The 122,926-nt window shown below is 43.3% G+C and overlaps 1 protein-coding gene and 1 long non-coding RNA gene across 4 annotated transcripts; both read right to left on the bottom strand.

Annotated features, from left to right (window-relative positions):
- Positions 1-2,605: 2,605 nt before the first annotated feature.
- KCNK10 (potassium two pore domain channel subfamily K member 10) lies at positions 2,606-58,535 on the bottom strand. Its single transcript, XM_034770300.1, has 6 exons — positions 58,225-58,535; positions 40,160-40,277; positions 37,294-37,454; positions 8,881-9,067; positions 5,813-5,955; positions 2,606-3,301 (listed from the first exon to the last, which is right to left on the bottom strand). Exons 1-6 carry the CDS (start codon positions 58,528-58,530, stop codon positions 2,678-2,680), a joined length of 1,539 nt encoding a protein of 512 aa, XP_034626191.1. The 5' UTR covers positions 58,531-58,535; the 3' UTR covers positions 2,606-2,677.
- A 50,597-nt stretch (positions 58,536-109,132) lies between these two features.
- Positions 109,133-122,636, bottom strand: LOC117877150. 3 transcript variants are annotated; one of them, XR_004645633.1, is made up of 3 exons: positions 122,073-122,636; positions 109,532-109,612; positions 109,133-109,219 (listed from the first exon to the last, which is right to left on the bottom strand). It is a non-coding gene; the product is annotated as an uncharacterized LOC117877150 (long non-coding RNA). The 3 variants fall into 3 exon arrangements; XR_004645631.1 differs by lacking the exon at positions 109,133-109,219 and having other exon boundaries at positions 109,315-109,612; XR_004645632.1 differs by lacking the exons at positions 109,133-109,219; positions 122,073-122,636 and adding an exon at positions 116,650-116,997 and having other exon boundaries at positions 109,315-109,612.
- Positions 122,637-122,926: the final 290 nt, after the last annotated feature.

Genomic DNA, 122,926 nt, shown 5'->3' with positions numbered 1-122,926 from the left:
GGGGCGCAGGGTCTGGGGGCTGCCCGGCAAACCGTGAAGCTGGTAGCACTCGGGCAGCCCTTTCCGCGTGGATGGGAGTGGGAGGGGGCGGAGTTGGGCGGGGCTGGGAAGGGGCGGAGTTGGGCAGGGCTGGGAAATGGGCGTGGCCAGAGCCCGTGGAGGGTCCTCTTTTTTTATTTGTTAGATATGGTAACCCTACCTATTCCCTCAGCACTGACCTGTCAGAAAAGGGAGTGCACACTGCACCCATTCAAAGGGTGGCAGAGCTGCTGCTCTGATATGTGCACCATTGGAGCCTCCAGGAGGAATTCCAGCAGAACCAGCCACAATGCTTCCTGAGGCCTCTGGCTACAGTGCAAGGCTACAGAGCAAGGCTCATCCAAACAAACCAGAATCTAGCCCTGTATCTTAACAGATTCATCAGGGGACTAAGCAAAATCCAATTTTTACTCAATCTTGTTGGGCTAAACCAGTCTGAAATGACTGCAATTTCTCTACCAGTGATTTTTCATCCTTAATTTTAGGACAGCTGGTTTTCATAACCAAATTGAGTTAGAATACAATTTTTCAGGTGCTGTGACTCTGTAAGGAAAGGACATACTCAGAGTTCCTTTTGCCTCCTGCAGCAGTGACTTTTAGCTCAGAGTTGCAAATTGTGCACAAATAACTGCATATGCAAATATGCACACTAATAATTTTCATGTGCAATTACCATGTACGTATTCATAGCCATGGTAACTGTGTATGCAAATGACCAGTCAAATTTTTGAGTGTCCATTTGCACGTGATATCTCAGAAAATGCAAACAAAAATTATGTTTGCATTTTTGTGCAGACAGTTATTGGCACTCCTGAAAATCTTTGCCTGCATGACTGGGAAATGCTTGGTTTTATGAATAGCCAGCAAGACTCAAAATGTGTCTGGAGCCTATCTCCACATTTATTTTGGCAGCAAAACTACAAGAAATGCTGTTAGAATTGGAGTACTTTGCATGATGGGCAATTTGAGGATTTTGTGAAGAGTGGGGTTTGAGGAGGATAAATTGTGCTATTATGTATGTCTCATTTCCAGCATGCAAAAACCTCTCATTTGTAATGGCAAGCAGTGCACCACATACAGACTGAATGCACCAGGCCTAAGTGTTGTTTGCAGTTCCCATGAATTATTTCACAGTCTTTTCTCTTCATGTTCACTTTGAAGTCTGGAGACATTTGTGCTTCCCATATTCGCACGTCCAGTCACAGCGACAGATACAAAACTCTCACAGTTTGGTTTTGTTTCGTTGTCTGTCTCAAAACACGTAGAGTTTGTGTTCGGAGTCTATGGAGAAAAGGGATTTAGAGAAAGCAAATACCAAACAAAGAAAATAAACTGAAAGGGAAAAAAAATCAAATACATTATTCAAAATACTTATTTTAAAAGTTACAAAATAAGACGGTGTTAATGGCACTTAAAGCTATAAGCACTTAAAATATTTCCATCGTATTTTATCATCTTCTGATTTTTAGTTTTTTGTTGGTTATTTTCTTTTTTTTTTAACTTTTATTTTGTTTTAGGGTTTTGTTTTTGTTTTTGTTTGCTTGTTTTTGGAGGGTATGACCAGCTCCTGTCTAAACCCTAACACACCAAAAGGGACATACAGCCCTGAGATTCTAAGGTTGCTCTGGTCCTCATTTTAGTATTGTAAATGCTCTTAAGTCTATTCTTTAAAATTCCAATTCGGCTACAGAGAACAGCCGGTTGCTGACATCATGCAAAGGCTATAGCTTTCTTTCTGTCTCTGTAGTATTACAGCATTAAAACTGAACTTCCTTCAGTGATATAAAGTGTGAACAAGAAAATTGTTAAAAAATTGGCCCACTATTTGATGCGTCAAGCAAAACATTGTATATATCTTTTCCCCCCCTCTTTTAAACCATGTAGTGTTTGAACTTGCTTTTTATTCAGTATTTGCAAGTTTATATCAGATATTTCCTCTGAGGGAAAGGAAAACAATTTTTTTGTATTTTTTTTTTAAATGAAAAAAGCAATCACATCCTTCAGTATGTCTGCCTTGATTTCACAACCAATGTCCAACTGGCTTCCAAGTCCAGGGACATGCTTTTGGAGTTTAGAAAGATAATGCATCTGTTTTTAAAAAATGAAAAAAAAAATCTAGCTTGGATCACGTGCCAAAATGTAAACTCAGCCTTATTGAAAGTTGCTAGTTCATCCCAATTATTTCTCCTCTTTTCAATCACCAGTGGGAGGCTCAGTGAAGCCATGATCAATTTAAAAGACACACAGTTCTCGCCTCTTTTTTCACCCTCCCACGGGTTCTTCTAACATAGCTGTCCTTTGCAAACATTATGCCATGGTGGTAGCACTCCAGTTGTATTGCCATGGTAAGTTTCTCCCTTTGCATTTTGCCACTGTCATCTTACACAGGCTGAAGTTCCCCATGTGTTGCTTTCTGTTGCCATTCTCCAGTGCTGTGTTTCTGATTCATTTTGGCAGAGCAAGCTTCAGTCATTATGGCACAGTGAAATATTCTTCGATGCTATGTAATTCAGACTGAATAAGGAGTCTGTATAAGGCACGTGTCTCAATATATATATATATATATATATATATATATATGTATGTATGTATATAAAAACACTAACATAAGTTAATTAAAGTCAAGCATCTTTTACATTTAATTTCTGTCTTCAAGTAATGTTTTGTTTTCATGTTCCCTTTCTTTGGTTTCAATGGAGATGGTTCCATTTTCCAGGTCCAAGTGTTGCTGAATACAATTAGTCAGGATAGCTGTGCTAGAAGAGTTCTCTGAGTTACACATCTTCTCAGTCTCCTCTTCCTTCTTCTCTTCATCCAAGGAGAGGTGTCGGAAGGTCTCATAAATTTTCCGCACATCCTCGGGGATGCACTTTTTCAGGTCTTTGTTTTTCCTTTTGGTCAGCTTGGACGAGGAGCCAAACTTGTTGATGATGTTATCCTCAGATGACCCCTGCCCATGCTTGTTGAGCTGTTCTGTCCCTTTAAGGCGCAGGTTGTTAGGTCTGTTGTTGATGCTTTCCTGAGATGAGGCCTTGAAGCGTCCCGTCTCCAAGGCAGCGAAGACAGAGCGCTTTTCCGGAGAGAGCATATCCAGGGAGTGGGCCCTCTGGTCCAGCCCTAGGCGCCTACGTTCCATGCTCCGAATGGTGGCTGCCCTCTGAAGCTTGTCATGGATCTCCACGCTGAGCCGCCTCCGGGTTTCCCTGAACTCAGCAGTCACGTTGGCTTTCCATTCAGCCGCGTGGGCTTTTATTTCACCAACCTTCCAGAAAACAAACAAACAAAAACATGCTAAGGAAAGAGGGAAATTCTCACTGTAGAATAACAACACACATTTTTACTCTATGTCATAGAATTAGAGATTGGTCAGAGCTGAAAAGACTCAATCCGGAGCTGGAGCCTGCTCCAAACTTCCCCAAAATTTGGCAGTGGTAGCATCAGGCTCAGCTTTAATCATACTATGTCTAGACGGGCTAACGACCTGTATCTCACATAGTAAGTTCTTTATCTTCTTGCATTTGGCTGCCACCAGTGGACATTTTATGTCCAGCTTGCAAGTCAGAAGGATACTCTCACACTCTGACCAACCCTTTCTTCATTAGGGAAACAATAAAACCACTAATTGATAACCTCTGTGCACTCGTCCAGGAGATAGGCAACTCAAAGAACCATCAGCAACCAAGGATTTTTCCATATGAGGCTTTGAGGTCTTTAATAACTAAGAAGTCATAAACATAATTATATAGAGACCTATTTCCCAAACTGTGATCACAATTACACCTGTGCAATCCCATTGACGGTTCTGTATTGAACCCTGCAGTGATTAATTTAGGTAAAATCTATATTCTTATTAAAGTATTTTAAATACTGGAAGAAACTTATGGTCCATCTAGTCTGGTATCCTGTCTCAGAAAGTTACCAAATGCTTCAGTCTTTAATGGGAAGTGTAAAAATCTCCATAATTCACTTGAACTATCCAAACATTATATACCAAAGTGTTGGAATTTCTTCCAAATGCCAGCTGCTGATCAGTTTGTTTCCTAAAGCACAAGGATTGAAAACACTTGGGAAATTCCCTGTGGGTGCTTCAAGGAGCCATACAGTTCCATTCAAATGTCCCTAAGTGATTTATTGTTATGTTATGTTTCTAGCTCCAGGCACATGAATACAGAATAATGACTTAGGAACAGGGAGCTCACATAGCTACTGTGTTGTATAAATATTTCTTCTGACAGAAAAAAAGAGAGAGAAATGAATAACTGATGTTGAAGCCTGTCCAGGCCTTTCCCAAGGTCCAACTTGAAAAGAGAATAGATTTAAGCTGATATCGCATCTGATCAGCCCACCAACACAAACCAAATTCTTCCATAATGCATCTCACTTTGTGTCCTTGGAGATACACCAGAGACACATTTGGCCTCAGGTGACTCAGCTGACTTCACAAATAACTCTTGATAATGAACAGCAGTACTAATTTGGCAAACAACTTGTTGGTTATGCATTCCCTAACTAATCTGCCAAAGTAGATTTGGGCCTTGGCTACACTCGCGCTGTACAGCGCTGCAACTTGCTGCGCTCAGGGGTGTGAAAACGCAGCCCCCCCCCCCCGAGCGCAGCGAGTGCAGCACTGTAAAGCGCCAGTGTAATCAGCGCCTGCAACGCTGCACGCTCGCTCGCAGCGCTGCAAGCTATTCCCCTCGGAGAGGTGGAGTACATACAGCGCTGCGAGAGAGCTCTTGCAGCGCTGGGGCGCAACTACACTCACGTTTCACAGCACTGCCACGGCAGCACTGTTAATCCCCAAGTGTAGCCAAGGCCTTTGTTGGGATGTAGGCGGGGTGAAATTAACCACATTATGCTTAACAGTATAATGCTGGAGCCAAGGCAGCTACCCTCACTTTCCACCCTGATTATTAGTGAGTCACTAGTATATTGTTTTCCCTTCCCTATGAACTGTGGAGAACAGTGTTTTGGCTGAAATTAACCAAGGGCAAGTGGTACTAGGACATTGACTGCTCTTGCCAAAAGTGGCTAAAGTTTCCTCTGTTTTTTTACAGTATATTTCTACTTCATTTTCACAGAGATGGGCCTGAACCCAAACCCTGACTCTGAACCACTATCCCTGAATTTAGGGGAAGGGGGGTTCAAAATCCACCACAGATTAAAGTTTGACTCTTGCTTTATAATAGGCTGATCCAAACCTTGGGGTCAAATATAAAAGATACGCTATACCTCAAACAGAAGTTTGGGGCTTGATGTAGGAATTACTGGGTGAAATAGTATGTTGGCCTGTGTTATGCAGGAGGCCAGACTAGACAATCATAATGGTCACTCCAGGCCTTAAAAAAAAAAAAAAATCTATGAATCCCCAGTCCTTTGCAAGTGAGAGGAAGTTAAATTCTGGATCCTGATTTTGTGGCCAATTTCTAATTTTGTGGTGGAGGCTCTCTTCTCTTTTTCCATAATGATAATGCTATAAATCCTAATATCATGCAGTCTCTATAGGGCTATAATGCTAATGACATAGAGTCTGATTCAGTCAATTCCTTTTTTTTCTCCCTCTCTCATTAAGGGATCAAGAGATCAGCGCCATTAAGTCACACAGTAGAATACAAAAAAGGAAGAGGCTTGAAAAGAAGCAGCCAAAAGGGTAAATACAAGGGATTATTTAGCGTTAGTTCAAATAAGGGACCATCCCTCCCTGGCCAGCAGTGATCTGGCATTTAAAGTTCTCTTATAAAGTGATAAATCATTGATCAACTAGCAGTCATACCTCTTCTTTTGTCTTCTTGGATAGAACTCTTAGCCAGTCTCCAATCATACTCAGGACAGCAGCAAAGTAGGCAAGGCCGACGAGGATCCAAAACCAGACTAAGGGCTTGTACCACTCCCGATAATGGATATCAGTATTTCCCCCTGAAATAAGCATACATGGTTCTGTTCGTGCGTAGGAACCATGAGATGGCAAAAATATTTAGCACCAGGCCTTCTACAATTCATGGAAACTCATTAAAGTATTTCCTGGTTCTCAATAGCAGGTTCCTTCTGTCCTATGAAATGACTACAAGTTTGTCTGGTCTGAGAAACAGCTGGAATCCCCAAGCCCCTTCCTACACTTAGACCCTTCCTAAAATGGTTTAATGTTCTGTGTGGCTGATCAGAATATTCCATAAGTTTTTTCTTTGCATTAAATAATATTGTGGAGGAAGGTATTGGATCCCCAGTTTAACTGCTTGTTTAAGGGCACAAACAACTTTTCAAAGACTAAGCCTAATACAGGTAGAGAATATCATTTTCTGATATACCATACACTATATTTAAATCAGTGATAGACTAGTAAAAGAACCCCCTGTGGAATATACATTATGGAAAATATTTTGATCTGAAGCACATTTCACTAAATTCTACACATGAGCCCAACCTGAAACATCATATTTGAATCAGGATCCCAACTTCCATAAAGCTGGGGCCTGTTTGGATCTGGGGATTTGACCTGGTCCAGTCTAGAAAGAGGGACCCTTCTGACTATTCAGGGCCATCTAGATCCAGAGTTTGGATTTGGGCTCTTCACTTGTTATATTTTCAGTTTTATCTTAAACAGTTTCAATCCAGATACAGAATCTAATTTTCCTGTTTTACATTTTGGCCACTAATTAGCATATTTAATTTTATTTAAGGAAGATGCACTCCAGTGTTACACATCTATATGTTTATAGCCAGAGACAGAACACAGGATTTGTCCCCACTGACAACCCATGCTACAATTGAATGTTTTTCCCCTGAGCTTTTACAGGCTGTTTGCAATCTGATACATTCTAATGAGCCTTAAAATGAGTTTTACCCAGCCTGAGCATGAGTGTACTTACAATGATTGAACACTCCCTTGAAAGCCCAGGCATTCGGGTGCTGGCAAGGACCCAAATATTGTTTTTGATTCTAATCTCTCTTCATACACACTATGAATCACTTTGCCTTTCCAGTCCTCCACCATGTGAACCAGAGGGAGGTTTGTCATTGCTATAGTACAAGGAGGCCACTCTGGTCACACATGTCTCAGTGGAAGATTCTATAAAGTGGATTGCTGTGGTCTGTCACATTGAATAGCCAGGCAATGGATGGAGTGCCACACTATCTTTCCCAGCCTATCAGATTTTCCACTGCGTCCAGCAACAGCAAACACTTTTTCCAATTTACAGAGACACTGGGCCAAATTCTCAGATGGCATAAATCAGTGCAGTTCCCTTGTTATTACTTTACCTCACAGGAGTGTATCTTTATCCCCATTTTACAGATAAGGAAACTGAGGAAGGGAGCGATTAAAGAGTCTTCCTCATGGTCTCACAGGAAATCTGTGGCAGGACCAGAAATAAACCACAAATCTCCTGCTTCCCGCTCCAACGCTCCTATCATGAGATCATCCTTGAGGCTTTTGGGTTACATTCCATTTGGTTCTAGTAAAACATCAGCTGTGGGCTGCTGAATGATTTTGGATTTTATTCTTCTGTCCATTTTAGCTGTCAGACATTTTTTTTTTTTTTTTAGGTTTAAAGATCTAATATTTTAGAATTAAATAAAAAAAAAAACAATGAGGAAGGGAAACTTCCACAGACCCAGGAAAAATATTGTGAAACACCCACATTTCTTTGGTTACCTTCTTATGATACCACAAAAACCCAACCATCAGTAGATTCTTCTATCCAATATTCTTCACATTCAAATAGTTAAAGATGGACCAAAGTCAAAAAATTCAGATCTGGATCTGAATTTTCCCATAGTTCAGGTGTATTCAGATCTGGGGTTTGATTCAGGCCCATCTGCACAGATAACTCATGTCTTCCCTACCAAAATAAGAAAGGGAGGGTGAGGGGACTGTTTATAAAAGAACAACTTTTAGCAAGCAAACTGGTCACCAACTGGTTGAATTTGAATTGTTATAACTCACTCAGATTTCATTGGTGTAATGGGAGATAACAGGACAATTGCATAGTACATCTCTTTGCAACACAGGGATCCAGACTCGTCTCAACACATTTGTTATAGCCAGTAAACATTAATGGGAATGGAGCTCACATACCAATGGGAGAACAGATTTCTCTCGGTTTCTAACCACCTTTTCCTCAGCAATGCTGCTGTGACCACCAATCCCAGGACAGCCCCTTTGCTGGTAATTGATGGGGATGAATATTTATGGTACCTGTTTAGGACTGCACTCATCCCAGAAAATACACCGTATGTACATAACACTCAAATGCACATCTCTTAGTCCCATTTCACTTCTAATGTTAGTTTTCCTTAATAGGATGGCTGCAGTATCAAAATTTCTATCGAGGTTAGAGAGTAAAATTCTGCGAACTGTCTCCTAGAAAGCTGCAGCTCATGCCATGGAAGCTGTGCTCCTGTTACAGCAGCTATCAGCTCTATTGGACTGCACAGCTCACACATGGCCATCCAATGGGAAAGTCTCATCAGTGCATCCCCTTAGCTACTTGCTTCACCTATTAAAGCCTTTATCAGTATGATGCAAAGGGCATTAATAATGTCTTGAATTCAATAGGAAATTAATTTCACTCATGCACAATTCATAGCTGATAAAGGACAGTAAGAGGTTCCAAGAAGAAGATACTCATTTTGCTTACACTGCTCAGAGCTTGTGCTCGTCAGATGGCTAGACACCTGGATTTTAAATTAGCTTGTACTGCTGTGTTATTTGTCAGTTGCACAGTGACACAGATGAAGACATTCGGAATCATTTTCAATGGAATTCAATGTGTTTTTAAAAGCCTGCTATGCACCTTAGAAAAATGTGTTGGAGGGTGACATTTCAATGCTCAGATTACTTACCTGCTACAAAATCGCCAAAGCCAACCGTGGTCAGAGTGATGACCACAAAGTAAATGGACTCCAAGGCTGTCCATCCTTCAATCTGTTTGAAAATGACTGCAGGGATGGTCACAAAGACAATGCACCCTGCTAGGATGAAGAGGATAGTGGAGATCACCCGGATCTTTGTCTGACTCACTTGTTTTTTCTAGAAAAGGGAACAGCAAGAGAGAACACATTTTTGATAGATTATTGATGCTTTTCCCCCAGTTGTTGAATTTAACATATATTGCAAGACTGGTCGTGTAAACAAGCCCTTAAAAACAATCCTTGTTGTGCCTGGTCCCAAAGCACTGCTGCTCCTGCTGGTACTTCTGCCTTTTCCCCTATATTAGGCTGAACCTCTCCACAACATCTACCCTTTCGGCTGGGCTCCAGTGCAATGCTGCTCCCTATTTCCCAGTCAGTGGCATGTGTGCTAACCTACATGAAGCTTGGAGTGCTCCACATCCCAGAGCAAATGAGATTGTGACTTGGAGTAGCTAAGGATCCATTGCAGGTTCAGAAAAATTAATGGGGAGTACATACATACATGCGTGCGCACACACACACAAAATACCAGTATTGTCAACCCCAAGCAGTCAAAAATCATGAGTCAGGTGTAAAAAAATCATAAAATTGGGTTAAAAATCATGAACATTTTAAATAATAATACTTGTGGGGGGGTCTTTTTATTTGATTTCTGAGCCTTTAGGGTGCACTCAGGTCACATTTTCCAGCTTTTCACAACAACCACGAGGGCTAGAAACTCACTATGTTTTTAAATGAAGGCTGGAATTCTCATGTAATCCCCTGACTCCAAGAGATGTGGCTCCAAGTAAAACACTAGATATCGTGAGCCTGGAGATAACATTTTGAGAGCTGGCAACACTGCATGGGGATCTGCGTAAGACTATGCTGTTGAGCCTTTAATCTGGGAGAGAAAGAAAGTTCTAGCTGCTGTAAATTAAATACCTACATCAGTGATGTAATATTAATTTTTTCAACCCTGGTTGATACAGCTGAGGTCACTGGGTCAAGATTCTGATTTTCAGTTATCTCAACAGTCAACAGTTAACTCTGTTGACTTCAGTGCAATTGTTCCAAATTTACTGTGCTATAAATGAACTCAGAATTTGGTACAACAGCCCAAGAAATCACTGGTCTATTGTAGATTATTTTAAACTCCAATTTAAATTTAATATGTTTATCCTATAGAGGGAATGTGGAGGTTAAGATGTATATTACATGTTTTCAAATTAGTTCTCCAAACTATGTGCCTTAATCCAGAACTGAGGTCTCATTTCAGATTAGATCATCTAGAAAGGAAATAAGGTTTCAGAAATTGTCTTTATAATATCCCTAGAGGCTATGGACTAAACTGGACAGTTACCAATCTAACCAGCCAGTGCACAGTCCTATTGTTCTTCTCAGAAGGAGTAGAAACTGCATTTCCTTGAAACCTGCAAAGTTGAATTGTGAAAGGTTGCTTGAATATGAGACACAGCAGACAACACCCAGGTAATAGCCTAAATACATTATGTCTCATAAATGCCATTTTAAAACAAATATTGTATGCTATTCTTCCCCTCATTTATTTTTCTGAACACTTGTGTTTACCCTTTGTCTATTTTCGGAGAGCTAACAGGAAAAGATTACAATAAACATGACTAATCCAATGCAAGATCTGAAAAAAAATCATACTCAAGTACCAAGCAGATAAACAATGCTAGAGTATTCAGAGTATTCAAACTTACTCTATTTTTTTCTTTGGGGAATTATTTTGCTTTGAGGAGCTTTCTGAAAACATTAAAATCTGATATAACTTCATTAGGAATTGTTTCTTGCTGAGATAAACCCAGAATTGCAGGATTCCACTTTGTACTGTTTTGTATGACGTATAGCTTCTCTCCCTAGTCCCCATATGTCCACGTCAGCATGCATTTCAGTGTGAGTGACAATTCAGTCTCTGCTTATGATAGGACAATAACTGGAAGATGCTGGGTGTTACAGATCAGGACCAGGAAACACTTGGGACATCTGCTTGTTCAAGCCAGCATTATAATTCCCTCAATTTCATGGACAATAAACACAGACAAAGGTTTTTAAGAGAAACGAAAAATGACCATTAGCTCATATAAAGGTAATGTGCACCACACAACTGGATGGAGAGCCATCAGGCCTGATTCACTACTACCCTGCACCACCATTTACACCAGGGCAAAGCAAGGGTAAAATGCCACCAGACCAGAATAGTAGTATTGTACATTCACTGTGCATTAACATAAATGATTATACAAGGACAATGATGAATCAGGCCCATCATTTTTAGAGCTAGTGAAAATAGCACAAAAGCAAATCCCCTCCCCACTCCCCCCACCCCCGTTACATTATTTGCTGGACAATAATATGTGGAATCCAGTATACAAGTAGATTGGCAGACTCAATTTTTTTTCACAATATGGACTAACATCCTAGTCAAAAGCTTGTCTCATGGTGTGACACAGAGCCAGACAGGGTTATGCAACTAGCAAGCTAAATGATGCAAATTCAACCTTTAAAGACATATTAGAAAAGTATATAAATGGTAATTAAGGCCATTCCTTAGAATTAGAAGAAGATAGTGATTGTATTTGTCTGTGTTTATCTATATCAGGGGTTCTCAAACTGGGGGTCAGGACCCCTCAGGAGGTCATGAGGTTATTACGTGAGGGGGTCACGAGCTGTCAGCCTCCACTCCAAACCCTGCTTTGCATCCAGCATTTATATTGGTGTTAAATAGATAAAAAGGTGTTTTTAATTTATAAGGGGGGGTCACACTCAGAGGCTTGCTATTGAAAGGGATCACCATTACAAAAGTTTTAGAACCACTGACCTATATCTTGTTAGAGGTTAACAATGTAACCAGACGTTTCTGTCTGTTACTATATTCTATTAACTGAGAGATCAAAAGGGGATCTTAGCATTTAGATGAAACTTGGGTGTAATATCATTGTATATATTTCTCTTTAAAGTTTGTAGCAAACTGTCTATGAACTGCTTAATGGATAATTACCTTATGCTGATGAATGCAACTAGTTACCTGTGTATACATAGGAAATAGGAGGTTTTATTTCAAAGCCACAATGCTTCACCCAAGGAATACCTCCTGTCCAAAGACTATTGACAGTCTGCCAGAGATCGATAAAAGAACTCTAGGGCCCTGATCCTGTTATCTCAGATCTGCTTAAGCTTGGTCAGGGGAAGCTTGAGTCACAAGACCAAGGTCTTCAGCTCCAGTCTGGATTACCCTGCTAACTCTCACAGAATAAATTCAATAAACACTGTATATGGACTGCCTATTTGGACTATAACCTGATGAACTGATTCTGGAAAGAACCTTTTGCAGTTCAGCAGCTCACCATCTCTACTATGAAACTGACCTAAGAACAGGTTTCAGAGTAGCAGCCGTGTTAGTCTGTATCCGCAAAAAGAACAGGAGTACTTGTGACACCTTAGAGACTAACAAATGTATTTGAGCATAAGCTTTCGTGGGCTACATCTCACTTCTTCTCTGCATCCGAAGAAGTGGGATGTAGGCCACAAAAGCTTATGCTCAAATAAATTTGTTAGTCTCTAAGGTGCCACAAGTACTCCTGTTCTTTTTGACCTAAGAACTTTATTCATACCTGTATATAATGACCTATTAACCACAATACTCTCTCTCTCTTTTCTTTTTAATAATTTTTTAGTTTAGTTAATAGAATTGGTTGTAAGCATGCGTGTATTTGTGTGAGATCTGAAATATTCATGGACCTGGCAGGTAATGTGTCTGATCCCTTGGGATTGGTAGAACTTTATGATTAACAAGATTTTCAGTAATCCTCATATTTGCCTTGACTGTCTGTGTGGGAGCCCAAGGCTGAATTGCTTTAAGGGAGCTGTATTTTTGGCTTGTGGGTAACCAGTAAGGTGTTGTAGAAGCTGTTTTTTGCTGGTTTGGTGAATCTAATTATTAGAATAACCACCAATTTGGGGGATCATCTGCCCCATTCTTTGCAGTTTGCCCTGATTGAGCAATCTCAATGTGGCCCCCGCCAGGCACCAATGGTCACACATAGATACCTCCCTACTCATTCACAGTTGTGTGCACCCATGTCCTGTCCCTTTTGCAACTGCATGGGCAACCTCCTTTTCCATTCATGATTGCACAGCATCCCTGTGACAACTTCAACAACAGTTTACATTGGAAAGAATTTAATATTTTTTCCTGTCTTTTAATGCAGTATAGCAACTGAAAGCAACAAGGGAAAGCCAGCACTATATGACCACCCAGCTCGCTCTGGGCCACCAGCAAATGCTCTGCAGACCAATTCTTGGAAACCACCAAAATAAACCAGAACTGGATCCTTCAGTTTGACTGTCACTGGCTGGCTGGCTGGGCTCAGCCTCGCCCCCAGCTAATGGTGATTCAGCAGCTTACCGATAATTAGTTACTCCCGCTGCAGGGAGTCAGGAAGGATGACGTAAACAGAGCTGGGAATTCACTCTGAGGGGAGAGACTGCAAAGGAGGGTCCAGCAGTTTGGGGCTGGCTGTAGTCAGAGAGCAGAGCCATGGGAGTAGAGCTAATTCCTAAGATGAGCCCCTGGAACACAGGGCAAGCATCCATGAAGACAGTCCTGAGGCTGGCATTCTGCAAGGGCAACAGGAAATAGAAGAGACCCAGAGGGAGCAGGGCAGGATCCAGTGGGTGATGCCTGAGATACGGCTCCTCCTGCTCCTTGTAGGCAGTCCCTGCCAGAATCCCGGGGGAAGGAAGACAGTAAGGAATCCTGCTGGGGAGAACAAACATAAGAGAAGCTCTGCAGGGACCACAAATAGGACTTCAGGGGAGCCTGAGAGAGGCACAAGAATTATTAGTCTGAGCATTTGTCATGGACTTTCAGTTTGACCTTGTGTTATCCTAGAAGGCATTTGAACTTGTATGTGACTTGGCTTGGATTTCTGCAATGCTGCCTCCAGGCATGAGGGGGCACTATTCATGGTGAATGTGCACATTGCATAGGATTGGGTACTTGAGGTGGGGCTTCGGGCCACTGAAGGGAAAAGCCACCATGTTAGTGCTGTAAAACTACGCAACCAAGAGGAAACTAAAATAAAGAGCGAAGAGACAGGGTCGTCTCCCCACCCAGAAGCCTGGGAACAGCAATACAAAGCCATTACCAGAGTCAGGCTAAACAGAAATCCAGCCTAAAGAAAAGACGACCCCACAAGGAGAGGGGCATAAAAGTACTTCTTCAACTGATAACATCACACACACAGTCATGTGGCTGCAGAGGATCAGAAATGGGCTCCCATTGTTCCTTTACTGAAGACTGTGGGGAAAAAAGATTGTTGCAGTCAGTTGTAATTTGAAACACTAACAAAGGCGCTAGTCTGGATGAAGGAGTCCCGTAACTCTGAAGGGTATGTGTGTGAGTGTATTCTGGGCAGCTGCTCTTGAAGAGAACACGATACAGCTTTACAGTGACTTACCAACCGTGAAAGCCCAATGCTATTGATGATCTCCGATTATTGCCAGAGGGCTTGACTTCCAAGGGAGTACAGGCTGTTCTGAACTACGACATGCCAAAGACTACTGGGGATTTGGTTCATCACTTGAGCTACACAGGACTCTGGGGAACAACACTCTTGGGCTCTTCGTACTTCAATGACAAGAATACAAAGATCGCCAGAGGTCTTGTAGACTTCCTTGTGACAGCAAGGCAGGAAGTACCCCCTTGGCTGCAGGACATGATCAAGAGTTAGTTTTTGTCAAGCCTGCCTTTGAGTACAGGTCAGTTCAGGGGGAGAAAGATAGGTCATGGTGGCTGGCCCTTTGAGGTGTCAGTCACCCCACCTCCCAGTGACAGGTTCTGCTGAGGAGAGTAAGACAGCCCAGATCCACCTGTGGATGTCTAACCGGATGGTAGTTATTAGTTAAGGAACATCTGGGCCTAATAAAGAGTTATGAGTGCTCTGGCAGGAGCCAGAAAAGAGAGAGGAAGTGAGCACCTCAGGAGAGCTGGGTAGGAAGCTACTCCTGCTGGAGTCTCTCTGGTGAGCAAAGGCTCTCAGGGTAAGGAACAGAACACAGAGAGAAAAAGCTCCAGAGGAGACAAAGTGCAAAGTTCTCCAGGCAGGGAGGCCTGGGAGATACTCTGAGTCAGCAGGGAAGAGACTGCTGAGCTCCAGACAACGGAGAAGCCCGGGGACCTGTGGCAGAAGGCGAAAGCTTGTTTAAATAGATTAGACCCCTGAAGGGGCATAGTTCACTGTATGTAAGTCTCATTGAATTTATTGACAGCCAGCTGGGGAAACCGAGGCAGAGACATAGCTGCAGTTCCATATCAAGCCAACAAGAGGCACTCAACACTGTTGAGTGCCAGTTATTACACTGTCATTAAGAGACGTATAAACATTATATTTTATATAGGAATTAGTTATAGGGCTGAACCAAACTTCTTTGAACTTTGCAGGTATTTAGAAATCAGAATATGGATTTGTATTTTGCAACTGGCTTCTATCTTTACAATGAGCCAATGATCTAACACTCCCAGATGTTGGGGTTTGCAAAATGTGGAGCTAGATTGAAATTTTTCATCTTCAGCCCATCTCTACCAATAATTATATGCATGATTTATTTTGCTCCTTGCTTGGTGTGGCAATTGTTTTGATCCTGTAAAGAAACTCGTAACAGTATAAGCATTATATGTCAATGAAAAATTATGGTATCAAATTCATTGAACATTTGGAATGCTACAAAACTGCAGTAACTCTACATCAAAAATGATCGATAGTTTGCATTCTTCTCATGAGTAACCTTCTTAGCACTGTCATTTTCCTACAAGGAACTCCACTGCGGTCTGTGCTGCTCTGATTCTTGGGGCTAATGGACCACAGCTTTTACATCAAGCTACAGTTAGGTGAGTCACAGACTAAACCACTACAACACTGTACATCATGTTGGATTATGGCTGAAAAAACAAGACACACACATTAGTGATGGAAAAGCCTCAAAAAGTTCAGACTTCAGGTTAGTCATACAAATACCCAAAAGTTCAGATTTTTTTCTTTTTTTGAAATTACAGAATCTGCTAAATTGGGTGGGAAATCTCACAAGAAGAGAGATCCTCTGAAGTTCTCCAGAAACTCCTGCTTACGCTCAGGGGTACAGCTGTGCAAAGAACTGATTGTTTCTGTTTGCTGGCTTAAAGCAAAAAAAAATTACAGATCAAATTGAAACAAAAATTTGTTTCAGGTCAAACAAAACATTTTGTTTCAATGTTGGACATGTCTAACCACTTCTTTATTAAAAGTAAAGAAAATGTGGAAAGGCTATGCAAAAAATTGTGAAGGGGGTGTTGCCTCCCCCATCCTCTAGCTAAAAGCACTCACCTGGGATGTATGAGATCTGGGTTTCAGCCCCCCACTCTGCCAGATTTGGCATATGGATCTGTACTTTCATTTCTTGAGTGTAGGTGTGTGCCCTAACCATAGGGCTATAGAACATTGCAGGGTGGGGGGAGAGCCTCCATCTCTCCAGTTGAAGTTATTCCACTGCATACATTTAAGTATTCATTGGGCCAGAGAGAGAGATTGACTCACTCAAGAATATCCTATAGCCCAATGGTTAGGTCCCTCACCTACAATAGAGAAGACACACATTCAGGTTCCTACCCTAACTCAACAAGGAGTCTGGTGGCACCTTAAAGACTAACAGATTTATTTGGGCATAAGCTTTCGTGGGTAAAAACCTCACTTCTTCAGATGCATAGAGTGAAAGTTACAGATGCAGGCATTATATACTGACACATGGAGAGCAGGAAGTTACTTCGCAAGTGGAGAACCAGTGTTGACAGGGCCAATTCAATCAGGGTGGATGTAGTCCACTCCCAATAATAGATGAGGATGGTGTCAATTCCAGGAGAGGAAAAGCTGCTTCTGTAATAAACCAGCCACTCCCAGTCCCTATTCAAGCCCAGATTAATGGTGTTAAATTTGCAAATGAATTTTAGTTCTGCTGTTTCTCTTTGAAGTCTGTTTCTGAAGTTTTTTTGTTCAATGATAGTGACTTTTAAATCTGTAATAGAATGACCAGGGAGATTGAAGTGTTCACTTACTGGCTTTTGTATGTTACCATTCCTGATGTCCGATTTGTGTCCATTTATTCTCTTGCAGAGGGACTGTCCGGTTTGGCCAATGTACACGGCAGAGGGGCATTGCTGGCACATGATGGCATATATAATATTAGTAGATGTGCAGGTGCAGCTTTTCCTCTCCTGGAATTGACACCTCCTCATCTATTATTGGGAGTGGACTACATCCACCCTGATTGAATTGGCCCTGTCAACACTGGTTCTCCACTTGTGAAGTAACTCCCTGCTCTCCATGTGTCAGTATATAATGCCTGCATCTGTAACTTTCACTCTATGCATCTGAAGAAGTGAGGTTTTTACCCACGAAAGCTTATGCCCAAATAAATCTGTTAGTTTTTAAGGTGCCACCAGACTCCTTGTTGTTTTTGTAGATACAGACTAACACGGCTACCCCCTGATACTTGATACCCTAACTCAGACGGCATGGGTAGCTGAACTTGGGTGTGTACTCTAATTACTGGGCTATTATGTAAGGGTAGCACCATCCCCTCCTCAGTTTTGCGAATGGTACCTAAGTCCTCTTTTAAATCTAGACACCCCCCAAAAAATACTGACAAACTATTTGGCAAATTCATGAATAGTTTGTGGACCCAAAACTTCATAATTTTTTTTTTTTTGGCAAATACATTTTTTTTCCAAACAAAAAATTCACTCAGCTCTACATAGCACAGAAGTTCCCTGGAAACAATTGTCTTCATGCTCTGTCAGCACTTCTGCATCCAGTCCCAACCAGCACCAGGAGGTGTGAGAAGGTGAAAAACAGTGACATCTAATTTCAATTTAGGTTTGTTACAACTTTTGAGTGAAGGGTCAGGTAGATTCTTAGTCTATAAAAACTATGTAACAGACTAGCAATGTTTTCCTGATGAAACACCTGGTTCTGGTAACAGGCATTGAACCTGCTGGGTAAAGGTTAAGCAGCTTCTACTGACTCACTAACACAACTGGCTTATTACCTTAGTGTGGCATAGTGAACATGTCACTTCACTTCTCTGTGCTTCAGCTGCCCCATCTGTAAAAATGGGGGTCGTGAAGAAAAGTGCTGTAAGTGCTAGGTATAATAAAATGAGGAGAGTGGCTCTCTAGAGAATAGATCTAGGGTAGGGGCTGAGCAGTCCTGTGGGACCGGAGGAACCCTAAAAGCAGCCAACCTTGTGGAGAAAGCTTATGTTAAACATTATATTGTGTTGTTGATAAAGCCAGAAGAGAGTGAGGGTTTTTTACTCTGCCCAGTGTTTGGGCCTTGTTACAGAGGGCTAGGAAAGGTATCTGTTCAAGAATTCTTTACCAAGCATTCAAACATACGCCGTTGTTTTTATGCCAGTTACTTTGCGTGTTACATACTGTAATGTAGCAACTTGTGAAACATGGAGTGCAGCTTAATGCAACTGCATACTGTGTAAACAGCTGTTCTGGCTCTTGGAATAGCTTCCCATCATGGGTGGAAACACCAAAAAAAGAGTGTAGCGACCATTCTAACCAGTGGCACACATTTCTTTAACCCTCAGAATAGGATGGGGAGACGGGGACACCAATGTGGCAGAATCACGAGAATTAAAGAAGTAACATCACATGCATGACATCACTGAATGCAGTGAAAGCAAGAACAGTAAGTGCTTAATGAAAGCCTGCACCAAAAAAGAGCATTCATTTACAGACCAATGATGGGAATTACATCATACACTGAGGGTGTCTGCTAATCACCACAGGATCAAGAAGGCATTTCTCCCAGTCCCTCCTTCTGCACAGCATTGCACAAGTACCCAGATGCATTATAGGAATTTTTCACCAGGAAACATCAGGTATTGCAGGGTAACAGATTTGACAGATCAATGATCTGATGACAAATCCTAGGTTCCTTAATATGTGAACTGATACCCCCATGCAAGCTGCTCTCAAGGTCTTCAGTGGTTTTCTTAACTGAAATGATGTGCACACAGGATTCTAACAAGTGGAAGAACTTTTCCCTATAAACGCTCTTTGCAAGCTAGACCCTAACAGCAGGAGGCACATAGCTGACCTACTGCCAATGGCTTCAGTAGAGCTGTTTAACCTATTTCCCAGCATGGTGTGGTAGTGAAACTATCAAAGCAGTCCAACTGCAAAAGGAGATCCCTTTACTTTCAGTTTTAAATAAACTGAGAGCACTTTCAAGAGAAATAATATTTTCTTTGTTGTTTCCCCAGTAAATCCTCCAACCATTTGAGGAAGCAGGTTAAGTGTTTGTGAGGCACTCAAATAATAAATTAGTGTCTGCTAATGAGAGATTGCAACTTGAATTCAAAATGAACTAATCTGAGAGAGATTGAAGAAAGAAAATGATGAGAGAGGATAGGAGGTATTTCTAGGATGCAAGTTCTTAAAGGATTCTCTTGCTGGGATCACATTACATTGATACCTGCACTGGCTTCTGCGTCAATTTCCATGAGCAAATAAAAGTATTGATTTTTACTTTAAATAGGTTGAGCGCTGGTTATGTTAGAAATCACCTTTCTCCCCATGTGATATTATTGCAGTTGAGACAGTCAAATTAACAACCTACTGCCACCCTCGTATAATCTCAGGAAGGCCGGGTACAGTGCATTCTCACTAAGGGGACTTCACTCCTTATGTACCATCTCCACCAATCTTTGCTGCATTGCCCTTCTCTGTATTTCCCTCTTGATTTTCAATGGCCTTAAAGTTCAGTGGAAAGGGAATATGTAAAAAATGGCATGTTCTCACTCAACTGATCTGAGTCCCCCTATGTATTCGGAGTCTTGTCTGCTGACTTTAGGGACTGAAATATCTTTTTACTATTTTTTCCTCTGAGGTCCTACAGAACAACTATTACTACAACATTATTGTTGAGGGTGAAAGAACCCAAGTGTTTTCAGTCTCCAGGCTAGAGTTGCAGGGCTGGCACCTAGAAGGAACTCGTATTCCTTTGCAAACTGAGCAGATATGATCCAGAAATCACCAAGAGACAATCAATAGAGGACCAAATGGTGCCATTTTTACAGTCACTTTTCAGATAAAATTACACTTTAAAGTATACAGAATGGTACCCACTATTCCAAGACTTTGTAGTGTAATCTCTAGTTTTACATAAAATCCCCTTCAATATTCAGTATTGCCACATTTGTTTCCATTATCACTCTGAGTTCATACAGTATAAATACTACCACATATCACTCTTAGATTTTCTGTTTCTTTTCCAATTTCCAGGTAGATGTTCTGCAATTTTTTAACCATGCTGTTTATCTTCTTTCCCTAGGTGTGTGATTTCACATTGATAGCATGTTACTGCAACAGCTCACCATCCTGCTGTCTCCAGGGCGCTTTGGAATTAGGATCATTCCCTCTGGACTGCTCCCTTTGTCCACTTTACCCACCCTTGACTTCATGCCCTTTTCAGGCTGCCTCCCATTTTCTTGGGACAGCCTCCCTCTCCCTGCTCCAATGAAAATTTAAGTATTTCATACAACGTGGAACATTTTCAATACGAGAGATTGAGAATACCCTTAGCCCTATGGTTAAGGCACTCACCTGGGAAGTGAGGGTGACCCCTGGGTTCAAGTCACTGGTCTAAATCAGGCAGAGTGGGGATTTGAAGCTGGGTCTCCTACATCCTGGGTGAGCACTCTAACCACTGGTCTTTAGGCTGTACAGGAGTTGGGGGGGGGTCCTCCTTTTTTTGTGAGAAAAGACTGATCTGCGTTAGGTATCGAATGCCGGGAGAGGGTTCACAACTGTGAATCCCAAGTGCAGGGAGGCACTTCCCTTTGCCCGAGAGTTAGGTGCCTAGCTCCCTGAGAGGAATTTCCTGTTTGGCATTTCCTACTGTCTAATTTAGGCAGTTCCTTGCTCAGCATGCTGGCTTTCGTGAATGCCATTCTTAGGAGCCTAACCCTCTCCACACATTACACAGGGAGCTTGGGCACTTAACTTGGGGCTGTAGATTCCACCAGGTGGCAGGATGTCTAAGTACATTTGTGGATCTAGCCCTTAACCTCATGGGCCCAGAGCCACAAAAGGGACTTAGGCATTGCAACACTCAGCCAGAGCTTAAATGACACCACACAATGCCACCTCATTCAATGAGTTTGCACATTGGGAATGACAGGAACTTAATACACAATTCTGCTAATGATGTGCAAGCAGGGGTAGCATCCAGCTCATGCTTTCTCAGCTGTGTTAGTGCAGCAGGGAGAACAGGAGTAAAAAGCCACAGAAATTCGTATTTGTTACGCAAGTCAGCAGATATTCTCCTGAACACACTGTGGTGGGTAGATCTGAGTAAGAAGATGCCATTTGTTCATAGCTACTTTTTCCAGTAAATCTGCACTTTAATCCTTCTGTTGTTTGATTATGTCTGTCCAAAACACCATGTGCAATCAGCACCTCAGGGCATGGACCTTCTCTGACACAGTGCTGGTAAACTACCATACAAGTCTAGTGCATTATTTGAGGAATAATAATGGCCCCAAATCTCTGTTCTAGCTGAGCTGAGGGTGGCACAGAAATAGTGAGGGAGTGGGGCAAAGGTGTCTTTATTTCACCTTTGCACTTTCCAAGGGGCTGGTTCATTGGCACAAACTTAAGCAGCCTCAAGGATGATGCAACAGCTGGAATGCATTACTCATGCCTTCTCCTTCTGGAATACCCCTCCTTCCGCCAGCTAGCCCCCTGCACGCCCCCCTAAACCAGGGGCTGTGAGGGGTGGCGTAGGACTGCCCTACCGCAGAATACCTTTTACACCAGAGTGTCCCCAGAAGGAAGATCCTCTGGCTTTTCAGCCTTGAAATGCTAGCAGAGACAGCATGCAGATGTCAGAACAGAGGCCATAATGTTATTCTCCCACTTTTGGTATCACCAGTTTTGATTAGAGTGGTTTCTAAGCCTTCATCTAGATCACAGATGAAATTTAGAGAAGGCACATTCTGATATTGTAAAGAAAATGAATAGCAAGATTATAGACCAACCTGTATAGCTAAGGGTGGTTTTGCTGGTTCTAATTTAGAAATGCACTGCCACAAGCTAGGCCAACCCAGAGAGATCCAGACAGCATTGCCACATCAATGAAAGATTCCTTTTTTGCCACTGCATGAACATAGCCATTTCCAAAATCTTAGCAAGAAATAGAATATTGCACATGGCCCTGGAAATTTCTCCTGTGTAAGGTCTGGAAAAGTTCTACCTCTTCTTTGTTAGCTGTAATAGGGCTTTTACTACCAGCTGAAATAAGTCATTCAGGTTTCTTCAGATCGTATTTTCGGGAGCTTTTCTTTTGCTGCACAATTCCCTAGTGACAGCCAACAAAGCAGTAAAGACAGCAACAGAGCTATGCTCTGCAGGAAAGCTGAGACTTGTTGGACTAGATTTCCAAAGGTTAAACAGTGACCTTTGGACATCAAAAAGAAGTTGTGCTCCAGATTAGACATCTTGATATAGATTGTGTTTGTGCAGAAACTGGTGGGGCTGCTGTATATTTTCATCTTCACCTTCCTTTAACCTGCAGTCTTTAATTCTTTAGCTGGTTACATTGGAATCATTGTCCAATGTTCTCCAGTCCCCTCTGGGAATTTGATGCTGAAATCTTCAGCATTTATATCTGTATTTGCTATGGATTTCTCCTAGCTTTCAGTACTAAAAACATTCCATTGTTGCACTCTTACTAGAGATGGAGCCACACCACAACATTCAAATCTGAATTCAGTTCCAAACTTTTCAAAGTCCTTGATTCTCAGATTTATGGTCTGGTTTGGGCAAAATACTAATTGTTATTGATAAGATGTCAAATGACTGTTCTCTCAGGTCCTACTCATGTTACAGGCTCCACTCTTAAAGTGATTTTTATTTGGTTTGTGGGCAGAGTATGTGGAGAGTGTACACACAAATTATTTAGCATTGGTTAAAGTTTTTGAGTCGACAACCATGGAGACTGAAGTCCCTGTCCACAGAACAGACACATCACAGGCAGCATCACATCATGTTTCCTATAGCCATGCCAAAATACTTCTACGTAACTTTAGAGAATCATCTCTCAAGTGAGACTTTAGTTCAGTTCATGGCACTGGTGCGAAGCCTGCCAATCAGGGGGTTGTAGTGGGTGTTTTTGCAGTATGACACCTAGGTAGTAGGATGGTTCTGTGCCTTAATTTAGGGGGCAGCAGATTATTGTATTTTCACTGATCACTTTTCTTTTTTCTGTTACATTTGCATCCTTTCTTGTTTTATCTCCTTCGTGGGTGGTTTCTGATCATGTGCTCCAAACTGACAGCCTAAATTATCTTGACACAGAATGAGATTTTCCCCAGGATATAAATGATGTTTTCAAATGTAACAGTGATCTGGATATACATCCTGGAACATAGCTATTGCATTTCAGCACCATACTGTTTGAAATTCAGACACGTTGCCATGGTAATATGACCAAACGGAGGGCAATAAAAAAGGAAGAATGATCATTGGTATTGCTCTGGAGACAGTTAAACTTTCAGGCACCGATGACCGTTTAGAAAGTGAGTTCTTTCCCCCTACTCTGGAGTTTCCGTTCCAGCGCTCCTTTTTCAAACTTCACAAAGAATAGCAAAGAAACTCCAGCAGTTCTGTAAACTGTTAATCATGCTTCCAAATCCTGTTTGTCTCCTACTTCCACAGCAGGGATAATTGCTTTGAGCTCCTTTTCAGTGCAGTCCGCTGAGATTTAAAGCTTTGTGATTAACAGTTACGTTTATCAGGGAGTCATGCAGGTGTTAGCCTGAACAATTACTTTCCCCCAGAACAAGGGATCTCAATGATTTCAGGCCTCTGTATTCATTTGCCAGATTGAGACCTGTACCAGAAAGCAGCCTCTTCACCCCAGATCCCCTGAGGCTGATATTCATAGACTCATAGAACTGGAAGGGACTTCAAGAGATTATCTAGTCCAGTCCCCTGTACTCAAGGCAGGACTAAGTATTATCTAGGCCATCCCTGACAGGTGTTTGTCTAACCTGCTCTTAAAAATCTCCAATGATGGAGATTCCATAACCTCCCTAGACAATTTATTCCAGTGCTTAACCACTCTGAGAATTAGGAAGTTTTTCCTAATGTCCAACCTAAACCGCCCTTGCTGCAATTTAAGACCGTTGCTTCTTGTCCTATCCTCAGAGGTTAAGAAGAATTTTTCTCCCTCCTCGTAACAACTTTTTATGTACTTGAAAACTGTGATCATGTCCCCTCTCAGTCTTCTCTTCTCCAGACCAAACAAACTCAATTTTTTCAATCTTCCCTCATAAGTCATATTTTCTAGACCTTTAATCATTTTTGCTGCTCTTCTCTGGACTTTCTCCAATTTGTCCACATCTTCTTCTTGTCCTTCTTCCTCTGGAGTCAGTGACCATTTCGTTCCCTTTTTTAATGGGAGCTTCATGTTCAGGCTCTGTCTGGACCTGTGATTCATCACCACTGCTGATTCCTATTCATTTGTGCATGAGCAAATCCATGGTGTCGCGTAGGTTGCTGCGCACTCCAGTCTTGTACACTCTAGGATTTGAAGCATGCCATGTATCACTCTGGGTTAAAACTGGAGGTGGACAGCACTGGGCCTCAGCATTTAGGCTGGGACCTACATTCATGGAAAGAGGCATGTAGTGGGGAATACCAGGTGAGAAGAGGACAGAGTCAAATACCAAGGCTAAAGCTTGATGTGCCTGACCCGATAAAAGTATCAGTGGAAGAAACCCACTGCCTGAGAATTTAATTCCCTAGCCTCTATTGCTTCTTTGGCCTTCAAACCTCATTTTAGAGCACTGAATTGGGGGACAGGAGAGGGGAAGGGGCCAGATCAGCTACACCTGTTTGTAAAATATTCCTTCCTATAACCTGTTGAATGCAGAGAAACTTATTCTACACTTGAATCCAGCTTCCTATCTAGGGGATCCTTGATCTAGCTGGCATCTTTGTAACCAGCAGGTGCCCGGTAAACTCGTCACTATTTATTTATTTATTTCTGAGTACACATCCAAAAGGTACTTAGATATTACAGTGTCAGGCATTCTAAGAAAGGCTAGAATAAATTAGGGAAAGACCTAAGGGTAACAGGAGTATGGGGAATATTTATTACAAGGGATTTTCAGGCTTGGACTGCTATAGTATATCCACAAACAGGAGGCAATGCAATGCAATGCAGACTTATTCCCAAATGAGAAAAATATTTATTATAGTTTACTGTAATCCAGGGGAGAATAGGACCTGTGATAAAGGAAAACCCTTTGTATTAATCATGGATTCTTCATTCAGATTTGCAGGGATTCTATTTTTAAGAGTCATAAAATACCAGGGGCATAGAAGTTAAATGATGGCAACGTGACTCTGGTGAAGAGAGTTATTGGAGATATGCACCTTTAGTCATTTTATATACTGAAGAAGAAATTCAACAAAATAAAGATGAGAAGGGTGTCCTAGAGGCTGAAGAAGCAAAGAACACAATTCACTCTGACATCCATGGTAGATAATGCTTTGCAGTTCCCAATCACCTTGTTCAATGCTTAAATTTTATGGGGCTAGGTAGTATAGGAATACCATAGACCATTAGGTAGGCAAATAGAATTCAGTGAATACTGAGAATCGGTTATTGAGCTGGCTCAAATATTTAACACCATTGTAAAGACACTATATGGTGCTGAAACTTGGAGTTTAGCTAATAAGGTCTTAATAAATTTCCAAGTATCCATAAATAGCTACCTTAGACAAATCCTCAATTTCAGATCGCCTGAAAAAAAAATCACGAATGAAGAATTCTGGAGGAAGAAAAACAGAAACCGACAGGACAGGAAATTAAAATGGAGATGGCTAGGACATACATGGAAGAAAGACCCAAATGACATAACAAGACAGTTGTTGAACTGGAATCCCCAGGGCAAGAGGCAACAAGGTAGACCCAGGATAACATGGAAACATTCAATAGAAGCAGAATTGAAAGCTACCAAAATGACATGGGAAGAAGTTCATTCTGCAAAGGAGACCAGCAAAGATGGAAGGCAGTGGTGATCACCCTCTGTTCCACATGGAATAGAGAGGTATAAGACAAAAAGAGATTGGACTCAGAATTCCCTCTAGCACAGGTGGGAAACTATAATGTCTTGCGCAACAAGACTTTTCCTTTTCTTTTTACACTTTTTCCCCAGTACAGGAAAGGACTGATGTGCTTCCAAAAGTGAAACAATGATTGTGGTGCTACTCTCTGCTTGATGCTGACAAGAGCTTGGCAGAACAGACATTCTCTCCCCTCTGAGTCCCACTCTGTTCTCTTTCTACCAGCTATTGGACTGACCTTTCAACCACCACCAAGCTCACCACCTCCTGGGCTCTCCATAGAGAAAGAGATGGATTCTCTTCAAGGGCTGTCTTTGAAGTTGCCACAGGTTACTGCTGCCTTTCTCATGCCCCAGTGGCCCACCAGATATTGCTGATAAAGTCAGCAGTGTCAGAGAATCTTTAGGAGCTGGTATGATCTGTATTTAACCATTGGTGTTAATATTAATCTTTGATATACATTTCAATTTACAACTGTTCGCTGACCTGTTAGATTAAATAATGATGTCAAAGATTAACTGGAAGAGGGAAACTTTCTAATACTGTGGCCCACAGACAGCTGAGCCAAACAGTAGACAATAAACTCACTAGCTTCAAATAAGCAACTGACATACTTGGCTAAAGACAAAGCTGTGAAGGACACACCATGCCAAAGTTAATTTCTCCAAAAACAAATAAGCTTTAAGCCCCATCCCTAACCTCATTAAATAATAAATTTGTGAAGATAAAATTCCAGAATCAGCACCCAGGTGTCACTGGGTTTGGGATCCAAACATATCAACATGACTTTACAGCTATTAATTAATTTTCTTGATAACTAGGTAGATTAGGTGCATTTTATTATCCCCACTTCACAAGTGGAGGAAAGTGAGGCAAAGAGGTTAAGTGACTTGTACAAGGGCATGTCATGAGTCAGCAGAACCAGAAATAGAATCCAGCAGCCACATTCAGCCCTAGTGTAAGTGGATGCAATATCACTGAATGTAGTGGAGTTGCACCACCATACACAGGGGGATTAATCGGCCCACAGGAATCCAGTTTGCCAGTGTCCTGCCCTAACCACCATTTCACAAGGAGCAACAAAGGAAGTAATGTTCAAAAGCAAGAATAAAACCAGTATCTATCCTTCCACCACCATGGAACATAGCACCGGATGCAGCCTGGAAGGTATTTCAGCCAGAGAGCATCAACCGAATGTTCCTGCCTGCCATCTACTCTGGATTCTCCCATAGAAAAACCAGTTGTCCCACTCCTACCATTGCTGGACATAGGGGAACGCCGAACCTTCTTTAATGTGTCCAGGTGGCCATGGCTTTGTAATGAGCTTGCCACCAGAAAAGCAATTAGAAGAGCTGTTATGAGATTGTAGTGAAAGTTTTGTTAATAAGGGCGCACCAGGGAGCCAGGTGTGGGATGAGATAAAGAGGAGTGAAGGATGTATAAAGTCCATGGAGATTAATTATTTCCTGTATAATGGATAAATTATTGATGAACTGAAGCAGAATGTATGTGGAGTTGATAACAGGTTTGGGGGAAAGGTGTGAGGGGCATAACAGGTGAGATTTTGAAAAGGGTTGAGGGTAGTTGGGTAGTTATTTCTGACAATCAGGGCTGTTTTAGAAAACTGAGGAGAATGATTAAATAGTGTCTGCATGTTGCATTTAGCATGTTACCTAGAGTATAAGGGTATGTCTACACTACGGGATTAATCCGAATTTATATAATTTGAATTTTGGAAACAGATTGTATAAAGTTGAATGTATGCGGCCAAACTAAGCACATTAATTCGCTGGTATGCACCCATGTACCGGGGCTAGCGTCGATTTCTGGAGCATTGCACTGTGAGTAGCTAGCCCATAGCTACCCCATAGTTCCCGCAGTCTCCTCCACCCATTGGAATTCTGGGTTGAGATTCCAATGCCTGATGGGGCCAAAAACATTGTCATGGGTGGTTCTGGGCATATCCTCCCCCCTCTCCACGGAAGCAATGGCAGACAACCGTTTCACGCCTTTTTCCTGGGCGAACAGTGCAGATGCCATACCACGGCAAGCATGGAACCTGCTCAGCTCAAGACAGCAGTCATAAACATTGTAAACACCTCGCGCGTTATCGTGCAGTTTATGCTGAACCAGAACCTGCAAAACCAGGCGGCGAGGAGTAGGCTATGGTAGCGCGGCGGCAAGAGTGATGAGGATATGGACATGGAATTCTATCAAACCGGGGGACCCGGTGCTTTGGAGATCATGCTGTTAATGGGGCAGGTTATAGCCATGGAACGCCGATTCTGGGCCCAGGAAACAAGCACAGACTGGTGGGACCGCATAGTATTGCAGGTGTGGGACGATTCCCAGTGGCTGCGAAACTTTTGCATGCATAAGGGCACTTTCTTGGAACTTTGTGACTTGCTTTCCCCTGCCCTGAAGCGCCAGAATACCAAGATGAAAGCAGCCCTCACAGTTGAGAAGCGAGTGGCGATAGCCCTGTGGAAGCTTGCAACGCCAGACAGCTACCGGTCAGTCGGGAATCAATTTGGAGTGGGCAAATCTACTGTGGAGGCTGCTGTGATGCAAGTAGCCAAAGCAATCACTGAGGTGCTGCTACGAAAGGTAGTGACTCTGGGAAACGTGCAGGTCATAGTGGATGGCTTTGCTGCAATAGGATTCCCTAACTGTGGTGGGGCGATAGATGGAACCCAGATCCCTATCTTGGCACCGGAGCACCAGGGTACCCAGTACATAAACCGCAAGGGGTATTTTCAATGGTGCTGCAAGCACTTGTGGATCACAAGGGACATTTCACCAACATAGGCTGGCCGGGAAGGGTTCATGACGCTCGTGTCTTCAGGAACACTAATCTGTTTAAACGGCTCCAGCAAGGGACTTACTTCCCGGACCAGAAAATAACCTTTAGGGATGTTGAAATGCCAATAGTTATTCTTGGGGACCCAGCCTACCCCTTAATGCCATGGCTCATGACGCCATACACAGGCAGCCTGGACAGGAGTCAGGAGCTGTTCAACTACAGGCTGAGCAAGTGCAGAATGGTGGTAGAATGTGCATTTGGCCGTTTAAAAGGTCGCTGGCGATCGTTACTGACTCACTCAGACCTCAGCCAAACCAATATCCCCATTGTTATTTTTGCTTGCTGTGTGCTCCACAATCTCTGTGAAAGTAAGGGGGAGACCTTTATGGCGGGGTGGGAGGCTGAGGCAAATTGCCTGGCTGCTGATTACGCGCAGCCAGACACCAGGGCAGTTAGAAGAGCACACCAGGAAGCGCTGTGCATCAGACGCTTTGAAAACCTAAATCCATCTTGAAGCACCTAAATTGGTGGCTGATTTCTAGAAGTGTTATTCCAGATTTACAACAGCATAACTGAGATCAGAATATGACCCAGTAAACCGTTTTAAAGGTTGATAGAGCTCAAGCTGTTTCTTTCTGAGAATCAATGTTGTCTAATGGGCTGAGCACTAAACTGGGACTGAGGACACACAAGCTCTGTTCCTGGCTTGGCCACTAGCCTGCTGGGTGATCTTGGGCAAGTCACTTCCCTTCTGTGCCTCAGTTTCTCCATCTGTACAATGAGGACAATGGTCCTGATTTCATTGGTAAAACACTGAGATCTACTGCTAAAAGCACTAGATAAGAGCTAGGTATTATTATGTTATGTGTCAAAGTACATTATTAGGTCTCACCTTTGCAGAATGATGCAGGTTAACATATTAGCAATGGACCATTTTTGTTAGTATTTGAGTGTCTGTCCAACTACAAACCATATGGAGGAACAACTCTTTTACCACCTCACTGCAGCTCTCCTACCTGCACTACAGATCTCTCTGTTCTCCAAGTGTACCTTTCTGTGAAACCTGAGTTGGAGTCAGTGGAAGTTTTGTCTTGGGATCAAGGGCAAAATAAGATTGACAGTATAAATCAAAGAAGAAACTTTTACCCTGTGCACATGCCAGCCACAGCGTTAGAATAAGGTAACTACTTTCAAGAAATGAAGTGGTCCAGTGGGAACTGTAAAATCAAGAAGCCACAGAACCTTCTTCATGGAAATGCAGAAAATCTCAGAGTACAAAAGGTGATGTGTCATATTCTGCTTCTGCAATGAAATTTACCTTTCAAGAAACTACTGGAACTTTACTTCAGTCCTGCTGGATTTATCTGGAAAACTGCCTGGCTTTGGCTATCAGAAGCTCAGCCACTAAGGTGATTAGTATGGGATGGATTAACTGATAGAGTCAGTAACCAATCCAGTCCAGTCACTAGTACTACTTTCAGAAATTTCACACAATTTGTGTACTACTGAACTAGATTAACCAGTGCTAATAATTCAGAGGAACCCCTCTGCATCCATGACTGGGGAAGGAATAAGAAAGGTTTAAATAGAGGAAATGTGTCATGCATCGTGGCAATCATATATAAAAATCTGAGATGGCTCAGACTTGGAACCTCAGATCTGAACCTCTGAATTTTGGATCCCATTTGGATTTTGAATTCTTAGATATTTTGGAAATGTTTGGATCCAGGGTTTTGATTTAGCCAATTTTCAAGACAAGGGAACATTTGCAGACCTTGGATCTGTATCTAGGTTTGGTTTTCAATCACCCCAGAGTTCAGGGGTGTTCAGATCTGAGGTTGGGGTTCAGGACCATCTTTAGTTTGAATGAATTTCACATAACCTTCTAAGGCCTATTTCTGTTTAGTGCATCTGACCTTGCTCATAGACTTGTAGTGTAGATGTTCTAGGGCAGATTTTTAAACTGGTAGACAGTTAACACATGACCATACAGTCTGATGAAACTGTGTTCAAAACCACTTCCACTTGGTGCGTGGTCTTATAAGTCTGATCACTAACAAACTTCCTTCTGTCCATATAAGCTCTCTCCTCGCAGTTTACTCTTTCTAAGCACGATACTCTGCTATATGGGAATCAAAAAAAGAAATAACTTCAAAGAAGCAAATCTCCAATTGCTGCTATAGAGAAACAGAATCATAGAACCCAAATTAAAAGCGTTTCATGTCAGTTTACCTCAAGGCTTTGTGTAATGATTCTCTCCAAGGGTTACATCGTCTTTTTCTTTTTTAATAGCAAGGTAACCTTGTGTCTGCCAGAAGTATTTGCTTCTCAGAGACTATGGTTTACATCATCTCTACCTCAAAGGTTTCTACAATTGACTTAACAAGTTTATCAAGAAAAGAAATGTCATTCTCACCAGTGGGAGGGAATTCAAATTAAAACTATCACAGCACTCGCTACTTTGCTGGATTAAATAGATGGTATCTCTTTCTGATCCTGCTAATACAACTAGTTTTCAGAAATGAAAATGTTGAGATTAAATGCTATGATTTAACCTGTTCATTTCAATAGTGGCTGATCCAACTTTTGTCAATGATTTTCTTTTGCTGAAATAAATGTTGGTGGAAAGTGCCAGACTAACAACTCAGGTGACTGAAGTCTCACTTTATGAATCTTATACCCTCCTGGAATAACATTGCACATTCAGGGCATTATGCTGGGCTTTATACCTGCCCAGCCACATCTGCCCATCAGCCAACATCAGGGACAGGATACTGGATTAGAGAGAGGGATCATTGTTCTGATTCACCCTGCTGTTGCAGTTCTTGAATTCACATAGATGATGTGACTTTTACTCACAGGAAAGTTCAGTGAGTAACATGGTTTTCAAAAGAAGATTGCAAAAAGTATTTGAGCCTTTGATGATTTTTGAGTATGTGGTTTAATATACATTGATACTGGCCCAAAACATAGGTGTAATTGAACTTCATATAAACACAGGTAAATGTTGATTTATTCTATATTTCAAGATCTACTTGGGAAGTAGACATACTAAGCTCCCACTTATTTAAACACTAATTCAGTCCATCCTGGACTGTGAGTGTCAAGCATAGGGCACAGCTTCTACTACTTTGAAAAATAAACTGGAGGAAAGGGCATCAAGGATGCATTTAGGTGATTCCTAGTGAATGTATCAGTATAGGTTAGAATTGAGATTTCCCCACTTTGTATTTGATTAACTCTGGGTCACTTTCTGATCTCATTGGTGTAAATCCACAGTGACACCTTGTCATGGCTAAGTTCTGACCTGGATCTGAACTTCTGTGTTTCAGAATGTTCCCATCTGCGTGCCTGGTTCAGCTCCTCAAAGAGAAAGAAAATGGATGCAAGTTTGGATCTGACAGAGGTCTAAGCAGTGAGTAATTCCTGCTTGCTGGGAAACAAGCAGGGTCTCTGGATCCTGACATTACACTACTAGAGGAGAGACAACCAGGACACTTCAAAGGTAACCACCACTTCCCCCCAGCCTGGCTACAATACTCAGTGCTGAGGAAGTTGCAGGTCTCATTTGAAACAAATCTTTGCTTAAGAACTCCACCGGGATCTGATTCTCAAATAATATTACAAGTTTAAAGTGGGAGTTATGGAGAGAACAGGAAGAGAAGGAAACAAATGAGAGAATGAAAAGGAGCAAGTGGACAGATAAAAAGGCAAATGTGGAGGGAAGAGGGGAGGTACTAAAAGGAGGGAAATAACAGTGGTTTTAAACTGCTTCACCCCTGAAATAGCTGCCTTCCTGTAGTAGTGTCTCCTCCAGCAATCACTTTTACCTCATTTTCTACTCTCAAGAGTACTAAAGAGCTATACTATAGAAAATGAGATCAAAGTGGCCACAAATCTCTACTGACAGGGAAGCTGAGGCAGTGGGGGTAGGGAGAGTGGAGCAAGGAGAACAGATCTGATGTATCCATGAAGACAAAGAAGAAACAAGTTCACAGAAAGTGAAGTAAATGCTATCTGTTTAGGAAACAGTCGAAGAAAGGTGTTCATCAGGTTTTTAGTATGATTTTTTTCTTATTTGTTTACTAGGAGGTACGTTTCATGGGGTTATTCCAAAGTTCAATGCAAGTGCAGACAAGATGTTTGAGCAACTCTGTGTTAAACCTACTATTGTTTAGAGAATAATAGTGAATGCTACTTTCAAAGAACTTTAAGGCCAGACCCCATGTATCTATGTCAGACTTCATAAGGGAAGATCAAAAGGGCATATCAAAGTTGAAACCTTGAAGAACAGATAACAGATGTATTAGATCTGTTAAGTCCGTCCATGTCAATCAGGAACAGTTTGCCTACACATAATACGTCCCAGAGTTCAATCTGGGGTAGTGGACCTCTGCACCACTCCTAATGCAGTGCTATGCCATTCACCTGTGGTCTGCAACGCTGCAGTTGCCTGTGGTTCTGCAGACTATGTCTAAAGGGTCCTTGAAAGACTTAGACTGAAAACTGACTGAACAGAATTCAACTACACAGACAATAGATTTCCAAAGGGGTCCATATCTCCATTCAAAATTTTTTAGAAGTCCGCAAATGAAAAAGGAAAAAAAGTGAGAAACCATTGCCTTAGAGGCATCACACAGCTCATGGACGTTAATGTTCTTTTACTGAATTTTAAGACTGAGAGTAGGTTTACTCCAATATACTCATCAGATCTTCTTTCAACTTGGATTCTAAACTGTCTTTAAAGATCTGAATTTGATAACTATTTAGTTTGCCCTAATTAACCTTATGATAATGGCGAAGGGTACATTCCGTAGAAGGCAAACTGTGGAATAATTTTCCTTCTACTTTTAGTAGCTCATAGTCTGTGTGTATATAGGAACAAACTGAAAGAAAATGATTTGTTTTTAATGCTAAGGATTCTTAAATCACTGATGTGTATTGCAGAAGCAACCTTGGGCTGTGCACAGAATGTAGGAGTGTTGTTATTAAGATTATGGCCACCTTGACTCAAAGTTAGTTTCTGAAGTGCCTAGAAAGCACTGTCAGATAAAAGTGATTATTGTTATTACCTTCATTACTAGAAATTGTATTTATCCAGGAATTCCCTCAGATGGGCCTGGGGGGGGGTGATTACACAGGGTGCATTTTAATACTGGTTTGAAGCAGCAGGTGACCCTGCGCAAGAATGCTAGTGACCACAGCATACACACCTATTGGGTGGTAGGCCTGGACACAGCCCTTTTCCAGCAGACTACACCTCCTGAGGCTGCAGAGAATGGCCCAGCAGCCAGGTTCCAGCACTAAGGAGAGATCCTGCCCTGCTGCCTGTATAGGGGAGAAAAGACTCCCTATAGCCCCCTGCTCACTAGAGCACCCACACAGCAGAGGAAAGTTTAGCCTTTTTTTTTTTTAAACCTTCAGCAACTTCCCTGTCAAACCCGAACTGAATGTGCTGTTAAAGGATAATTAAGACCTTTAAAGAGGAATCAACAAGTTTATACATTGCAAGCAAATTAATGGCTGTTTTGGTTGCTATTTATACGTTCAGATGTAGTGCCAAAATTGCTCTTGAAATACCAGCTGAAGAGTGGCATGCATCCAACTCCTCTGCCGAAACACTGTCAATAACGTGGGCATTGCGCACATTCCATAAGAGCAGCTCTCTTCTTCCCTCCACCCCCAGCCTGTAGTGTGAACTGTTCTGGAAATGACTCTGAGTGCAGTGCACATGGGCTATTTAGTGTGTGAGGGAAATGTGGTGTTCTCAGGTTCTAATCTATGCTGAGATCTAAATGAGATTTTGTGAGGATGCCCAGGTCTTGTCAGACAACCGAACTGTGCTAGTGTGACTCCTCGGGAAGGAAGCCTCCTTTTACCTTTCCAGATATGCTCTGGGATGTCAGAGGTGAACTGCCTGCCACATGTTGTGGGATGGCTGTTCACGGTAATGCTGCAATGAGCAACAGGAGTGCTAAGAGAAGGAATTGAATAAGAACTCTGCACTGCAGGTAAATCTTGTCACCCTCCCCAGCTCTCTACACAGCCACAAAACAACCCACATCCAGGTGAACCAGTGCAGTTCCACTGCACAGGGAATGGAAGCAGGATTCAGGGAGACCATGCACACTCACACACATAGGAGCACAATTGTAGGGGGGGGATCCTAGCACACTGATACCTGGGGGATGCTGAGGGAGTATTGAGGGGCGGAGCCAATGCATCCATGAATACACAGCTCCATCATCCTCTCTTTGCAGAGGATAGTAAACAGAAGGAGCAGAGGGCTACTGTAGCCCTAGACTGCAGTAACAACTACAGTGGTGAGAGGATCACATCACCAACAGAGCTCTGCAGCGCACCGCCCATCTATTCAAGAGGTGTACTGAGAGGAATAAATGCTTAACTTAGGGCTTGTGAGATCTACAGTTACTTTGCCATTAAGGAGGGGGAAAATATCTTAAGAGTTTCTAGCCTGAGCTAAATTCTCCCTCATCTCTATTCTGCCCACCCTTTTGGCTACAGCTTCAAAATGCCTGGTAACATGAAATGTCAGATTTGCTGTCAGGTGACTCCTCAGACTAGTCTGTTTAGATGTTATTGGGATGTTTGGGAACTCTAGAACTCCACCTAGAATACTGTACTCAGCTGTCCCACCTCAGCACCACACAGGTGTAGACAAATTTGAAGGACGTCACAACAAAAGCAACAAAAATGATCAATCAGTTGAAATGATGAATTTGAGGAAAAAAGTATAAGGATTAAATCTGTGTAGCTCTGCAATGCAAGGTTTTGGAAAGGTGCAAATACCAACAGGGGGGAATGGTTGGGAGGGGCGGGGGGAGAAGAGAGAGAGAGAACAAAGGCATCAAATCAAGAAAAGGAAAAAGGTACTGTGGTAGGGTGTGAGAATAATACTCCAAAGGCAGGAGTGGCAATTCCATTCAGCTTTAGATCTCAAAGTAATTCTAAAAGATGGGTACATATAATTATTATCATATATACAGAGAGAGAAACTGAGATGCTGAGAGTTTAAGGATTCTGTCCAAGGTCGCCCTGCAAGTCTATGGCATAGCTGGGAATAAAGCCAAGGTTTTTAGATTCCCAAATCCATATCTTACCCACTGGTAAGCTTTCTCTGGAAGAACCACATTGGAATGCTCCCAGGAATGATTTGAAGTAAATTGGAATGAATAGAAAATATGACCAGGGGGGCCAAAATTTTCTAAAGTGACAAGCAATTTTGGGTCCCTTGATTTTTGGGTTCCCAACTTGAGACATCTTCAAGGGATCAGATTTGCAGAAAGTGGATGCTTAGCAGTTTCTGAAAATCAGGCCTTTTCAAGCTGTCTCTAGTCAGGCATGTAAAAATTGAGTCATCCAAAATCACTAGTCATTTTTGAAAATGAAGGCCAAAAGATATTCCTGAGGTGTGGACTGGGACTCTTCACAGGTAGTTTAATCTGAGAAATTACTCATACTCCAGTCTAATGCTCAATTACTTTAGTTCCAAAATCAGCTACAAGTATTTTGCCTTGTATCTGTGGGAATGTTTTAGAGATGGAGGCTTTTTAAAATAGTCTGCCTGGACAACCCCTCATCTACCCCATCCCCCAGACAGGACTTACCTCCAGTTATGCCACATACCAAGGAACTACGATATACTCACATCATTCCTGGAAGTCCTGCATCTAAAAGGGGAATCCTTGAAGTGAAACCACCATGTTAGCAAAGCAGCATTAGCCAGTGCTGTGATACCACTCCCAGGTGAAGTGTTTGATATACTTCCATGGAGGATGTAATTCAACAGAATGAACCACACCAGTGACAGTAAGTTGGGGGTCATTGCACTTGGTCCGTTCAACTTCAGAACATTTTGTATAATTAGAAATAGGTATTAAGTGTATAAATAGTACCCAAATGTGATAAAAGCCACAGAGAAGGGGAGAACTATGGACCAGATCCTCAGCAGGCTCCATCACAGTCAGTGGAGCTATGCTAATTTATAGCAACTGTGGATCTGGCCCCATATGTTTGTTATTCTCTACATAGAACTCAGGGAGAGAGGTAGCTGAAAGGTATCTATATAGTTCACCCCAGAAATCAGGCTTTCCAAAACTCTGTTTTCAGTACTGATGCAACTGAGGGTTACTCTGTATACCTGGTCCCACAGAATCTGTATCACTTTGTCTTCATTTTCAATGCAGGAAACGTAGATCACACAAACAAGCTATGTAACTAAAGATATTTGTGCCCAACATGCAAAACTTTCTAAGATCCTCTGTAATGTTAATAGTATTTGAGATTAAACAAGTCAGGCCACACCAGCAAAGACTTTTAACCATGATCTTACTCGGAAAACTTTCTCCACTCTTGTGATACTTTTCCCAAAGATGGTTCCTAGTTGATCTCCAATTCCAGCCAGCAAGAAGCCAAAGAGTGGAATCCCAAAGATGGCATACAAAATGCAGAAAATTTTGCCTCCTTCAGTGCTTGGGGCGATGTTCCCATACCCTGGAGAGAAAAATCATCATCATAACTTCAAATTCAGACATGGCCTCTTGTGCAGGTGCCTATATGCCACACCCAGTCTGCAGATGGTTTGAGCAAGAAGAGGAAGGTTCCTTACATGCTCTCCACCACATTATGCCCATTGAACAGAAGTCAGTCAATGCAGCCTTTTTAGTGGTGCCCACTGGAAACTAGCATTATTCACATGTAACCCTCAGTTACTACTATTTCTCTCTGAACTCATCTTCCTAATTAAAGCTGTTTGAGTAACTGGGCTACTTTTACTCAGCATGGCAGCTGCACAATAAGCTACAGGAAACCTTTAGATTAGAGCCCTAGCCTATCTCTTCCATGCTGCTGCTGCTGCATTTGAACTCTGTCAATTGCGTCCTGATGGGAGGATGACTCACCTGAATATTCTCATTCCCAGTTTTCAGCTCTGAATTACATAGGCCCTTTACTGCAGATTATACGAATTGCCATTTCCAGTCCTTGCTGCTGTGCTAACATGAGGCTTCAAGGACTCCTTTTATTCATTCTTTTCAATTTAATAATAAAAAAGCCTAAGTTTTATTTTTCATGATTTTTAATGGGCTCTCACAAGCAGCTCTTTGAGAATTCCCTCTGGAGATTATTTACATTTAAATAGCATTGTTAACGTGGTAATAAAGACTCCTATATGTCTTCATGTTGCCCATTGTTAAGGTAACTCACAGAGCTGCCTCAGAGCACAAACGCTAATTAACACATAATTACCTGTTCTCTGTTCAGTCTGAACATCTTTGGGCAAGTTTGGTTTGGGCTTCAGTTCTGGTTCCAAACCTCAGAACTCCATCCAAGTGTCTGAGATTCTTGCATAGACATAAGGTTTTCATTGTCAGTGTAGGAGTCCTTGGGGATACAGTTTTCTACAGGGAGCAACTCTTATCAACTGCTGTAAAGTGCAGGAAGCCCCTTACCCAAAGGTTTCCACAATCTTACTACAGCCAGAGTGCAAGGGGGCTGTGGAAGGCTAGTCCTGGCAGAAATATTGGACTATCTAGAGAGGAGTGCCAGGAAAGCATAGGGAAGGACTTGTCCCCTTAGCCCATGGAAGGTGCCAGGAGCGTTGGGTGTGCAGAGGAGAACATGCTGTGACATTTCTAAAAGTGTAGCCAGGGCTGACAGTGAGTGCATTCCCCCTAGGGGAGGAAGAACAATAATGCCTCTGTGCAAACAAGTGAAACACCTACAGCCACTGCAGTTTGCACAGACACCTCCTTTTCCCCAATTGTCCATGTGCCTCTATATAGTGCTCTAAGACTTCAGTGTCCATTATGTCTCTATTTGGGAAGCATGGTTATCATTAAAGAGAGGAAACAAGAATTATAATTGTAACACCCGCACCATTACAGTTAAGATTATTTTGGGGTCTCCATTAAACCCTTTCATTATAGTGGTTCGTTGCTTGACTACTCCGAAAATTAGCACTCACCTACAAATGAATTATTTAAAGATATAAAGGAAAAAAATCAGATTAGATTCAACATTCTAACTGATAAATCCTAGTGCTGATTTTCATAACCAAGACCCTAATTGATGCAATCGACAGAGCCTGATTCAGGAAAGTATCCCTCTTCAGGAAGATTACTTAAGTACATGCTTGACTTTAAGCATGTACTTAAATCCTACTGAAGTCAGAGCCTAAATATATGTTTAAATACTTTTCTAAATCAGGGCTATGGAATGTAATATGCTATTTGTGAAGTTCCCAAATATTTTTTCATATAAAAATGAATCCATATGAATAACACCTCAGTCACTGAGAAATATAAGCTACTGGTAAAGGCAAAGATCATCAATTGAGTGTCCTCAGAAGAAGTAGTACAGAGAGAGCTGACAAAAGTCATTAGAGGGGTAAAGATTTCATTCATAAATAGATTGAAAAGATTGGGGCTATTTAGGAGGATACAAGTAAGAGGGAACCTGACAGATTAATACAAATATTAGTGGCATAGAAAAGGTAAATTTGGCGCTCCTACTTAGCCTTTCACATAATTCAGGAACAAGACGACATTCAGTGATATTTAAAAACAACAATTTAAAATCTGGTAAAAAAGTTATTTTTTCCACAATGCATAATTAACTTGACGAACTCATTGCCACCAGGTATCATTGAGGCCAAAAGCTTAGATTTTAAGAAGGATTAGACATTTATATGGACACCAAGTATAGCCCCGGTTATAATAGCTATTTTGAAAAATTTATGAAGGATATAAACCCTCATGCTTCAGGGCCTACGACAACCACTGACTGATGTGGTTAGGAAGAAATTACCCTCGTAGGAAAGTTATTTCATTAGTGACCACTGCAGGGTTTCTTGCAGCTGCATGTGAAGTATCTGGCTCTTGTGCTTGACCTCAGAGACAGAATTGGCTTACATAGCCATGGCCAATTAGGCGGCCACCTGTACTAGTAGTAACAGGGTTACAGAACTGTGAAAATTTCTGTACTACTTGCTTTCTGGTTCAGTCTTGCTTTCTTGGCCTCATTATATAAGTAATTCCTGAAGTGCACCCCACAGCTTAGTGTCAGATACACCACATAATGATACAGTCAAGCACCCCCAAAAGTGCAGTTCTGCTGCTTTGCCTGTCTCTGAGATCTAATGAAACTTATTTTGTTCTCCACTTCTCAATGTCACCATCTCCCTTAAAATATAAATATACCTATGGTTGTGATGACTGTTCCAGCAAAGAAAAAGGCACTTCCAAGGTCCCAGTGACTGCTGTTGTTAGAAGAGTTTCCTATGGGACTGACTCCTGCGTTATCTGCATCAATGGCATGCTGCAAGGAAAGAGATAACAAGTCAGCCTGCAAAGTGCCTTCTCAAATATGGTACAGTTAGAGACAGGAACCCCAGCTCCACACACCAGTGGATCTGAATTCTGTAATTGATGCTGTAAGTACAGTAGCATCCTCCATACAAATTGAATCCCTAAAGTATTCTACAGAGTTCTTCCCCTTTGATAATTATTGAAAAGTGAAGAGGCACAGATAAGTGAGGAAAGATGCAATGAGGCTTGAAATCAAATGGAGAATTGATACAGCAGAGAGATGCAGAAATGCTGTTCCAGAGGCAGAAGCTGCAGAGGAAAAGGCTCTAATGGTGGACGGGGATGAGATGGATGCTAAATGCGACAGTGAAGGTGGTAAATAGAAATAATGCTCATTGAGTCAACTGAATCTAGTCAGTCAAGGGTTTAATTATCAGGCAATTAAATAAATTATATTAAGTTGTTAATATCAGATACCAAATAAAATACGAATACCTAATTTGAAACAAACAAAAAAGGACTCCTTAATAAAAATATATTGAAACAAATCTGTGACCACCTAGAACTTCCTAATTGCCACTATAATGCACACCATGGACCCTTGGGATTTCACAGTACTAGTAACGGTAGATCCTCCTGTCCTAATAGCACAGGTACCTGCCATCTGGTATAATGATCCCATTCTGTAGATGGCAGTGTTGCATATAAACACTAGCAGTATGGAGCTTTTCATGCATGGTCATTGGATTGTTCTCCATGCCATGCCAATAAAAAGCGTGCAAGTGGCCTGGCGGCCTGGCTGTAGGACTGGGATTGGATTACAACTGCAGTGGAAGTTAACACAGAAACCCCCTTCAGATTACTGTAGTCTCTGCATATTTATATATCAGTACAATGATGTGACTTCATGTAGCCTGAGGGGATACTCACAACTCTAGAGGACATTTAGCATCTGGGGGTTACTGAGGTGTGAAGTCTGCCCATGTAGCAGGGAAATACCTGGTACATTTAAACTATAACTCCAGTACTTCTTAACAAATTCAGTGACACCACCCAACTGTAACCTTCCTTCCTTCCCTGCCCCTTCTGTACCTTCTCTGACCCCACCTCTGCCCCACTGGCACCTCTGTTGGCAGACCCCACCTCTGCCCCTTGACAGTCTCCCCCATTCTCTTTTTGGAACATTTGTTCCATCTCTGAAGAGATGGCCAGTATCCACGACTCCTTCATCTCTCACGTTCTCCATTGCCTGGGACACACAGTAACCTATATCCCCCCACTCTGTGATGGTCTGTGCTTTCACACCATGATCTCTGCTTCTCAAACCCTTCTTACCATGAATCATCCCCAACTGAATCATAGTGAGGGGGTCAAGCTTTTCCTTTCCTCCTCCTGCCACTTGCAACTCCTCCTCTTATCTCTTCCCATTTGTTCTCATTGGAGCCCATTTAGACTCTATTCTCCTTTCCCACTCCATGTTGCTGTTATGGACTCTCACTATGACTCCCTCCAATCTCTTTCCCCTCTGATTTCCATCTCCCTCTTAATATAATCTATAATGGATAGAGCATGAGCTGGCCCAGACTGTGGACCTTCAGCAGGAAGCAGTTCAAATCTTTGCAACCAAGAAGGCACGGAAAATACCACTTTGATTATTCAAACACATAAAAATGCCAGTGTTTACTATGCAGACAAGAAAAGTTACATTTGTTGTTCAGGAGTTTGAAAGTTGAGTGTTACTTAAAATTTTTGAACAAGGCATTTTAAGTTGTTAGTTCTCCTTTATTGGGGTAGGTAGCAGAGCAGTACCATGAGAGGAGTAGAACGGGAAGAAGGCAGAATTGAGACCTTTCAAAGTTTTGGCCCAAGCGAGGGGGCATGGAGGCATCATTTGAGCTCCCCGCCTCAAGTGCCAAAATATTGTGGGCCAGCCCTGGCCCCTCACTAAGGTGGCTCTGTCAGCAACCCCTTCCCATTTAAGCTAGGGATTCTAGCTCAAATGCCTCAATGGATCTCAATTACTGTAGTGTCCCAAAAGGAAAGAGTGGGTCCCCAAAGTACCCAGAATCCAAGCCATTTAAGTCTTTAAACTCCATTTGAAACATTTACCACTTTTTGTAACCATTTTCTACCTCTAAAGAAAGTACTCATACAGTAAAAAGGTTTCTCTTAATTTCTTATAGACTTGAAAAAAGGTCCCATGTTGGCAAAATAAAGGTATCAGTCTTCAATGGCTTTTCATTTGAAAATAGGCCCATTCAGAGTGGTAGGTGGCTTAGAAGTTCAGATTTTCCAATGTTCTTTTTTTCCAATGCAAATATTCCATGTGATCAAAACCTTTGCTCAAAAGCCAAATTAGAGGGGGAGGAAAATGCCTGCAACAAAGCTGAAAATATTCACACAATTTTACAGAAAAACATTCACCATTTATTCACAGATCTAAACTTGGCTCCAGGTCCTTGTGGAATTATGCTTTTTACTCCTGGCCTATAAGGCACCAGTACAAAGCACTTCTCCAAAATCAGAAGAGACATTTCAAGACAAGGACTAAGGCATTTCAGGACTAAGATATTTAGCACAGCTGTGTCTTTACAGAAATTCAGATACATATAACAGAAAAAGCTGCACAACTGATGTGGTGGTGATGGGATGACCTGACTCAGCAACCTGGCTTATATTACAACTATATGGGAATACCCTTCCAGCCAGTGTAACTGAAATAGCTTTTTCTCACATGGTCTATGAATTTCAAGAGTGGTGATGGATATTAGATAGGATTCACTGTCAAGTGTTCAGAGCACACGGCTGGACATTAGGAGAACTTGGTGCAGTTGTTTGCTTGGGATACTAATTTAACCTATCTATACTTCAGTTTCCTCACCTGCAAAAGAATAAGTAAAGTCCATTTATTCATGTCTAAATCCTGGTGACCTCAGAAGAATTTTCAGAAGCCTTTTTGATCCATCACTAACTTTACAGCTGACCTCCCACTGATATGCTGCACACCTCCTATTCATCACTTCACTGGTCATCCCCTACTATGATGATCCACCACTATTCGTTCCATGACAGCTTTGAGAAAGTTATTTTCACCTCTATGCCTGATCATGTGACCAAAGTACTTAAGTTTGTGTCTGTTGATTTCCAAGAGCAGAGTCCACGTCTCTCCAATAATATTTCTAACCTAAGTGTTCATCGTCTTTCCCATCCAGAAGATGTGCTGCTGGGGAACTCTTGCATATCTCAAAGGCTTCACATTTCCTCTTCCCAGCAGCATTCATTTCCCAGAATTCACATCCCTAAGTCACTATGGAAAAAGAAGCAGCTTTTCACCAGTCGAACTTTCATACATTTCCAGCTGTCACCGTTTTCCCATACTTTCGTAAGGGAGGCCATGGCTGGCTAAGCCATCCCTAGTCTTCTTCAGATTTCTTTGGAACAGCTTCTTTGGTTGGATATGTATGATCCCAGATAAATACATTCATATACCTCCTCTACAGCTTGACCATTGATTGTGATGTCTACTTTCATCCTGTTTTTATTGATTGTATCAATGTACATGCATTTTGTTTTGCCACATTCAGGGATAGTCCATATCCTCACTGTTTTTACAGACTCCAACATTCACTGCATTGCATTAATGGTTATAGCAAAGAGCGTCACAGCCTCAGCAAATCTGAGGCCAGTTAAGAAGTGTCCACCAAAGGAAATGCCAGCTCCATTCACTTTATAAAAACCTTCCAAGGCTTGCCATGTGATAAATTCTGCGTTGAAAAGACCTAGGCACAAAGTACAGCCTTGTCCCACACCTGGCCCAACCACTCACTGTCACCTGCTGCTGTTCACAATGTACTCTGTTGTTAACAGTAGAGAATTTTGATGAGTTCTATTAAATGTTTAGCATCGCCACATCTGCTAGTATCCCCTAGAGATGGTCATGTCTGAGGGATCAGATGATTTGAAGTAGTCAATGAAACATAATTAATGGGGAGATTATACTCTACATTTTTCAGTGATATGACAGATTGTCATTGCCCATAATAGGCTGCTCTGACCTAGTGGTCAGAGACAGGGGCGGAGTCAGGGTCACTGTCAGAAGTCACATCAAAGGTGAAAGCCAGAGTGAAGCCAAATCAGGGGTCAGTGCCAGTGTCAGAGTCAGTAGACATGCCAAGGATTACGCCACAATCACAGTCAGAAGTAATGCCAAGGGTTAAACCACAGTCAGTCTCTAGAATTAGGATTAGGAAGCAGGAACCAAGAACAAGGAGCAATACAGGAGCAAAGAGCAGAAACCAGGCAAGGAGGCAGGAATTTGGTCTCAGGGGTCTAGTCAGCAGCAGACCTAGCAACTAGTTTCTCAGGCAAACAGTGGGACAAAAACAGGAAGCTTTGTGCATGGTGGTATCCAATCAGAAGCCTGCTGCTAGTCACCTGACCCTGCTGAGTCAACAGGTGTACCCTCTGGCAGTGAGGTATCAGCTACAGTTCCCTCATCTGGCCTTGCTGAGAGGTAAAGCAGAGGGGAAGGCTCTTGTTTGGCCACCCCCTGGGTCTGACTCATAGTGCCTGACACAGATAGTCATGATTAAATCATGTCCCTCTCTGAAACCAGCTGGTGGTGGTAGATCTGCTTCTATAATTCACTTCATGCCACCCTGAATTATGTAGAGCAATACTTTACTCATGTATGATATCAAGGAGATGGTCTGAAGGTATGGTACTCTCTTATATCCGTGTTCTTTGATAAGGGCAGAAAGATTTCCTTCATCCAGTTGTCTGGCCAATTTCTAGTCATCCATACGTCATCGCAATTTTTTCCACATGAGATCAATACCACAGTCAACCACTTTTAGCAGTTCTGCTGGTACGTTAAATATCCTAGTTCTTCTCTGGTTTCATTTTCATAATAGCACACACCGCATCCCCTCGCAGGCTGCATACTCACTTTTCTATCATCCTGTATTGTAAGTGGCTCTGTTGAGGCATACAGATTGGTATAGATTGCCCTCTATTTATACCCTGCTCATCATTGTTCCAGGGGTGCCTTACAGAATTACCTGGGCCCACTATGCAGTCTAATCATTATTGATATTTGGTTTTCTTTTCCTGTTATTATGTAGGAAAGCTCTGGGGAGATTTATTTATAGACGTTTCTGTGACACTCATCGTTAGAGTATTGCTGTGCCACACCAACATTTGATCTAGGCTACAAACATTTGTACACATGTTTGTGCACACTAGTCTTTATAAATATGTTAACTGCCTTCATATAATTGGCAATCAATTTGAGATTTAAAAAAGTGTGGTGCTATGAACTGCTGATTTGAAGGCAAGGGATAAGTAGACTAGGATGTCAAGAGGACTGGTTCTGGGTTCCTTGGAGGGAAGTGCTATTATTTGGCTCAGCTAGTGTTCTAGCTCCTTTTGCTTCTTCAAAAGAGTCCAAAGCCAACAAAAAATGTTTTCCTTATCAACAGAAGACAAATACAACACACAAACCCTCTTCAGCATTTGGAGGGTTATTCAGTGGAAGCAGCCCAAATGTATCCAAGGGCAGAAATTTGGGGGGGGGGGGGGGGGAGAGAAAGTCAAAAATATCACTCTTCCACTTTTTTCCTTCCTTTCCAGATCTATTAAATCCCTTCCAAGGATTGTGTTTAACTTTATAGTCACTGCCTCCCTCACCATCATTCTCCTCCAAATGGATTCCTATCATCAAGCAGACAAAAGGATGTTCCTGCTGCATTTGTTTCTCTATTATAATGACTTCTCATTAGGAAGATAATAACTCTTCTTTAGACTCTTCCTCTCCTTGTTTTTTTCCCCCTTCAGTGATTGTTAAGGGATGCTTGCTGTAGATTCACCTTTATTCCCAGTCCTACAATAATGTTCTGAAGACTCATTAAGTTGCCAACATTTTTTTAGACAATCTATTTGTTTGCCAGTTCTACCTTAACCAACCCAACAAAACAAGAAACAGGATGTGCATAGAATCAAAGCCAACTCATGACCTTATAATTGTAACTCTTGTCCTTCACTTACCTACCAGCTCCCTTTATTTTTGTATTCTCTTGTCCTAGTATGTTTCTATTTAAATGTTAAGTTCTTAGGGATGAGGACCTGGTCTTTGCCCATAAAGCATCCAACACACGTTGGACACTACATAAACAAATGATATGTAGAAGATTAATACACTGTTTTAACTTAGTCTACAATGCTTTCCTCTTGCATTCCTACATTTCCTATATAAATTCTTTCTTTGAATTCCACATCCTTAATTGTCAGTTCAGCTTCTGGAGCTATGGCCACATTAATTACCATGCTCTAATTTTTGCCTGAAAAACAATTTATCTCAGCTTCAATTCAATGATTGCTTTTCATGGGCCAAATCAAGAATGCATCCAAATAATAGTAGTAGTGCTGTCTACGGACCTAATGATGACTGCATGCTTTATACAGCAGAGATAACCTCATGCCTCATAGCTTCTGGTAGGATGTGACATTGACTATTTTATTAGGGAGCAAGAGAATCATTTCAACCTGACAAGGACCAAATATGCAGTGGGATTAAGCCTCAGACATTAGCATCAGAAGAGTCTTGCTAAATTGTAAACCACGTCATACATCCCAAGTGAATTGATGCTTGGAGTCTCTGAACAAAGCAGTGGAATTTTGCACTGTTATTTCATTAAATAAATAGATAATAAAGACAATATAATTGTCTTGTGAAGCTTTAGCCCAGTACAAAAATACACTTAAATAGAACAAGAATCCCAGCATAGATTACTCATAGACTAAGGTCAGAAGGGGCCATCATGATCATCTAGTCTGACCTCCTGCACAATGCAGGCCACAGAACCTCACCCATCCATTCCTGAAATAGACCCTTAACCTGTGGCTGAGTTACTGAAGTTCTCAAATCACAGTTTAAAGACTTCAAGTTACAGAGAATTCACCATTTACACTAGTTTATAGCTGCAAGTGACCCAGGCCCCATGCTGCAGAGGAAGGCAAAAAACCCCAGGGTGTCTGCCAATCTGACTCTGAAGAAAATTCCTTCCTGACCCCAAATATAGTGATCAATTAGACCCTGAGCATGTTGGCAAGACCCACCAGGCAGATACTACAGAGAATTCTTTCCCTGGTAACAGAGCCCTCCCCATCTAGTGTCCTGTCTCCAATCATTGGAGATTTTTGCTACTTGCAGTCGCCGATGGGCCACATGCCATTGTAGACAGTCCCTTCATACTATCCCCTCCATAAACTTATCGAGCTCAGTCTTGAAGCCAGTTAGGGTTTTTGCCCCCCACTGCTCCCCTTGGAAGGCTGTTCCAGAACTTCACTCCTCTGATAGTTACAAACTTTCATTTAATTTTGAGTCTAAACTTGTTAATTGACAATTTAAAATGAATGAAGTATTAGATTTATACTAACTACAGTAGCTACTTCTTTAAAATGCCTCTATACAAGAGCTGATCTATTAGGGAAAAAAAATCTGCCTTACATGCAATCATACTTATAATACTCTCTATGAAATACAAAAACATATTTTAAATTTACTGTATTTGTGGTTGCTTGGGTTTTTTCTAACCAAATAAGAAAAATAATCCCTTTAATCCAAGACTACTATCCACTATCCTAGGCATGGTGACCTAGTGACTAGAGCACTGGACTAAGTCTCAAGAGAGCTGGCTTCTATACCTGGCTCTGCCAGTGACTTCAGGCAAGTCATTTTCCTCTTGAAAAGTGCAATAAAAGAGCTAAGTAGTGTCATTTTTATAAGCTAGGTGCATAACCTTGCATCATAGCAATGAGGGAAGTCAAGAGAAATGGAGCAGTGCTGGAGATGAAGATGATGCCCAAGTCATCCTGCTATGAATGATGTGACCCATCAGAGAAGTTCTGCCACCCTTGTTGCAAGTGGCAGCTGTTTAACAATGTACAAAACAGTAATTCGGGAAAAAGCATAAAAAAACGCTGTCATGCATAAGGCCTGATTCTCATTTACACTGAGGGTCTTTTATACTGCTCTAGCCATGTAAAGGGAACTTAAAGTGAACATAAATGAAATGTCCACCCACTTTAAGGGCCCTTTACACTGACAGAGTCTAAGGGGGCATAGTGTATGTAAGAATCAGGCCCATTGTACTAAAAATAGTAATCAATGGGCCAAATCAATGGGTCTTCACTCAGGCAGAACAGCCAGAGAGCTCAGTAATTTTGTCCAGTGCATGTAAAGTGCTTTGTGATTCTTAGTTGAAAGGTGCCATATAAGTGAAATATTAATATTGTCATTTCCTGATTGTCTTATGAGAGTGGGAATTAATTAGCCCAAGTTTTTCCATATAAATTCTGTATTTTTGCTTCAATCAGCTTCTCCATCATCTCTACTGCATATTTCAAATCTGTCTCATGAATTCCCAGCATGCAACCCCAGGGGAGCAGCCAAGTGAAGCTGAAACAGAATGACAGGCTAAGGCCCCATTCATAATCAGACTTTTCCTTGAAGGTTACTGAGTTGGCGTGCTGCATGGCGCTCTATGGATATCATGCCCAACCAAGAACCTGCAATGCTTAGGCAGAGGAAAAGCCCAGGGGTGACATCCTGGCTACGTTGACATCAATTAAAGTTGGTTATTGATCAGGTTTTCACCCAAGTACCGTAGAGCAAGTACAACCGACCCTCCTTTGCTGACCTCCAACTTGACTTTCTTTCCAGCTACAATTTCACTATATGAATTTATTTTAAAACAAAATGGAATGAGCACGATCATTGTGGCAATGAGCACCTTTTATGAGCTTTCACTTTTATCTTCAACCCGAGGGCTTGTCTACACTGGCAAGTTTTGTCACCAAAAGGCAGTTTTTGGTGACAAAACAGCAAGAGCGTACACACTGCAATGGAACTTTTGTCCTGAAAAACATCCAGGTTTGGAGACAAAAAACTTCCATCCCTACAAAAGACTTGTCTTTTCCCCTTCCTTTATTGTCAACAAAGAGCCAGTGTAGACATTGCTGATTGTTTTGTCAACAGACCTGGCTTTCGCCAGTATCCCACAATGCCTGTCCTGATTGCTCTGCTCAGTGTTTTGATCTCTGTTGCTCTGCAGGCATCCGCCCTATCTCTTTCAAAGCTCCCGGAAGTATCTGTTCCCCAAAGGGGGCAGCACACAAACAAAGAGCAAATCATTGGAATGCTCCTGTTCTCTCCTGCACTAGGAACATAGCAGCAGGGGGACAGACTGCTGCAGGGGGAGGGGGACAGATTGCTGTGCTGCTTTGCCATCCCTCAACATGGCGAGCTCCCAGAGCTACTCATGATGCTGCTGCTCTCGGCAGCTGACAGGGGGCTGTGAGGTTCAGTTCATAAAAATTTGTCAAAAAAGCACTTTGAAATTCTCAAATAGAAGATGCTGTAGAAGTGCAGTGTACTAGCAGCCAGAGTCAGCCTCTGGTTGGAGGGCCCAGAAAAGTAACCAGGAATGTCAGCTTTCATTCTAAAAGAAAGGAACTTTCTAAAACTTTTTTCCTTGTGAGGAGTCTTGAAAACGTAGCCAGTTAAAGCTGGTGATTGAGACAGCAAACTTGGAACTGATTGTTCCTGAAGATCAGACTCCTCACGCTTGAAGTTTGGGCTGGCCTTAAAGTGCTCTGCACTTCTGATAATCAAGCCACTTACCGTATCTGGGTGTCTAAAATATGGCCTTGAGGCCCAACTTTAGGCATACGTTTTTGAATATCTTGACTTTTGGCTCTAACTTCTCTATGCCTCAGTTTCCACATAGCTAAAATAGGGATAATAATTGTCTATTTCCCCAGGGGATTATAGTAATTTATTAATCTTGTAAAAGACTATATAAATCCTAAACTCGCCCAGCTGTCCACAATGTTTCAATGGTTGGTGATCTTACAGGTTCCAGAACAGCAGCTTATTTGGGCGATTGTCCATTGCAAAGCTTTTCTAAATGTTGGCCACACCTGGATGCCATTCCTGCAGCAGCAGAGCTATAACATTTATATCTATTTTAAGAATTCTTAATTAGTTTTTAAATGTCATTTTTTCATTTTCACACAGTGAATACTTTAACAGTGATACCTCAACATGAGGTGTGGCAGGGTTATAATTTTTTCATTGTATTGCAGTCAAGATAAAGCACCTATAGAAAGAATATATTACGTGAGAAACAATCATTAGGATCAGGAGAATGAGATTTCCAGGAACTCATTTTATTTTACATTTTGAATGACCATATCTTAAAAAGGAGCAGCTACTTGGTCGTAAGTATCAGGAAAGACCAGGGCCGGTGCAACCCATTTGGTGACCTAGGCGGTTGCCTAGGGCACTAACATTTGGGGGCCGGTGACCGCGGCAGCCAGACCTTCCGCCGCCTCTGTTGGGGGCAGCATTTCAGGGGCGGGACCTTCTGCCACCTCTGTCGGGGGTGGCAATTCGGGGGTGGCACCTTCTGCCAGCTAGGGCGGCAAAAAAGCTGGCAGCACTCCTGGGAAAGACTAATATCTACTTAAAAACAAAAATCCGTTAGATCTCATTTTCCTTGAGATGCTTGTGGAATGGCAGCCATACAATATCGATATCACCTTGTGTCATTAGTTCTTGTATCCTGGTAACTTTTCCATTAGTAGCTCTTCCTAAATCCTCTCAGGTTTTTTCTAGTCTAAGAACATCTTTGTTTCCATGTGGCTGTAATTTCACATAGCTGAAACCTAACAGATTAGAGATCATCTGACATTCTGTTAATTATACTTCCCAGTAGCTGAAAGGTCCAGCAAATTAAACTATGAATCACACAGAAGTTTATTCCCAGTTACATCCTCTCTTAGTTTAAGGATGGCTTCCTGAAATAAGTTGATCTATGGGGGACTCCAGAAGATGTGTGGGAGACTGCAGGTGATACCACATAGGGCCTGAATGTCTTTTCACTTATCCCGGAGTAAGACCGGAAGAACTCCAATAGCCTATGGAGTTACACCTGTATAAAACCAAGATGAGAGGAGAACCAGGCTCATAGTCTCCACCAGCTATCACAGGTGTTCTAGTGCAGCTACTGGAGAAATGCATGGTGAGACAATGTCCTCTTGTACTTAATCATCGACAGATCATGTCCACATTGGGGACACAATCATCGACAGGGTGAGCAATGCACCGGGGGTATGTATCTCAGAAGTTTACAATTGCTTTTCTATACTGTACGGCCAGTCTTTCCACACCTCCTTCAGTATTTTGTTCAAAAGTCCCTCTTTCTGCTCTGTTTAGGGCTTTTTTCTTCCATCTTATTCAAGTCATCCAATTTATCTTTGGTCTATTGTCAAAGAGCCAGCATAGGCCGGTTGGCTTATAACAGTGCTCCGGTCAGGCAGGTAGGCTCAGATCTATAAAGGTATTTCAGGGCCTACATCCCAGACTTAGTCCAGGGCTCAGGCACCTAAGTCCCAATTTTTACTCTGCTGCAATCCACAAAACTCCTGTCGAACCCTGTCGGTGCCTACATTTTCAGAGTAAAAGTCCCTTGGTTTCAGTCTCCAGGAATGCCCACCGCTGCTGCCCTGTAACAAGGTTGGGACTCACCACAGCGGCGCCTCCTACTGGTTACTCCAGGAATTAGCTCAGTCCAGTGGAGCGTCCCCTCTCGGTGGTATCCCGCCCATTGTCTTGCCCTTAGTTGGCCTCTGAGCCCACGTCGCTGACCAACTCACAGCGTCCTCTTCAGGACCACTGCCCTGCGGCAGTGCCCCTTAGTCCTTCCACACCCCCTTCCGGGGGGAGGGTCAATCAGCAGTCTCTATGTCCAGCCACCGTGGTCAACCACACACCCCACAGTCTAATCCCTTCTGTCAGGGACCTGGCATGGTCTGTAATGGCCACTCCCTACAGCCACTCCCTACAGCCAACTGCAAGGGGAGAAGCGGGGGAACCCAGGCCCGCCCTCTAGTCTGGGTCCCGACCCTGGGACCCTCTGGCGGCAGCCTCGCTGTCCTCCTTCTCTCCCCTCCTTCTGTCTACTTCCCTGGGCCATTTCCCCTATGGCCCCTTGCACCCACTAGGCCCTTCCCTTCAGGGCCTGCAGACCTCAGGCTAGAGCTCCCTTTTTGCTCCCTGAGCCTGGCCAGCACTGCACTATCCACGGAGCTAGTCTACCTGCTCTGGAGACAGACCTTCCCCTGTCAAAGGCCTGGGACAGACTGCCTGCTCCCTTCCTGGGCAGCCTTCTTATAGGGCTGAGCCTGGCCCCGATTGGCTGTCTCCAACCTGGGCCCTGATTGGCTCCCACTATGCCCTTCTCCCATTGGCTGTGCGTCTGCGCAAGCCCACTGGCCTGTTGCAGCCCATGCTCTCAGAGAGTGGGGCGGTCCGCCCACTACACTCCCTCTAGGTGTCTTGGTGCCTATCTCCTGCCTAAGCCCCAGAGCAATTCACAAACAGGGAAGATCAGCATTCAGCCATCTAACTTGCGTGTGGGGCCTGATCCAGTAGGTGGGTTCAAAGGCTGCCTACTAAATCAGGGATCATTCAAAATATGGAAACAGTTTCACTTATAACCCAGGGGTTAGGAACTACACCTGCAATGGGGAAGATCCAGATACAATTTCTGCCTCTCTGTTAGCAGGGTAGAAAGGAGTTTGAACTGGGCTCTCTCTCCTCTGAGGCACATGTACAAACCACTGAGCTGTGGGATATTCTGACACAGGACTCCTCTAATCTCTCCTGTTGAAGCTATTTCACTGCGGCTAAATAATGAAGGAGAGAAAATGAGTCTATAGTTCAGTGTTCAGTTGGGCATCCACCAGAGAGGTGGGTGACCCAGGGCCTAGTCCCCTGCTCCAGTCACCTCCACCTCCTCCTTCACTATATTTTTTGCGTTGAGTGAGGTGGCTGTCTAATGCATTCCTTCAAGAAACTAGTTAGGAACCTAAGCACCTGACTCCAGGAGATGGGTTCCCATTCATAGACTGCCAAGCAGAGATAGGTGCCTCTCTCTCTGAGAGCGGTGGGGCATAACACCCCTGCTGTTGTAAGCATGTCCCATGGACTATCTTAGGTGGCTTCCTGCCTAGATCTTATGGATCTAGGCCACAGCGTCTAAAGTTTCTTTACTAATTCTGCTCTTTAGGGAAAAAACTCAAAGCACACCTCATGGGTTGACAGCATTAGCAGTGCAAATAGTTGAGCCCCAGACAGTAACTACTGACTAGCCTCCCTCCTTACCAACTCTCTGTTCTCATACTATTTCCTGTTACCGTCCTGGGTAGAGCTGCTGTAGTCAGCTATAACACTATAAAGAGAGGGTACTGATCATCTTATCCCTGAACCATTAGGATGAGTAATCCTGGTAATTGTACCTTAGCAAGTATAACTGTGGCTCTTATTTTTATTAAAATAATTGTCTAATCCTTTGTTGAATCTTACAACACTTTGGCCAAACGGGAATCAGAGAGCTAAACACAAAGGAGGCAGTCAGGTCTGTTTTCTTTTTATTATATCAGACCTTTTTCTTTCTTTTTTTCCTCTCAAAATTCAATTTCAGATCAATCTGATGAAAGTCCCCTCATCCAAAAGGGCTGCAATTAAAAAGTGGTGCATAGCTGGTTTTGTCCATCCCTCACTCCTCTATATTTACAATAGTTCATAATATCATTGAAGCCAGGTCATAGATTGCATGAAGCACTAATTAATGAGTTATTTTCACTGCAGTATATTCATCAAATTTTTAAATTTATCTTAAGAAGCAGATGGGTGCTGACAAAACTACAAACCTTCACTTCAGGCAAACTGGAATAACACCAGATGTGCAGTGAGACAATGTAGTTATTGCTAGTAGAAACTGTTCTGTACCCTGTACCGCAGCAGGCACCAGTAGTTGAGATGGGCCTGAACTGAACTCCATTGGCAAACATAAACTTTGAGAAGTTCACATCTTTCCCTAAATTTCATGGACAGGCCCTGTCTCTACAACAGGTGAAACAAAAGCCCTATATCTGACCAGGCATAAACTTTGAGGCTATTTGGATCTGGATTCCCCTCTATCTAGACATTTATACTGCACTTATTAGTTGTTTCTGAGCACCTGCACATCTAAACTTCACAGCCTGGGATCATCTCTGGTCACTCGCAATAAAACCAGTAGTGTTTGTGCCAATTATACAAATGTTTTTGGAAGGCAGAAGAGGGGATCGGTATGGAGAGCACCTTTCAGCACACCAAGGTTCTCATAGACTCATGCAGCTACCATGTGTCTTCCTTCTATGCTTTGTCTCCCCAAGGCAAGACCCTTCCAGGAGACATAGGACCTAGGGCTCAGGTCAGAAGTTTGACCTTGCAAACTCATCACAGGCTTCATCTCCTTACTGCCCCCTTCTAACAAAGGCTACTCCAGCTTGAAAGAGCATAGACCCTGGCCTATGGTTAAAGTCTCCCTTTCATTCTCCTATTGGATCTGTTCCATGAGAATGTACTCCAGTAGCTCAGAGCTGAGTCCTCGTTGTAACTCTGGGGAGTATGCTCTATGCATTCATCGACACAATGTAAGTTAGTCTAATTCAGGGGTAGGCAACCTATGGCACATGTGCCGAAGGTGGCATGCAAGCTGATTTTCAGTGGCACTCACACTGCCCGGGTCCCGACCACTGGTCCGGGGGGCTCTGCATTTTAATTTAATTATAAATGAAGCTCCTTAAACATTTTAAAAATCTTATTTACTTTACATACAACAATAGTTTAGTTATATATTATGGACTTAGAGAAAGAGACCTTCTAAGAACGTTAAAATATAGTACTGGCACGCAAAACCTTAAATTAGAGTGAATAAATGAAGACTCGGCACACCACTTCTGAAAGGTTGCCGACCCGTGGACTCTAATTGAATTAATAATAAATATTGCCCCTAGGTGTAGCTTTGCGATGAAAACATCTAACATCGCCAAGACCCAAGGAGATTACGCCATTATTCTAATCTCATGGTCTTTCAGACGGGCCAGCACTTGGTGCAATGCAGTAATCCATTGTGCCAGCTAGGGAAGATGTCACTTCTTAAAATCAACATAAAAGGTAGAAAGCAAAAATGTTAACCCCTTGACAATAATCTGAAACACTGTGTTGTGCTCTTACACTCAGCTTAGTTACAAGTGCAGCTTTATAATGTATCATTGTATTTCACCACAGTTGTGAGCCATGTTTACCTATTCCTAGTCACTCATAAGAATCAAATAGAAATTATTCTTTATTGACAAAATACATTTTAATATTTTACACTACCTGGCCTTAAGCCATTCAGTACGTCGAACTGCTAAACCGGTTTAATTTACTATTTAGAAATGATTCCCAGTTAGCCAGTGAAATGCCTGAGGACAAACTGAATTCACGAGAGAGAAGGTTTGTTCAGAATATCTGACTTGCAGTGACACAACCTGCCTGAATATGAGATAAAGGCCACCACACCTTTGAGGTAAAAGAAAGGATGAAATGTTGTGTACACTTGGAAAACTGAAACCTGGTTCAGAGTACATGATATTAAGAAATATCCTGATGTTGCACTCTTTAGCATCCTGTTGAGATAGAATTCCTAATAGGCAGGGAAAAGTGTTTGTTAGAAAAACAAGAACTTCGCATATCTTTGGATCATTATCAAACAGGACCCATCAGCAGCACGGAAGCATGTCCTCTGGAATGGTGGCTGAAGCATGAAGGGACGTATGACTCTTTAGTGCATCTGGCAGGTAAATATCCTGCAACACCAGCTACAACAGTGCCATGCAAACGCCTGTTCTCACTTTCAGTTGGCCTTCTAAATAAGAGGCAGGCAGCATTATCTCCTGCAAATTGTAACCAAACCTTTGTTTGTCTGAGTGATTGGCTGAACAAGAAGTAGAACTGAGTGGACTTGTAGGCTGTAAAGTTGTGCACTGTTTTATTTTTGAATGCAGGTTTTTTTTTACATAATTCTACATTTGTAAGTCAACTTTCACGATAAAGAGATTGCACTACAGTACTTATATGAGGTGAATTAAAAAATACTATCTTTTTTTTACAGTGCAAATATGTTTGTAATAAAAATTATAAAGTGAGCACTGTACACTTTGTATTCTGTGTTGTAATTTAAATTAATATATTTGAAAATCTAGTAAACATCCAAAAATATTTAATGGTATTCTATTGTTGTTTAACAGCACAATTAATCGTGATTAATTTTTTTAATCACTTGACAGTCCTAATTAAAATAAGTATAGTTTCCTCTTGTGAACTATAGAGTTGTGAGATTCTCAACAGTTTGACCAGGCAGGAGGAATTGGGTCCAGCTTCATGCAAAAGTTTTGTGAACCTAAGCAAGCCTCTTGCTTCAGTTCTGTACCTGTCACAAAACTCCAATCCAGGTGAATATAAAATAGTTTCAAGTTTGCTTGAAAACATTTTGTACTGCATTCGAGAATAGATCTGGACTTCCATCTACAATGTTTTGGGGACATTCTCTCCAGACTCCAGGTCAGAACTTTGAACAACTAAAAAGAGGCTGTGCTCCACGAAATTCATCACAGGTTTTGCACTGAGCCTAATGAATGTTAGGAAAGGACTTTAGCAGACCTCCCAACAGTCCCAGGTTTTGCAGTACTATCCCATTTTGACCGCCAAAACCTCCTGCCTCAGTTGAAGTGAACATTTCTGCATTCAGAGTCACCTGGGGTGGGAGGCTGGAGTCTCCAGGTTCCCTGTTGGAGAGGGCCCCCAAATCAAGTGGCATTGTGACCTGGCACATGGGATTGCAGCACCACTCAGGACTGGCCCATCTGCCCCTCCGTAGATGCAGATGGAGGGGCCCACCGGCCAAATTTGTGTGGCACCGCAACAAAGTGTGCTAGATTGCAATGCCAATCAAATTTGGTCCGTACACACCTCTATCTCTAGCTATGGAGCGGGAGAGGAGCCAGACATGAGCAGCACTGTGTCCCACTTTAGCTAATTGAAATGTTGGGAGCTATGCTTTAGAGTGTGAATACTTATGCACTGCAGACCTCATCAATAAAGCTCATTCATGTACCTCAATATTGAGGTTCAGTGCTGCAATTTGAGCTGCTCCCAGTAAATGGGGATAGAACATTCTCAGACTGAAATGCCAAACACATCAGGCCAAATTCAACCCTAGTGTATCTTCACTGACTTCAGATGATCCACACCAGCACTGAATATGGCCCCCTCGACACTACTGTAGAATAGAGCAAGTGTTGTCACTCTTCTGAAGTGAAATTCTAATCTTCCTCATCAAAACAGATTTTCACTACAAGAATTCTGGACTTTTTGTGTAGGATTCATTTATTAAATGAATGGCCATCTTATTAACGAACCCCAGGTTTGTCAGTCAAGCCAGCAGGAAATGCTCTTACATTAGTGTGCACAGGCCTAACAACAAATAAATGAAGCTAGCTCCTAGATGCTTTAATGTGAATTCAGCATTGGTGAAAGCTGCCAGATTAAAAGCACTGCAAACAGGAATATGTACCGCACAGCCAGCAGCAATGCAGACCTTTTCACAATATCTTGACTGGGAGGCATCACCTAAATAACAGAAAGAGGATTATCAAGTCCTTATAACCATTTGGTCTTTGACCCCTCTGTTGAGGCTGCCAGTTGGGATGGTGAACGTTGGCAGTACTGACACTTCTTGAGTGGAACCTAGAATGAGACCAATTCATTTCACACAGGCCACCAAACAGCTCTCAGGTGATAACTTCTGTCACTACCCATTTGGGTTAGATTCAAACCAGGGACTTCAAGCTGGAAGGCTCCCTACCTCATTGCCAATCCCCCTGAGACATCCAGTCACCCTGTGATTGGGACTTAGCAATGAAATACTAAGCTCATTTCTCAGAACTTCCAGGAAGAGGCTCAAAAAAAAATTATATATATTTCCTCCTCCTCATGAGTTGCTGTCTTCCTCATATCTCACCTGAATCAGAGTCTCCAGCTCCATTGGGGTCACACAAACGTGCTCCCGAAGGAAATCCGCCTTCTCTGAGGCTATTGTATTTTTCTGGCTGCTTTCAAAAGGCTGCTCCAGGGCACGGAAGACAAGACCTCCAGTTACCAGGTAAGCTACAACCACAACAAAGATGGCCACCACTGTTTTCCACTTCATGACTGTCTGCGAGTCCTGGGAGGTGGTTTCCATGGTGGCGACCACAGTGGTTCGGGAAGAAACAGAGAGTCGTGGAGCTGGATGGTGCCCGTTAGTCTTGGGCTCACAAGCTGACATGGCTGAGGGAACAACCACTGAAATGCAAAACAAAGGATGTTAAAAATAGGTTTGGTAGAAATAGATTTTTTAATTTTTTTTGTATATATATATTTATTTATATATATAGGCTGTCAAACGATTAAAAAATAATTGCAATTAACTGCAAGGTTAAAAAATACTTGCAATTAATCGCAGTTTTAATCACACTGTTAAACAATAGAATACCAATTTAAATTAATTATAAGTATTTCAGGTGTTTTTCCACATTTTCAAATATATTTATTTCAATTACAATGCAGAATACAAAGTACACAGTGCTCACTTTATATTTTTATTACAAATATTTGCACTGTAAAAATAATAAACAAAAGAAATAGTACATCTCGACCTTGATATAACGCTGTCCTCGGGAGCAAAAAAATCTTACCGCGTTATAGGTGAAACCGCGTTATATTGAACTTGCTTTCATCCGCTGGAGTGCGTAGCCCCGTGCCCCCGGAGCACTGCTTTACCGTGTTATATCCGAATTTGTGTTATATCGGGTCGCATTATATCGAGGTACAGGAGCATTTTACAATTCACCTCATATAAGTACTGTAGTGCAATCTCTTTATCGTGAAAATGCAATGTACAAATGTAGATATTTCTTTACATAACTGCACTCAAAAACAAAGCAATGTAAAACTTTAGAGCCTACAAGTCGAAGCATGAAGAGGCATGTTTATCATATCTGGAATGTGAATACCTTGCAATGCCAACCTACAACAGTGCCTTGTGGACACCTTTTCTCACTTTCAGGTGACATTGTAAATAAGAAGCGGACAGCTTCATCTCCTGTAAATGTACACAAACTTGTTTGTCTTAGTGATTGGCTGAAGAAGAAGTAGGACTGAATGGGCTTATATGAGGTGAATTGAAAAATACTATTTCTTTTGTTTAGCTTTCTTACAGTGCAAATATTTGTAATAAAATTATAATATAAAGTGAGCACTATAATCTTTGTATTTTGCATTGTAATTGAAATCAATATATTTGAAAATGTAGAAAAACATCCAAAAACATTTTCACGGTTACAGGAAATAATTACTTCATGACAATAGACATGGACATTCAAAAAGTCCTTTAAAACACAAGTTGTCAACATCATATGTCAAAATATACAGAGTAAATATCCTTAAATCAAATGTTAAGTTCTCAAACTGCTTTTTTTTTTTTAAACTTTGCCTATCTGTAAAATTCTAATTTTCATCAGATTGTGTATGTATGGTAAAATCAATCTTTATCAACATTTACCAATACAAAATTTAATCCTTCCAAACCTCATTAAAAATTAAAATCTCTAATTGAAAGCATAGTTGGGATCTTTACAAAATTATATTTGCAGATACATAAAGTATTATGTCCAAGATACACAGAAGAACCTTGTTACGTTGTAATGATAATCTCAATCTGAAGGGACACCTTCCCTCAAAGGATCCATCAGCATTTCACATATTCATACAAATTATTCACAGAGATCATTTCACCCATTGCTTCTAAGGACACACCAGCTGATGTAACAATTTAGGAAAAAACTGGAGAAGAGTTTATCCAATTAGAACACCAACAGGGATTTTAAACTGGCAGAATGCAGATCACGCAAAATGGAGTTTTGTCGGAACACTGGAATTAGCATCCTATTCTGACATAATTATGAATTATTATTATGGAAGAAGCAACAGAGGGTCCTGTGGCACTTTTAAGACTAACAGAAGTATTGGGAGCATCTGAAGAAGTGAGGTTCTTACCCACAAAAGCTTATGCTCCCAATACTTCTGTTAGTCTTAAAGGTGCCACATGACCCTCTGTTGCTTTTTACAGATTCAGACTAACACGGTTACCCCTCTGATACTATTATTATGGAGTCATTAGTGACCAGAAGTGGTTAGAATTAGACCTGGTAAAATAGTAAAACATTTCTTTTCAAACATCTTGACAAATCAAAAGGCTGAGTTTGATTTACTAGGATTTGTGGGACCATATGATTCATAATTACTCAGAAAGCCACCAGGTTTTTGTGAAAATGTTCGTGAATCCTGAGAGTTTTAAAGATTTTAGCAGGAAACATGCTTCATCCAATGTTCTGTGCCAGACATTTACTGCTCGTGAAGGGTGAAATTCACCACCATGCAGAGAGTCAACACAAAGCCTATGTGTCACGCAAGTCCTGCTTAAGCCCTCAGAATAGGGCTACCTAGGCCCTTGAACTGGCATGCTACTTGTCAAGATGATTTGACTATATACATAGGATACCATATGGGTTTTAGATGCTACATTCATTTTAAACAGAACCTCTGCTGCAACCTTAACTATGGTGCCACTATTATTACTCCATAATCACTTTGAGACCTCATTGGTTTTTCAGTGTCTCTTAACCTTTCCAGACTAGTGTACCCCTTTCAGGATTCTGATTTGTCTTGCGTACCCCAAGTTTCACCTCACTTAAATACCTACTTATAAAAATCAGACAAATACAAAAAGTGTCACAGTACACTACTACTGAAAAATTGCTGACTCGCTCTCATTTTTACCATACAATAATAAATCAAATGGAATATAAATGTTGTACTTACATTTCAGTGTATAGTATACAGAGCAGTATAAATAAGCCATTGTCTGTATAAAATTTTAGTTTGTAACTTTGCTAGTGATTTTTATGTAGCCTGCTGGAAAACTAGGCAAATATCTAGATGAATTGATGTACTGTATACCCTGGAAGACCACTGGTTTAAGTCACAAATGAAATGAAACTAGATGACAAAAATATAGCCTCTGGTGCTAAACCAAGGCTGACTTTACCCTCCAAGTACCTTAGCCTCTTCAAATTGAGGACTATACTTAGATGTTTACTGCATCTAGGGGGAAGGTGAAGTGTCTGACTACAAACAATTTGAACATACCAGCGTGATTATACCATTAACTAGACAATGGGTTACAATTCTCTCCCAGCAGAAGAACAATTTGTGGGTACAGAATAATTTACAGAAATTGCTGTCTACTAAAAATCAAATTGTCCTAAAACAGGTACTTGCTTAAGCATTACTTTGGGGATGGATCCTCAACCTGTAGAATGACCAACACACTACAGAAACCTACTGAACGTAATTCTCTTCACATATAAGTTTAATACTAAGCTAGCACACGAAACCAGCTTGCACCCAGGAATCAGAAGGAAAGCAGCTTTTCTGTCACTAATCTCTGCTCTACTTTCCCCCACATCCCAAGGATTTGTTGGCATGAACATAATGTGAGGAGTCAAAGTCCTGAATTCTAATCCCAGCTCTGCTGCAACCTCCCTATATTTTGGGGCAAGTCATTTCACCTTTTAGTCTCAGTTTCCCATCTGTAAAATGGGAATAATAATACTGCTTACTCTTCTACCTCACAAGGATGTTGTGAGAATTAGTGCCGGCATGGTACTTTCAGTATATAAAGGGCTGTAAAAATGCTGAGTTTTACTAAAATACAATCACCTCTGGAATGAAATGGAGAGATAGTTTAACAATACACAGCAGCAATACAAAACAGTTTAGGAAAGTGAAAAATTCCATACCCACTTGAAACAGCAAATTCCATTACCCAATTACCACACAATTACCCAAACTGGAATTTAGTTGGGAAATTAAGATTTACACCCTCATTTATCCAAAAAGGTGACATGGGATCTTTAGTAACAGAAACTGGCCATGAGGTTTTTACATGTCATTTGAAAGGAATGTTGCCATATGGAAAGCTCCCAGCGTCCCTCACGGCTGTGTCAAGAGAAACAAAAGATATATTTGGCTTTGAGCATATTAAACTTATGCAACAGGTACCCAGGCCTAAAAGAAATGGAAGGGGATCTATGGCATAACTGATTTTTACAGCAATTTAAGTTTTGGTTTTGTGCTTGTGATTGGCTCGACTATAAAACCACAAGAAAGGAATAAGTCTTGCAGAGGTACACGGTGTTCCAACTGCAAAGGGCAAAATGAAACAATTGGTTAAAAGGTTTTACACAGCTAGCCACACACTATAGTGTGGTTGTTGAATAGGCCACAGCTGTTATGATATTTTATAAATTGGAAACTTGGAGTGTATTAGGCATAATGGAACCAATGCTGTCTAGACTCTAGACTATTGAATGCAAGGATGACATTAGATGGTGATTGGATGGTGCTAGGTGTGTAGCTAACTGCACATTATAGAAAGAAGTAAATGTAGAGTATAAAAACCAAAAATAAAACATGAAATTATGACCAATTTGGAACAGTGACCACTGCAACTTGCATCCCCGGCAGAGTAAATTAGAGCAATCTTGACCTCCCCCTTTCTGTATTTGTGCTAAGCTGTCTTTAGTTAGAACAATATGACTTAATAAAACTATCTCAGCTGAGCTATTTGATATCTCACTGATGGATGATCTAAACCAGTGGTCCCCAAACTTTTTAGGGTCATGCCCCCCCCTTACCCTGGTCCACGCCCTCCAGGAACGGGGCCATGAATGGGGTAAGGGAGCCAAGGCTGGGGGCACAGCTGGGGCCGTGGCTGGGGCCAAGGCTGCGTTTGCAATCCAAGTCTGGGGACAGGGCTGGGAGTGGAGCCCTGGCCGGGGCCTGAGGCTGGGGGTTGGGACCGGGCTGGGAGCAGAGACGAGCACAGGACCAGGAACCAGGGCCGCGGCTAGGAGCGGAGCGGGCATGACTGGAGGTGGGGCTGGAGCAGAGCTGGTGGCGGAGCGGGGCTGGGTGCCACTTCCTCCACACCCTGCCATGGGGGCTGGCCCAGACCCAGCCATGCCACCCTGAATGTTCCTCCATGCCACCTGGAGGGGGCACACCCCACAGTTTGGGAACCTCTGATCTACATGAATCCATCTAACAGATATAAAAATCAGCTATGAAGTGCCTGACTTAAGGTTGCCTGTGCATATGTATTATGATACAGTCTTAGATTACATGAGCACATACTGTTTTTTCCATAGGATCTCATTCAGTGTATAGGACAGATGGTGCTCATTGAATGGGTAGCCATTCAATAGTTCTCTTTATCTTCATCATTCAGTGTCTGGTCCCACGTACTACTTTCAGCACACCCTGTTCTGGATACAGAATTATTAATTTCCCCATGGGTTTTTTCTCTGGTGCTCTGATCGTAGAATCTGAGTCCTATATAAACATCAAAGAATTTATCTTCACAACACCCCTGTGAGGTGCTGTGGCTTTATCCCCATTTACACATGGGGAATGGAGGCACAGAAAGTAAGGCCAAAAATGTCAACTAATTTCAAGTTCCCCATCCAAGAAGCCAAGGGCCTGATTTTTTCAGAGTACTCAGCATTTTTATATCCAGAGCACAGGTCCCATTGACCTTAGTTCTCTGGATGCCATCGGGGAGCATTGAGAGTACAAGAGATATGTTTTCCCAGCTATATGCAGTGTAGTTGTAGCTGTGTCAGTCCCAGGATATTAGAGAGACAAGGTGGGTGAGATAATATATTCTATTGGACCAACTTCTGTTGGTGAGAGAGATAAGCCTTCGAGCAACACAGAGCTTGAAGGATCTGAAGAAGAGCTCTGTGTGGCTCGAAAGCTTGGTCCGTTATCCCAGCTCTCAGTTCTGGTGCCCGACATCACAGTGGCCCCTTGCAGTCACGAGGAGCAATTACAAAGAACATCCTACTCAGCCTCTACAGCCCTGGACTGGAGTGACACTGTGAGGGTGGTGCAGTCCAGTCAGCGAACAGGATTTATAAAGGGATGGATCATACCCAAGCAGATGGAATCAAAGAATTCAGCTGCCAGAACCTATCGAGGCTCTGCTGAGCATGTATGAATTGCAATTTCAGAGGCTTATAATTTGATCAAATTTGAGTGGATTTTCACAGAGACAGCACAAGGCATATCCCCAACACCAGGGCAACTCATCCTGACAAATTTCAAGTCCCTGCTTCAACGTAGGAAGAGGCCAGAGCTTCTCAATGAAATCACTGTAAGAATGCTGGGGGCATGGGTTGTTTCTTCTTTTTAAAAATAGAAAAGAAAAAAAAAATGTATTTTTCCCCTCACTTCATTCTTGGATAGAGCTCACCCATTTTAGGGGACACTTCCCAAAAAATTTCAGTGTGAGGCAGCTATTCCATATCGAAAATTTCAGCCTCAACAATTTAAGGCTGGCAAAGTTATAAGCAACTGAAAATATGGTCTTGTAATGTCAAGAAAGCTCAACATAGATGTTGCTACCAGCTCTACTTATAATGTGTTTGGTTGACTGCATGGGAATAAATCAATTCATTTCACAAGCGGCTCTGCAATACTATTATTTTATTATAAGACAAACGTAGTGCACAAGAACAGGGGAATGTGTATTAGCAAATGCAAAACAAAATCCCTGTCCTTTAATCCCTTATTGTTTTATTGTATTATTTCAAAATAAACCACTATCAGAATGGACCTCTCCCAGGGCAATGTTTGTTAAATCATATTGAAGGCAAATTAATCTGCCTCATTAAAAGCAATGATGAATCTCCATTCACACACACACACACACTACTGGCAAAAATGCAGCCCTCAAAGGAAAGTGTGTGTTTTGACACAGGCCTTTTCCCAGTGAGAGGATGCCAGTGGGGAAGGCAAGATCCTGTTTGTTTGGATAAGCCTTAGAGTAAAACAAGCAGCAGACACTAATGTTACCAGCTGCAATAAATGTCTGCTTCTGCACTGCCATTAACCTCTGAAAGAGCCATCTACGAGAGTCAAGCCTTGGAAATCCTTCTGCACTTACATGAACAGAATAGCCAGGCTTTTCATTAGTACAGAGAAGCCTCATGTGCAAGCACCTAACAACACTCGATCAGGGCCGGCTCCAGGCACCAGCCCAGCAAGCAGATGCTTGGGACAGCCAAGGGGAAGGGGCGGCACGTCGGGCTCTTCGGCGGCAATCCGCGGCGGGTCCCTCAGTCCCTCTTGGAGGGAAGGACCTGCCGCCGAAGAAGAAAGTGGCGCGGTGGAGCTGCGGCTGATCGCGGCTTTTTTTTTTTTTTCCCTCCCCCTCGCTGCTTGGGGCGGCAAAAATGCTGGAGATGGCCCTGCACTCGATGAGAGTTAACATGCTTGCCCACTGATGGGCAAGCAGGTTAGGGCAGGGCAAAAGGGTGAAATGTAAAATATTGTTACTAAAAGGATACACACTGTGTTGTGCACATTGGCTTAAGAGCTTTTTACCTAGGTATTCTGGATCTATTGCTTTAATCATTTATTTGTGGCTAAGGATTAAGTAGTTAATGACTTGAATGCTTGGATTTGGAGATTTTGTTCTATGTGCCAAGTAAGAACATGAACCCTTCCCTGACAGATCATGAGTAAGAGAACTTTGCCCGTTAGAAATCTGATCCTGCTTCCACTAAAGTCAGTCATGGAGTTGTCAGGATTGGGGCCTAGAAAAAAGTTCAGGGAATAATATCCTGTATGAATGTACAGTAGGGAACAATCCTGCACTGGCCCCTTAGAGAAGAGCTAGATGACCTAACAAGGTTTTTCCCATCTTCATTGTTGCCAACTCTCACTATTTTAGCATGAGTCTCCTATTGATATTTTTCTTAAATCCTCAGCTCCTGGATGCAAGTGATTGCATGAGAATATCAATCAGTAACAGACAAAGGGAGTGCAGCCTCCCACCTTGTGCCTGCAGGGATCACGCATCACTGTCCCTGCAGCAGTGCAGAGCTCCCTCTGCAGCTCCACATGGGCCCTTACTCCCTCAACAGCGGAGTTGCAAAGAGGTGTCTGCATGGCCACAGGGCTGGTGACACCAGATCCCTGCTGGTGCAAAGAAGACTGTGGTCCTGGGAGTCGAGGGGGCAGAGTAGAACTCCTGGCCAGGGCCACAAGGAGGAGGATGAGACCCCAGGCTCAGTCACCCCACCGCTGAATGGCTCCTGACTGAGGATGAAGCCATTCAGCAGCAGCAGGGTGGCCTCTCCCACAGCTGGGGGCTCCTCCTCCACGCAATCATGATGGGCTCTCTCTGCTCTGCGCTACCCGGATCACAGCTTCCCCCTGCACCTTCCACCCCAGGGTCATGGGCCCTTCCGCTGTATAGGGAGCCCCCTATAGCCCTGCCATCAGAGCTGCCCTAACCCAACCCCTAGTTAGGGTTGCCAACTCTCTAATTCTAGAAAACCGAATACCCTTGCCCCGCCCCTTTCCTGAGGCCCCACCCCCGCTCACTCCATCCCCCCTCCTTCCGTTGCTTGCTCTCCCGCATGCTCATTTTCACTGCAAGGCCCAAATAGGCAGATTTATTGTTTTGACAGATGTATTATGTTACGTTCAGGTTTTATTTGTTACAGAATGCTAGATCTGGCAGCAAAATAGTCAAAAGGGTAATTTAAAAAAAATTTAATTTCACAAAGGTTTTCATGATTCTTTCCTGCCCCTCTTCCCATTTTTCGTAACAAGCTCCATGGTTTTTGTTCACTAAAGTTATTGTAATTTTATGTATGGAATTAGGACCACACATTATCACCAATATGCAATTGGTCCATTAAAGGCCCACTCCTGAAGCCCAAATACAAATCCATAGAGCACAACCACAGAAATGCACATCTGTCCAGATACCTATATAAATAAATCTGTAGAAACTGACTCCCACACTTACATACAGATACACACATGTATTCATGTGTACACATCTAGCATTCACTAACACATATACTTCCACATTATTTACTATTACAATTGTTTAGTGCCTAGAGACCCCAACTAAAATTAGGACTCCAGGGTGGTAGGTGCTGGACATACACATAAAAAGAGAGAGTCCACAACAAAGAGTTTATAATGTAGCTAGACAAAGGTTGGGTGAAATGTATGATCCGTCGGCTCTTCTGCAATTACTAGTCAACAACATTCACTTTTTAAGTAATACATTTCTTTTAGAATTCCTTTCTCTTAAAAACTTGTTATGAAATGAATACAGTAACTCCTCACTTAACAAGCAACAGAGGGTCCCGTAGCACCTTTAAGACTAACAGGTGCCACAGGACCCTCTGTTGCTTTTTACAGATTCAGACTAACACGGCTACCCCTCTGATACTCCTCACTTAACGTTGTACTTATGTTCCTGAAAAATGCAACTTTAAGCGAAACAATGTTAAGCGAATCCAATTTCCCCATAAGAATGGATGTAAATGGGGGTGTTAGGTTCCAGGGAAAAAAAATTTTATCATACAATACAATACTATCATTGGGAGGTGCCCCCACCTTACCCCACACAGGCACAGCCCACTGGCACTGGAGAAAATGAGGCAGGCAAGGAGGCTGAAGGTGCTGTAGGCTAGGAGAAGCACGTTGCACAGCAGCAGGGGCTCAACCCTCGGCCCGGCCAAGCCCCCCCTTCCCCCAAGCCCCCACCCTTAACCCACCTCTTCTTCCCCCCTCCCCCTTTACTCTGCATGCCGCATCCTCGCTCCTCCCCCCTCCCTCCCTCCCCTGCCTCCTGCCCGTGGCAATCAGCTGGCTTGCAGCATTCAGGAGGCAGGAGGGAGGGGGGAGGAGCGAGGACACCGCATGCAGGCTCCCCCTCCCTCCCCTGCCTCCTGCCCATGGCAATCAGCTGGTTTGCAGAGTTCGGGAGGCAGGGAAGGGAGGGAAAGCCTCCTCGCTCCTCCCCCGTCCCTCCTGAACGCCGCAAGCCAGCTGATTGCTACAGGCGGGAGGAGGGGGAAGGCGCTGATCCACGGGGTCTGCTGGCAGGCAGGAGGCGCTGTGGGGCGGGGGGCGTAGGGGAGCTGATAGGGGGCTGCCAGCTGTGGACAAAGCAGGCAGCCAAAAGACATAATAGCGAAGCATTCCACAACTTTAAATGGAGCATGTTCTGTAATTGAGCAGGGACGTAAGATCGAAACAACGTTAAGCGAGAGGATGTTAAGTAGGGAGTTACTGTACATACATATTTTATGTCATCAATTTTTTGGTGAGCAAGCCAGCAAAAGGAATAAAAGTCAGAGAGTCAGGCTGCAAATTTTATTCACACAGGTATACACACATGCAGCAATACACACATCTCCCTACACAAAGACACACAGTCTTTTACACACATACAATGCATGCACACACTTGCCTACACAGAGACATTTTTTCATATACTTTTCCAGGGGCTGGCTAAATCACCCAGCCAGGAAGGGAGGAGAGTGGGCTGGAGGGGAAAAAATAAGGGGGGGTGGAAGAGAGGATGGGGAGGGAAAGAGGCCAAGGACGAGAGCAGGGTGGAGGTGAAAGGGGGCAGTAAAGGAGAGTAGAGGGGGTGTGGAGGGGTATGTGGGGTGGATGGGGATGCAGGGGGAGGCAGAAGGCTAGGATGTGGGGACACAGGGGTGTATAGGGACATACAGCAGCAGTGTATGGAGGTGAGTGGGGTGCAGGGCTGTGGGGGTGAGGGACATGGGAGTGGCAGCTCTGGGAGGTGGAGGGGATGGGTTGGAGAGCGCTGTAAGGGTACAGGGCTGGGATGGATAGGTGTGGGGGGCAGGACAGGATGGGATGGGAGAGGGCTGCAGTGAGGGGAATGGGGGGTTGGGACAGGGAAGAATGCAATGATGGAGGTGCAGGGCGGTGGGACAGGGAGGGATGCAGTGAGGGGGGTGCAGCCCCATTCCTAGCACTCAGAGACGGGGATACATATACCTCGAACTCCTGGATGCCGGCGATGGGGTGACAGACAGACCGGGTTCTCCGCAGGGCACACACAGCAGCTCGAGCCCAGCCGCACGAGGAGAAGTGAGCCGGTCAGCAGCAGGAGAGGCGCACGCCGTGCGAATCCTCAACAGCCGCCTGCTGAGCACTCATGAGTCACACTAGTTCCTCCCCTGCCCTAACCCGCCCAATAGGGGCTGCGGGCAGGGCAGCACACGGACCCCCCTGGCTGCCCCTAAGGCTAGGAGCCAAACATCAGGTGCTGACCAGAGCCGCCAGGATCCCTTTTTGAACCGGTGTTCTGGTCCAAAACTGGACACCTGGTCACCCTAATCCTAGTCCCCAGCCTAGCCCCTGCTTAATTTTCAGCCAACCTTAAAATAAATAGTTCATTTTAAAAATTTTAAAGATAAAAATAATAAAAATTAGGGGAAAAAATCGAGTTCCATCAAGCCTGCTCAGACAGCTCTTCTGCAGCACTGCCCTATGCACATGGTACATCCCTCCTGAAGCAATTAAAAACCACAATCTTTTGCAAAGTTTGCATAGCACGTTGCCAGTTAGGGAAGCTCCGAGGAGCAGCCCCCGCAAAAACAGTCCTGAGGATGAGCCTGGAAGGAACACAAACTGAGACTGCCTGCCTGGCCTGTGCTAGAGGGATACCTGGGGAGAGGTGGACCCGCTTATGTTCACAGCATAAAACAAACACTCCTGCTGGAAGGTTGCAATGTGACACTACCTTCCTTCTGAGAATTCAGAACAATGACACAGAAGAACTCAACATACAGAGAGAGAAAACAGGCTGTTCCCTAAGGCAGAGTGGCACAACTCAGCTCACCCTGCTTACAGCTGGCTCGTCACATGCTAACTGATTGGACACTTTTCTACAGAGCTTTCTAACCTGTAAGCATGACCAGGAACCCCCCACCACCCATACACACACAATTTCTTCAATAGCCTGCAATTCCAACACATCCTTCAAAACATCACAGCCCTGGGTCCTGACTGGCATGCCTTCTGGGCAACCTGAGGGCCTACAAACGACTGGGACAGGAGAACAAAGCCTGAGCTGGCTGTAGGGAGACAGGGGAGAAGCAGCTTTAGAAGTGCTTCCAGCAGCAGCAGGAGAGGTCTCCCCTGGGCCTGAGACTGAGCTGGAGTCCCAGATCCACAACAGAGGCTGAGCCCCAAGATTCTGCTGTACCCACATGGACTGCGAGCCATGTTGGCCTGCCCTGCCCCAGCACTAAGAACTCAGGGTCCACTGGTCCTAAGGGACATCCAGCCCCTGAGGAAGGAGGAATAAAGAGCTCCCCCTCCATTGAGGTTCAGGGTGCCCCCAGGAGAGGGCCACATTTAATTTGAACTGATCGGACTATTCTAAGTGCAGAAGACAGACAGATTTATTCCTTCAGAAGTGGTTTTCCTTTTCAGTGGCCCACTCATCGCATTGAAAAATTAATACCCAAAGATTTTCCTATTTAAAACAGTGTGAAAGGACTGAAAGGTGAGCAGCCCAACAGTGGAGAATGCATTGATCTTCCGCCTTTAAAGCCTGGGCTAGTCTCCAAATAGAAGTTTCCGAGGGAAACGGGTTTGTACCATTTGCTTTCACATCTCAAAAAAAAAGGAAAAGAAAGAAAGCACACACACAACAAACTCTGAAGTGATTTCAACTAAACCGGCTGCTTAGGGAAAGATAACAGAGCTGTGCGTGTGGGGAAGAGTTAGGACAGGGTTATGCAGGAGGAAACAATGAAGCAACCAGTGCATTAAACTATTAGCCACATGTGTTTCTCATCCAGGTGTGTGAAGTAGAAAAGGCAGTGAGGATTTAACAGAAGCAGAAAGCAGGAAGTGGGAGGTTGTTACAGGCATAATGTTATTCAGGAGTGTCTATACACATATAGCGCAAAAAAACAAACAAACAAAAACACCCACCAATTGTGTCCTTTGCATTATCATTGCATGGTTAGTCACTGTCTGGCCACCTTACCTGCTTGTTCCACTTTCCTCCGCTCTCTGTCTCTGTCTGCTGTGTCTTATAGGGCCAGAAGTGGTGAAGTGAAGTGCTCAGCATCAATTTAGCAACAAAATAAGGGACCAGATTTTCACACATGGAGCGCTGAGTTCCACTGAAAATCTGGCTCTTTGAGGGTAAATTGTGGGAGACAGGGATTGTGCCTTCCTTTGTGTTTGTACAACACCTTAGCACACTGTGGGCACTACTACAAATACTAAATAATTAATAGGTGAAATTCAGGTTGTGATGAAGACATGGGAGACAAAATCCTCCCTTCTGGCTGGGACAATGTATGGAAATGTAGCTCAGCATTCCCATGACTGTTGTTCCAGCTTGAGTCAGAATAGCAACCACAGCCCCTCTGTGGGCACTGGATCCATATAACTGCCCGCTCTCCATATTGGCCTATGCAACACTGGCAGGGACACCCTATACTCTCTGGGGCTGCACCTCTACTAGCATCCAACTGCAGGGCTTAAGCACAGCAGAGGATCTGGTGCTAGCCTGCCACAGCAGGGAGAATTTCACACCCTCGTGTTTGTAAAGTACCTTGCCGGAAGGTGCTATAGAAGAGTAAAGTGTTAGTATTATATTTGCCTTCAATGAAAGCAAAGCTGAAGACATCACTTGCTGGGAGAATGCACATAGTGCCTCAAAGCAAATGGCTTTACACTGCAGCAGCATCCCACTGGTGAAGTCTAACATCATTTTACCTAACGTGGAGTCTCTAATGCAGTAATAGTGCTGCTGACATCAGCAACATCTCAGCAATCTGCTGCAAAGGCAGTCCTCAGTGGCAACAAATTCAACTAAGGACTGAAAGGGAGAGACAGTGGACGAGGTATAAATGGTGATCTAACCTTAAAACAAAGAGGCTGAGTGTGTTGTTAAAAACAAAGTAGTATGCTGATTACCCTCAAAGGTTCCTACCCAACGGTGGTTTTTTGTCAGTGTTACAGGCTTTGCTTTGGGAGAGAGAAATATCAGCAGTGCCTAATTTCTCATCCCTGCCAGCAGCTTTGGGGAAAAGTGTCATGTACAACAATTCTGCAATTTTTGAGATATATCGGCAGTTGACAATACGATTCTCAGTAATTTCCAGCCAATCTACATGATTTCACTTAATTGTTTATAATTGACACGCTATAATTAATAGCTCTTGGAATAACCCAATGCTTAATTGATTTGGAATGCAGTTGTAAGGGGAAAATTAAAAACACCACTGTTTGTAGCGCTGTTTCCTCGCTTCTTTATTAGAAAGCTATAGTTAAGACACTAAAAGAAAACAAAGAAAGCCAAAAATGGGAGTACAGTAGAAGCCAACTAAGCACAATGGTCTGAGACAAAGCTTGTCATCCCATTTGAGATGGCTTCCCACCTATCAGAAGGGAGTCCTGCAAAACTGGTGGTGAGGTAAGTCATCAGGCTGTAAGAGCTAAGGAGATTTTAAGTTTCCTACCCTGTGCCATAAAAGCCTTCTTGGAACAGTCAAGCAGTTTAGAAGCTACACAACAGGCACATAGGATGAATCTTGCGTTCTACTAAAAATGGCGCTGCCCTCCCCATTTCAGAGTAGTCCTTCCCATGGAACAAGTGTGTTCACTGGGAGTCATCCCCGAGGATTTTCCAACTAGTGGAGTGCCCTGTGGAAACATCCCTTAATGCTGTCACACACTGAATACGTATCTGATTACCACCAAGAACTTAAGACTTCAGGGTTTTATTCCTAGACTATATAGGTTCTTACATCGCTCTCATCATCATAGCTCATAAAGCACTAGTATAGGACAGAGGTCAGCTACAGATTGGGAGGGGACAGTACAGATAAGAATGGAGTTCAATATGGATAATGCAATCTCTGGCTTCTCTTCCAAGGCTCTCCAAACATGATGCTTTTTTGTGATGTAGACACATGTGCACTGACTAGGTAATGGCCCATCAATACATAGGTCAGCACTCAAACTATAGTGATGAACATGGATGTAGACAGCAGACTGCCTTCACATGCTAATGACTTTCTGGTTCTCTCTACTAGAGTTGGGTGAATTCTGCACAAAGAGCAATCGTTCAGCTTTTTGAAGGAATTTGCTTCTCTCACATTCCACACACACTTATTGTGTTTACTTTCTGTACACATTCAAGGAGTTGACTTTAATGGCACACATTTTCATAGAAAGCAAATGTCAAATTTCCATTACCTCTCATACTAGGAGCGCTTATACTGTCACCAATCAAGAAAAGAAAACTATATTATGTGACTTATCTAACCAATCACAACTAAGTGACAACTAAAAGTGTCAAAGAAATCATAATCTGCTTGCAGATATTATGCACAGGGCCGGCTCCAGGCACCAGCTTGGCAAGCAGGTGCTTGGGGCGGCCACTCCGGAGAGGGGCGGCAGGTCCAGAAATTGGGCAGACGGTACCTCACTCCCGCTCGGAACGAAGGACCGTCCGCCGAATTGCTGCCACAGATCACGATGATGATCACAGCGTTTTGGGTTTTTTTTTTGTCTGCTTGGGGCGGCCAGAACCCTGGAGCCGGCCCTGATCATGCAATTACAAAAAGAAGCTAAATTTGTTGAACAAGTTATTTGCTCAGTTCTATTAACTGTTAACCTGGTAGTGACGATTTTAACAAGTGACAGAGATTAAAAGCTCTCTTTAAAGTTATTACCAATTCACTGAGCCATCCAGTTCCCTTGTTTCTTTTGACAGCTTTTTGTCAGGGTATTAAAAAGACTTTTCTGTGGAATTCTATTATTTCAATTTAAGAATCCTATGCCTTGCTTCCCTGCAGAGATTTAAAAGAAATGGATGCAGTCTGATTTAATTTTACTCATGGAAACATAATTAGAGAGATAGGAGGCTCTGAATAACATTTTGATTGTTAACCATGCCTTCCAATGATGCTGCTATTTTAAAAAAAGTCACCACAATTCTTTCAGGAGCACAAGAATAGCAATTCAAACAACCAGCTGACTGGGGTCTTTCCAAGCAAGAAAACAAAAGTCTCACTGCTTTAAAAGTTTATGGGGCCAAAAATCCTACTGCCATTAATCATGCAAAAACACTTATTCGAGTCAACAAACCAAATCCCAAGTCAGTTTATTGACATCTTGATGAATAACTAGGTGATTATTTTTAATTAAGCATTTAATTTTAATTGATAGGTAATTAATAACCTCGTAGACTGTAAGCACTTCAGAACATGGACCCACTCTTCCCGTTTGCACAGAGCCTAGTACAAGGGGTCTCCAAACCTGAATCCATTACTGCAATACAAATATTTAACATGTATAGCAGGCCTTTCTCAATGCACATTATAGCTCAATTTTACAAGTGAGGAGACCAAAGCAAAGTAACATACCCAAGCTCACACAGCAAGTGGGTGACAGAGGTGGGAACAGAGAGCTGGTCCTCAGGCTCCTGGAATTGTGCATTTTAAGGCATATAGAAACTGAGGCAGAGCCTCTGGATTTGGTCTTCTGAAAGTCAATTAGTTCAGAAAATTCATAATTCATCTTTTGTTTCCACAAGGCTTGGTTTTGTTTCCACGAGATGTTTTTTATGGTGAATAAAGATAATTTTTCACATCACATCTCTCTTTGTGAAGCATTTTGGTTTTGACAAAAAAAAAAAAAAAAAAAAAAAAACATATTTTGATTAAACTTAAGTTAGTTGACAAAGTTCCCACCAGCTCTACTTGATATGCTTCTTGTCCTAACTACTATTTTATATATTCTAAAGCTACATAATATTTAGGTGACTGAAACTCAAACCAGATAAAATTCACATGGGTTCAAATTTCATTATAAACCCGAAGCTTACTAATGTTTGCAGATTTTAGTCCACATGACTTAGCCCTCTAGCCAGGTCACATTTTAGTTCCATCCCTTTCAGGGTAACAAAGTCTAACTGATTGAATTGGCCCTGTCAACACTGGTTCTCCACTTGCAAAGTAACTCCCTGCTCTCCATGTGTCAGTATATAATGCCTGCATCTGTAACTTTCACTCTATGCATCTGAAGAAGTGAGGTCTTTACCCACGAAAGCTTATGCCCAAATAAATCTGTTAGTCTTTAAGGTGCCACCAGACTCCTTGTTGTTTTTAAAGTCTAACTGAAAATCCAATGTCTTTACGCGTGGTTGTTGGCCCCGTAGTCCCTACATCCTTCTCTCAAGGCTTTAAATAGCCTTTATCCCCTTATGTCAGAGGCTTCACTCTACCTTCCCAGTGGTTGTTAGCCAAACCCAAGTTCACTCTCTACCCTGGGATCCAATCCAGGACCCAAGGTTTGCGCTATTAGACTCCTTGCTGATGTTTCCCTAGACTTCTTCCTACTGTAGCCTTTTTTCAGGCCTTCTCCCCCACAGCCTCCTTAGGTTCACTGTTCTTCCAGGGCCATGACTCACAGGGCTGTGCCCTGAATCCCCCAACAGAATCCCAAAACAAAAGTACAAAACTTAAGCGAACTTCTGTCCTCTTCAGGCTTGACCTTTCATCCCTCTTACATTTCCCCTGCTCAGTTCCTCAGCTGAATGCCTCCCAGGGCTCTCTCCCTGGAAGTCCAAATCCTGCCTTTTTATCAGGGCTCACCATAGGAGACTGTTCCATGTCTCTCCTGGCCTCCTGCCAGACTTCTGCTTAGGAGAGGATCTCTGGATCAACTCTTCCCCTGAACTTCCTCCTTGACTCTTCCAGTCTCTTTACTCTCTAGTGCCAAGAGAGGGACAGTAGAGTAAAGTTCCATTCCTTTCTTCCTACAACTCTCCTCCGCTGGGCTTCCTCTCTTTATATTAACCACCCTGCTCCATGCCAACTAAGCTTCATCTTTAATTGGGACTGGCCCACCCAGGTGCCTTAACTGAGTTCTCCAATTAATACTTTTATTACTTGTGGGGGTGCATACCGCATCACATGCCCTTTTATAACCATCCCATCACCTATTAATATGCAATGTGCCAAGGTTGAGCAGCACCGTGGATGCTAGAAGGAGAAAGCCAGAGAGCAGAAAGAAATAAGGGAAAGTGGTTGCACCCACAGATACGCAGCCATGGGAAAGTCTAAATGCTCTGAACAGTCCATACAGGCTTCTTGAGTTGGCAACTTTTCCTAAAAATCAAACAAGGCATTCCTCAAACTAAGGGCAGCCACATGGACAAAGCACTATAAATCAGAGATGTAGGCCTTGTCTGTAACTCCCTACTTTTCTTTACTACTATCTTAAAAAAAAAAATCACTGATCTCCTGCACATTAACCACCCATCCTGTCCAGCTGAGACATTAGAGACCTGAAAGGAGTCAGAAAAGTCATTGTCATCCCCTTCATCATCCTAAGCTAATGGAGCCTGAGAAGAACATTGAGCTTTCGTTCCAGTATCCCCATTCCTCACAAGGGAGATGGACTGGCACATTGATCACATTGGGACAGGCCAGCCCCAGGCTGGCAGGCTCTGAAGACAGAGAGCTCACCATGTCTAGGAGAGACACCTCCACTGGCAGCCACAGGCACAATCATGTTCTGCAGGGGTCTACATAGTTCCACCATCAGTCACAGCCAGCAGCTCGGGGCTTCCATGGTCTCTTTTAATAACAGTCCCAGGTGAATTTGCTTCACTAACCTACTCCTCACCCCCATCTCCAGAATCTGACTCCACTTGCTTGATGAAAAAGTGCTCTCCAGAGTCCAGGACCCACTTCTGTGCAAATGGCCACATCGGGGTTCCGAAACTGTATGGAGGGCCGGGTAGGGAAGGCTGTGCTTCCCCAAACAGCCTGGTCCTCTCCCCCATCTGCCCCTCCCACTTTCTGCCCCCTGACTGGCCCCCTCAGAACTCCCAACCCATCAAACCACCACCCCCTGCTCCTTGTCCCCTGAATGCCCCCTCCTGGGACCCTCTGCCCCAACCATCCCCCCGGGACCCCACCCCCTATCCAACTCGCCCTTCTCCCTGTCCCCTGACTGCCCCAACCCCTATCCACACCCCCACCCTGACAGGCCCCCCGGAACTTCCACGCCTGTCCAACCTCCCCCTGCTCCCTGTCCTGACTGCCCCCTGGGACCCCATGCCCCTTATCCAACACCCCCACACACGCTCCCCACCCCCTTACCATGCCACTCAGAGCACCAGGACTGGCAGCCGCGCTGCCAGGCCAGAGCCAGCCACGCTGCCGCGCAGTCTAGAGCACCAGGGCAGCCGGCAGCTCTCGCAGGTGCCCTGCCCGACAGGAGCTCGCAGCCCCGCCACCCAGAGTGCTGGCGGCACAGCGAGCTAAGGATACAAGGGAGGGGGGACAGCAGGGGAGGGACCGGGGGGATAGCCTCCCGGATGTGACCTGTAAGCCGTAGTTTGCCCACCTCTGATCTAGGGCAAGGGAGAACGCAGATCCCAGTGGTGCAGGCATAGACTCTGTCTTCTGCTGGCCCATTGATGTCCCAACCTCCTCTCTTCTATCCCAAGGCCCTGTAATTGTGCTAGGGCTTCCAGAGTCAGCAGGCAAGAACCTCTCAGGTGGCCCAGCTTACCACACATTTCATAGTGTCTGTGGTGGCAATTCTTCACAGCTATACGGTGCTTTAGAGCCAGGTTCAAGGGCTGCTCAGGGCTATTTAAAATCTCATAAACCTGGAGTCAGAATGGCATGACGTGCCTCCCATCTGGGCTTTTATTGCCTAGCAGAATCAATCTAGTGGCAGAAACTATCTTCCCACAGTGGGAGAGAGCAAACACCAGGGTGGCATTGCAAATGAAGGAAGACACTGGAAAAAGGGACTTCAGTGGCAGTAGTAATCAAGGGGAAACTGCAACAAGACTCCTTGACCCAGAGTCCCTCCTGAACCAAGCAATTTGCAAACTGCTCCTATGCTAGGAAAATCATGATAGATTTCTTCATTAGAGAAGCAGATTATATATTCATACAGTCAATAACTTCACCTATCCTCAGGAACATGTCTTCCATAGAGCAGGAGACAGCAGGCACACACCAGACCTCATGTCTACAGGTCAGAGTGCTGAACCCCTCTGAAGTAGATCTCATAGTGAACCCCCCTCGCTCCTTAGGAAAAGAGGGAGGGGAAATAACAAGTGAGCCACACACTGGTGAACTACGGGTTAATGAGCAGCTCTGGGCCCAGAAGGCCCCACCCAGCCTCATCTGCTGGGCGTGCTCACAGTGGGGACTGAACTCAAAAGGGAGCATCTCAGCTCAGTCTAGATGGACAGGGCAAGGGATCAGTTGTGTGCTGCAAGATCCTACAGAGAAGCTGCTGAGGCTAGGCCCTATGCCATTCCACGACAGGCCCTTCACCCACAGAGACCAGGAATGATGGGCTGCAACTGATAGAGGCAAACCCTCTGGAGCGAGATCAGAGAGAACTCCAGGGTAAATCCAGATGCAAGCCAGGGGTTCTAGGGGAGGAACTGAAGCCAAGGTAGGAAGTGGCAGGGAGCAGACCTAAGGCCCCTGGCTGCACTGTTCACTACTACATACAGAACCCTAGGTTGGTGGAGCAGGGAGGGACTGGGTTCCCCTACCCCCAGCCACTGACTCTCACCACTGGCAATATGACTGCTGACTCCTGCCACAAGGTGGTGTTGCCAGGTTTGGACTCCAACTGCCTGACATTGCAACAACCTCATGCTCAGAAGCTCTCACAATCCCCAGAGTGTGAGTGTCTTTTTCTCTCAAACACTGTATCCTGGCAGTTAGGGCATTAGGCTGGGATATGAGAGCCCCATGTTCCAGTGCCTGCTCTACCTGACAGAGTGATCTGAGCAGAAGAACTCTGCTCTGAATCAGGCGGAGCAGGGACTTACATTTGACAAGGTTTGTTCCAATGCAGAATGAAACCAAATTTTGAGACCTCCCTCAAAAGTTGCTGTGACATGGAATTGTGTAGTTTTAGTCATGTCGGTCCCAGGAGCTTAGCGAGACTAAGTAGGTGAGATAATAACGTTTATTGCACCAACTTCTGCTGGTGAGAGAGATAAGCTTTCAGGCTCCAAAGCATGTCTCTCTCACCCAGAGCAGTTGGTCCAATAAAAGATATTCCCTCACCCACCTTGTCTCTCTTGTTATCTTCCGGTCAGTTCTAATACTGAGCGGAGACAATATGGGACTGGGAGCAGAGGTGAAAGTAAGCCGGTACGGCATACCGGCAAGAGCCACTACGCCATGCCGGACCGGACCGGCTTCCCCAGGCCAGTGATTTAAAGGGCCCAGGGCTCCTTGCAGCGGCCAAAGCCCCAGGCCCTTTAAAGTGCTGCCCAAACCCCACTGCCAGAGCCCTGGGGTAGCGGCAGCAGGGCTCCGGCGGTGATTTAAAGGGCCAGGGGCTCTGCTGCAGTAGCGGAAGCCGGAGCCCCGGGCCCTTTACATTGCCCCTGAGCCCCGGGGCTCCCAGCCGCCTCTGCAGCTGGTAGCTCTGGGGGTGACTTAAAGGCCCCAGGGCTCCCAGCCGCAGCCAGAGCCCCTGGGCCTTTAAAGCTTGATTTAAAGGGCCTGGGTATTTAAAGGCCCCACCTTGTCCAGTTGAGGCCATGCCCCCTGCTCAGGACTCTGGCGTACCAGTAAGTCCTTTAAGTTACTTTCACCCCTGACCGGGGGGGTCAAGAGAACTAGGCTGTTTCATCAACCCTTTCTCCTATATACTTGCCTTGTGATCTTAGACAAATCACTAAAGACCAAATTTTCAAAAGTGGCCTCTAATTTTAGGTATAGCAAAAAAAAATTGCAGGGGGGAGGAGAGGAGTTCCACAGCTTTAGGTGCATGGGATCTGTTTTAGAGAGGTGCTGAGAATCTATAGCTCCCATTGACTTCAACTGAAGTTGTGGATGCCCAGCATTTCTGAAAGTCAGGCCCATGGTATCCAATGTTGGGCACTCAGACACTGAGGCACTCAAATAGAGAACAGTTTTGAAACTGAGAGCTTCTAGCTTTCTGAACCCCAGGTTCCCACATAATAGGGAGGCTAGAGTTTAGAGCCTGCAGCTAGTCAGTAAGGCCCCACTCCACCCTAGGGACTGAGCTGTAAACAGGAAGAGAAAGCAGAATGAGAGAGAGAGACGTAGAAGGCTGGTAAGTTATAGATCTAGTAAGGGCATTTGCTCCCTGAAGCACCTGGAGACAAACCTAACATGATGAGACTTGGGTGCAGAATGTGAGTTTGGGGCCTAATGGAACAATTGTCGTAATGGTTCCTGTACTATGACTTGGTGGTGGTAATGCTTCCTGGCCTGAAGTTTATTAAAGGGATATGGCATTTACCCAATATGTGCTGGCGTCCCCTTGTCCTGGGCTGTTAACCTGAAACTTATTGCTGTTCCACTTGAGAGTGCCACACTGGGCTGCAAGGGGTCAGGGACTGCCAGCACCATTTCACTATGGAGGCCACTGGAAAAAGGTATAAGTGACACAACCAAGACTACCTCTAAGATTTACATAAACTTGCTTAGTCTCACCTCCCATGCTATGGGCCAAATTAGAAATATCATCTTAATATAAACTATAATAAACTCTTACCACTGTAAAAAGCAACAGAGAGTCCCGTGGCACCTCATAGACTAACAGATGTATTGGAGCATAAGCTTTCATGGGTGAATACCCACTTCATCAGATGCATACCTCTGTATGATATCTTTCATCCCAAAGTATTTCACAATCTGGTCACTAGACAGTATCACTAAAATGCAGCCATCGGCACCAGTGCTCGGGGGAGGACGGGGGACAACATCCTTCCATGCTCTGCCCAGAAAATAAGCTCCACCCAGGTTAATAGCCATGAGACTCCACTCACAGTAGATTTTTCAGATGTTCAAAACATGGTCACATGCTGCTTGGCTCCACTGGGCTTTTTGAGCTTGGTTCCCCCTTAGTGGGGTTCAAATACACCTCTACACCGATATAACGTGACCCAATATAACATAATTTTGGATATATTGCGGTAAAGCAGTGCGCCGGGGAGGGGGGCGCGGGACTGCGCACTCCGGCGGATCAAAGCAAGTTCAATATAACGCAGTTTCACCTATAACGTGGTACGATTTTTTGGCTCCCGAGGACAGCGTTATATCGGGGTAGAGGTGTGTGTCCATTGGCTCTACTAGGCTTCTTGGGCTTGGCTACTTCCTGACTGTGGGGGTGGGGGAAGACGACAAGTGGTGGTATCTACCAAATTCCACTCACTTGTGGCACCAAAACTTACTCACAGTAAATTGTGCAGATCTGTAACTCTCCATCTCCTTTCTTACAAGAGGAATGAAATAGCTAACAGTATCAATGTTTAAATTATCGTCACTGAAATGAATACGGCAATTTGCACCTCTCCAAGCTATTGTCCCAGGCTTTCTGCAGATTCATCCTTCCTTTGGTTACATTCAGCTCACATTTTTTAGGTTTTCTTTATGGGTGTGAAGAAACCTTACTTTTTCCTCTTAAAATAATACTGAGATCCTGCAGAACAAGAGAGTGGCTTCAGAGAAGGTGCACTAGCTATTTCCAAGCCCTGCCAGCATGAGCATACCATGCAACAGTGGTAGAGAGGGGGAAAATACTGCCCAAGGACACCAGGTAAACCCCCTACTTTTACGCTAGATGCCGTGGTTCTTTAGAGTCTTCACAGAGCAGACAGAATATCTGTTTTAAGGTCTTGTTCCAAAGAACCCCATGCAGCAAACTGCATGGTACTCAATTTGTCTTCCTCAAAAAGAAGGAGGGCTTAGTCAGCCCTGTTGGGATATGAACATGTGGAACCAGCAAGTCTAGATATTCAAAACATCATGTTTAAAAACACTAAGCTGACCCTCTGGTATAGTGTTGCTAATATATGCCAAATTGCTTCTCAATAGGATGTTTTTCAGGAGGATAATTCTTGTTACTTTTTTTGTTGATTACATTGTCCGTTGCCTTCAGCAAACACAAAACAATTTGCAGCTGGTCACCAACAGTCTAGTGGCTCTCAGGCAACCATAACCATGCAGGAATTGAAAGATAATTCACCCCACATAGGTTTCAGGGCAGTACGAGGAATAAGCAGAAGACAATATCTACATATTTCTTTCCCGGGAGGAATATGATCATTGTCTAAGATGATATTTTGCTTCATTAAATTCAGACATTTTTTAATAGTCCCATAAAAATATTTACAATTATTTTTAAACTACAGCCTGCCTAGACAAAATGTGTTTGATTATAAGGAGACATTTACATCCCATTCCTTATCCTTTAGGCCTCTGCTTTCAGTCATGCACTGACATGGCACCAAAAAGTCAATAATATATTAAATCTGGGGATCTAGCAGCCACCATACAGATACTGCAGTTTTTCCAAATATGCATTAGCTTAGATGCTTATTTCTTATAGGCGTGTGTTCTGAGATCCTGAATATGGAGCATAGCTTAACTGAAAAGGGAAGGTTTTACTTATTGGCAACAGTTCTGTCTCTGTGCCTACATTGTTTTTCAAAGTCTCCATGGACTCACTTTAGCAAAAGCCTCTTTCTTTTGTAGCTCTTACCATTTAGAGCAGCCTCCCTGTGTCTCTCCTCTTTAGGTCTCCATCTCTTTTCAAATCTTCTCTTAAAACGTAAGCAACATACCCAGACCCAAACTCATCTAAACACTACTAAACATTAAGAAAGTCTGGCTGTTATCTCTAGAAAGCGCTAAACCAAAACTCCGAATACAAAAAGCCCCAAACTGGCCAATATCATATATGGACCTGAAATTTGAGGCTCAGAACTATCTCTGTAAAATTAGCAAACAAAAATTATATTTATTAGTGGCAGTTAAGATTGTGGCAGAAGGCTAGAAGGCTTTCGCTTCCATCTCCAACAGCTACCCAAAAGCAATAGGTACCCCAGCTTCATCAAACTTGCACTCTCATGCAAGATCTTGACAGTGACCTTGTATCCTTTGATATCACTTATTGCAACAGATCAGCACATCTGACCGGCTTGCATTCCAGGCATTTGGGAAGGTTTTCTGCCTTAACACTGCTGAGGTTGCAGTCATGATGTTTATGAATAATAAAGGTAGTAAATTAATTTAACATCAGTTAAAAGCAGTGAGATTTGAAATAGGGCTGTCGATTAATCGCAGTTAACTCACGCGATTAACTCAAATTAATCACAATTTAAAAAATTAATTGCAATTAATCAGTTTTAATTGCACAGTTAAACAATAGAATACCAACTGAAATTTATTAAAAAATTTGATTGTTTTTCTACATTTTCAATTATATTGATTTCAGCTATAACACAGAACACAAAGTATACAATGCTCACTTTATATTATTTTTATTACAAATATTTGCACTGTAAAAATGATAAACAAAAGAAATAGTATTTATCACTTCACCTCATACAAGTACTGTAGTGCATTCTCTTTATCGTGAAAGTGTAATTTACAAATGTAGATTTTTTTGGTTACATAACTGCTCTCAAAAACAAGACAATATAAAGCTTTAGAGCCTATAGTCCATTCAGTCCTACTTCTTGTTTGTTTTAGCGACTGGCTGAACAAGTTTGTTTACATTTACAGGAGATAATGCTGCCCTCTTCTTATTTACAATGTCACCACAAAGTGAAAACAGGCATTCGCAAGGGACTTTTGTAGCCAGCATTGCAGGGTATTTACGTGCCAGATATGCTAAACATTCGTATGCCCCTTCATGCTTCGGCCACCATTCCTGAGGACATGCTCGTTAAAAAAATATGTTAATTAAATTTGCTACTGAACTCCTTGGGGGGGATTTGTATGTCTCCGGCTCTGTTTTACCCACATGCTGCCATATATTTCATGTTATAGTCGTCTCGGATGATGACTCAGCACATGTTCGTTTTAAGAACACTTTCGCTGCATATTTGACAAAACGCAGAGACCAATGTGAGATTTGTAACTATCTTTAGAGCACTTGACCCAATGTTTAAGAATCTGAAGTGCCTTCCAAATTCTGAGAGGGACAAGGTGTGGAGCATGCTTTCAGAAGTCTTAAAAGAGTAACATTCCAATGCAGAAACTACAGAACCCAAACCACCAAAAAAGAAAATCAACCTTCTGCTGGTAGCATCTGACTCAGATGATGAAAATGAACATGCGTTGGTCCGCACTGCTTTGGATTGTTATCGAGCAGAACCCATCATCAGCATGGACGCATGTCTTCTGGAATGGTGGTTGAAGCATGAAGGGACATATAAATCTGGCATGTAAATATCTTGTGACACCAGCTACAACGGTGTGCCATGCAAACACCATTTCTCACTTTCAGGTGACATTGTGAAAAAGAAGCGGGCAGCATTATCTCCTACAAATATAAACAAATTTGTTTGCCTGAGCAATTGGCTGAACAAGAAATAGGACTGAGTGGACTTGTGTGAGGTGAATTGAAAAATATAAACAAAAGAAATAGTATTTCTTACAGTGCAAATATTCATAATAAAAATATAAAGTAGGCACTGTACACTTTGTATTCTGCATTGTAATTGAAATCAATATATTTGAAAATGTAGAAAACATCCAAAAATATTTAAATAAATGGTATTCTATTATTGTTTAACAGTGCAATTAATCACATTTAATTTTTTAATCACTTGACATCCCTAATTTGAACTCCTAGCAACCACATTCCTAACTTATGGAACTGTCTCGTAGGTACAGCAGTATTTATCAAGGGCTGAGCTCGCTTAGTTTGTTTTGTTTCCTGGGAGTGAGTGATGGCATTAGCACCACAGCAGATTTGTTATCAAATTCAGTGGCTTGGCCTTGACACACATTTTCCATTACAGTTAATATGTTATAACATGCATTCTAGACAAATACTAGCAGTGAGGAGTAACAAGGTGGACAAAGGCCAGGTCCCAAGACAAGCATGTTAAATTTCTTGCAAAAGGGATACAAAGAACAATGAGACAATCCAGTGAAAAAAATTGCCAAAAGTTGTGATTTTACATCTTATTGTTCGCTGTATCAATACATTTGTTCATCAAACCCCCATGAGAAATTTGAATGTTACCCAATGTGCATAGTCTGTTTTGGTTTTTGCCATTTCATTGAGATTTTTACAAAATAAAGGTTTAAAGGTCCTACTAAACTGAACTCTAATGTATCTGTCTCTTTCTCACTTAAGCCTCTTAATTTCTCTCTGTTATTGGTCTTACAACTCAGTACTTTATTCACATATAATGTTGTGAACCTTTATTTTCTGTCATTTACACCAGGCAACTCTTTATTATTTAAAGCATTTGAGGGCAGTTTGTAATCTGTGCAATTTTGATGGTATGCAAATTGAGGAAGCTGCTCCTGTTGAAGAAAATGGTAACAACTATTGATCTGATCAGGAGCTGGACTGAGCCCTAAAGTCATATTGTCAAGTATTTGCATACTTCTGCTTGAAGCTAGCATAGTTGGACACTTCATTAGTACAATACATCTGTAACAGGTCACTGACTCACCGGCGTGGCACCTCCTGCTGGTTGCCTCGGGAATTAGCTCCTCAGCCTCAGAGTATCCCCTGCTGGCCAGTGTCTCACCTGCCACAGGCCCAGCATCCCTCCCAGACCCCGGTGCCCTCTTATTTTGGAGTGCTACCCCACAGCAGAACCCCCACACTCTGGGTCTCCCCTCCCAGGGGAACCCCCTCCCCCTATGCCCACCTTCTCTTAGTGGCTACTGCCATTCATCAGCTAGCCCCCTCTCACTGAGGCAAACTGCAGTCTGTAATGGCCACTCATCATTGGCAAGGGGGTTGGACCTGCTGCCTTTCTAGGCCCAGCTATCTCCCTGCAGCCCCAGTATCTCCTTTGGCCTTCAGCAAGGCTTCAACCTGAGGACTCGCCAGGCCAGAGCTCCCCAGCTCTGTCTACCCTTCCCCAGCACTGCTCTGTTTCAGATGCCCTGTGCTCCCAGACAGCTAGGTCCTTCCCACTCCAAGGCTAGAGTGAGACTCTCACAGCTCCTGACTCATAGTCCTCTTATCAGGGCCAGCTGTGGCCAGCTACTCATTCACCCTCCTTCAGCTGCTGTCACTCCTTTTATCTCAGGAGTGGGGTAACGGCCCAGCTACAACATCCCACACGGGAGGGCACTGGTACTCAATCAACTAGTCCTGTCCATGCTCTGGTACCGTCTCAACACCCTGGTCCCGGCCCCGGGCTTCCTGGCCGACCTCCGGAGGGTGATTCTGGAGTTCTTTTGGCCAGGACTGCACTGGGTCTCTGCAGGGGTCCTCCATCTGCCCCTGGAGGAGGGAGGGCAGGGCCTGAAGTGCCTCCACACTCAGGTCCATGTCTTCCGCCTCCAGGCCCTGCAGAGGCTCCTTTATGGTGCAGGTAATCCGGCGTGGAGCGTATTGGCGCACGCCTTCCTGCGCCGCTTCCGAGGGCTCCGATACGACCGGCAGCTCTTTTATCTCGATCCGAGAGGTCTTCCGCGAGACCTCTCCGGGCTGCCGGTCTTCTACCAGGACCTCCTCCGGACCTGGAAACTGTTCTCAGCGACCAGGTCCGTGGCGGCCACCGAGGGGGCAGATCTCCTCGCGGAGCCCCTGCTACACAATCCCCAGCTCCGTGTGCAGGTGGCGGAGTCCCCCGCGGTGCGCCAGAGGTTGATCCTGGCAGAAGTCACTAGAGTCGGAGACCTCCTGGACTACGACCGGGGAGACTGGCTGGATCCCTTGACGCTCGCTCGGCGTATGGGGCTCTCCAGGCCTTGTACTCCCCAGTGCATACTTCAGGAGGTGAAGGCCGCTTTGCCGCCCGCTGCTCGGGTTTGCCTCGACCGGATCCTGCACGAGGGCACGCCCCGCCCACCCTCCACCCCTGGCCCTCCGGACCTTTTCATCGGGCCCCTGCCCCGTGGACCCAACCGGCCCCCCCGCCCCTTCTCCGTGAGCCAGCTGCACGACTTGCAGCCGGTTCGTTTCCTGACCGCGCCAAGGAAACATCTCTACACACTCGTGCTGCACACTCTTCACTTCCTCACCCTCGTGTCCCGCCCCGATACAAAGTGGCGGGACCTCCTGCCACCTGTCGAGGGTGAGAAGCCCCGGTGGGCCAGCCTCTATTCCACTCTGGTCCCGAGGCCCGCCGGGGATATCAGCTGGCGGCTCCTTCATGGGGCCGTGAGCACGGGCGTGTACTTGGCGCGGTTTACCCCTGTCCCGGACACCTGTCCTTTCTGCGGCGTGAGGGAGACCCTGGCTCACGTTTACTTAGAGTGTGCCAGGTTGCAGCCCCTACACCGGCTCCTCACCGATATTATGTTACGTTTTTGGTTACACTTTTCCCCTCACCTTCTCATTTATGCACTCCCTATCCGTGGCCCTACGAAGTCGCGGGACCTCCTGGTCAACTTCCTCTTGGCACTGGCTAAACAGGCCATCTATAAAACCAGGGAGAGGAGGTTGGCCGATGGAGGTGCCTGTGACTGCGGGGCCTGTTTCCGATCCTCTGTCCGTTCACGTATCCGGGCAGAGTTCCTCTGGGCGGCGTCCACTGGCTCCCTTGAAGCCTTTGAGGAGCAGTGGGCGCTGTCCGGGGTTCTCTGCTCGGTGTCCCCGTCTGGTTCTCTTCTTTTGACCCTTTGACCACACTCCTGTCCCTGTTTTTACATTAGTTGTCCCCCGTAATTATTTGAGTTCCAGGTCCTGTGGATCTTCCCCTTAGGCTGTGGGGAGATCCTTTAGCAGTGGGCGGGCTTACGCCCGCCCACTTCCCGGAACCCAATAGGTACAACATCCCACACATAAACACACATAAACTTCCTCAGATTTTCAGTGAATCAAGAGCTGCCTCTCTACATGTGATTTCACATATCTTTCATCTACAGCAGAGACCCAAAAGCTAACTTCAGCACTCAGAGATGGCACTGTATGGATTTGTAACATTGTCTGGGGGACTTTCAGTCCAAATGCAAATTAATGGATTACTCTCATCTACATGTGGCAAAAATAAGGATAATATTCTTCATTTAAATGGTAATCCCTATAGACAATTCCACTATTCTCCATGTCTCCTAGGCTCACAGCCCCCGACTCACCTTTGATTTCTATTTTCCCCATTTTCCCTAGTATCCAGTCTGTGATTAAGTCCTATTTTTCCCTCTTCATTTTAACTAACATTAACCCTTTCCTCACTATCCCCATTGTGAAAATGGACCCTGACCAAGCCTTGGTCACCTCTCCTCTTCATTACTGTTGTCTTCTCCTCTCTGGTCTGCCCATTACTTCCTCCTCCAGACTACCCTAAAAGGTGCTGATACTGTTATCTTCTTCTCCTGCTGATCAACCTCATCAACCTCTCTTTCAACTCCTTTTTTGGCTTCCTGTCTGTTACCACATCACATTCAAGTTCCTCCATCTGCAAGGCCCTATGTAATCTTGCCTCCACATGTATCACTGCTGTCACTTCCCCATTATCCCTCATTTGCTTCCTAAATATCTTCTAATCCCATTACTTTACTGCTCCTTTCATCCTCTCTCCTCACTATTGCTTTTGCACCTTTGCTCACATAGTCCTCTATATTTGCAATAGCCTCCTCCCTGTGTAACTCTCTCCTCCTTCAGCTCCCTCCATAAAATGCACATTGATCAGGTACAATATAGTGTTGGGTTATCTGCTGTGATTAGAACCACCACAAATAAACTACAGGAAAAAAGAGGCAAATATTTGTAATGCAAATACTAAGCTATATATGTACCACTGCCCTCTTCTGGTTAGATCCAAAACTGTTCAACTGGGTGTCATGGGTTCAATTCTGTGATGCTAACAGCAATTGTCCCTTAGCTCAGGCACTAGGATCATGAATTTCTAGGACAAGAGGATCTGAGTCTGTGACTCTAAGCACCCCTGTGTTCAAACACTATTGCAATATGCCTTGTGAGGTATAATTTAAAAACTAATAACTCACTGATCAATATTATTCTTGTGTGATATATGTATGTTATATAGTAAGAGTTATGGATATATGCTGAAATTATCACTAAAGAGTGTTTAAACCAGATATGTTGGGGGGAGGTGGTAAACAGGTCTGCCCTAGACAAAGGAATATGTATTTGATTCCCTGACCAGCTTGGTCTTCAGGCAAAGTAAATGAAGGTCCATTTTTTTACATATTAGGTAAACAAAGCTATTAAGCTAACAAGTAGGGGACGAAAGAGCACGGAGCTTCCTTCACCACCAGACTCCATGTTGCCTTCCTCACAGGTTGGATAAACCAGCTCAGTGCTGTGTTTAAATGAAAGGGTTAAGTTAATAAATTGTGATGTGCTTTTGTATCTTTAACAGAACAAACAAGCCAGTCCAGGAGAAGGCTATGCATTGCAGAGCACTTGATTTTGGGGAAATGTGGGACTGTGCGTGTGTTGGGGTCACCTTGCTGGTTGTAACCAAGGCTGGTGGAAGCTGCTGTGGGGCCATAGACAGGCTATTTGGGTCAGGGCTGCTGAACCAGGGCTGTCTAGCACACAGACACTTCAGGATGTGACCCGTATGCTTGTAGGCTGGTTGTGAGTGTCCCAGCCTGGGTCCTCCAGCAGAAAAGCATTGTAAGGCACCCAGGGTTGCAGGACAAGAAGGGACACAGTCCCTTACTGGTCTGGATTGTACCCTGAACCTATAAGAGTTCTAGCCCTACTAGCACCAGGATATTCTGAATGGCCAGGATATATAGCACAGTAACAATAGGGAAGCCCTAAGTGGCCATGCGCTTGTTATATCTATCTATCTAGAACTTCCTGCTCATTCAGATGCTGGATCTGCTGTTCGACTCTGAAGTTATAGTCAACAATTTTTTCTCTCTCTCCTAATGCTTATCACAGGCAGTTAGTGTGCTGGCTTCTATTATGTCTTCAGGAGAAATGGCAAATACAATCATGGAGTACCAGACAGCCAAAAAGAAGCTAATGGAAAACCAAAAATATGTAAACCAAGGTAATGGGATCACAGCTGTAGATTGAACACTGGCCGTGTTTGGCACAAGCACAGATAAGAAAAACCCACTCAAAGCCAGATGTGCATACATATTCATCTGCAACAAGAAAAAACTGTATTTACAGCATAAATTGTAATGCCTTCTATGGTTAATCCTATTTCCCTTACTAATACAAGTAGTGCCATTGAATTTAATGAACTTGTTCATATGAGTAAGGCACATAGGACTGTACCCATCATCAGCCTCCTGTTTTGAGACACTTTCTTCAAAGGGCAGAACTGAACCCCTGCATTCTATACAGCTCCTTTGTAAAAGTAGTTTGCTTAAAACTTCACCTTTTACCTTTGCCTCTGATACTGGTAGACCAGGTGCCAGCTCTTGTCAAGGCTGTAGACATCAGCTGAGCACTGACAAATTCATAGCTGGAAACCAAACCAACTCACCTGTATGTTGGTATTGTTCAAGATAGGTGTTAGACTTGTAAGGATGTGTTTAGATTCTGTAAAATGCTTGTAAATTGCTGCATTCATTAATCTTACTTGTAACATCTGTAGTCCATGTTATAAGGTAATATGTAAGTTTTACTTTACAACTGTAAAAATGCCTCCTCTGAACTTACGAACTCAAGCAGAAGGAGTGGTTCCGCTACCCATCAAGGAGAACTATCAAAACTAAATGGGCCATTGTGAAGCACTATGATACAAAGACTGGGCTAATGGCCCTCTCACACCCATAAAGGTGCAACATGAAAAGAAGCTTGTCTCCTGAGCTGGCTCTAGGCACCAGCAAAACAAGCTGGTGCTTGGGACGGCACATTTTTAGGGGCAGCATGGCTGGCGCCAGAATGCCACCCCTGCTGCCCCTAAAAATGTGCCCCGGCCGCCCTAGCTCACTTCCGCTGCTGCTGCCGCTCGCGCACCATGGTGCGCGAAACAGCTGATTCACGCGCCGCTGCTCACCCTCCCTCCCAGGTTTGAGAGCCTGGGAGGGAGGGGGAGACTCTGAGTGGCCGCGGCGCGCGCGCCACTTCTCCCCCTCCCTCCCAGGCTTGAGAGCCTGGGGGGAGGAGACAGGGCTGGGGATTTGGGGAAGGGGCGGAGTTGAGGCGGGGCTGGGGTAAGAAAAAAACGGTGGAGGGGGGCGGCCAAAATTGTTTTTGCTTGGGGCGGCAAAAATCCTAGAGCCGGCCCTGCTTGTCTCATCAACTTGAATTCTGGAAAAAGGAAATAAAGATAACTGCATGAAAATTCTTCATCTCTTTGCTGTTTGGGATCTCACAGGGCTGGAGCTAGGAAACAAAAGCAGAGATCCCTGGGCCATATAAAAGACATTTGGTGCCGAAAGATTACTACATCTCTGTCACCTTTTGGAATCATAGACTGTAACTCATTTGTGTGTATATGTTACCTGCTTTAACCTGCAAAAAACTCTTTTTTTCCTAGTTAATAAACCTTTGGTTAGTATACTATAGGACTGGTTACCAGAGTTGTCTTTGGTGTGAGACCTAAGGTACAAATTGATCTGGGGTAAGTGAATGGTCTCTTGTGACTGGAAGCAATCTGAATATTTTGTGATCTTTGGCGTAAGTGACCATTTATCACTAATTCCAGCTTTCCTCGGTGGCAAGACAGACTGGAATGCCCTAGGGGATTGGCTGTAACTCCACAGTAAGACTGATACAGTGCTTCATGAGTTCACATTTGTTACTAGGTTGGTGAAATCTAAGTGTAGAACATACCACCAGTTTGGGGTGTCTGCCCTGCTTTTTGACAGTCTGCCCTGAGGTTGGCACTCATGTTGTGAGCCACTCCAGACAGCACGACAGCCTCTTTAAAATTAACCGTCAGAAAAAAGCAGCAATCACAGCACGTTGTACCTTACACTAGAGTCAACATTAGTTTAACTAACACTAACAATACAGGAGGTTTCTTCCAAAATCATACATCAAGGAATAACCCAGTCCTCCTATCTGCATTAAGAAAACCAACAAAAAAAACTGAAGCTCCAAACGTGTGTGACTTCCTGTAGTTGTAAAATACTCAGATAACCCCACTTCCGAAATCTGTGATCTGGAGGCTCCAGTGTGCAAGGAATGAGGCTGTTTAGCTCTTTCCGAATTGTTGTAGCATTTGAACATAATACTGCTGCTTTTCATTTATACAGTTTCTTCCAGCTGTGGACCTCAAATTGCTTTAGAAAAGTTAATTATATTTCACAACACCCCTGCCCAATAGGTAAGTATTAGAAGTGCCACTTTTACAGATGAAGAGGGGGAAAAAACAGAGGCACTGAGAGGTTAAGGCCTGGATCCACAAAGGTGTTGCAACACTGAATATCACGGTCCCTAACCTTTTGGTGCCTAGAAAATCACAGGATCAACAATGCGATCCACAAAGCCTAAGTGAGGTGCCTAGATTCTCTATGCAATGAATAGGGAGAGAATGCAATCTACAAAAAACAGCACACTAGGTGGGAAACTGCCTAAACTAGTCAATAGCAGATGCTAAGCCCCACCCTTCTCCTGGAGATAGGAGCCTAAGTCCAGGCTACAAGAAGGTGCCTATCTCTGCTTAGCCATCTACAAATGGGAACCTGGCGCCTGAGCTCAGGTGGCTTAGGTGTCTGTCTTGCTCCATACAAAACCTCTGGAGGAGGAGGTGCCCACCTTATAACTTTTATCCCAGTGGTTAGAGCATTCACCTGGGATGTGGTAGACCCAGTTTCAATAATGATAGAGAAATTGGAATATGGAGACTGGACCCAGGGGCTCCCACCTCCCTCCCTGGTGGGTGCCCAAACCCTGGACTTCAGTCATTTTCTCTCTTCCCCAATGGTCCAGTCCCTCTGCTCCAATCACTTTCATGATTTAATACAAAGTGGAACAGCTCCAACAGGAGAAACAGAGATCCCCACATCAGAATATCCCACAGCTCAGTGGTTAGAGAACATACCTGAAAGGATTTGAACAGTGGCCCCACATCTTTCTCCCCATCTGGCAGGGCGGCAATTGTATGTGGGTCTCCCACATACCAGGGGAGTGTTTTCACCACTGGGCTAAAAGTTATAAGATGGGCACCACTTCCTCCTCCAGCCAGATTTTGAATGAGACCTGATCCAGCAGGCAGCCCCTGAACACACCTACCCGACTAGACCCCACACACTGTTTAGGTGGAGGAATGCCTATCTTCACCCGGTTTATGAATCACTCTGAGACTTAGGCCTGGTCCACACTAACCCCCCACTTCGAACTAAGATACGCAACTTCAGCTACGTGAATAACGTAGCTGAAGTCGAAGTACCTTAGTTTGAACTTACCACGGGTCCAGACGCGGCAGGCAGGCTCCCCCGTCGACTCCACGTACTCCTCTCGCGGAGTAGGAGTACTGGCGTTGACAGTGAGCACTTCCGGGATTGATCCGGGATCGATTTATCGCGTCTAGACAAGATGCGATAAATCGGACCCAGAAGATCAATTGCTTACCGCCGGACCCGGAGGTAAGTATAGACGTACCCTTAGGTAGGAGACAGGTTTCTGGCCACCTAAAATGAGGCAGCAGTGCGCATGCCCAGAGGCAGGAACTTAGGCACCCAGGGAACCTTTGCCCTGAAAACTTAGGTGCCAAGTGAATTTAGGTGCCTACAAGGTCCAGCAGGAGTTTTATTGACACACTGGAGCCAAAACTGGGACCTATGTGTCCACAGCTGGGGTTTAGATGCCTGAATATCTCTGTGGATCTGGGCTTATATGACTTACTGGAAGTCCTGCAGTAAGTCACTGGCAGAATCAAGGAATCCTTGCTCTCAGTCACTGCTCTAATCTCTACAGAGCTCTCTCAGCTTCTTGATTTATTACTGAGTTGTAGTCTCCCAAATACATGAACTACTCTTACACAAAAATTGCCTTTGTGAGAGAACCCAAGGAGTTACACTATAGCTTCAGTGGATCCAGCATGTCAAAAAGTTGCATTGGAACTGAACATATAACCTGAGTTTCAAAGGGCTTTTACAATCCCTGTCATTTGCATGTATATTATAGTTTCACTATATTTATTTGTGCAAAGGAAGCTGGGCAGTCTAATGACTGCACAATGTGCTACCAGCTCCAAGATCAAGATTGAGCTTGGCCTTCTGACTACAAGGAGCATCACAAAGGAAACACATTCTTCCCCTGGAGGGGACAGAGCACCTTGCATCACTCTGCAAGGTATCAGCAATTCAGGGATGTGTTTGGTGGGTTTTGAAAGGAGTCACATCCAGCCCTCTTCAGTCTGAAGGACATTCCCCTCTTAGAAGGTGAGGAAAAAGAGGGATCCTCTGTGCTTAGAGGAAAATTACTTTGGAGCATTAAAATCAATTCCTTGAAAGGGGCACTGTCAAGTCAAATTTGGTTCCAGTTGTAGATTTGGTTAACAAAACTATCTTTTACCAGACCTAAATCAATACAAATGTTCCTATGGAAATATTTTTTTCAGTTATTCAATGGAAACTTGTTTTAAACAGACAAATATTGCCTTGCAGTGCCTGTTAATTATTAATAATAATAATTTTGTCGAGGTAGCACTCAATGGGATCAGAGATCTGTTGTGTTGCCCTTTTTAAAAATGTATATGAAAATACAGTCCCTTGTTTAAATTGGAGTTTACAATCTAATTTAAACAAGGTACAACAGGTACATGTAACAAACAGGAGGAATGGGGGAGGGAGGATGAGAATCGCAATTATAAGAATAAGTATCTGCAAAAGCTAGCTAGATGTACAACTTGATGGTCTTAGACATTTACATGTGTGTGGTGTGAGACCAATCACCTGACTTGCCACTGACTTCAGTGAGCATTGGATCAGGCCCTTGATTGCCCAAAATGAGAACAGCATGTGGTAAACAAACAAGCAACTATCAGTAATAGGTAACAGATGTTTTATAAAGCCAAGATAAGTAATTTAAAAAAAAAATAAGTGAAGCCAAGTAGGGAGAAGAGCCAAGTTCCTGCTGAAGTCAGTGGGCCAAATTCTCACTGACATTAAGGGCCTGATCCTGAAGTACCTACCTTTTTTTATTCATTCTTCACATGATTTATGTTTCCTTATTTTATAGCAAGAACAGCCATACTGGGTCAGACCAATGGTCCATCTAGCCCAGTATCCTGTCTTCCGATAGTGGCCAGATGCTTCAGAGGAAATTAACAGAACAGAACAATTATCAAGTGATCCATCCCCTGTTGTCCAATCCCAGCATCTGGTAGTCCAAGATTTAAGGAAACCCAGGGCATGGGGTTGCGTCCCTGACCATCTTTGTTAATTTATCTAATTCTTTTTGAACCCTGCCATACTTTTGGCCTCCACAACATCCCCGGTCAACAAGTTCCACAGGTTGACTGTGCATTGTGTGAAAAAATACTTCCTTTTGTTTGTTTTAAACCTGCTGCCTATTAATTTCATTGGGTGACCGCTGGTTCTCATGTTACGTGAAGGAGTAAATAATACTTCCTTATTTGCTTTTGCCACACCATTCGTGATCTTATAGACCTCTATCATATCCCCTGTTAGTCGTCCTTTTTTCCAAGCTGAAAAGTCCCAGTCTTTTTACTCTCACCTCATATGGAAGCTGTTCCATAGCCCTACTCATTTTTGTTACCCTACTTTGTACTTTTTCCAATTCTAATCTATCCTTTTTGAGATGGGATGACAAGAACTATATGCAGTGTTCAAAGTGTGGGCGTACCATGGATTTTTATAGTGGTATTATTATATTTAGTGTTGTATTATCTATCCACTTTCAAATGGTTCCTAACATTGTGTTAGCTTTTTTGACGGCTGCTGCATGTTATGCGGATGTTTTCAGTGAACTATCTACAATGACTTCAAGATCTTTCTTGAGTGGTAACAGCTAATTTAAATCCCATCATTTTGTAAGTATAATTGGTATTATGTTTTCCAATGTGCATTACTTTGCATTTATCAACATTGAATTTCATTGGCCATTTTGTTGCCCAGTCACACAGTTCTGAGAGATCCTTTTGTAGCTCTTCGCAGTCTGCCTTGGACTTAACTCTCTTGAGTAGTTTTGTATCATCTGCCAATTTTGCCACCTCAGTGTTTACCCCTTTTTCCAGATGATTTATGAATATGTTGAACAGTGCTGGTCCCAGTACAGACCCCTGGAGGACTCTGCTATTTACTTCTCCCCATTGTAAAATCTAACCATTTATTCCTACCCTTTTCTTCCTATCTTTTAACCAGTTACTGATCCATGAGAAGACCTTCCCTCTTATTCCATGACTGCTTGCTTTGCTTAAGAGCCTTTGGCAAAGGACCTGTCAAAGGCTTTCTGAAAGTCCAAGTACACTATATTCACTGGATCACCCTTGTCCACGTTTGTTGCCCCCCTCAAAGGATTCTAATATTTCCCTTTACAAAAGCCATGTTGACTCTTCCCCAGCAAATAGTGTTCATGAAGGTGTCTGATATGTTCATTAATGTGAATTTTAAGGCTCCCTAAAAATGCCAGCCTATTTAAATCCTGGAATGCTGGACGGAGTTCCTCAAAGCAATAAAAGGGCCATTCCCAGAACTTAAGTGATTACTGGGGCCAAAGTGTGAGAAACCGGGCAGAGGCGTGAAGGTGCAGCCTGGGCAGTGACAGCACAAATATCCCGCACCATACTACCATTATGTGGCATCCCTCCCCTGGAGGTATCACCTGGAGGAGCAAATGTATGATTCAGTTTCCACAATCCATTCCTTCCTTGGTGTTATGGCTGAGAAACCGAACAGCCTCCCATTTACTGTCTGCTAAACACCTGCTTTCTCTTCTGTCAATTTCCACCTGTATACGCTGTATACCCTTTCAGAAAGTCTTTTCATGGTACATTATTTGGAGCCGGGGGTGTTTGTTGTGTGGATAGAGAACAACAATTTCATATAAGCCCAAAAAAGAGCCAGTAGATGGTAATTTATTTACCTATCTAAATATTTGCAGTGCAACCAGTGCTGTGGTATCTGAGCACTAATTCATTTAAGTGATTAATATCTTGACCTGGATTCAAACCAGCATCCTCACCAGCCCCCGATTCATGCAATCCTCCATTACAAGTTCTTTGGCCTTTGGAAGATATATGTCATTTCTGGAAAACATCATCTGGGATCATTTGTTACAAAATTATCTTGAGAATAACTGTATGTTTCTAAATATAATGCTCATCACTCGCATTATAGCACGTTACATCTTCCAATTGCTGGCTTGCTAGCAAAGAAACATAAATGGGTGTACTTCAGATACTCTAGATCTATAAAGGTACTTATGTGCCTAACTGCCACTTTTGGCCCCTAAATCCAACATTTAGGTACCACTCAGATCCTCAGAGTCCCTACTTAGCTGCCACCTAATGCTGTGAGTGCCTAAATTCCCTAAGTGCCTCAGTTTCTGTAGGTAGGCATGTGTGAAACTGCTTAAATCCTGATGCTGCCAAGCTGCTTGGCACCCGGTCTCACAGCTAAACCGTGGTGGGAATCTCAGTCTAGGCATTCCCTCCCAACCCCTCACCGCTGATCTCATCTTTGGGGCCCAATCTAGTAGGTGTTCTCTGAGCATGCCTACTGGATCAGGCCTCACACGAAAGATGACACTGGGCACACAAATCAGGAATAATAGCCTAGAGGTCATAGTACTCACCGGGGATGTGGGAGATCTGTTTTAAGTTCCCCCCTCTGCCTGATTGGAGCAGGGTCTTGAACCTGGTGTCCCCATCTCTAATGAGATTGCCCAAGCCCCCCCTATGCTATTGAGTATTCTGGGGTGGGTCTTTCGGTCTCTCCTATTGAAATGGTTCCACTTCATATAACTAATTAAATATTCATTGAGCTAGCAAGAGATTGGGCACTCACCTGGAATGTGGGAGACCCAAGTTCAAGCCCCTGCTCCAAATGAAGCTGAGCAGGGATTTGAAAGCAGAGCTCTCATATCCCAGGTGAGCTCCCTGGCCACTGGGCTGTTGGCTGTAATGGGTGCTCACTCTCTCTGATTTCTAATGAGAAAGGACAGACCTGGCTTTGGCACTTAACTCCAGGACAGGGTTCAAAGCTGTGAATGCTGAGAGGAGATTGGTGCCTAAACTACAATCCTCGCCATCTCCTATTGGCTAACTTAGGCTCCTGGCTTCGGGAGATCCCATTCTGAGTATCTAACCCTCTTCATGCATCGTACGGGAGCCTGGGCACCCAGCTCAAGGCTGAGGATTTAATTGGGCAACAGGCACCTAAAAGTTAGGTGTTGTGACCCCTAAATCGCTTTTTGGATCTAACCCCGAGTGAGTACAATATTCTGGTTAAATTCATGCTAGACAAAACTGTGGTCCTTATGGGTTATGTGTCTGACAATCAGAACAAGGCATATTGAACTGACATGCATTTAAATGCAGCTAGATATATGAAGTTACTTACTGATGGAACACCAATCACCTGTTTTAATAGTTAAGATCTCTTAATCCCTTTCACAGCCTTCTTACTGACAGATTTTCACATGTGGATCTTTAAAGTATGTTTACACTGCAGCTGGGAATGTGCTTCCCAGTGTAAGTAGAGAGAGGTGCTAAAAATAGCATTGTGGCTGCGGGGGCATCTCAAGCTAGCCACCTGAGTATGTACCAAGCAGGTCCCATAGCTAGCCAGAATTACTGCCCATGCTGCCATGGCCACACTGCTATTTTTAGTGCCCTAGCTCAAGCAAAGCTGGTGCATGTCTGTTTACCCAAGCTGGGAAGCACACTCCCAGATGCTGTGTAGACATAGCACTTTTTAGGTTATCTTTAACTCCACAAACATTATGGTATTCAAAGTCTTGCCATTCTTTTGCATATATATGCATGCAGATCACCAAATGGATAGCATCTATCTGTGACTGGGTGGGTGTGGTGATATCTTTTATAGGGCCAACTTCTATTGGTAAGAGAGGGACAAGCTTATGAGTTTACACAAAGCTCTTCTTCAGGTCTGGGAAAGGTACTCAGAATGTCATAGCTAAATACAAGATCAAACAGATAGTTTAGTCTCATAGTTTAGCATATCTGTTTGATCTTGTATTTAACTGTGACACTCTGAGTACCTTTCCCAGACCTGAAGAAGAGCTTTATGTAAACTCAAAAGCTTGTCTCTCACCCATAGAAGTTGGTCCAATAAAAGATATTACCTCACCCACATTATCTCTCTAATATCCTGGGACTAACATAGCTACAACAACACTGCATACAGCATCTGTGGCTATAAGTCTAATTAATTGTTAGGGTACCTAGAGCTTTTGTATGGGCAGTTTTTATTTTATCTTCTTTTCAAAACTGAACCCTATGGACTCAGACCTGCATCCCTTATTCACATGATTAGTTCTTCAATGGGACTATTCAACAGAGTGCATGTTATGGGAGTACTCATGTAAAGGTTGGACCCAAGATGTTTTCCCCTACTAATATTATCCTTCACAGGGCTAACATTTATCTATTTCCTGAGTTTGTCATTAAGCTGTAAATTAGCAGGCCTTTTTTTGCTCACTTCCTTGTTATACATCAGCATCCTTGATGCCTGACTGATGTCTGTACAGTTGGGGAAAATAATAGGCCCAATCCTGCAGTCCTTACTAGGGATTCAACTCAGGAAGGAAGAAACACACCATCTGTGCTGGCTGGTTTTCGCCCGATTTGGCAAATTGAGGGTTTGGATGCACGTGGTGAGTTGTGACCAACCACTTGTTGGAGGGACCCACACCCCCAGAGCTGAGTGCCAGATAATGGAGCTGTATACAGGGTACCATCATAATAGCACCATTCCATAATTCCATATGTGATTTTTTGTTGATTTTTTTTTCAAATTTTTGGTGCAATTTCCAGTAAGATCAAATTCAAAAAAAGAGACAGCAGCAAATAAACAACAACCAAAGATGCTGTTACACTCATTCTACAAGTGCTTACGCTGCCAAATTCTGCCTTTCAGAACACCTGATGCTATATAAACATGGACTTATTGAGATAAAATATTTTAAGAGATACTGATGCTCACATTCCTGTTGTGAACCACAGGGTGGGTTTTTATGTGTCTATTTCAGCTTTCACCATATTAAGCAGGTAACAGTGCTTAAACTAAAGCTTAATGTTCTATTATTCAGACACTACATCACTCTTCAGCCTGAGGATATTGATCTCATTTTGGTTGGTCTGAACTAGGAGAAATGTTCTGAATGTCCCATTTTGTAGCTAAGCAGGGTGGAGTGGCAGAGAATCAAAACCAAACCCGCAGAAGAAAGACCAATAATCCAAGTCTATGCCATCCTTTCATAGTTCCTCTGAGCGCTATTAAACAGCTACTGACTGCAAACCTGGACATATGGCTTCAAGTTGTTCAGATCCTCTAGTGATCGTTTATAGAGAGATTGCACGTCAGTATGCTAATGATCAGGACCCTTTCAGTCACTTAGCCAATAGATCGTATACAAACTGCCTCGGGCGCTGAAAGTATTTAAAAAGAAACCCACACACACAACTTGGATCGTTTTACAGCAAACCACCGCACTGGCGTAGACATATTCCCCTCCCCCCACACCACACCAACACGCTGAAAAACTAAGTGTAGAGTTAATCAATCTACCAGCTTCTGCTGATCGATTGTTAATAGGATGGAGTCAGGCGTAGAAAGGTCCCTTTGGGCTCCATTATTTAACGTGCCTTGCCTGCTGCCCACTCTATAGGGCATATTGCAGTAGCCTTTTACCCCAGCTGCCTGCGGAGAGATATTCTCCACCGAGGACACCAGAGCCAGACGTCACCTCTGTGTCCACCCCTACACCACCCATGTACTAGAGACAATGATCACCAGAAACAACAAAGGAGCCACGCATAAAATAAAACAAACAATGCACCAATGCGGTGAACCCAGCTATCCCAGACAAGTTTGAAATGGAAATACTAAAATACTGGGGGGAGGGGGAATAGGTCACATCGGGAAAAAAAGGTTTGTCTCGCTTCTCCTTCCCCCAGATCCTAGTAACATTTCCGAGCTTCAAGACACCGGTAAGACTAAATGAGACAGACTGAGCAGTGCACATGGGGAGCAGGCTGTAAAGAAGCATCTACTCCAATTCCGAGCCAAACACTTTCCTCCCAATCACACGCAGGAGGAATAATAATACCAGCAAGAATCATAAAGTCAGGAACACCAACCTTGAGGATCCCAGTTCACCTGTTTCCTTGGAGTCTCGATTGGAAATTTCATCGCTTCCTTTTGCACTGGGAGGGAAATGAATTAAATAAATTTCCCAACCTTCCTGTCTCGGTGCTGCAGTCAAACAAATTAATTTCAAATGATGGGCAGTCTGCGCCGTTTGACTGAGGGAAACTGGTGGTTGCCAAGCAAAGAAACATACAATACAAGAGGGAAGGTGGAAAGAGGGAATGGAGGTTTTAGGGTTGGAGAGTAAAGTGGGGGAGGGGAACACCCAGATTGGGGAGGGGGGATAAAGTGAGAGGGGGTCTGAGTGAAAGAGGAAATACAGGGGCTGCACTGAGATGGGGCGTCAGAGCCGAGGTGTTGTTCGCTCCCGAGCGGGGTCCTTCAGCAGCTGGCTCGCCCAGTCCATTTGGAGCTGTAGCGGTAGTGGTGGTGGGCTGCCCACTGCAGCATTACACATTTGACTGGTGTACACGTGAGTGTATCACAGGCTAGCGAGACGCAGACCTGAGGGTGGCAAGGAAAAACAGCCAGCCTTGTTCCCTCCTAGCTGCTGCGTCTGTTGAGAAGGAAGCGCACACACACACAGACCCCCGCCCCCACTCCACTCCCTCCAACCTCAGCACCGCCAAGAACCAGCCCAGCTCTGCGCCAGGCACTAGTAGCAAACAGAGAAGTCATCCCGCTGATGTGGGAAGCTGCAGCAGCATGGCTCGTGGGAGGGTGGGGGAGACCATCCCATCTGAATGCAGCAGCGGCTCGTCGAGCGGCCAAGGCGAGGCAGCCAGGAGGAGGAGGAGAGCGCTCTATGGCTTTGGTGGGAATCCCGGGGAGCTCCTTCTCTGCCCGGCTGGGGCAGCGGCTCGGTGAGTTCGAACGGGAGCCAGCAAGGCAAAGGGAAATCGACTCCCTTTGTGAGGAGAGCCCAGGAGCTCTGATCGCAGGGTGCTCCGGGTGGAGCGGGGAGGGCTCTCGGTGAATACTTACTGGATTCTTTCCCTGGAGGAGGAGGAGGAGGAGGAGGCTGCAGTGTGTTGTTTGGTGGAGTTTGCAGCCGGAGACACGCTTGACTAGCTACTAGCAGCAGCAGCACATGGCAGGAGCGAGAGCAGCGTTGGGAGTCCTTGCAGCAAACGGGTGGGCTTTATCGTGCATCCTCCAGCCCAGTGTGCTAGGTGGGAACCTCACAGCAGGGGCAACATGACAGAGCACATTCCATCCAGGACCCTTCCCCTGTCCGCCCCCTTTAAGATACCTACAAAGCGCTGGCACCGGACAAATCGAAGCCAGAGCCAGGCGGTGAGGTTCAGCTGGCTCTTGAGTAGCCCTGTGGGAAGAGGAGGTGAGCAGAACTCGATGGGAGCTGTGTGTTCCTTTGCCCTTCAGCGCCCTGAGGGGCCCCGGGGTGGGGAGACGGGGACTCTTGGGCTGTATTTTCTGTCGCAGTTACTAGACACCTGCTGTTCGCCTGCTAATTCTGCATCCTTCCTCCTCTCTCCCTGCTCCAGGTGACAATCCTTTGACATCCAGCCAAAGATAGGTGGGCCCCACTCACCTCCAGGAAGGAGTGGCTGGATCTTGAGCTAAAATCACAATATTTGTGTTGGACTCTCCCACAGAGGGGTTGAAAACGATCGGAGTCCCTCCATGCGCGAGGTTAACCCTGCGCTGTCCCCTTTCTTTGACAGTGGAGACCGACCCCTTGTTGGTACGGAACAGTCATAATCTGAAAAGAAATGGGGGTGAATAGGGAGGGGGACCAGCTGGCTTCCTGAAGCCTTCAAACTTCCAGGGCGTGAGTGTCTCAGCAATCTAGATCTGCATGGTAGATTTCAATCATTAGGGGCCTGGCTCTGCCAGGGGCTGGATCAGACCCCCACTCCCTCCATCAGGGGTACAGGAACAATCCGTATAGTGGGGGTACTGAGAGCTATTGAACCAAACTGTAAACCCTGATGGTGGAAAGCACTTCAAGCCAGGGGGTGTGACAGCACCCCTAGTTCCTGCACCTATGCCCTCCATTGCCAGGAGAGAGGTTCCCAATTCAAACCTGAGCCAAGCTGGAAATTGTTCATTTGGCCCCATCTCTGTTGTTGAACGATTCCCCTCTGCGGCTGCCCTGCTGAAGCTGCCCTGGTTACTGCGCACGGGGTTAGACCTGGGTAAGTGATAACATGAAATCCCTGTTGTAAAAAAACAAAGTTTAATGAAGAGTGTGGCGGCCAAACTTTCTCCTCCTGCAAACTGTGGTTCTGGCTAGTAACAGAACCTGAATTTTGTTTTTAAAAAAAAAATTCAGAAGCATTTGTAAATGCCCGAATCTTTGTCCACCACTGAACAAGAAGAAAGAAAAACCAGTAGTGTGGCACCTCTTTAAGTTTCTTTTGTTTGTCTGGGGGGAAAGCCACTAAAATGAGACTTAAGAAACTAGTTTAAAGTAGCGCAGCAAGTTTTCAAGGAGTTAGGCCGTTGACTTCCTTTCTTTTCCCTAATCTCAAGTCCCCTGCAGTTTGTGGTGTGTTGAACAAGAGGAGAGGAGGTTGCTGTGAGGGAAGACATGGAGAGAATGATAATGAGCCTGTTCAGTCAGACTTGAATTTAACATGAGTGCAGTGATGACACCAGAAGCAGGGAGTATTTCCTGGGAAAGCGAATCCCGCTGCATTCTGAAGAGGCTTTGGGATTTCTGTTGACATTACTTCAGCAAACTGAATGGAAACAAAACTCAAATTAGGTTTTACATCTGTGCTGTACAAACGCGTTCACTTGACCATGAATAAGAAACTTTTGATGATTCAGGTATGTCCTTGCTTAGGCAAGCTGTTGAGAAGAATTCCAAACCCAATGTCCACACATCACTAAAGGACTAATGATGCCATGCAAAAGTTTTTAAATGAACTTTTGTGCTGTTACCTTTTACTCTCTAGCACTCATGAAAGATGCCATCTTGACACCCCTGGAGATTAAAGCCTTTATTTCCCCCACAGAACAACCCAGCAAGCTTCACTCTCACACCTGTGAACTAGAAGTACCACCTTTAGCTATCTCAGTCTCCATAGCCCCTTTACTACTTCACCTTTCTGTTATGACTGCCAGCAGTTGCTGTGGTGGATTCTGTGCTGTGGACATCTGTCCTCTGAGAACTGGACTGAGATCACCAAACTCATTTTACAGAGGCTACTGGAAAACCAACAGCTTTCAATTGCTGCCAGCTGGGGCTGGATTTAAATCTGTAGCCTAGAGGTGAATATTTCATGTACTCCATTACCAAACTCCTGAGACATCTGGACCCTGATTGTCAGTATTATCTTATGAAGAGGGATTTTCATATGTTCATATTCATGTTTTAGTAAAACTGACCTCAGGGAAGTGCCTATATATTTTTGACTTACAGTATCTTAAAAACTCTAATTTTATAATACCACATTCCTGTCTCCTGACTCTCACTGTTGTAAATGCACTTCCCAAACAGCATCTGCAAACTCTATATAAACATTTGTCTTGCTACCAGCCATATGGTTTAAGAGACTTGTGGCAAATCAATAAGGTTCATTTAAAAATACAATCAGATACTGAACCACATGATGTCATATAACTTCTTTGCAATTAGTTACCATGTTATGAGCAGACAAATCTTGCTGAATTATTTCAGTGCCTCAGAACTGTGATTTCTACTTAGGGGACCAAATTGATACCTGGATGTAACTTCACTAAAATTAAGGGGGTTACACCATGGATGAATTTAGCACAATGAAATCACCTCTCACAGCCTATGCAGCTGTTGCATAGGAACTTAACAGTCCTCATATGTAAATATGAGACTTTTCACCCTTTAGTGATATGGATTTCTAAGGAAAGAGCAAGCTTGTGTCTTGAAGCATAGTGCCTCAAGCTGTTGCACCTCTTATAAATGCAGCAGTCTTAGTACTGCTTACTACCTACATTGTCTTTTAAAAATTTCAAGTAGTGCAGGATCCATCTTACTACTTGCATAAGAGTATATAGGATTGGGCCCCATAGCAATAGCTCAACAAGTTGGTTGGGTTTAAAACTGTATTTTCATTTAAGGCCTAATAGGAAGAGGTGCTGAGTGCCCTTAACTTCCATTAGAGGCAGTGGGAGTTGACACTCAATGCCTTACAGGGTTGGCATTACAATCCTAAGTGTCATTTTACTATTCATTAACAATATGGCATGAGTGATTTAGACACTGTTGTGATGTAACATATGGAAATTTGCAGTGGTGCAGGTGAATAAATATTGCTTATTCATACTTAGATCCTAAAGGGTAATTTGGGAAGAAGAATACTGAAATGTTTTTTGCTGCAGGAAATAACAGTTGATTTCTATATAAAATGCTGCCATTTCTTTAATGCATTGAGAAAACCAGACATGATTAGATTTAAAGTACATATCAGTCTTTAAGACATCATGCTACTGCTATTAGATGATCTGCCCATTTTTCAAATATGAAGACTAAATATAAAATTGCCTTCTGAAATCTGGCATCTCTGATTGAGAAGATTGTTCCATATGTCACGTTTGCTGTAACTGCTCTCTCTGGTCATGGAAAAGCTGTAATCCATCTAGACCTTCTGCTGATATCCCACTGAGCTGTTTCATGTTGTGAAAATCCAAAATGAAATGACTAAAAAATAAAAACCTGAAATGGAAAAAGAGGAAAGGAGACACATGACATTGCTACAGAGGAAAAAAAAAACTATTTAAAAAAAGTTTACTCTGTACTCCCCACATAACTGGCATGACCTCACATTGCCCAGTCTTCAAATTCCTCCTCAAATCTCTCTCTTAACTTAACCAAACTTAACCAAAACAAAATGAGTAAGGGAGCTAACATCAGAGACCAGATTCTCAGTAACAGGGATGCAGTTGGGGGCAAGGGCAGCTTTAAGCCACTTTTGCTCTCCGCATATTCTGGGGCCATGCAGGGCCCTTGTGTGAATTAGAGCTGCTGCAGGACTCTTAATTTACACTCTGGCCAGAGAATAAGCACAGTGAAGTGCACTCTGGTCACACTTGTGATATGCCACTGATCCACTCCCCTCCCCCATGCCTAGGATTTGGAGCAGGTCTGGTGTAAAGCCCTTACACCAGTTCTAAATTGGCTGAGTAGCCCTCTCTGTACAGGTATTCTAAGAGGTCCATTTATACCCACTCAAAGGCCCTTTCATGCTACCACAATGGTGTCAGAGTTACTGAGAATCAAACCCACTATATACAGTGCAATAAAGAGTAACCTCACATCTTTATTCGTATTCATCTCCCTGCAGTACCCATCTTCTTAGCAGCTATGTGTTATGTTGCATAATTAATTCATTTAGGGATCGATCCAGCAAGCATTACATTCAGAAGTTAATGCTTATTGCTGTGAATAGTTCCACTGAAATTAATGATGCTACTCATGGCAAAAAATACTATCCTTCTGTAGCATGTGTTTACAGGATGGAGCCCCTAGATGTAAATTGCTTAGGGTAGAGACCCTGGCTGAGATTCTGTTCTGTATCTCTAAGAGGTGCAGCACAGGACTCAGGCCAGGGGAAATGGGAGCTAAAGTGGCTTTAAGCCACCATAACACCTTCCCAGCTGTAGGCTGCTGTAGGGGCTGGAGAAGCTCATGGCATAACAAACTCTAGAGCACTGCCTATGGCAGCCTTCCCCAGCTGCCTGGGGCAGCAGTACCATACAATCTCCACAAGACGTACGCACTACAACTCCATCCCCCTCTGCCCCCTAACATGCCTCACCCCAGACACACACACCCTATGCCAGGACTTATAAGGGTGTCCCTGAGAGTCAGCCTGTAGTTGTCTTCTTCACCCTCAGCTTCAGTGCTAGAGAGGGTCTCCCTGGGCCGGATCCAGGGCTTTTAGAGCCCCTTTACATCACCCCAGCCCCTTTACATGGCAGACAGGAGGCTCAGGCAAGAGTGAGAATCTCATTTTATGTCTTTTAATATCTGTCTGTAATGCACTCTGCATATATCTGGCACTGGATACACAATAGTAGTATTATTATTAATTTAACTTATTAGATTGCTGTAAACAATTAATCTCTTTCTGGAAAGTTTCTGTACTGTACAAGAATCTCCTTGCCACAAACTGTGCAGCTTAGATATTGGGCCTGATTCTGATCCCACTTACACCTGTTTTACCTTAGTGTAACTTGATTTCAATGGAATTACACCTGATTCACAGTGCTGTGGGATAAGAATCTGGCTCTTAGCATGTAAAAACTATCCCTGGAGAGTTTTCACTGGATCAAGGTCAAGTATGTTAAAGAAAATAGCAAACTAGATTAACAAAAACAAGCTGACTTTACAGCACTATTCCGTTTCTTTTTGTCATTTTCCTCCAAAAGATTTCTTACCAGCTCAATATGTAGTGCCACAGTTTAGTAGATGGCTAAAATTCCGGAATTTGGGGGTTCAAATTCTAGTGATGCCTAAGGAATGTTTCTGTGATGTGAAAGGAAAAGCCAGAATCATGGAAGAGTATGTGTCAAATAAAGAAAAGCTGTTTGGTGTATTTCAGGACCCTGGACAGTTAAAAGCACATTCATGCCTCATGACTGGCCAATCCTTAAGCAAAGCCCTACACTCAACTTGGGGTCATTTCTCTCTTTTTGTCTATCTGTTTGGATGTAACATAATAACTCTTTAATGCTGTATCCGATCAATTTCAAAATTTGGGGGAATGTTCTATGCATCAATGGGCAGAACACTACTGATTTATGTGAATGTCAGAAAAAGTCAGGTACACACAGAGCTCCTTGCATCTGGTTAGCAGACCCAGCTTTTAATGAGGATTCTAATTGTCTATAGATTAAAAAACCAGCTGGTGACAGCTATTAACTCTTCTGCTATAACACCCTCATCTCAACTCTGCCCATCATCCCAATGGAGTTTAAAGTGTTGACACTGAGAATGATTTATCTCCCAGAGAGCTAGAAATCATTTAACAAATTACAAGTTCTACAAACTTAACTATTTGTGTATTTACACGTATACCTGAAATAAAGGGGGATGGAAGGGAATGGGAGGGATGTGGGGTGGAAATGGAGGGATGCAAGGAACCACTATGCATGCAGTGAGCTCAACCTAGAGACACAATGAAATGTGTGACCCTCTAGACATGGGTAGGCTAAAAAGGGATTAGTCACAAGGGAAATCTCTAGCATGGGAGGCAAGGGAAAATGGGGGCAAGAATGGAAGACCATAGTAAGGGGAAAGGAGGAATGGAGGACACAGAGAACCTCTGGCATAGGCAAGGGGGGGGAAATGGACAATTGTGATATGGGAGGAGGGAGGCATAGGGGACAAAACACCTGGCATATAGCAGAGGAGGTAATGGGGGACACATAGTGTCCCTGGCATGGAGGAGAAGGAGGGAACATTGTGATAATTGGGGCCTAGAAGGCCTAATTCAGCTGAGCGCCTAACTGTGGGAAAGTGTATGGAAGTTTGTACAATGATTTAGTCATCCGTACCAAATGTTGATGGGAAAAAAGATAACAAAAGTCCAACTCAGACTGTTACATGTGAAGAATGCATTCATCTAAACAAAAGGGCTTTGCTGATATAACTCAAGGACTGTGTTGAGAACATACCTATCCTGGTGCCATGTGGTAGTACAGTTGTACTTAGGAGCAGATCAGATGGAAAGCAGAAACAAAGCAGGATCACACATGTCCACAGCTGGAGTCTCCACTGAAGTGATGGTGCCAACCAGGTGTCTTCATTTGTGTATCTGAAAAATTTTCTTCCCAAGAGGAAGGCCAGCAGGCCTTGTTCTTGGTCAAGGAACTTCGTTTTCACCTGTTAGTCTGAAAGTCATCATATCATCATGACATCCAGGCCTCAGCCCATCTGTGGGGATACCTAATTGGCAGTACTGCAATAAGATCTGGGTCTGTGTCCCTTCCTTTTTGCGTAGCTTTCTGCCACACTATTTTTTCCTCCTATCCTATCTCTCACTCCCTCAGCTTTTCAATGGATCCAAAAATCAACTGCACGCATTACCACAGCGAGATGAAACAGCCCATTCAGCTCTACCCTGTCTGAGGAGAAAGGACCCAACCAAACAATATCCCTGATTGGAACGTGAGGCTGGGTCCAAGCAACAGGCTGTGACTGACCTGCCGTCCAGTGTTCTAAGGTCACCACCAAAGCCATATTTCTCCCCAACTGTTCTGTCCGGTCTCTCCTCCACCTTGTGCCTGTTAAAAACAGAAGTGAATACATCTCACATATCAGAACTGAGAGTAAAATTAACCCTTTCCTTCTCATCAAAGAAAGGTTGTTCATGAAAATAAAAAGACTGATATTTTGCCTCCTAAAGGCGAGAGACTTTAATAGGTTTTAATTAAGTTTGCTTTGCATAATTACTCAATTTCACTGTGAGTGTAAGTGCTTGTTTTGATTTCTTGTATTTGATCAATAAACTTCCAACTTAAGAATGAAAGCTTCTGGCTGTCTGCCAAGGAACCAGGGTCTCTGTAAAAAATTCTGAACCTTTGTATCTGATTTAATATTGGACTGTGAAAGTTTAAACACCTTTAACTCTTTTGGCCCTTGATATCAATACAACAGCTCACAAGTGAGATAGGCCTTCCAGGCTCCAATTGTTACCACAGGATAAACAGAGCCCTTGGCATGAGGGGAAGGAAGGGGGTTGCAAGGAATCCCTGAAAGAGATGTGGATGGCAAGGTGGCACACAGGAAGTCTGTGTAGGAATGGAGAGCACAAGGAGCCCCTGTTGTGTGCTGTGAGTCCAGCTCACACAAACTATGAAGTGTGTAAGCCTTTAGCGAATCCAGATCTTGGAGAAAAAAAAATTCCTCTAGTCTGGTGCTTCTCAATGAGAGAAGCAAAGAGAAAAAATTGACAGATTGCATTTAAAAGGTCACAGTATATCTCTGCATGTTGTTTGTTGGATTTATTTTTTTCCCTATTTCTTGGGGAAAGTGAAAAAGTCTCTCTTTAATAAACACACTCAGTTTATAGTAAAACAAAGGTAGACGTTAAAAATAAAGTTTCTTATAACCTAAGAATACCAACATTTTGTTGTATAGCTACAGTGTTTTCTGTTGCAGGTGAGTTGTCAATTAGCGAACAAAATACATTTGCTGCGGGTGATATTCCCTAATTTAGATAATCTACTCTGTCACAAGACACTCAGGTATGGGTAACCAAAGCACCATCATGATGCACACTGAAGTAACCATATCAGCAATATAGACCACTCCAATTAGTGATAAGGATCCCAGCATGTGCAGATAATCAGTTATGGAAGATAATTCAGATTTCCAGAAACACATCTGTGAAATTCCACACATTGATCATCAGTTAAAAACAAAGAAACTTTGGATGCCACAGATGTTTTTGGTGTATTTCTAAAGACGAATCCTGCCATCTCTCTATGCACAGAACTATTGACCTCAGTGGGAGGTTCACAGTTCTCAGCGAGTATTCTTGCACTTCTGAAATGAGGATATTGATGGGAGGAACTAAAAAGTCAGAGCTGCTTCCATGATTTTTTCCCTATGAAACAATTGCTCAGCAATAGCAAACGTGTAAACTTTCTTCCTCTCTATTTAAATTATTGTTTAAAGAAACAATTCTTCATTTCCCAGTATAATGCTCAGAGGTTTGCATGTATTTTCATTGTGCAACAAACAGACGTAAAATTAATTTTTAATCTTTTGCCTATTGCATTCTTCATTGAATCTTTCACAAAATAACCATGCATCGTGTATTCTGAGCAAATATCAATCTATTTAGCAGAAGGAAACAATTTCTAGCCTGGATTACCACATTCTCTTACAGTACTGCTTTCTTTGTCTTTATTTTTCAATTCTCAGGACCACCCATATAATTAAGAATAAGCCTTGATACCATGTGGATCATAAAAGAAAAATATCTGCCAGACCTATCATCATGTCTACAAAATAAATGCTAGACTTATGTCAAAAATATTCAAGATCAACAAAGTGAAAATGTCCTTCCAAGGTTGAACTCTGTAAAGTTAGTGTTCTAGAGAAATACATAGGTTGTACCTTTAGGCATAGCCTGTGTACGGAGTGGCATATAGCTCCACCTTCCCCAGATGACCAGGGAAAAGGGAGCATAGGAGGCTAGAGAATGTGGCCCCAAGTATATTTCTGTTCTCCTAATACAAAATATTGCATTGTGTTTAAGGGTATTTGGAACTATGCACTGATCCTGGGCTAGACTTCAGATCATGTTCATCAACATGGTTCAGATGGGCAATACCAGTGCAGGTTAACAACATTTAATATCCCTGTCACGCCGTCTGAAGTGGCTCACAACTGTGAGTGCCAATCTCAGGTGAGACTGTCAGAAAACAGGGTAGACACCCCAAACTGGTGGTATATTCAATCATTAGATTTCACCAAGCCAGTAAAAAATGTGCACTCCTGGAACACGATGTTAGTCTTACCATGGCGTCACAAACAGTCCCCTTAGGCTCTCCAGCCTACCTTGCCTCCCAGACAAACTGGACTTTGTGATACTGGTCTCTATACCAAATATCACATCACATTAGATTACTCCCAATCCCAAAAGATCAGTCACTTACCCCAGGTCAATGGATAAGATCAATATTACACCAAAGACAATGCTGGCAGCCAATTTCTCTAGTAAACTAACTAAAGATTTGTTAGCTCATAAAAAGAAGATAGAGTTACTGAGAGGTTAAAACAGGTAAAATACATTAACAGGTGACTCTACGTTCGTAAGTCCAAAATGATAGCAGAGATGTAGTAATCTACTAGTTTTCCATAAGTCTCTCAGGGTTATCCAAAATAACTTTGGGCCAGATGCAAGACAGAGATACCCACTTCCCTGTGAGGGTCCAAATAGTACAGAAATGCTGGATCTTTTTTTGAATCCATATTTATAGCTCCTTTACAGAGAGAGCAAGCTGACAGTTTCTGTACCCACATAGGCCTTTGTTGGCTGTGAGTGAGGAATGAATCATAGAATCATAGACTATCAGGGTTGGAAGGGACCTCAGGAGGTCATCTAGTCCAACCCCCTGCTCAAAGCAGGACCAATCCACAACTAAATCATCTCAGCCAGGGCTTTGTCAAGCCTGATCTTTAAAACCTCTAAGGAAGGAGATTCCACCACCTCCCTAGGTAACCCATTCCAGTGCTTCACCACCCTCCTAGTGAAATTTTTTTTCCTAATATCCAACCTAAACCTCCCCCACTGCAACTTGAGACCATTACTCCTTGTTCTGTCATCTGCCACCACTGAGAACAATCTAGATCCATCCTCTTTGGAACCTCTTTCAGATAGTTGAAAGCAGCTATCAAATCCCCCCTCATTCTTCTCTTCTGCAGACTAAACAATCCCAGTTCCCTCAGCCTCTCCTCATAAGTCATGTGCTTCAGCCCACTAATAATTTTTGCTGCCCTTCGCTGGACTCTTTCCAATTTTTCCACATATTTCTTGTAGTGTGGGGCCCAAAACTGGACACAGTACTCCAGATGAGGCCTCACCAATGTTGAATAAGGGGAATGATCATGTCTCTCAATCTGCTGGCAATGCTCCTACTTATACAGCCCAAAATGCCATTAGCCTTCTTGGCAACAAGGGCACACTGGTGACTCATAGCCAGCTTCTCGTTCACTGTAACCTCTAGGTCCTTTTCTGCAGAACTGCTGCATAGCCACTCAGTCCCTAGTCTGTAGCAGTGGATGGGATTCTTCCGTCCTAAGTGCAGAACTCTTCACTTGTCCTTGTTGAACATCAGATTTCTTTTGGCCCAATTCTCTAATTTGTCTAGGTCCCTCTGTATCCTATCCCTACCCTCCAGCGTATCTACCACTCCTCCCAGTTTAGTGTCATCTGCAAATTTGCTGAGGGTGCAATCCATGCCATCCTCCAAATTATTAATGAAGATATTGAACAAAACCGGCCCCAGGACCGACCCTTGGGACACTCTGCTTGATACCGGCTGCCAACTAGACATGGAGCCATTGATCACTATCCATTGAACCCAATGATCTAGCCAGCTTTCTATCCACCTTATAGTCCATTCATCCAATCCATACTTCTTTAACTTGCTGGCAGGAATACTGTGGGAGACCGTATTAAAAGCTTGATGCAGATTGAATCTTTGATTGAATCATATTGAATACAGATTGAACCTTTGAATTTCCATTGTTGAACACAATGATCCTTGCCTTGAAGTTAGCATTCTACTTCCTTTTCATTCACAGGTAATATAGTTCAGTGATATACATAATGCAAATGCCTGCCATTACATTATAATAGGCATAGATAAGTGAAAACAATACAAGTAACATTTCATTAGTTTTCATGCAGTTTACACATCAAACATCTTCTCATCTTAGCACTAACACACACTGGTCTAGGGTTATCTAATTAAAGGGTATACATAATGTAATCCAATAGCAATCAACAAGTTCTAGAGAAGTGAAGGCAATATCATTCACATTTCCTTTGAACTAAATTAACACTCGAGTGAATTAGTACACATTTTTTTTTATTCACACAAAAGTGAACTGGCCTATTGCTCTGATCTGAGCTGGTCTGTCAGCATCACAATCCCATCTAAACACATTTGACAGGTTCATAACAAATACTTCTAATGTATAAATATTATAGGCTTGATTCTGACCTCACACTGCTGAGGATCAGGAGTAATTTCACAGAAGTCACTGGAATTACACCGGTGTTAGTGAAAGTAAAATCAAGCTCCAAATGGTCAAACTATGGGGGAACCTGAGCTTCATCATGATCTGGATATAGATAAAAGCCATCAAATCTTGGTAATGCTACATCCTCAAGAGTTGGATACCATAATCCATTCTGACATTTCTTTACATTAGTAATTTATGTCCAGTCTCTTGCAATCTGGGTGATGTGAGGGCATCATAGTTTTCAAGTAATGGCACAGAAGGGATCAGGGACGAAGTTACAGCTTTCAGTATCAGTAGTATCTTATGAAAATGTCTCTAGATTTGTGATTTTAGATTGTAGCACTCAATGCTCAGTTTATGCAATTTGGGTTGAAATGCCCTTTCTGGCACAAGTCCCCCTTTCTTCCCAAATACAGCAAGCATGTAAATCTAATCTAGACACTTTGTAACACATGCCCATCACATGTTTGGTGGTTAAGCTGCAAAGAGCCCCTACCATGCATACAATTACACACTTTTCAGATGACCCAGTGAGCGTCACATAGTTAAAATCAAACTATTAGACCCCAATTCCACCAAAAGGTCTGCACAGCATATATCTGAAAGTTATAGGCCTATATGGTCTTCTCCTGCACAAAAAAATTCACAGCTGGGAACAAACTATTATGAAGACTCTGGGGCTCTGTAAGAATCATGGAGTTTGTGGGTTTTCCTCCTGATCCACAGGACTAGCAGAGGTGTGGCACTGGCAGGAGACAGGGCCAAGAGCTGCAACATAGGGCGAGGGAAGCCCAGGTACCCAAACCCACATAGCCACAGATCTCAGCCAACTACATGCAGGAACTCAGTGCATGTTTCTCTCCTTCCATGCTCCCACTAACTATAGCAGCAAAACCGTGCCACCACTAGCTGCTGGGCTCCAGTGGCATTCTTTGATTTGGTAAGGGGCAGTGTTCACAGCAGAGGTTAATGCTGGTTCACGCAGCATTACCTTGCCACACATTTTACTGCAAGCTTCACTCAGATGTTGAGATAGAGCATGCCACTTAGTGCAACTCCTCCCTCCAGCCCCATCACCCTCTCCATTTTCCCACAGGGCCTATAGACTATGCAGATTTTTTCATTATTCATTTTTTAATTAAATTACAATATAGAATGTGGGGAGCAGCCTGTATAACCATCACTCCCCTTGACCCAGCCATACTATGTCTTTCATTAGCACTTTCTTCCTGAATAGCAGGGAGAAGCATCAGCATCATAGTGAACATTTAAGGGGATGACTGCAGCTTCTGAATTAATCATCATAATTCTTTTTACAGCATTCAAAAGTAATAGTAGGTATTTTACAGAACACATAAAACATGAGGTCCTTGCCCTGAAGAGCTTTACTACATTCTCTGTTGTGGAAAAATGTATGCTCTATGGACCATATGCAGACTGAGGGCAATACATGGTTCCATGTATTGAAAGGTTGGCATTCTAAATCCACATGGATCTCCAGATCTGCACATCTTCTACACATCCAGTGCCAGATCTCCAAATGGTGATGTGGCTTTGGGAGATGTATGTTTGAAGCAAAATTAAATGTTATATTATTCCTAGTCTACTGTTTGAAATAGATAAATCTGGAGACAATCTGATGAATGTAAATTACAAGTTACTTTTTAAGAAATAATAAAATAATATTCATAATTTATGTAGCCCACTGTGTGCCAGGAACTGTAAAAGCAAGCAGGAAAATAGTCTATTCCCAAAAGGTCTGTGATGTGGTTTAACCCGTGTCACCTGCAAGGCAAAGAAAAAGTACCCTAATTAGTCATGTTGTGCACCTAATTAACTAGTTGTCTTGTGGCCAGAAGAGGCAGACCTAGGCCTTATAAGAAAACCCTGGGAGTTCCCTCCCTCTGGGAAGGCAGACTGAGGAAGGCTATGGGAACAGGAGGGCCCTGGGAAGGGAGCAAGACATAGGGGCAGACTGCAGAGGAGGCAAGATTCTCCTGGGGTGAGAACCCCAGAGGGAACAGAGTAAACTTCTGTTGGTGGGAGCCCTGAGATAGCATTTGTAACTAGAAACAGAAGACTTTGGTAACCCAAGGGGGCAGAAGTATTATTCAGATTCATTTGGACTTGTTCACAATAGCCTGGAAGGTGTTTGAACTTTGATTTGGCTGGAGGGCCAAGCCATGGAAGACCCAGCAAAAGGCAGATGCCCTGTAGTGGGCACTGGAGCTGAGGATACTGGCAACATTACACACAGGTGTAAGGGGATACCCCAAGGGTGAGTATGCTCCTGTGAAGCATTGGGAGCTATTGCATTGCACCCCCCTCTTACTGGGCCAGGTTTCACTCCTGGGGAGCTGCTTCACTCCCTGGAGAATTCTGTCTGAAATCTCTCCAAAGAATCCAGGGAAGCAGTTGCCAGCTGGGTTAGCTGTTATTTTAACCCTTCTTAACAAATCAGACCTCACAGATTCTTATCTCAAAGCATACTGGGTAGTCTCTTCCCCAAGTTTTTCCCTCACACTGATACCTTCAGCAACCCAAAATTCCTGGCTCTTACCTCAGAGACTCAGTAATCAAGGATTCCACAGTTTCCCTTCTATCCATTTGGTTTCTGGATCACTTCCTTTCTGCAGTGGCTCCAGTAGCAGTCCATTGGGAGCACAGCCCTCAGCTTTCTGGAAGGTGTTGCAGTCTTAACCCTCCATTTGCTGCTGCTCTCTCCTATAAGGATCAGCTAATTAAGTTCCAGCTCTCTGCTCAGGTGCAGTGAGTGGCTAAGCATCCAGCTGGAGGCTTCTGATCCCAGAGGAATGGCATCCCTTATAAGTTCACAGCCCCCTTGCAAGGTCTTATATTATAAGTGAGGAATAACTTGCATTCTTGTACTTGAAAAGATGTGTAGACAAATAGAAGATGCATCACCATCACGGTTTCTGTACAACTTTCAGGTACAATAAATCAGAGCTCTAACTGCAAACTCATGTGGATTTTACATACTCCCTGGTGGACTTGGAGAAAACAAAGCAATGAATAAATTACACTGACTCCAAAATGTAATGTTGACGTCTGTGACAAGCACAATGTTGATCATGTTCTCCATTTTATTAACTGTTTCAAAGCACTTTGTTGGCAAGAACATAATGGAATGGGAACCGTAATGTGCAAAGGGATCGCAGCACTGTGTCATATATGGCATGGCTGTCAGTGAAGTGAAAAGCACACCGTACACCAGCTGTTAGGCTGTGGCTTGTCACAGCTACGTGGGGTATGCCACTGCCCACAAACCAGCAGGTGACATGCATTTCATAGAATTCGGCAGCCTGCTACAAGACATGCTGCAATGTATATCGTTAGGTGTAGTAAATTTCTGAACTATATGTATTCTGTGATTATTTTTTTTTAAGAAGTATTGAAGAGCATGTATGGACTGGGTACAATTATATCCAGATTATACTTCTCTGTGATTGAGAAATAATGGAGAAATGCAGTGCATATAACTTTCCCCAATCCACATATTGCTGAATTTAGCCCACTGTTTACATATATAAGTCTGAGTCACTTTACAGTTTGAATTTACATGTTGCTTATGTCTCTTTTCCAGCACTGGAGGATGGAGTCCTGAAGTGGCTGCAGTGATTTCTGTATGTAAAATATGTAAGTTCTCTGGCTGAAAGGTACTATGTAAATTATGGTGAGTTACACATGTACATGATGTTTGTTGATAAAGATACTGACATTTTTAATTTGCTTAATTACTTTCTCATTGCATTATGAAGCAGAACACTGAGGCATGGCTAATCTCCAGTTCCAAGAGACTGACACACTTGTTTAACAGCTAAATCAAAATTATTAGCACTAGAAAATGCATGCATGCACATCTCTCTCATGTCTGTGTATGTGTATACACATTGATACATGAGAGAGAGAGAGAGATGTGTGTGTATGTGTGTATATATATATATATATATATATATATATATATATATATATATATAACAGTGCATATGTTAAACCTAGTAGCACATACCTATTAATGTGGATGGTAGTACCTTTGAAGCACACCTGTTTAAGGTAAACGTTTCGAGATAAGAATTGCTTCCCAGAAGGAGTGTATGTATGTCTCCTTTTTGTATTGTAATATTTTGTCTTTAGACAATAAATTTGGCCAAGTTTGATTACTTGGTCTCGAACACTTTTGAACAAACCACGAGTATAATCAAACATTTCACTACATTTTTTGGTCAATAGCACTTTCTCTTTCTTTCTCTTTGTGAAATAGTTTAACAAGGCTATTCCTTAGGAAAAGGGCCTGCTTTATGTATAAATTCCTTAGGGGTTCTACAGAGTAATTGGGGGACTTTCTATTTTAAAATATCTGGTTGGCCACAGTATGACTTTCAACAGAGACAAGTGATTTTGCACAACCAGCTAAAGACATCTGAAATCTCAGAGAAAAGCATTAATAAAAATACTTTCCCTTTCTTTAGCATCTTCCAGCTGAGGCACTCAACACACTTACTAACATAGTGAATTAAGCCTCACAACAGCTCTTACAGGTAGATATTATTATTTATACCCATTTACAGACGAAGAAACTGAGGCATAGAAAGGCTAAGCATCTTGCCCACCATCATAGGGACCCTATGACAGAGACAAGAATAGAAAACAGGTCTTCTCAAGCCCAATCATTTAGTCATAAAACCACCCTTCATCTCAATGACCACAAGTGTGAGTGTATTATATATGTTGACTATACAGTGCATAAAGAATTATTTCCTTTTATTTACTGTAAATATAACATTGTTCTTTAATTATATTTAATATTGTCTCATTCTTCTATTATGTAACAGGCTAAAAAGAAGGGACTGATTGGTTCTCCTTCCTTGGACCTCAATGCCGTGGGAAGGCTTATGTGCTCCAATGACCCTGAGAGCTATGTCTGCAGGAGTTTTAACTCCTGGTAGGGCCAGCAAAGCCAGACAGGTAAAAAGATAGTGACCAGATGAAAAGCAGTCTGCTGTACCTCCAACCTGCAGAACTATTAATCCGCCAACAACCTACCCTCATAAAAAGTTAAGCTATAGTTAGCCATTCCTGCAAACTGCATGATAGACAGGGCTAGTGGACTCTTGTTTGTGTCCTAAGTGACATCTGATGGAAGAATTCAGATCAGTTCTAACTGTTCTCCATCAATTAGAATATGTTCATAAAAAGTCCATCTCTTCTTCTCTTTTCCAATCACAATAAGCTATATTGTGTCCATCTAACTTTGTAAATAAATATCACTTCACTCATTGCCGTGCTTTTCTTGGCCTTTTTTAATCTTTATTACATCATTCTTGAGGAATGGTGGCCAAAACTGATCAAAACACTTCAATTAAAGATGTATTACCATTTTCTGCAATGATGCTAATATTTTTTGCACAATTTACTTGACATAGAAAAGTATTCTATTTCCTTTCAGAGCTGTTGCTGCACACTGGGCAAGAAAAATCTATTTTGCCCTCAGTCATTGTGCAAAACTCCTACTGATAGACTGGACTCTGCACTCATTTACACTTAGACGTAGATTCAAGCCAGTGGGGTTGCACAGAATTTCCCCAGCCCTCCAGAACATACTATTCCTCCTATCCTTCTAGGTTAGGAAATTTCTTGCACATCAGAATTTTTTGGGGGGAAAGAGGGTTGAGAATTTAAGGGGCCTTTATTTATAGGCAGGTGCATTTTTTAAATGGTTAGGACTTTATGCATGTGAAAAATTTGGCCTAAAGACATTAGGATTCATCTGCATGGAGCTCAATTTATATGTACAGCTCTTTGTCATGAAACTTTTTTCAAAATGAATAACTCTTTAAGTTTAGGCTTTAGGGGACATGTAACTAAATTTATGGTCTATTTTTGGCCTCTTTTATGCTCTGCTATAGTATTCATTAATCAAGGGTTAGTAATAGAAGGCAGCCAACCTCTTGTTGTTAGCATTTTTCTTGCTCACAATAAGGAGGCGGAGAAAATCCAGCTGTTGCAAACAGTGGATTCATAACACTCTGACAGCCTATTGTGACATTACAGCTGGAGAGGCTGCCATGGGAACTGATTCTCAGTTTTCCAGCTGAAAACATATGGATCTTGCTATACATTTCATTATTCTGCAGCATCAAGTTATCAGATCAGTAACACTATAGGCAGCCACAATACAGCAAAAAACTAGCCCCCTACGAATACTTTATCCTCAAAAGACTGTAGAGATTCCAACAAAATGCTTGTTGAACTTTTCAAGTGGGGGGGAAAAATTAGTAGCAGTCAACAAACTAAAGCACTCTAGCTCTGTTTTCAGCTAACAAGACTGCAATCATTTCTCTTTCAGCCTAAGATAAAGAGATGGTCAAGTCCAGGATCCTGACAAAAGGAAGAAAGGAGAGCATCAGAATATGGACCCTGAACTTCAGAAAAGCAGACTTTGACTCCCTCAGGGAACTGATGGGCAGAATCCCCTGGGAGGCTAATATGGGGGGGAAAGGAGTTGAGGAGAGCTGGTTGTATTTTAAAGAAGCCTTATTAAGGGTGCAGGAGCAAACCATCCCGATGTGCAGAAAGAACAGCAAATATGGAAGGTGACCAACTTGGCTTAACAGAGAAATCTTCGGTGAGCTTAAAAACATAAAGGAAGCTTACGAGAAGTGGAAACCTGGACAGATCACTAGGAAGGAGTATAAAAATATTGCTCGAGCATGCAGAGGTGTAATCAGGAAGGCCAAAGCACAATTGGAATTGCAGCTAGCAAGGGATGTGAAGGGTAACAAGAAGGGTTTCTACAGGTATGTTAGCAACAAGAAGGTCAGGGAAAGTGTGGGATCCTTACTGAATGGGGGAGGCAACCTAGTGACAGATGATGTGGAAAAAGCTGAAGTACTCAATGCTTTTTTTGCCTCGCCCTTCACAGACAAGGTTATCTCCCAGACTGCTGCACTGGGCAGCATAGTATGGGGAGGAGGTGAGCAGCCCTCAGTGGTGAAAGAACAGGTTAAGGACTATTTAGAAAAGCTATACATGCACAAATCCATGGGACCGGATCTAATGCATCCAAGGGTGCTGAGGGAGTTGGCTGATGTGATTATAGAGCCATTGGCCATTATCTTTGGAAACTCATGGCGATTGGGGGAGGTCCCAGACGATTGGAAAAAGGCAAATATAGTGACTATCTTTAAAAAAGGGAAGAAGAAGAATCTGGGGAACTACAGACCAATCAGCCTCACCTCAGTCCCTGGAAAAATCATGGAGCAGGTCCTCAAGGAATCCATTGAAGCACTTGGAGGAGAGGAAGGTGATCATGAACAGTCCACATGGATTCACCAAGGGCAAGTCATGCCTGATTGCCTTCTATGATGAGAAAACTGGCTCTGTGGATATGGGGAAAGTGGTGGTCGTGATATAGTTTGACTTTAGCAAAGCCTTTGATATGATCTCCCACAGAATTCTTGCCAGCAAGTTAAAGTATGGATTGGATGAATGGACTATAAAGTGGATAGAAAGTTGGCTAGATTGTCAGGCTCAAAGGGTAGTGATCAATGGCTCAATGTCTAGTTGGCAGCTGGTATCAAACGGGGTCTGTCTTGGGGCCAGTTTTGTTCAACATTTTGACCCAATCCCAAGTGCTGATAGCTGCAAACTTTTCCTGGAGCAGGAACTTCAGATAGGTAGTCACATTTTGGAGAAGGATGTATTTTCCAGGGTCACTTGGGTAGCTGACCAGTCCACTCCACTCATAGATGTGCTGTTCAGTCACTATATATTTGAATACTTCAGTTGCGTATTTTGCAGGGTTCCCACCAGCAGCTTTGAATAACATCTCCTTTTGCCAATTGGGCACCACAAGAACAGTTATGTCCTGCCCCTGTCTCTCTTCCCCCCTCCCCCCAAACACAAGTAGTTCTGGCATTTTTAGAAAGCAAAAAACAGCTTTGAATTTTTAAAAAAACTTACCCTTGCCTCTGCACCAGGCTGTATCCAGTGAGCTTCTGTGGTCTGAAGCATCCCTCTCACAATATATTGAAGTTCAGGTTGGAAAAGTAACATTTTATATCCTGGAAATTCCACAAGGATTGTTTCTGTGCTCCTGCACTGATCTATGTGAGATCCCTCTGTGTCTTGTCCTATTCCAGGCCCCTAAATCCCTATTGGCTGCAGTACCTCCACACCTTACCCACAGTGCAGCAGAAGCCTGAGCCAATGTACCATCCTGGACTGTTCCAAGAGGAAGCATTTCTGTGAACTTCTGGATGGGGCAAACAAGCAGGTCCAGTTCCAAAGCGACAGAGGGACTTACGGCTAGACAAAGGCATGGCAATAGGCATGAGGAAAGGCTGAGGCTGGCTGCACAGCTTGAGGGCAGGGTTTCAATCCAGCAGCAGGCACTTGCTTGCAGTTTCTGGAACAGGAATGGCAGCTAAGGGAGCTCTGCAGAAAACTGTTTGAGTGGCTGATATTACTAATGGCAGCAAGAGTACCAGCTCCTGCTGCATCAACCATGGCCTGTGCCCCCCCACGGTACTCTATGATGCAGTCCAGAAATAGCTTGGAATACTCCATGGGTGGGTGACCCATGCAATGAGCAGCTGAGCAGAGCAACTTTGCCCCATTCAGCCCACCATATTGACCCCTGCATCTGTGGATTCCTCCACCCCTGCCCTGGGCATCATGTGTGGCAAATGGGGGAAAGAAGAATAGGGGGCCAGGGAACATGGAACAGTAGGGGGTTTCTATCTTGTACATGGTTTATCTGTTTGCACTTGTTCAGTTGGGGGTTTTTGTTTGTTTGTGTCTTTAAGGTTCTGTTG

Source organism: Trachemys scripta, chromosome 4, assembly GCF_013100865.1.
Source record: "Trachemys scripta elegans isolate TJP31775 chromosome 4, CAS_Tse_1.0, whole genome shotgun sequence".
Taxonomy (NCBI): domain Eukaryota; kingdom Metazoa; phylum Chordata; order Testudines; family Emydidae; genus Trachemys; species Trachemys scripta.
This window is presented reverse-complemented; position numbering and strand designations above follow the sequence as displayed.

Coding starts and splice junctions, on each gene's coding strand:
- KCNK10 (XM_034770300.1), bottom strand. CDS start 58,530: ATGTCAGCTTGTGAGCCCAAGACTAACGGGCACCATCCAGCTCCACGA. Junction 40,278..58,224: donor AGCTGGAGACTCTGATTCAG/GTGAGATATGAG, acceptor CTTTCCTTGCAG/CATGCCATTGATGCAGATAA. Junction 3,302..5,812: donor CCAAGAAGACAAAAGAAGAG/GTATGACTGCTA, acceptor GTTTTCTGGAAG/GTTGGTGAAATAAAAGCCCA.